Source organism: Meles meles, chromosome 19, assembly GCF_922984935.1.
Source record: "Meles meles chromosome 19, mMelMel3.1 paternal haplotype, whole genome shotgun sequence".
NCBI lineage: Eukaryota > Metazoa > Chordata > Mammalia > Carnivora > Mustelidae > Meles > Meles meles.
Genome location: NC_060084.1, coordinates 42,888,567 through 43,022,230, shown reverse-complemented (window position 1 = coordinate 43,022,230; position 133,664 = coordinate 42,888,567). Strand labels below are relative to the sequence as shown.

At 50.7% G+C, this 133,664-nt stretch overlaps 10 protein-coding genes across 29 annotated transcripts; 5 read left to right on the top strand and 5 right to left on the bottom strand.

Annotated features, from left to right (window-relative positions):
* Positions 1 to 12,031: 12,031 nt before the first annotated feature.
* TBCB (tubulin folding cofactor B) lies at positions 12,032 to 22,834 on the bottom strand. Of its 2 annotated transcripts, none has more exons than XM_045988876.1 (6): positions 22,547 to 22,834; positions 21,673 to 21,816; positions 17,116 to 17,212; positions 16,279 to 16,470; positions 12,506 to 12,578; positions 12,032 to 12,301 (listed from the first exon to the last, which is right to left on the bottom strand). In XM_045988876.1, exons 1-6 carry the CDS (start codon positions 22,658 to 22,660, stop codon positions 12,187 to 12,189), a joined length of 735 nt encoding a protein of 244 aa, XP_045844832.1. In that variant the 5' UTR covers positions 22,661 to 22,834; the 3' UTR covers positions 12,032 to 12,186. The 2 variants fall into 2 exon arrangements, with proteins under 2 accessions (XP_045844832.1, XP_045844833.1); XM_045988877.1 differs by lacking the exon at positions 22,547 to 22,834 and adding an exon at positions 22,313 to 22,433.
* Positions 22,835 to 23,192: 358 nt separating this feature from the next.
* Positions 23,193 to 24,497, top strand: POLR2I (RNA polymerase II subunit I). The gene is made up of 6 exons (XM_045988900.1): positions 23,193 to 23,386; positions 23,468 to 23,522; positions 23,809 to 23,882; positions 23,969 to 24,043; positions 24,141 to 24,192; positions 24,390 to 24,497. Exons 1-6 carry the CDS (start codon positions 23,328 to 23,330, stop codon positions 24,450 to 24,452), a joined length of 378 nt encoding a protein of 125 aa, XP_045844856.1. The 5' UTR covers positions 23,193 to 23,327; the 3' UTR covers positions 24,453 to 24,497.
* A 47-nt stretch (positions 24,498 to 24,544) lies between these two features.
* On the bottom strand, positions 24,545 to 26,143 carry OVOL3 (ovo like zinc finger 3). The gene is made up of 4 exons (XM_045986750.1): positions 26,050 to 26,143; positions 25,911 to 25,975; positions 24,989 to 25,190; positions 24,545 to 24,753 (listed from the first exon to the last, which is right to left on the bottom strand). Exons 1-4 carry the CDS (start codon positions 26,141 to 26,143, stop codon positions 24,545 to 24,547), a joined length of 570 nt encoding a protein of 189 aa, XP_045842706.1.
* Positions 26,144 to 29,035: 2,892 nt separating this feature from the next.
* Positions 29,036 to 74,626, bottom strand: WDR62 (WD repeat domain 62). 3 transcript variants are annotated; one of them, XM_045988653.1, is made up of 32 exons: positions 74,334 to 74,626; positions 70,992 to 71,083; positions 70,034 to 70,096; positions 67,596 to 67,653; positions 67,197 to 67,367; positions 66,344 to 66,481; positions 65,736 to 65,918; positions 64,216 to 64,376; positions 62,752 to 62,941; positions 50,780 to 50,917; positions 48,586 to 48,764; positions 47,385 to 47,476; positions 45,670 to 45,795; positions 43,061 to 43,128; positions 42,859 to 42,980; positions 41,940 to 42,015; positions 41,211 to 41,322; positions 41,052 to 41,115; positions 40,268 to 40,393; positions 39,134 to 39,267; positions 36,507 to 36,559; positions 34,473 to 34,691; positions 33,059 to 33,186; positions 32,666 to 32,769; positions 32,201 to 32,311; positions 31,769 to 31,903; positions 31,385 to 31,496; positions 31,129 to 31,270; positions 30,988 to 31,048; positions 30,166 to 30,819; positions 29,449 to 29,612; positions 29,036 to 29,355 (listed from the first exon to the last, which is right to left on the bottom strand). In XM_045988653.1, exons 1-32 carry the CDS (start codon positions 74,508 to 74,510, stop codon positions 29,098 to 29,100), a joined length of 4,611 nt encoding a protein of 1,536 aa, XP_045844609.1. In that variant the 5' UTR covers positions 74,511 to 74,626; the 3' UTR covers positions 29,036 to 29,097. The 3 variants fall into 3 exon arrangements, with proteins under 3 accessions (XP_045844609.1, XP_045844610.1, XP_045844611.1); XM_045988654.1 differs by having other exon boundaries at positions 29,036 to 29,356; positions 29,447 to 29,612; positions 32,666 to 32,799; positions 33,059 to 33,089; positions 34,478 to 34,691; XM_045988655.1 differs by having other exon boundaries at positions 29,036 to 29,356; positions 29,447 to 29,612; positions 33,059 to 33,089; positions 34,478 to 34,691.
* A 539-nt stretch (positions 74,627 to 75,165) lies between these two features.
* Positions 75,166 to 86,593, top strand: THAP8 (THAP domain containing 8). 6 transcript variants are annotated; one of them, XM_045988880.1, is made up of 4 exons: positions 75,207 to 75,331; positions 84,587 to 84,820; positions 85,034 to 85,226; positions 85,454 to 86,593. In XM_045988880.1, the coding sequence occupies exons 2-4, from the start codon at positions 84,735 to 84,737 to the stop codon at positions 85,853 to 85,855; spliced, it is 681 nt and encodes a 226-aa protein (XP_045844836.1). In that variant the 5' UTR covers positions 75,207 to 75,331; positions 84,587 to 84,734; the 3' UTR covers positions 85,856 to 86,593. The 6 variants fall into 6 exon arrangements, with proteins under 6 accessions (XP_045844838.1, XP_045844836.1, XP_045844841.1 ...); XM_045988884.1 differs by lacking the exon at positions 84,587 to 84,820 and adding an exon at positions 78,178 to 78,281 and having other exon boundaries at positions 75,222 to 75,331; XM_045988881.1 differs by lacking the exon at positions 75,207 to 75,331 and adding an exon at positions 83,440 to 83,463.
* A 3,911-nt stretch (positions 86,594 to 90,504) lies between these two features.
* CLIP3 (CAP-Gly domain containing linker protein 3) lies at positions 90,505 to 101,427 on the top strand. 2 transcript variants are annotated; one of them, XM_045988754.1, is made up of 14 exons: positions 90,505 to 90,665; positions 90,991 to 91,212; positions 94,212 to 94,351; positions 94,437 to 94,530; positions 94,742 to 94,903; positions 95,335 to 95,453; positions 95,950 to 96,186; positions 98,418 to 98,553; positions 98,707 to 98,835; positions 99,492 to 99,635; positions 99,709 to 99,832; positions 100,036 to 100,100; positions 100,494 to 100,566; positions 100,968 to 101,427. In XM_045988754.1, the coding sequence occupies exons 2-14, from the start codon at positions 91,050 to 91,052 to the stop codon at positions 101,020 to 101,022; spliced, it is 1,641 nt and encodes a 546-aa protein (XP_045844710.1). In that variant the 5' UTR covers positions 90,505 to 90,665; positions 90,991 to 91,049; the 3' UTR covers positions 101,023 to 101,427. The 2 variants fall into 2 exon arrangements, with proteins under 2 accessions (XP_045844710.1, XP_045844711.1); XM_045988755.1 differs by having other exon boundaries at positions 90,972 to 91,212.
* Positions 101,428 to 103,006: 1,579 nt separating this feature from the next.
* Positions 103,007 to 108,170, top strand: ALKBH6 (alkB homolog 6). 6 transcript variants are annotated; one of them, XM_045988860.1, is made up of 7 exons: positions 103,007 to 103,041; positions 103,829 to 103,907; positions 104,224 to 104,292; positions 105,827 to 105,887; positions 106,207 to 106,379; positions 106,585 to 106,701; positions 107,723 to 108,170. In XM_045988860.1, exons 2-7 carry the CDS (start codon positions 103,839 to 103,841, stop codon positions 107,984 to 107,986), a joined length of 753 nt encoding a protein of 250 aa, XP_045844816.1. In that variant the 5' UTR covers positions 103,007 to 103,041; positions 103,829 to 103,838; the 3' UTR covers positions 107,987 to 108,170. The 6 variants fall into 6 exon arrangements, with proteins under 6 accessions (XP_045844816.1, XP_045844819.1, XP_045844818.1 ...); XM_045988862.1 differs by having other exon boundaries at positions 103,037 to 103,066; positions 106,228 to 106,379; XM_045988861.1 differs by lacking the exon at positions 103,007 to 103,041 and adding an exon at positions 103,043 to 103,066.
* Positions 108,171 to 108,291: 121 nt separating this feature from the next.
* On the top strand, positions 108,292 to 112,641 carry SYNE4 (spectrin repeat containing nuclear envelope family member 4). 6 transcript variants are annotated; one of them, XM_045988803.1, is made up of 9 exons: positions 108,292 to 108,473; positions 108,566 to 108,700; positions 108,995 to 109,046; positions 109,488 to 109,631; positions 109,838 to 110,032; positions 110,104 to 110,352; positions 111,436 to 111,549; positions 112,268 to 112,323; positions 112,417 to 112,641. In XM_045988803.1, exons 2-9 carry the CDS (start codon positions 108,576 to 108,578, stop codon positions 112,592 to 112,594), a joined length of 1,113 nt encoding a protein of 370 aa, XP_045844759.1. In that variant the 5' UTR covers positions 108,292 to 108,473; positions 108,566 to 108,575; the 3' UTR covers positions 112,595 to 112,641. The 6 variants fall into 6 exon arrangements, with proteins under 6 accessions (XP_045844759.1, XP_045844758.1, XP_045844757.1 ...); XM_045988802.1 differs by having other exon boundaries at positions 108,896 to 109,046; positions 112,268 to 112,312; XM_045988801.1 differs by having other exon boundaries at positions 108,896 to 109,046.
* A 4,207-nt stretch (positions 112,642 to 116,848) lies between these two features.
* On the bottom strand, positions 116,849 to 117,962 carry SDHAF1 (succinate dehydrogenase complex assembly factor 1). The gene is given in 2 exon segments (XM_045988902.1): positions 116,849 to 117,522; positions 117,525 to 117,962. Coding segments are annotated over 2 exon segments (354 nt in total). The 5' UTR covers positions 117,850 to 117,962; the 3' UTR covers positions 116,849 to 117,493.
* A 242-nt stretch (positions 117,963 to 118,204) lies between these two features.
* LOC123931530 (IgGFc-binding protein-like) lies at positions 118,205 to 125,534 on the bottom strand. Its single transcript, XM_045988790.1, has 5 exons — positions 125,074 to 125,534; positions 124,611 to 124,810; positions 122,402 to 122,797; positions 118,574 to 118,863; positions 118,205 to 118,450 (listed from the first exon to the last, which is right to left on the bottom strand). The coding sequence occupies exons 1-5, from the start codon at positions 125,510 to 125,512 to the stop codon at positions 118,405 to 118,407; spliced, it is 1,371 nt and encodes a 456-aa protein (XP_045844746.1). The 5' UTR covers positions 125,513 to 125,534; the 3' UTR covers positions 118,205 to 118,404.
* Positions 125,535 to 133,664: the final 8,130 nt, after the last annotated feature.

Genomic DNA, 133,664 nt, shown 5'->3' with positions numbered 1-133,664 from the left:
ACTTAAAAAAATACTATAATTAATACGATAATAGCTTAGATAACAAGATCACAAGAGACAAAACTGCAGTAGCAGCCAGGCCAAGAATCACTACACAAGCCTTGGCTATGAGGCAGGAACTTACAGGAGAGAAAATGGAGGCTGGGTCACTTGCCTGAGGTCACAGAGGATGGCGAACCAGGTGTGAACCTGGGCATGGCTGATGCCAAAACTTTTGGTGATGACTAATCCACATTCCCTTCTCACCACACCCTTCCCTGCCACACTGGAAAGCTTCCGCTGTCTGCCCTTTCTAGGCTCACTTGCTACCAGGCCTTCGTGTGGGCTGTGCCCTCGACTTGGAACACTCCTGACTTTTTTACCTGATGATGTAGGTACTCAGGCTTTCGTGTCAGCTCAGGAGTCACCTCTTCTAGGAAGCTCTCCCTGTTTGCAAGCCCCACCCGAGACTGGGTGAGTCTTGCAGCTTCTTACTTATAACTTATACTCTCTCAGAATACACACTGCCATCTCATGCCACTCACTGTCCACTGTCACTGAGATCAGTCTCCCTGCCCTCCTAACCCTGGCCAGTATCAAGCCTCAGGACTTACGGTATCCATAGAGGATGCCATAGAAGATCTCCCCCACATAACATGGTTTAAATTCCATTCCTAGGCTGTTAATATCCAGATTTCCGTCTTCCACCCAGACATTTCCAGGCAGTTCTACAAACTGCATTCTACTCACCTTCTTCATGGGGGGAGGGTGTCTTAGAAGTGTCTCAAACTTCACACATCCTAAACTGAGCTTCTGACTTCCTTCCAAACCTGCTCCCTCCTCCCATTCCCCATCTAGGTTGATGGCACCCCTGTCCTTTCAGGGACTGAGACCAGAGAACCCAGGATCATCCCTGACCACTCTTCCACACCTACTCCAACCTGACAGGAAACCTTGTTGACTCCACCAGCACTGGCCCAGCCTCTGTCCTCCTGGTCCTGGACACCACAGAAGCTCCTCCCCGGGCTTCCTGCTCCCCTGCCTGCCCTCATGGTCTGCTCCCCACCCACAGCCAGAGGGAGCCTGCGATACCCCCAGTCAAGTCAGGGCCCTCCCCTGGCTGTACCTCTGTCCTTGTAAGAGTCAAAAGTCCTCACCATGGGGTGCCTGGGTGGCTCAGTGGGTTAAATAAAGCCTCTGCCTTCAGCTGAGGTTATGTTCCCATGCCCTGGGATCGAGCCCTGCATCGGGCTCTCTCTTCAGCGGGAAGCCTGCTTCCTCCTTTCTCTCTCTCTGCCCGCCTCTCAGCCTACTTGTGATCTCTGTCTGTCCAATAAAAAAATTTTAAAAATCTTAAAAGTCTTTACCATGGTCACCAAGCTCATAATCTGTCCTGTCACCTGTCTGAAAGTGACAGGTGACACTCCCCCTTAAGAAAGTGAGAAGAAACCCTACTGGATGTTCCCAGCTGAACACAGGGTCTGGGAATGCAGCAATATCCAAACAGCCCATCTCCGGGTGCCCCTGAGGGCTGCTGCGCCATTACCCAGGTCCTCCCTAGCCACGCCTTAGTGCCTCACCTCTTAGTGCCTCAGGTCTGCACATCTAGTGGTCTTCGGAAGATCCTTTCAGATCTCTGATTTCACCCCCACACTCCCCACCCCACTCCCACACTGCCTTTATCATTTATGACCTGTACCATAGTGTATAGTTTACTTATTTCTCCAGTTCCTTGTTTTCCTCCCCCACTAGAATATGAGCTCCTCAAAGGATTGCTGTCTTGTGCACTGCTATTTACCTACTTTCTAGAACAGCGCCTGGCATATCTTAGGTACTCAGTGAATATTTGCTGAACGAAGGAAAGGTTTTGTGTGAATCTTCTCATTGAATGTCAGCACCGTTGATGAGAGAGTATAGCAATCATTACTGAAGTGCCCCACCATCTTCCGGAATCCGTTGAACTCCGGCATGGTTATGTGACTATTTGGGCCAATAAAATGTGAACAGAAATGTTGGGAGTGTCCCTTTTATGTATTTTTTATTTTGTTTTATTATTTACTTTTTAAAAGATTTTATTTTTAAGTAATCTCTGCACCCATTGTGGGGCTCGAACTTCAACCCCAAGATCAAGAGTTGCATGCCACACCAACTGAGCCAGCTGGGTGCCCCTTATTTTATTTTTTTTTTTAAAGTAATCTTTATGCCCAATGTGGAGCTTGTACTCATGAACCAGAAATCAAGTGTTGTATGCTTGACAGAGTAAGCCAACCAGTTGCTGGTGAGAGTGTGACTTTTTTTTTTTTTTTTAAGATTTTATTTATTTAAGAGAGAACAAGCTGGGGGTGGGGAAGAGGGAGAAGCAGACTCCCCGCTGAGAAGGACCTGGAGATCATGACCTGAACCCAAGGAAGAGGCTTACCTGACTGAGCCAACCAGGTACTCCCAGAGCATCACTTTTAAATGTAGCATTTATTTATTTATTTTTAAGATTTTATTTATATTTGAGAGAGAGAGTGCAAGAGAGCACGAGAAGGGAGTTCAGATGGAGAAGCAGACTCCCCTTGGGGCTGGGAGCCCGATGTGGGACTCAGTCCCAGGACTCCGGAGTCATGACCTGAGCCAAAGGCCGTTGCTTAACCAACCGGGCCACCCAGGTGCCCCTAAATGTAGCATTTAAAAGTGAGTACAAGATGTTCTCTGCTCTCATCCCCTACCTAAGCAGCACTGGGAGCCATGCAAGCACAAAGGTGCCACATGCTGGAAGCTAGCTGGATCGCTGAGCTGTGGCATGGAGGACATCTGGCTGTTAGTATAAGCAAGAAATAAAATTTGAGGAGTTACTCTACTAAGGTCTAGGGCTCATTTGTTACTGCAGCATAACCTAGCCTATTCTGACTGATGCAGGTAGAAGTTGTTACTATCATGCCAATGAGGAGAGACGTGGGATTACTTGTCCAAGATCACGCAGCTGTTAAGTACCTGAGTCAAGATTTGAACTCAGTGAGGGGCCTCTCTGGCTCAGTTGGTAGAGAATTTGACTCTTGATTTCAGGGTTGTGAGCTTGAGCCCCATGTTGGGCATAAAGCCTGTTTAAATTTTTTTTTCTTGTTTTTTTTTTTTTTTTTTTTTTTTTTTAATTTGACAGAGAGAAACCACAACTAGGCAGAGAGGCAGGCAGAGAGAGAGGAGGAAGCAGGCTCCCTGCGGAGCAGAGAGCCCAATGTGGGGCTCGATCCCAGGACCCTGGGATCATGACCTGAGCTCGATCCCAGGACCCTGGGATCATGACCTGAGCTGAAGGCAGAGGCTTTAACCCACTGAGCCACCCAGGCACCCCCAATTTTTTTTTTAAGATTTTTATTTATTTATTTGACAGACAGAGATCATTTGTAGGCAGAGAGGTAGGCAGAGAGAGAGAGGGGGAAGCAGGCTCCCTGCTGAGCAGAGAGCCCGATGTGGGGCTCGATCCCAGGACCCTGAGATCATGACCTGAGCAGAAGGCAGAGGCCTTAACCCACTGAGCCACCCAGGCGCCCCAAGCCCATCTAAATTTTTTAAAAAGATTTTATTTATTTATTTGAGAGAGAGCAGGAGTAGAGGGGAGAGGAGAAGCAGGCTCCTCGCCAAGCAGGGAGCCTGAGCAGGGCCCAGTCTCAGGACTCTGGAATCATGACCTGTGTCCAATGCAGACGCTTAACCAACTGAGCCATCCAAGCACCCCTAAGTTTTTCTTTAAAAGACTTAAAGAAATTATTTATTTAAAAAATATAAAAAGAAAAGATTAAAAAAATTATTTACTTATTTGAGAGAAAGAGAGAATGAGCACATGAAGGGGGAGGAGGAAGATCAGAGGGAGAGGAAGAAGCAGATTGCCCGCTGAGTAGGGAGCCTGGACAACACTGGGCTCAATCCAGGACCATGGAATCACTACCTGAGCTGAGAAATCACGACCTGGTATACTGAGCCACCCAGGCACCTCCATAAAGCTTATTAAAAAAGAAAAGAAAAGGGGCACCTGGGTGGCTCAGTGGGTTGAGCTTCTGCCATCAGCTCGGGTCATGGTCTCAGGGTCCTGGGATGGAGTCCTGCATCTGGCTCTCTGCTCAGCCGGGAGCCTGCTTCCCCCTCTCTCTGCCTGCCTCTCTGCCTGCTTGTGATCTCTGTCTGTCAAATAAATAAATAAATAAACAAATCTTAAAAAAAAAAAAAAGAAAAGAAAAAAGATTTGCACTCAGAAATGCTGGCTCTATAGCTCATGCTTTCAATCCTCTCAATTTGCTGCCTTAATGATATTCATGTTATGATGCCACCAACTGAAAACTGTTAACAGTCATAACTAACTGAGCTTGATGCCTCCTGAGGTCTTGCTGACCAAGCTGGGACATATTTCAAAGCCACTCACAACTCTGCTAAAGGAACTAACATGAGGGAGTGGAGGTTCCAAGAAGGGGTGTCACCTGCCTGAGGGGACAGCAGAACCAGGTTTAAACCCAAGCATGGTTGATACCGAATAGTTATGTGATGACTAATCTAGATGAATGTCCCCCCACTTCACTTTCTTTTCTTTTTAATATTTTATATGTATTTGACAGGGAGAGCAGCAGGCAGGGGGAGAAATAGGCTCCCCACTGAGCAGGGAGCCAGATACAGGGCTCGATTCCAGGACCCTGGGATCGTGACCTGAGCTGAAGGCAGACACTCAACCAACTGAGCCACCCAGGTGCCCCTCCACTGCCCTTTCTTATTAGTCTCCACTGCCCTTTCTTATTAGTCAGGGTTCTCCAGAGAAACAGAACCAATAGGACATATAGAGTGAGAGAGAGAGAGAATTATTATAAGGAATTAGCACACCATGACAGAAGCTGAGAAGTCCCATATTCCGCTGTCTGCAAGCTGGAGGCCCACAAAGGCAGTGGTTTGAGTCCTGGTCCAAGAACCAGGGCAACCGATGGTTTAAGTTCCATTCTGAGTGCAGAAGACCAATGTTCCAGCGCCAAGCCAGGTGGAACTCACATCGTTCTTTCCTCAGCCACTTGGCTCCACTCAGACCCTCTAAGATTTGCATGATACCTTCTGCACTGGGGAGGACAGTCAGCTTTTTAACCAGTCTACAGATTCACATGATAATCTTGCTTGCAAACACCCTCACAGACATACCCAGAAACAATGTATCCCAATCAGCTTGACACAAAAAAGTAACCATCACCCTTTTCCCACTCCTCTTTTCCAGGCTTTCTTGGTGCCAGGCTCTTACATAGGCTGTGTCTCTGCAGGAACATTTCTCCTACCTTTTTTGCTTTGGAGGTGATTTGCTGATTGCTCTTCAGCAGGGAAGTCTATCTTGACCTCCCATCACAGACTAGAGCAGGTTGCCCTGTCATAGGCTCCTAGGATTCTGGAAACTTCTTCCCCAAAACATCATAACAAATTAAAATCAGTAGTGATCAATAATGTCTGTCTCCTGGACTGGAAAGGGAGGCCTTAAGCTGGTGCGCAGGGCTATCTCAGGAACCACTGTGTCCCCAGCATCATGCTGCCCAAGGCTAGACCTGGGACGCATGGTCAGTAATTCTTAGTTATCTATTATCTTCTTCATCATCATCATCCTTTGGGGGATTATTAATATAATTCAGACTTCCTCATCAGAATGAAAACCTGTCAATAGAGTATGTGCTTTCATGACTGTACAATAGACCTTTGTCATCCTTCTAAACCATGGTTCAGATGGCTCCCCTCCATAAAGTAATTCCCTCCTGCCTTCTGCTCCAGGTAAATCAGGGAATTTGTCTGGCATCCCACAGCCTTCTGGGCTTCCGAATCCCAACCTCATCACTCTGATGCCTGGGTGTTCACTTTATAATGATCCTTATTTTGTCTTCCTGTAGGTGCGCTATATTCCATAATTTAAAATGTTTAAAATCCCTGCTAATGTGGAGCGCCTGGGTGGCTCAGTCGTGAGCGTCTGCTCTTTGGCTCAGGTCATGATCTCAGGTCCCAGGATTGAGGCCCTCATGGGGCTCCCTGCTCAGCGGGAAGCCTGCTTGGCCCTCTCCTACTCCCCCTGCTTGTGTTTCCTCTCTCCCAGTGTCTGTCAAATAAATAAATAAAATCTTAAAAAAAAAAAAACCCTGCTAATGCCTGCTCATTGTAGAAAATGTATAAAATATAGCAAGAGAAAAATTAAAAGGAAAAATTCACCCAATTTTCAAAGACAACCTCTATTTAGTTATATTACCTGCTTGATTTGTTTCCTGGGAATAATTTCATGTATTTCTAATTATATAAAATTTGCATATGCAATTTGCATCCCACCCATCAATTTGTAAACAACTTGTATTAATCTGGAATGAGCAGCTCTGTTCCCTTCGACTGCTCACATGTGACCTGACTTCTCTATTAGACATCAGCTCTTTCTTCAGAAAATAATGCATTGGAGGGGCGCCTGGGTGGCTCAGTGGGTTCAAGCCTCTGCCTTCGGCTCAGGTCATGATCCTAGGGTCCTGGGATCCAGCCCTGCATTGGGCTCTCTGCTCAGCGCGGAGCCTGCTTCTCTTCTTCTATCTCTGCCTGCCTCTCTGCCTACTTATGATCTCTGTCTGTCAAATAAATACGTAAAATCTTAAAAAAAAAAAAGAAAATAATGCATTGGAGATTCCTTCTTGTATAGTTACCATGGAATCTAGCATATTAATGAAAATTCCTATGATAAAGCAGCTCATCTGATTCTGTTTAAGCCAGCAAAATCCACATTTCTTTTATCAAGAAATCCTTTACTCTTTGAGTATTCTTAACACTTCCTGAAACGTTGTTTCTGCATTTGTCCCTTCCTTCCTTTTTTTATAATTAAAGAAATGGTCTCATGAAAATCCTTTCAGATTTACCCACTTCCCTGATTATTTCCAGGGGCTAAATTCCTAGAAATGTCAGTGATGGATCAATAGATGGGCGTATTTTCAGGCTTTGGACTCAGGCTACACAGTCGTTCTCCAGAAAAGTCGTTGCTATTTACATCCCAACCGTGGTGGATGGAGTCTCTCATTGCCCTGAACTGTCCTCAGACTTAGGGAACCATAGTTTAAGATCTTTGCTGATTTGGGGGCACCTGGGTGGCTCAGTGGGTTAAGCCTCTGCCTTCAGCTCAGGTCATGATCTCGGGGTCCTGGGATCGAGCCCCACATGGGGCTCTTTGCTCAGCGAGGAGCCTGCTTCCCTCTCTCTCTCTCTCTCTCTCTTTCTCTCTGCCTGCTTGTGATCTCTCTCTGTCAAATAAATAAATAAAATCTTAAAGAAAAAAAAAGATCTTTGCTGATTTGACAGACAAAAGGAGGTGTCCCAGTATTTTAAGTAACGTTGGGTGAATATGCTTTCGTGGGACTTTTTGGCCTTTGATATTTCTTCTACAAATTGTTCTTTTTTATATTCCATGCCCATTTTTATTTGTTGGCTTTCATGTTAATTTCACATTATGTTGTTAATAACTTCATTCGTTGAGGGTGTTAACCAATCGTCTATCATTTTTGTTGCAAATATACTTCTCTAATGCGTATTTACTTCAATTTTGCCTATGCCCTTTTTGGGCATATAAAATATTCAGCTCCGAAGTGCCTGGGTGGCTCAGTCGGTTAAGCATCTGCCTTTGGCTCTGTTTATGATCCCAGGGTCCTGGGACTGAGCCCCACATTGGGCTTCCCTGCTCAGCAAGGAGTCGTCTTCTCCCTCTCCCTCTGCTACCCCCCCAACTCATGCTCTCTTTCATAAATAAAATCTTTAAAAAAGAGAAGATTTAGCTCTTTGTACAGCCTAATTCATCAGTCTTTACCTTGATGGTTTGTTCCCCCTACTATCTTGAAGTCTTTTCCCATACAGAAGTTATGAAATATTTGTTGGTAAAAACCTTCATTAGATTTTCACTGTGCGACCCCCCCCCCCATATTATTCAAATCCAACTGGAATTTATTTTGTTATATCATGTTAGATGGGATTCCAAACTGATATTTTTCTCCAAATAAATAAGAGATCAATCCAACTGATGGATTGCTTCTATCTTATAAATTCTTACGTTCTCTAGTCTGGCCAACCATTCTGTTACATTATCCAGTAGATTGTTCTTACACTAAAAACCACGCTTTAGGGATGACTCAGTTGGTTAATTGGTTAATCTGCTGCCTTCGGCTCAGGTCATGATCCCAGGGTCCTGGGATCCAGTCCCACATAGGGCTCCTTGCTCACCAGGGAGCCTGCTTCTCTCCCTGCCTTTGCCTGCCACTCTGCCTGCTTGTGCTCTCTCTCACTCACTGATAGATAAATGAAAATCTTTTTAAAAGGGGTGCCTGGGTCGCTCAGTCGGGTAAGCATCTGACTTCTGCTCAGGCCCTGATCCCAGCTTGGGATCCCCACATTCAGCTCCCTGGTTGGAGGGAAGCCTGCTTCTCCCTCTCCCACTCCCCTTGCTTGTGTTCCCTCTCTTGCTGTCTCTGTCAAATAAATAAAATCTTAATAAATAAATAAATAAAATCTTAACAGCTGGGGACTTCTGAATACTGCTCTATATTAGATATTAAAGAATTCTTTAAAAAAGAATTATTTTTTTTAATAAATTTTATTTTATTTTTTAAACATCTTATTTATTTATTTGAGAGCGAGTGAGCATGAGAGTAGATAGGTCAGCAGGAGAAGCAGACCCCCTGCCGAGCAGGGAGCCCGATGTGGGACTCGATCCTGGGACTCCAGGATCGTGACCTGAGCAGAAGGCAGTTGCTCAACCAACTGAGCCACCCAGGCGCCCTAATTTCATTTTTTTAAAAAGATGTGATTGAGACTATCTTTAGAGATAGGAAACGTTGGCAGAAACATTTCCAAATGAGATGAGATATCACCTGAGATTTGCTTTAAAATAATGGGAGGAGAGAAGAGGAAGCAAAATAAATAAAACACGACTGGCCATATGACAACTAGAGAAGCTGGGTGATGGGGACTTGGGAAAGACTTAGCTATTCTTTTTTTTTTATATAAAGATTTTATTTATTTATTTGACAGAGGTCACCGGTAGGCAGAGAGGCAAGCAGAGAGAGAGGAAGGGAAGCAGGCTCCCCGCTGAGCAGAGAGCCCAATGCGGGGCTCGATCCCAGGATCCTGAGATCATGACCTGAGCCGAAGGCAGAGACTTTAACCCACTGAGCCACCCAGGCGCCCCAAGACTTAGCTATTCTAATTTAAAATTCTCTTAATATGTTAGAAAAAAATATTTAACTGTTTAGAAGAGAGAAAAGAGGAAGAAGGGGATTTTTTCATTTAAGATACAAGCGCCTTCACCCGGCTTGATTGCCGACAACAAGCCTAGAGCGTCAATGACCAGTCGAGATGCAGGAAAGCGCAAAGGAAGGCGACCCAGCCAGTTCCAGGCCACAGAGTGACCTCGTCTGTGTTCTTCATGAGATCAGAAAGTCAGCTCGGCTCTCCACCCTCTCCAGGACGTCGGTTAACACCCTCTGATTAAACTGTGACAGCCTGGCAGCGGTCCACGCTTGCGCAACACCGTCCTCCAGGGAGGAGCCCAAATCCCTTCATCCCACAATTCCGCGCGACCTTCAGTTGAGGATAATGAGGCTGATGTTGTCTCATGGTTTTCTGGGAAATGCAGTTCGCGTGCGGGGCTGGGAGCCACCGCCCAAAGCCGGCGAAAACTCCGCGCTTCACCAGGCACTGCGCCGGGTTGGCGGAGCAGTGAGCTGTTGCCCCCACGTGGCAGCTGGTGGTTATTGCACGCGTCTGGGACGCCAGAGGTTGCGGGGACTTGGAAACCAATGCAAACCTGGGAAACTCTGGGAGACTGACGCCAGATTGCAAAGGTGGGGTGAGGTAAGAAATTAAGGTGAAAAAATTAGGGGCAGGTCCCGCTGTGAGAATTAAATAAAGCCAGCATCACTAATGTTGGCCATATGTAGTCGTTCTTACACCTATCGCTAGTCTTCACTGAGTAAGGCATTTACCTATGTGCGTGGAGCTGATATAACGCTATGTATTAGCTCATTTAATGCTCACAACAGTCGTTCGGGGGAACTGCTGTCATCGCCCCCGGTTTATAGGAATGAAGCTGGGCGCCTGGGTGGCTCAGTGGATTAAGCCGCTGCCTTCGGCTCAGGTCATGATCTCAGGGTCCTGGGATTGAGTCCCGCATGGGGCTCTCTGCTAGGCAGGGAGCCTGCTTCCCTCTCTCTCTCTCTCTCTCTCTCTTTCTCTCTGCCTGCTTGTGATCTCTCTCTGTCAAATAAATAAATAAAAAATCTTAAAAAAAAAAAAAAAGGAATGAAGCTGAAACCCAGAGAGAAGGAATACTTGTTCAGTCCCCCAGGGGCTGCATGACAGAGCTGGGATTTGAAAGCAGGCTGCCTGGTTTCGGAGTCTGTGCTTTTCCTCAGTAAGGTTATACTGCCTCTCTTAACCTACTGAATAATCTCAAGTTTGTAACTGGTACATGAATCAACTCCAGCAAGCCATTAAGCACATTCAGTTACTGATTTAGCTCAGCAGCAAAACAAAGGTTGCATTCAGCCCAAGTTTGTGTTTAGCACAGGGATCGAGTTTCTGATGGGCATGAATCACCAAAGGGATTATTTTGGGCCTACAAAGCCTTGTCCCTTTTTGTTCAGGTGATTCCTATTCACATCTCTATCTCCATTCCTTCTGTCATACCAGCAGCACTGGCAGATTTAGTGATTTGTTCTCCTTCCCCCACTGCCGGCCACCTTATCCATTATTATCACAGTAAAGAAATGAAAAAAGAGGGAGAGAGAGAGACAATCTGTTTGTCTGCCTTTATATCCCAAGCAAGGGCTGTGTCCACTTCATGAACATATATCCCCAGTATGAGGCCTGACATACATTGAGAGGCTCAAAAACTGTGAAGTGTTGGATATTTACTGGCTTCCAACTGCAATGACATGAGGACTTATGAAATCAGGATTCAGGGACTCTGGTGAACTTAAATTGGTAGATGCTGGTTGAGAAGTTGGGGGACATCCCCTCTAAGGCTCCTTGCTCTGACAACTCCCTGACACGGTGTGAGCCTTGGGATCTTTTTCTAAAGTGACCAGGTTTTGTTTGTTTTTGTACCTCGACAATTTCAATAATGCGTGTATATGTACAGGTGTGTATCTATCCCTGATAGGTGTCTGATGTGAATCTCCGTGTTCCATGTGTGAGAGAGAATCTGTGTCACCCCAGAAAAAACTTTAAGGAGCTAAAGAGGGGCTTCAGCACATGCAGACTCATGCACCGTGTGACCGAAGTTCCCCAGAATGCAGGGACCACATGGGAAGAAGTCACATACTGGAAGGCACAATGTACTTTGCCCAGCTCAACAATGCTATGAGGGGCTTCAAGTTCCTTCTAGTCTTTTGATTTCTTTCTTTTTAAAAGTATTATTAAGCGAGCCAGGTAACGTCTCCCACCCACAGGAACTGTCATGGAACTGCTCATTGACCCCCACTATCCTTCCTCCGACCAGCTTCTATGGTATAGGAACTTCTGATATTTGGCCAGGAACATGGCTGCCCAGAATAAAAACTACATTTCCCAGTCTATTTTGCAACTACAAGTGGCCATGAGACAAAATTCTGGCCAATGAAATAGAAACAAGTTTTGTTGCACATATTCCTTAAAGGCAAGAGGTATCCTTGCCCTTTCCCTCTCCTTGGTGCCGGGAGCTGATGATGTGGAAATCATGAGAAAGAGAAGGCAAAGCAGCAAGATATATGTATGGAGACTGACGTCTAACACAGAGGGATCACCATACCAGCTCTCGGTGATTACATGAGACTTTACATGAGAAATAAACCACCCTGTTTAAGCCACTATTTTTTGGTCCCTTTTGTTATAGCAGCAAAACATTACAGTAACTAACAAAAGACAAAGAGCAGTCTCATGGGCCCCAGCTATCAGCTAAGCAATAAAGCCTCACCCTGCCCAAACTCTTCTTTACCCAGCAGCCTATTTCATCCTTACCTACCCACCCCCCCACCCTTCCTATAATCATCAAGTCCTCCAACACCTCCCAGGTTTCCAGCAAATTTAATGCATGAGTCTCAAAAGTCAATGGCAAGGTGAATAAAATAAAAATGGGCTCAGGGAGGAGGGCCATGGGCACACACAGGGAGAGGCAATAAGTAGGTGAGTTAGTTGGAGCAGGGGGATGCCTTTCCTTGGGTGTCACATCTCATCCAACCCGTAGTCTTCCTCGGGAAAGTCCCCCACTATCACAACCGATGGCTTGACGAAGGCGCCGTACTTGGCTTGGCATTCGAAGTAGCGTTTCCCATTCACACTGCAGGGCATGATGGGGGAGGCAGTGGTCAGAAAGGGCCCCAACATGGCTCCCACCCCAGATGCTCACCCACATGCCCTTATATGTATAAGCACACATATGCGTATAAGCACACATAAGCACACATATATATATAAGCACACATAAGCACACAGACACGGGTACAGACACACACACAGGTGCCCGAATGGGATCGCTTATTACCTGCCATCGTTTTTCCCTAGTGGCTCATCATAGCGGACACCAATCCAATAGCCAGGCTTGAAATCTGTGAGTCCTGCCCAAAGAGGAAAGCCCAATGAAACCCCTGGATACAGCTCACCCCAAATTCATCCCCACCCACTGAGTTTAAAGCCTATCCTGGCAAAAACCTCTCCTTGCTACCACCCAGGGCCACCTTCATCTCCTGCCCAGATGAATACGATAGCCCCCTTTACTGGTCTCACTGTTCCTAACCTGGATCCCCTATTTACTCAACACCCTAGTCAGAGGAGTCTTTGTAAAAATTTAAAGCAAGTAGCACCAATATCTTGCCCCAAATTCCTCAAGGGCCACCCATCCCATTCGGCATAAAATCCACACTGCTTATGACCAAATGATTTCTTGACAAGGGTGCTGAGACTATTCAATGAGTTAAGAATAGTCTTTTCAGGGGCGCCTGGGTGGCTCAGTGGGTTAGGGCCTCTGCCTTCGGCTCAGGTCATGATCCCAGGGTCCTAGGATCAAGCCCCGCATCGGGCTCTCTGCTCAGCGGGGAGCCTGCTTCCCCTTCTCTCTCTGCCTGCCTCTCTGCCTACTTGTGATCTCTGTCTGTCAAAATAAATAAATAAAATCTTTAAAAAAAAAAAAAAGAATAGTCTTTCAGGGCGCCTGAGTGGCTCAGTGGGTTAAGCATCTGCCTTTGGCTCAGGTCATGATTTCAGGGTCCTGGGATCGAGCCCCGCATTGGGATCTCTGCTCAGCAGGGAGCCTGCTTCCCACCCCCCACATCTGCCTGCCTCTTTGCCTACTTGTGATCTCTCTCTGTGTCAAATAAATAAAGAAAAAAAATCTAAAAAAAAAAAAAAGAATAGTCTTTTCAACAGATAGTTCTGCAACAACTAGATATCCACACTCAAGAGAAGAAAGTTGGACTCGTAACTCATGTCACACACACAAACTCACTCAAAAATATGCCCAAGACTTATATATAAAACATAATGCTATAAAATTCCTAGAAGAAAATATAGGAGTAAACCCTTATATTAGGCACTGGTTTCTTAGATATAATAACCAAAGCACAGGCAACAAAGAAAATAATAAATTGGATTTCATAAAAATTTTAAAATGTTCTGCTTCAAAGGACACTATCAAGAAAGTAAAAAGACAACCGCCCAAGTGTGTAAACCTGGTGATTCACAGACCTGTACCCCAGGGCTAATAATACATTATATGCTAATAAAAAATAAAAAATTAAAAAAAAAAGATAACCACCCTATGGAATGGGAGGAAAAAAAAATGGAAATATTTGTAAATCATGTATTAGATAAGGGAATTGTATCTAGAATATATAAAGAATTCTTACAACTTACGGGCTGCACTGTATCTGCTAAAATTCACATGGTTTTCTCCTAACCCTCAGTACCTTGGAATGTGACTGTATTTGGAGACAGGGTCTTCAAAAAGGTGATTAGGTTAAAAGGAAGCCATTGGTGGATATAATCTGATCCGATTGGTGTCTTCATAAGAGGAGGAAATTTGGACACACAAAGAGACCCCGGGGATGTGCCCGCACACAGAGGGAAGACCATGTGAGGCAACCCCCCCATCCCCACCCCCCTGCAAGAAGGCAGCATCTCAAGCCAAGGAGAGAGGTCTCAGAAGAAACCAAACGACCAAGGCCTTGGTCTTGGGACTGCGAGCCTCCAGAACTGAGAGAAACACACTTTTGTCATTTAAGCCATCTGGTGTGTGGTTCCTCGGTTATGGCAGCCCCCGAAACTAATACATAACTCAACAACAAAAACTAAATGACCCAGTTAAAAAAATGGGGGAAGGATGTGAATAGAAAGTTCTCCAAGTAAGACATACGAATGGCTCCTACAAGGATGGTCGATCTCATTAGCCATCAAAGGAATACAAATCAAGCCCACCTGCTGTCCCAGGTCGTACCCACTAAAATGGCTACGATTTTATTATTATTATTTTTTAAGATTTTCTTTGTTTATTTGACAGAGACACACGGCGAGAGAGGGAACACAAGCAGGGGAGTGGGAGAGGGAGAAGCAGGCGTCCCGCCGAGCAGGGAGCCCGATGTGGGGATCAATCCCAGGACCCTGGGATCATGACCTGAGCTGAAGGCAGCCACTTAACCAAGTGAGCCACCCAGGCGCCCCTAAAATGGCTATTATTAAAAAGACAGTGGGTTAAAGCCTCTGCCTTCAGCTCAGGTCATAATCCCGGAGTCCTGAGATCGAGCCCCGCATCGGGCTCTCTGCTCAGCGGGGAGCCTGCTTCCTCCTCTCTCTTCCTGCCTCTCTGCCTACTTGTGATTTCTGTCAAATAAATAAATAAATAAAATCTTAAAAAAAAAAAAAAAGACAGACAATAAGCGTGTTGGCAAGGGTGGCAAGGGGCCCTCATACATGGCTGGTGCGATGATGACATGGTGCAGCTCCGCAGAGGCTTACACAGAGTGACCATGTGACCCAGCAGTGCCAATGAAAATCCGTGTCCATACAAAAGCTTATACAAGAATGTCCACAGCAGTATTATTCATCATAGACAAGACGCTGGAAGGACCCATACATCCATCAACTGAGGAACGAATACGTAAACTGTGGTATATTCAATCAGCCTGGCACGGGTTGGGTATAAAGAGAAACAAAGCACTGACACGTACAAACCTTGAGAACTCAGGGAAAGAAACCAGTCATGAAAGACCATGTCTTCCAGGACTCCATTTATATAAAATGTCCAGAACAGGCAGATCTACAAAGACGATACTGACTAGTGGCTGCCCAGGACTGGGGCAGTCGAGGTTGCAGAAATGGGAAGTGGCTGCTAATGCTTATGGAGTTTCTTTCTGGGGAGATGAAAATGTTGTAAAATTGATTGTGGTCATGGCTGCACAATTCTGTGAACGTACTTAAAACCAAGAACTGTTTGCTTTAAGTTTTATGGTATATGAATTATATCTCAATAAAGCTGTTATTTAAAAAAAAAAAAAAATCCGGGGTGCCTGGGTGGCTCAGTTGGTTAAGAGGCTGCCTTCAACTCAGGTCCTGATCCCAGTGTCCTGGGATCAAGCCCCAGGTCTGATTCCCTGCTCAGCGGGAAGTCTGCTTCTCCCTCTGCCCCTCTCCACTGCTCATGCTTGCTTGTGCTCTCTAGTAAATAAAATCTTTACCAAAAAAATTAAAAACAAAACAAAACCAAAAACCCCCTCACCTACTCTCCACTGTCTTCTAGGTCCTGCATGGTCCGGCCTCACTCCTGCCCTGACCTCACCTCTTACCTCTCCCCTCATTTCCTCCCCAAGAGCTGACTTTCTTTCCTTCCTCGGACAGGCCCAACCTGTTCTTGCTCCGGGCCTTTGCACTCCCCATGCCCTCTGGCTGGAACACCCTTTCCTTCACGCTTTCCTTCCCCTAGGAAGCCTCTGGGATCACTCTCCAGGGCGGGTCTGGTGCTGTCTCTCCGCTCACACAGCCCCACCAAGCTTCCCTCCTCCCCACCTCATCACCTCTGGCCCCTGCCTTCCCCATCTCAGCTCTGACAGTGCACCGCGGCTTCACCTCAGAACCGACCCCTCTGGCCTCCTCCATCACAACGCAGGCGGTCCTGCCTCTGCATCCCGCTGCCCTGCCATGAAAACTCTGTGCTGTCACTGTCATCGCTGGGTCTGTCTCCCCTGCCGGACTGGGATCCCCCTGGGGGCTGGGTCACCAGCACGACCCACCTCAGGGCCGAGCAGAAGGCCTCCGTGGGGCACGTACCTACATACATGACGGTCCCCCGGCGAGGGGGCTGCCCAGGTGCCCGCACCTCACAGCGGCTGCCCACGGGGATGGCGCTGGCCTGGGTCTTCTCCTCGTTCAGGCGCTGAGCAGCCTCGGCCTCTTGCTGTGCCCGCTCCTCTTCGTTGTACCGGCCTAGCTTGCTGCGCTTCAGGAAGGAGCGGACTGAGTCTGCGGGCGGGGTGGGGGACAAGGCTTAGACATGGTTTTCCCGGTGTGGCCTCTGGCCTAACGGGATCACCTTCCAGCCACACAGGGCTGACATTCAGAGAGAAAATCTTCTGGGTGTCAGAGGGCTGCCGTCCAAGCCCTGAGTGTCCCACTATAGCCCCGGCTTCTCCCCCAGAACCCTGGGGCTGCCCCACAATCCAGAAACTAAAAGGAAGGTGCCTGCCTCCAGTCTTCCCATCATGCCCTCTTCCCTTGTCCCTTCAGCATCACAGTCCCTCCATCCGGCTTCTCCTCGTCTTACCCACTACACATTCTGATCCGTTTTGCTCATGCCCCCATGGGACACTAACTACGCCTCCCATGTGGGACCCCTCTACTTCAAACTTCCCTCTCATGCCCCCATCTGCTGGCCCACACTCCCTCACACCTCCCAGCCCCCATTCACACCCACCCCCGGTACCCCTCCAAGTCCTATCTGTCCACACACCAACTGCATCCCACGTCCTCTACTTGCCATGTCTGTCTGTCCCCACTGCCCACACCACCGACCTCCCCACAGTGTCCCTGTCTGCCCCCGACCTCTGTTCACCCATACAGACCCCTTCTGGCCCCCAGAAGCCCCTGTCCATCTCTCTGTGCCTGTACCTTGCCTCTGGTCATAGGCTTCTTGTGAGATCTGGTATTTCTCCACCTTGGACACATCCTCGTACTCCCCAAGGCGGGCACCACTATGGTCAATGACCTGCAGGGAGGGGAGGGAGGTCAGTGGGGAACAGGGCCTGGCCTGGGAGGCTTGGCATGCTGGGCTGCACGTTCCTGGGCTGCATATTCCCTGGATTTAAGTCTCTCCATCTAAGAAAGACCACAGTCCTCTAGCCTCACCTTTCCCCAGGCCTTCTCTCCTCCCCTGAGCCTAGCAGAAGGGATGAGAACAGGTGGCCACATTGGCCATCTCCCCTTTTTCAACCCCATCCAAGCCCTCAGAGGCTGGATCTTTCCCAGACAATCCCCCCATGCTGCCACCATCCCCACTGATGGTTCCCAAGTCACTAGAACTAAAGAGCCGAGCTCAGGTCTTGCTCACGAGACTTCTGGGCAGCGCATCTGCCCTCTTTGGGCCTCTGGGACCCATCTAAGCTGGCCCCAAGCTCCACACCGGAAGCATCTCCTCCTGTCCCACCTCCAGTATTCATTCACTCATTGTTTCTACACTCTTGGCCCCCAGTTGGGCTCTGTGCTGGGTGCTGGGGACACAAGGAGTGCTCCTTCTGCTGGGAGCCCGACCCTCAACAAACACAGGCATCTATTCAACACTGAAGATGACAAGGCTCTATGTAGATAAACAACGAGGCTTAGGAGCATGAGAGGATGGTCAGAGAAGGTTTCTGAAAGGAGGGGATGTCTGAGCCAAGGCCTAAAGGCTGAGAAGAAACAAAAGGAATCAAGTCGTGGGTGCAGAAATGTCCTTAGCCCTTTTCAGGAACAGCAGGGATGCCATTGTGGCTGGGATGGAAAACCAGGGGAAGGTGCGAGACACAACAGATCACTGCAGACTTTGGCTTTTACCAGGCTGGGATGCAGCCAGGGAGGCTGAGCTGGGAGCGCCCTGACCCTGACTCAGGGCCTCACTGTGCCTTCTGGCTGCAGGTGGGGAGTAGACTGTAGCTCCCCCAACCCCAGGAAGGGCTGCTGTTGGGGTCCAGGAGTGAGAGGATGGAGGCTGGGCCAGGGCAGGCGCAGTGGGGGAGGAGAATGTAGACTGCAGATAGATTCTGGAGGTGGAGTTCACAGGGTTTGCTGACAGACTGGATACAGGTTTGAGGGAAAGAGAGGGGCGAGCAGAGACTGTAAGGTGTTAGGCCTGAGCCACTGGGCTAACACAGCGAACAGAAATAGCCCTTTTGGCTAGTATCCAAAATCTATAAAGAGCTTAGCAAACTCAACACACAAAGAACAAATAATCCAATCAAGAAATGGGCAGAGGACATGAACAGACATTTCTGCAAAGAAGACATCCAGATGACCAACAGACACATGAAAAAGTGCTCCGCATCACTCGGCATCAGGGAAATACAAATCAAAACCACAATGAGATATCACCTCGGACCAGTCAGAATGGCTGAAATTAACAAGTCAGGAAACAACAGATGCTGGCGAGGATGTGGAGCAAGGGGAACCCTCCTACACTGTTGGTGGGAATGCAAGTTGGCGCAACCACTCTGGAAAACAACATGGAGGTTCCTCAAAAAGTTGAAAACAGAGCTACCCTATGACCCAGCAAATGCACTACTGGGTATTTACCCTAAAGATACAAACATAGTGATCCGAAGAGGCATGTGCACCCAAATGTTTCTAACAGCAATGTCCACAATAGCCAAACTGTGGAAAGAACCTAGATATCCATCAACAGATGAATGGATAAAGAAGATGTGTTATAGGGGCTTCTGGGTGGCTCAGTGGGTTAAAGCCTCTGCCTTCAGCTCAGGTCATGATCCCAGGGTCCTGGGATCGAGCCCCGCATTGGGCTCTCTGCTCAGCAGGGAGCCTGCTTCGTCTTCTCTCTCTGCCTGCCTCTCTACCTACTTCTGATCTCTGTCTGCCAAATAAATAAATAAAATCTTTAACAAAAAAAAAAAAGATGTGTTATATATATACAATGGAATACTATGCAGCCATCAAAAGAAATGAAATTTTGCCATTTGCAACGACGTGGATAGAACTAGAGGGTATTATGCTTAGCGAAATAAGTCAATCAGAGAAAGACAACTATCATATGATCTCCCTGATATGAGAAAGTGGAGATGCAACGTGGGGGGTTTGGGGGGTAGGAAGGAGGGAGACAAACCATGAGAGACTCTTAATCTCACAAAACAAACTGAGGGTTGCCAGGGGGTGGGGGCTAGGGAGAGGGTAGTGGGGTTATGGACATTGGGGAGGGTACCTGTACCCCTGGGGCTAACAATACATTATATATTTATAAAAAATAAAAATTAAAAAATTTAAAAAAAATTTAAAAAGGGCGCCTGGGTGGCTCAGTAGGTTAATGCCTCTGCCTTCGGCTCGGGTCATGATCCCAGGGTCCTGGGATCGAGCCCCACATCGGGCTCTCTGCTCCACGGGGGGCCCGCTTCCTCCTCTCTCTCTGCCTGCCTCTCTGCCTAGTTGTGATTTCTCTCTGTCAAATAAATAAAATATTAAAAAAAAACAACTAAAAAAAGAAATGGCCCTTTTCTCTGGTCAGGATCACTAAGAATTTCTACTTTCTATATTAAGGATCTTGTAAATTTCAGGTGGCTATTATTTTAAGCAACAAATACAGGTAATATATTTTGTATGTATACTTTAAAAAACCTGTTTTTAAATAATCTCTGTGCCTAACATGGGGCTTGAACTCATGACTCTGAAATCAAGAGTCACATGTTCTACCAACTGAGCCAGTGAGGCACTTCAAACACAGGTAATATTTATAAACAGAAAAATAATTTAAAACAAATACAAATTTCCCAGAGGCTCCACCTCTAGGAAACCTTCCTCAAATGACCTCAGAAGTTAGCCAGTCTACATCTGAATCCATGTGTGAAAACCTCCTATTTGAGGATACCATGACTCATGCCTGACCCATCAACATCTGGAGGCTGAGGCTGTCCAGGTAGACTTAGGGTAAGCCCAAAGTCTCATTTCTGTGGGCCTAGCACTACCCTGACCCGCTCCCACTATGATCCAGGCCCCATCATACCACCTGGACTATGTATGGAAGCATCCCCCTCCCCAGTCTCCCTGCTCCTCCTGTCTTCTGCAGTCTGCTCCCCACACACAGTCAAAGGGAGCCTGTGAACACCTGAGTCAGATCTGGACTCCCCTGGTTCAGAGCCTTCCCCTGACTCTCACTTCCCTCTGCCAGAGGATAGACCACTCTTCAGTCCCTGTACTTAACTGTGCTCCCTTCCATCTCAGTGTTTGCATATGCTGTGCCCTTTTCCTGGAGTACTGTTTTCCCTTCCTCAGTTAACTCTTCCTACTCTCCAGGTCTCTGCTCAGGTATCACCTCTTCCAGGAAGTCCTCCAGGACCTCACTGATTGGTCACGTTCTCCAGTATCGGCTCTCCCAGCTCTGTGATCTCTTCCTATATGGCCCTCGTGTCTCTGTTTCATATTTTTCCTATAAGTATTTAGCTAACATCTACCTCACACACTGGACAGAACTAAAAACAGAGACCTCTTCAGACATGGCTCTTAGCTATACCCCTGGCATAACACGGATGCTCAGTGAACACTTAAGAGGTAAAAAAGAACCAGTTCTCTGAGCACAATGACCTCCAGAGTCATGCTAACTGAGGTGAAAAATCTAACTGTAGTTCATCCTTAGGAAAGCAAATTCCATCCTGAAGCTGTTTTGTCTTTTGCAAAATGGGGTTAATCACACCATCTTCCAAGTCTTACGGATTCAACTCAGTATCCAACAGTGATTCACTGAGCACCTTCTCTGGACTAGGCATTATTCCAGGTGCTGGGGGAAATGCACAGTATATCCCAGGGTGCCAGGAGCTAAGGACAAAAACCAAGTAAAGTGGAAAAGAGAGGAGATTTAAATTTTATATTTAGGTCAGGGAAGGCTTCACACCCTCCAGGTGTGAGGAAGGGAGGAGTGAGCCATGTGAAGCCATATAAAAAAGAACCATGCAGGCTCAGGATATATAGCACTTGCAAAGGCCCTGAGGTGGAGGTCACCTGGGATGCTGGGTTGTCTGAGGAGTAAGGGGAGCATAGAGAGGATGTGAGTTGATGCATGCAGAGGTCCTCTGTGTTCCAACTTCTCCCAATGCATCTAGTCTCATCACTCACCCTGACCCACCTCACAATATGCCTCTGGACTCTGCTGCCTCCACCTGGCATGGCCCTCCCACCCGTTATCCGAAGTTGCCCTTTCCTCATCCGAAGGTTTCAGCTCAGGCATCCTGCCCCTCAGGAAGCTCTTTCTGATACTGCCAGGAGGAGTCAGGTACCTCTCTGGGAGCCCCCAGTTCCCTGGGCTTTTCCCAGCCAGGTTTGGACTACTCTGGCTGTCACTGTCCAGTGATGGCTCTGTCTCTCTCCATGCTGGACTGGGGGCTCCGTGAGAGGAGGGCCTATTTTGGTTATCACACAGAGCAACCTACAGCAAGTATTTGTTCAATACATAAATGAATGGAGGTGAGGTCTCACGTGGATGCGGCAGCCGTCGTCTACCGGGTAGGAGCCCAGCAGTGCGTCCTCCTGATCCAGCTTGCTGTAGAACTTGTCGTCAGGTCCATACAGCTCCAGTTCCATGCAAGAAGCAGGACTGCCCACCACCAGCTCTAGTTTACACTGCGAGGGGAGCAGTCGGTGGAAGGCTTGTCAGCGGCCCCATCCTCTGCCCCGAGGCTCCATTACTTGCGTTTTTTTTCTTTTTTTAAGGTACGCACTTGCAAATTTATTTTATATTTTTAAAAGTAGACCGTACGCGCAACGCAGGGCTGGAACTCACGAACCCAGATCAAGAATCTCCAGCTCTGGGGCGCCTGGGTGGCTCAGTGGGTTAAGCCTCTGCCTTCGGCTCAGGTCATGATCTCAGGGTCCTAGGATCGAGCCCCCCATCGGGCTCTTCGCTCAGCGGGGAGCCTGCTTCCCCCTCTCTCTCTGCCTGCCTCTCTGCCTACTTGTGATCTCTCTCTGTCAAATAAATAAATAAAAATCTAAAAAAAAAAAAAAAAAGAATCTCCAGCTCTACCAGCTGAGCCAACCAGGTGCCCCTAAGCTCCGCCCCTGTAACAACCATCATCCCATCCTTGTTTCTCCAAGAAACCCACCATTTAGGACCCACCTGGTTATCCCTGGCCACGCCTATGCAACCTCTGATTTTCCCTTGCTTCGCCCCCAATTTCTTAATCTCGGGTTCCCTCTGGCCCCACCCCGCCGGGGCCCAGTCCCCCCAGTCAGTTCAACCTCGGTAGATCTCTGGCCCCTCCCTGCGTTCGCGAAGCCCCTCCATTTCTTCTTTGCCCCGCCCCCTCAAACCCTACGCCCCGCCCTCCGGACCCCGCCCCCACGGCCACACCTTGAACTCAGCGATGGTGAGGCTGCGACTGTACCGCTTTTCAGAGCGGAAGCTGTTGAGAGAGCTGCTGATGAAAACGGTCACTGTGGGCGCCGACAAGCCCGTCACCTCCATCTCGCCGCGCCGTGCCGGGGTCCGCAGCCCGGTCAGTCGCCTCACACCGGCCCCGCAGCCTTCGCCGCCGCCGCTTCTGGGATATCAGCCCCTCCCCCTGCTCCTGACTTAGCCAATCCATGCTCTCCCGCTAGCAGGGTCCGCCAATCGCCGCCGTCTCTTTCCCACGCCAGGAAGAGGGCTCTCCCGTAGCCTTGGGTAGGCCCAGCCAATCCTGAGAGGTCTTCCATCGTGCACAGTTCTTCCAATAGCCACCCGGGAAACTGCCCGGGCGGGCGAAGGCTGAAGCCCAGGGGAAGGATTGGCGAGAGCACCCTCGTTCGCGCATGTGCACTGGCCTTCAGCCAGCCAGAAGCAATGGCTTCGTTTACGCTCTGCGCCTTGCATATTACGTAAAGCATCACATTCCTGGCTATCGAACCATGGTATTCGACGAACGGGGAAAGCGAAGCTCAGAAGTTGTAAACAATTACCAAAGAATATAAAAAAATTGAAGCAAGTTAATTAATCGAACCTCAGTGCAGAGAGCCGAGCACAAAGCCATGGGAGACAGTAAAAGTGCGTAGCTCCGCCCCGCTTTGGCGAAGCCACTAGACTTGACCCTTCCCGCGACCGGTCGCGCGGCGGAGCAAGTGCGGAAGGCGTGCTTGGCGGGCAGTGCGTAGCTATGGAACCAGACGGGACCTACGAGCCGGGTTTCGTGGGTATTCGATTCTGCCAGGAATGGTGAGGCGGCTGGGCCTGCGAGTGTGTAGGGGAAGCAAGTAATGGCCCCAGGACTGACCTCTGACTTCCCCCTCCCCACAGTAACAACATGCTTTATCCCAAGGAGGACAAGGAGAACCGCATTCTGCTCTACGCGGTGAGCCCGAGCTTGCGGAGCCTCCGGGGCTTCCCAGAACGACCATCTGTACCTAGTGTGACCCCAACCTACTCCACGTGACCGTTACTCCTTTCACTCCTACGCCTTTTGATCTCGCCTCCTGTCCCCCGTCTTGCCCATCCCCGAAGTGATTCTCAGTATACCCCATTATCCCAACGAGACTCCATGCTCTAGTCATTCCCTCCGGGGAATACCCCGCCTTCCCCTCCAGTCCCTTTCCTGATCTCTCCATGACCCCCTTCCTGCCACACTCGCCCTCTCGTAGTGCCGGAATTGTGATTACCAGCAGGAAGCCGACAACAGCTGCATCTACGTCAACAAGATCACGCACGAAGTGGAGTGAGTGGCGGCACTAGAGCCTGGGGATGGGGTTTTGGGTTGGCAGGCTTGGACTGGGCATAATTATTCACCTTCTGTTCCCTCAGCGAACTGACCCAGATCATCGCGGACGTATCCCAGGACCCCACGTTGCCGCGGACCGAGGACCACCCGTGCCAAAAGTGAGCGCGCTGTCGGTACTGGGGAGGGAGTGGCTCGTCCTCACTGGGTGAAGGGAGGGAGGGGTATGATTGGCTGAATGGCTGACGGTCCTCCCAGGTGTGGCCACAAGGAGGCGGTGTTCTTCCAGTCTCATAGTGCCCGGGCCGAGGTGAGTGGCTGTAGGAAGGCTTTTTGTGGGTCTCAGGGTTGGTCCTCCCTGGGGGCAGGGATACCAATATGGGGGGGGGGACCCTTGCCAGTGGGGAAGGCCCCTTTGCCTATTATCTTGGGGTGCGGGTCTGCTGGATGGAGGTTCCGGTGTTGTACCATTCCATGGTACCTTCCTAACCGCGCCCTTTTTGCCAGGACGCCATGCGCTTGTACTATGTGTGCACGGCCCCACACTGTGGCCACCGCTGGACCGAGTGAACTATCCTCTCCCGAGTGTAATAAATACTGCATTCTGTGCGTGCATTTCATGCGTTTATTTGCCTCTCGTGGGTTGTGTGGGATGCCCATTGTCAAGGAGCACGATGTAGGGCCCTGTGCTGCAGGTACGCGTCGGGCCTGGAGCAGGTGAAGCCACAATCCTCACACACATGCAGCTTCTCCCGGCGCTCCCGGTAAGCGTAGCTGGCCGGCTGCCCGTGCACCTTGGCAAGATGAGCTTCTAGGGAGCAGCGCTGTGTAAATGCTTTCCCGCAAGCTCCACAGCGGAATGGCCGGATCCCTGTGCAGAAGGGCAGAGGGAGAGGACAGACAGGGCAATGGCCTCCAAACCAAAGTCTCTCCATCTTGCCCTCCAGGAGCATTCCCATATTCCTGCTTTAAGTTGTCTGGACTCTGCCTGTGTCCGTCCCATAAACAGAAACACTGGAAACTCCACAGCCCGGGCATCTCTTTCCCATTTAATTCCAGACCCTGCTGGGGCCCAGCAGCCCTGCCCTGCCCCTGCCCCTCCTTACCGGTGTGCGTCCTCATGTGGCGCTTGAGGTCGAAGGCATCGTGAAAGCCCTTGCCACAACAGCGGCACACGTGGCGGCGTGCCGGGCTGTGGCACTTGAGGTGCCGTGTCAGCATGCGCTGCAGGGGGAAGGCCTTGGGGCAGAGTGGGCAGCCAAGGGTCCCCGGGCCCCTGGGAGTGGAGGCCAGACTGTCCTGCATGGGCTGTGGGAGGGACATGGGTGTTAGATTCCCCAGTTGGAGCAAATGCAATCCCTGGAACTGGGAACCCAGGAGGTCCAGGAAGGCTAGAGAATACTATTCATGTATGCAAAGGCCTTCCCTGACCCTTCCCCATTGCCTTGACCTTGATTTCTGTTTCTCCATGGCACATCTTCCAACATAGCATAGATTTTTCTAATTTTATTGTCTATCCCTGTAGCCCCTACCAGATTAAAAGCTCCAGGAAGGATGGAATTTTTGTCCTGGTAAATATCCATTGCCTAGAACACTTCCTGGCTTTCAACAAGTACTGAAATAATCCCGGTCACATTTATATTCGGGCTGGTACTTCCCTTCTTCCAGGGCATGCACAGCTGAACATCCCTTCTGAGAAACCCCGGTCTTCCCCCATGCTGCTCCTGTCACCTTTTCTGACTTGCTATAAAGCAGATCATCCACTTGACTTGAATCTTGTTCTGCCCCACTAGATAGAGGGATCTCTGTCTGTTTCCCTAGGGAAATGGGGCCTGGGATGAAGCCTACAGGGTGCTCTACTAAGAAAGGAAAAGCATTCCCAGCAGAGAGAACAATACGTGGAAGGTCCTGAGGTTGGAGGGGCATGTGCAATGGGTTCAGGAAGTAGGGGGCAGTGAGGTTCTGTGGAGGCTGAGAGCGGGCAGGGGTGAAACTGAGCAGGGTCTTGTGGTCCAGCTGCAGACTCACCGCTACACAAGAGTCCCCGAGGCCAGAAGACTGGTCTGCTGGTGGGCCCCGCTGGTTGCTGCAGTCTGAGGAGAGAAGCCAGCCGGTGATGCTTTGTGTCTCACCTACCCCTCACCTCCAGGCCCAGTGAGGGGCCCACCTGGGACATAGGCATCTCCCCGGAGCTGATCAGGCAGGTGGCCCCAGTTGGGCGGCTGTGGACGCCGACTCCTGACCAGGAAGGCACGGGGCATCACCTCCAGGAATGGTGAGATGGCCCCACGCAGATGACTGCCTCTTCCACCTGCAGTCACACTCAGCCCCGGATGACTAGAGGGAGGAGGCAGCCCTGCAGGAGCCTTATTCTCTCCATGCAAATTTTGTGACCAGCCCGGGGGAGCTGACATAGCTGGCTCCAGTTACTCTGCCATGGAACCGCCGTTCCTCCCCCTTCTACACCAGGTGCCTGAGGACACTCTCCAGCCACCAGGGGTGGCCAAGCACTAGAACCCACAAGAACCTTAAGCAAGGGCAAGATTGGAACCTAGACAGCTCCTGGAAGTGCAGGGAGGCTGTCTTCTCAGTAGCAGCAGGGCCAAGGACCTGATGGTCTGTTTGCCAGGCAAATCAGTTACCAGCCGGACATCCAGCAGCCTGCTTGGTTATTCAAATCACAGCAGCTGTCTGAGGAAGCGAGGGTGAGGAGTGGCTGTGATTGCTTGCTCCAGAGGGTGGAGGGACAGCAGGGTGCAGGAGTGAAGGACAAGGGGGTGAATATAGGCTATGCATCTTCCAACAGGAAGCTCTACCTCTGATTTTCAGATGCCCAGAGCTGACGTTCGGCCACACTGTTTGAGTGTAACCGGTATTAAAATGCTGGTGTGTTAATAGTCCAGCTCCTAGTGATTGCCTGGGACACTACTTCCCCACTCTTCCACAGTCCAGGAGCCAAAGAGGGTCACCTGACACCGCCAGAGGCTCCCAGAACCCCACCATTCAAGTGAGTCTGTGATCTAGATTGGTCGTTGTCTGACCTCTTAACCGGTAGTTAAGGATTTTGAACATTTTCTGTGCAGTTACTTAATCTCACTTATCCAGTCAGCAACTTCTTGAGCTCCAGCAATGGGCCAGGCCTAGCTCAGCACTAAAAATGAACACATAACTTAGCCCACAGGGGAGAGATGCCAGTGACAGCACAGAATGACCAAGGCAGACACACTGGGTCCTCGCTACCAGTCCACCCTCCTCTTGTACCCAGAACCCAATTTTGTTGGATATGGCCAGGAGAGAGTTGGTCCAAGCGAATCAAAGCAATCTCCATTCTTCTTGCCTGCAAATGCTCTGAAAGGGGAAGCATCTACGAAGGCTTAGCACTTTTCTTACTATCCTGGCGGCTGCCCTCCTTCGAGCCTTTGCTCCCAGTTGGGTGAGGGCGTGCTGCCGAGTGCTGGAATGGTAGCTGTGTTGCAGCTCTGAGGGCCTGAGCTGGAGGGTGGAACTCGGCCTCAGAGGGTAGCAGAGCAGGAACATAAGAGTAATACACGTCCCTGCAGCGTGGGCCCCCATGAGCCAGCCGTTTGCTATTTGAGCTTTGAAGGCTTAATTATGATACAGGGTGGATGGAGGGGTACAGTCCACAAGGGAAAGGCTCAAGATGGTCCTCTGGGTGTTCAGGGGCCTGGATGCCAAGCCTTGGCGCAGAGATCTTTGGTGACTGTGGCCAGGCATGGCAGGGACAGAGAGAGCGGTTCCCCAAGGATATGTCACCTGTAGGGCAGGGCAAGGGGAGGAACTCTGAGAAATAAACAATATTGGGCATTGCCTCAAACACCAAGGTCAGGTATCTTATTTAGGGGGGAAAATTGTGTTGTGAATATTTCTTGGATTTAAATGTCATGAAGCAAAAGGGCCCTGCCCCTTGAACCCCATTCTTCCTCCCATTTCCTCTTACCCTTTCTCCTCACTCCATTCCTTCCATACGTTTGATCCCCCAGTGGGGTGTTTGCACTGGCTGTTCTGCTCGGATACCTTCCCAAGATGTCCACGTGACCTGTGCCTTCTGTCAGGCCTCAGCTCAAATGTCACCCCACAAAGACCTTCCCCTGGCTCATCCAGCCAGCACAGTGAACTCCCTCAGCTTACCTACAGATAGTTTTAATTCCCGTTTTGCTTTCTAGAAGGCTAATACCATGAGGACAGATGCTTTGTCTTGTTCCTCTCCCTACCCCTGGCACGTATGACAGACAGGTGCCCGGCAGGATTTTTCAAACAGCACGACTGGTTGTGATGTGTGTCAATGTTTCCAGAGACAGCAGAGGGCCCTCCCTTGCCGCCTTCCTTTTTATAGAGAATTGGGACAGTGGGGGCTTTTGTGGTCACAAGAGTGGTCACAGTTCTTGGCAGACATACCACATGGCTAGATGCCTGCTGCCTGGGGAAGCTGGTACCACAGCTGGGAGCTCATGGGTTGAATCTGGAGAGTCCTGCTGGGGAGAGAATTTCTTGTCCCAGCTGCTGGGATGGTCTGGGCACGCTGCCCGATTATGAGCGATTATAAGTGAGCTTGCTGGGTTCTCCTCTATTTCCACTGCTGCAGGGAGGGACAGAAGTCTGGACCTCACAGGATCCAACGTGGGCTTGGCCTAGGGGCCACAAATCAGTGGGGTGGCAGTGTGTGTCCTGGGAACCAGGGTCTGGCACATGGTGATGGCAGTGGCTCTAGTGGGTTCTTGGGCACCAGTAAGGGGGCAGGGAGGAAGGGCTGGTCCCTCCTTGGGAAAATAGCTGGGCCCCCCGGGCAAGGACCCCAGCTGAGTCCAGAGCAGCTCCGTGGGGACGGACGACATGGGATCGTCATTATTGCAGTTCCCAAATTTCTTGGGAATGTTGGTCCCACTGATGGAGTCCTGAACAAGACAGGCGCTGAGGCTGATGTCCCCCCAGTGAGACAGGAAGAGGGAGAGCAGGTGAGGGCACAACATTAGGTGGCCAACACTTGCTGCATACAAATGTCATCCCTTCCGAAGTTCATCGACCCACGTTCCCCCGGCTGGCCCGACACAACCCTGCTGTCCACCCTCCTTCCCCAGCATCCACGTGAGGGAGCTCTGTGCAGGCACCCCGACAGGCACCAGGAACCATTCCTCTAAGCTGTCGGTTTATTTACTTAAGACACCTAGTTCTTCCGAAGCAGCAGGGCTGCCGGCCCTCAGTCTCCCCGTGCCTTCCTCCGCACGGCCTGCACCAGCAGCTCCGAGTAGTGTTCCAGCAGGGCGTGCAAGTCTGGGCTGGCCAGGGGGCACAGCGTCGTTGGGGAGGGGGCACCCGGGCTGTGCTGGGCCTGGGCCACGTCAGTCCCAACCAGCCAGTCACTGGCCTCTAACTGGTTACGGATCCAAAGAAAGGTAGAGGCCAGCTCGGCCCGTGCCTGCCGCTGCTGGTCAGTGCTCACAGGGTCACTGGAGACCTGCAAGGGGTACCAAACTTGTCAGGGGCCACCCAACCCAGCAGCCCCGGGGAGCTGCCCAGCCCTCTCCTCTGGCCCCAGGGATGCACTCACCAGGTGGTAAAGGTCCAGGGCTTCTTGGAAGGCAGTCTGCAGTCTGTGCACGATGATGCTCACACTGCTCAGTTCAAGGGGAGCTGGGGGCAGGACCCTGGCCGGCACCCCAGGCTCCTCCCAGTGTCCAGGGCTGCCCTGGACCAGACTGAGGGCATCTGGGGCTAGAGGGGAGGGAATGAGAAAGACACCTCCACTTTTTAGCTGATCTAAGAGAGGCTAGGGTGGCTGGGCTGATCCCAACGGCTGTCCCTCTGCCTGGAAGGCTTCCCTCAGTCCCCTAAGGCTCACTTCCTTCTCGTTCTGCTCAAATGCCCCCTACTCCTTGAAGCCTTTTCTCATTATCCTGCTTAAAACTGTAACCACTGCCCCCCCCGCCCCGCCTTCTCACTCCCTAAACCCTTTCTCTTATTTCTGTCCTTAGCACATATGCCTTTGGGATACTCTTAACACTTTGCTTTCCATTTAGTCTGGCCATCTCCCCACTGAAGGTGTCCACTCTTCGTAGTCTTGTTGACGACCAAGCCCCATGTGCCCAGGGTCCAGAACAAAGCCCAACACATACGAAGTGCTCCCTAAATATATAAATGAACCAACGAACAAATAAATGAATGGAGCAACCCCTGTGACCGGGTCAAGGGGCCACCTTTGGAGCTAAGCCAGCTGTACATGGGAAGAGCCTGGGGGACAGTCCCTTGCCCCAAGAGTGGTACTTACCAGAGGTGGGCTCCAGGAAGGAGTTGACACTGCCAGGGACCCCAGGCCTAGCCTCTGGAAGTGGGGTGCTATTGGGGTGGGCAGGGGTGTTGAGGGGCCCAGGAACCAGGAGCCTTGGGAGGAAGGTGGAATTGTGGAGCTTAAGGGAGCTTGCGTCCGTGGGGCTGGGGACTGGGAAGGTGGCTGTTGTGATGGTGACACTGGGCTGGCTGGCTGCAGATTCCAGTGGGGGAGAGGGCAGCAAGAGCTTGTCACAGATGCTTGACAGGGTCAGCCTCAGGCTGGCCCGGGCCTCGTGGTTGCCCCAGGACGACAAGGCAGGTTCTCGGCTCTCGTCGTTAGAACTGGGTGCTGCCATGGTGGGGATGGCCTGGAGCTCCTGACGCAGGGACACCAGGTCCCCCATGGAGGAGGGCCTGTGGAGGGGCCTGGCCAGCTCTGCCAGGACAGGGCCCTCACTGTCCTCAAGGGAGATGCTGCGTGGCATCTTGGCACGGGAACTGCCTGTGGCCTCCATGTAGGGGTGGGTGGAGGAGCCGTGGACACCCTGAGCCAGGCTTGGAGTGGGTTGCGCTGTGGGCGTCGAAGGCTTCCCGTCAGTGGGCAGTGCTGAGGAGGAGGGGGCACAGGGCGTCCGGCCTGGGAGGCAGGGGGCTGTAAAGGAAGTGGCCAGCTCACTCTCACAGCCCAGCCACAGAGCCGATAGACAGGGGCCCTCCCCACGGGGCTTCGAGGTCTAAGGGGACCCCGTCCATCCCTGCTGCCCCATGGTTCTGATGGGCATCTAGGGCCATTTGTCTGCGGTGGGGGGGGGGCACTCACTCAGTGGGCGCCAGGTCTCCAGGGTCTCAAGGGGCTCCTCAGCCTTTTTCCCAGCCAGGACCTGCGTGCACAGCCATGAGGTGAGGACAAAGCCTCCAGCTCCCAGCCCCAAGTCCTGAGGGAGGCAGTCCCAGTACTCACGTTGGTCCTGCCTGGGGAGGTGTAGCCAGTGCCTGCTCTCAGAGGCTCTGCTCTGGACTGGCTGCCCCCAAGCTCCGTGAACTTGACCTCTGGAGACTTTACCAGGTGCACGGGCAGCTGGGAAGGGAAGCTGTGGGTGAACCTGTGGGAAGGAAACCAGGCAGTCATTGCTGTCCTGGGGGTCCCTGAGGGGATGCAGCCTCACCCTGGGGGATAGAGAGAGATGGGGGTGCGGTGAGGGTTCACCGGCTCTTACCTGGATGTCTTCTGGAGGCGTGAAAGGAACTGGGCCGAGATGCTCAGCCTGGGATTAAAGAAGTCCTCGGTCTCCGAGGCCTCCAAGTCTCTCAGGGATCCATGGAAGAGCTCTAGAAGATGCCCAGGGAGCCCTCAGAATCCCTCCAGCCACCCAGCCCTGGGCCCAGGAAGGCCCGCAGACCAGCAGGTGGATCCCCAGAAACACCGTCAATAGACCACACACGCGCCTGGGGAGCAAACACAGCAGAGGCGCCTGTGCGGCTCAGTCCTTAGGAGAAAATGCAAAGCCTTCCTACCACCCTTGCCAGCCCTGCAAGGAAGCCCTACCCGAGACACCCACGCCGTGCCCAGCACTGGATGGCCTGCCCTGGCAGGGCCCTACCCTCAGGGTGAGCGTCGGTGAGCGTCTCGAAGTGGTGGCGCAGGAACTTCTCCTGCTCAGGGGTCTGGGGCAGGGAGCCATTTGGTATGCCTGGCACCTCGGGCTGGGATAACTCTTCTGCGGTACCTGGGCATCCTGGGGAGAGGCGAAGGGAGGCGAAGGGGGCGAGGAGAGAATCGTCAACACCGTGAGTCACAGCAGACGCCCAGACAAAGACGCCAGACACTTAACAATGGAGAAAACTGGACTCGCCCATCACACACCCTGTTACCACTAGACCGAGGAGAAGCTAATGGCTCCACCTTCTGGGCAAGGAAATGGAGGCTTAGTGGGCACTAAGTGCGGGGCTGATGTGGGGAAAGTGATTATCTAGCACGGCCATCCCCTAGCGAGTCCCCTGCACCATCTTCCCCACATCTGGGCCCTGCTCACCCGGCATGGGGGGCATCATCATGTCAAACCGAGGGTCCGGGGCTGGCCGTGGAGTGGGGGACTGGATGGTGCTGAAGCTGCACTCCAAGTCGGCCTCGGATTCTCCTGAGTCTGGAGGGGCAGAGCGGGAGTCAGGAGCCGAAAGCCAGACCCTCACTGGGGGAGTCAGGTAGGTGGCTCAGGGTCCCAGGGCTTCAGTTTTCCAATCTGGAGAATGGGGGTAATGATACCCACTCTCCATTTTTATGGAGCAGCAAGTTTACACTTCGAGGAAGTGGCAGAGCTGGGCTCCTGCCAGTAGGGCAGCTGGGCTCGAGAACCCTCAGGTCACAGCAGGGACCATGTCTGCCTCTGTGATAGACTCTGAGCTTTAGGGAGACTGAGTCAGAGTCACCATTAATACCCAGAAAGGGGCTTTGGCTGGACAAACAGACTACTGCGGGGTCTTTGCCTCCTGCTACTCACCCTCAGGTGGGCTCTGATCCTTTGGGCCGATGGAGGAGACTCTGAGGTAGGCGTCACCTTGCTGGTCTCTGGGCTCCCCCTCAATGTCCTTCATGCCGTACTCACTGCAGTGCCAGGGAGGGTGGGGCGAGGGACTGAGAACATGCTAGGTAGTAAGCAGCTGGCCTGCACCCTGAGGCCCTAGACATGTGTGCCCTGGTCCTGCTGAGCACTGCCTCGCCTCGCCTCGCCTCCCTCTTGCAAGGTCTCCCTGCACCTCCACCTGGAACCAGGGAAACTGAGGCTGCAGGGCCAGGCTCCCGTGCCACCCGCCTTACTGCTCCTCCCACTTCTGCAGGCCCATGGCAGATCTTCCAACGCCTTAAGGCTTCCCCTGGTGCAGAGGACACCCACCTGTCTGCTCCTGTGACCGTCACCTCCGCCTCTAGGGAGTAAATGATGAGCTCACTGTCCTCGGAGGACTCCCTCTGTAGGGGCAGGAAGGAGGGATGCCCACTGCAAACCTCCTGGGGACTCTCCGACTGTGGGGTGAGGGGGGCAGAGCCATCGGAGGCGGCCTGGCAGCCAGGGCCCCCTGCAATCTGCCAGCTGTGCCGCCGACACCCACGGTAACAGGAAAGATGGGCTGGGCCCTCACTGTGAGCCAGGGCATCGGCCAAGTGACGTGCTCATCCCGAGCTCATTCTGCGCTCCTCCGTCATGACCATCAGTCCCTTACGGGTAAGGCTCTGACCCTCCAAGAGTCGATTGGTATGACGTTCAAGAATAGACAAACGAATCCTTGGCGAGAGGCCAGAAGGCTGGTTACCTCAGGTGGGAGTACTGATTAGGAGGGCACAAGGGGGTCTTCCACGAGATAGAAAATACTCGATATTTTGGCCTGGGTTGGGGATACATAGGTGTATACAGAGGTAATTGTCAAGCTGTATACCTACGATTGGTACAAACAAGTGTATGTGTGTATTTCACAATAAAAAAGATAGTTTATAGAATAAACTATCTTTTATCTTTTATCTTTTTATCTTTTAACTAACTTTTAAAGATAGTTTATAGAATAAAAAATAATTTTGTTTGGACAATAACAGAACAAGAGGTAAAGTTGCCTCAGCACTTCTGAGGGCCCAGGCCCTATTCTTGGTGCTGGATTCCTGTCAAAGCCCTCTGAGGGCTTTCTTTTTATGCCCATTTTTTAGAAACCCCCCCCCCCCACTCCCGGGGTTTTTTTTTTTTTTAAAGGGAGCTCTTTTTTTTTTTTTTTTAAGATTTTTTTATTTATTTATTTGACAGACAGAGAGCACAGGTAGGCAGAGAGGCAGGCAGAGAGAGAGGAAGGAAAGCAGGCTCCTTGCTGAGCAGAGAGCCCGATGCGGGGCTCGATCCCAGGACCCTGGGACCATGACCTGAGCCGAAGGCAGAGGCTTTAACCCACTGAGCCACCCAGGCGCCCCCCGGGTTTTTTTTTTTTTTAATGACCATTTCTTTTCTGAAAGCAGAAGCCTAGAGAAGCAAGTCTTCTGGCAAGTCTCACACAGCAGAGAAGGGTTAAGACCCCGGCTCTACCTGCTCAAATGTCCCTCCCTGTCCCCCCAGCCAGCCACCAAGGGACCCAGCTCCCAGCCTCCTGGGAAGTCTCACTTGCACCAGGGGCAGGGCCTCACCCTCCTTCCCTCCACCATGTCATGTAATTATCTCGCACCCCTTCAGTGAGACACTCAGCTTGATTTCCAAAATGAGACTGCTGAGGCCCCAAGTCCTGGGTGGGCAGTCACAGCGTGGGGACTGTGGGCTGGGCTGGGGCGGCCCGTACCTCACTCAGTATGGCCGCCAGGCTCTGGGGCTCCACTGTATCCAGAATCGAGTCCTCCAGGCTCTCGGGCTTCATGGGAGTGAAGTAGCAATCCAGGTCCCGGGCATCCAGGATGGTCTTGAGGGGCTCCTGGTCAGCCCGCTCCGCCCAGCGGCCATGTGGCTGGTAGCTGCGCTTGGCATGGAAGGCTGAACCATCTGTCACGTCATCGTCCCCTAGCTGAGGGTGACAGGGGATGGTCAGGCAGCTAGCCAAGAGCTCACCAACTCTGACGGGAGCCAGGGACTCTGCATGGACTCCATCCCGTCTCTTGGCTTTAAACACCACTCAGCAACAGCCTCCAGAGAAACATCTCCAGCCCAAATCTGTTAAATTCCAGACACGCATGTGCAACTACTCACACTATACAGATCCTTAGTGATATCTGAAAGCGAACATGTTGAAAGTAACTCCTGATCCCCACAGATCGGCTCCTCCTAAAGCCTTATTCTCGCCTGTTGCTCAGGCTCCAAAACCTCAAGGTTGTCCTTCATTCTTATACTGTCCCTCAGACTCCACATTGCATTTCTTCAGCAAATTCCCTCACCTCTGCCATCCAAACACATCCAAGATATGGACATTTCTCCAATCCTGGTCCTGCCCAGTGTTGCCTCCACGTAAGACTATGACTTGAGAGACAGTGGAGGGTGTGTGCCTAAGATCTCGGCTCTGGAGCAGCCCATATCTTTGAATTCCTAGCTGTGTGACTCCGGACGAGTTACTTAACTTCTCTGTGCCTCAGCTTCTCCATGTGTGAAATAGGGATATGAAAAGCTCCTACATCTCACTGGGGATTAAGGGAGATAATACATATAAAATTCTTGGAAGAGAGCCTACGGAGTAAGGTGCTGTGTGTATTTGTTGAAGGGAATCCCACCTGTAGCATTCACGGATAAGGGGAAGCTTGGGGTCTTGAGAGGCCTGGTCTGCAGGGGAGGGGACGGCAGGGAGGATTTCCCTGAGGAGATGACAGGGTCTGATCTGAGGACTGACACTGTTACTGAAATAAATCATCCAACCTCGGGTGTAGAATCCTGCGCCAGCTTCTAACCCCCTGGCTCCTAGCCTGCCCCTCCGCTAAGTAACAATCAATCATTCGATCCTAACCTCATCTTCTTTCTCTCACATCCAGTCATTTGGTTCCACCTTCAAAATCTATCCAGTCTCCCACCTCTCCTGCCTGCATGATCCCAACAGTCTCCTCCGACGCCCCGCGCTTGCCCCTCATGTTCACACTTGATGCTACACCATGACCTTCCTCAGCTCAGAGCCCTCCCTTGCCTCCATCTCACTCGGTGCCAGGGGCAAAAATAAGTGGGGTGGACAACGAGGAGTGTTTAGGGAACACACCACAGTCCATACCACACGGTGCCACACCATCTGGCCCCCGTCCCCTCTCTCCCCAACCCTGCCCCTCATTCACCCTCAACCCAGGCAACTGGGCCTCCCTGTACCTCTTTGAACATGCTAATAGGCACAGTCCTGGCTCATGGTCTCTGTCTTGCATACTGCTCTTTTCCAGGAACATTCTTTCCCAGGAACTGCACTTCTCCCTCACTTCAACTCTGTTCAAATATCACCTTCCCAGCAAGGCCTTTTCTGTTCATCCTAAAATTGTTGTCCCCTTTCCCCAACGCTTGTTATTTTCCTTCTCAGTTTTTTTCCTCCACAGCACTTATCAGCTCCCAAAATACTATACAACTCACTGTTTGATATGGATACTGTCCATGTCCCACACTAGAAAATGAGCCTGTGAAGGCCTGCCTCGCTCCCTGCTGTATGGAATGCTCAGAACAAGGCTGGCCCAGGGGAGGTATTTGCTCTGTGTGTTACACAAATGAAGGACTGTCTAAGCGGAGACTAGAAGGATGATGGGGTTCTCCAGGGGAAGGAGAGATGCAGGGAGGGAAACAGGCTTCCAGAAGAAAGAAGAGCATGAGGAAGAGTACCCCTACTTTGCCAGCCGTAGGTGCCCCGGTCTCCGGGCAGACTCACCAGCCGCTTTGCCCAGAGGGGCAGTTTGCCGTTGGTCAGCAGACACCGAGGATCTGGAGAGACACAAGGAATCCAGGAAGAGAGAATAAACAACCCAACAGACAAATGGGCAATGTACATAAATCGGCAATTCTCCAAAGAGACAATACAAGGAACAGACAGAAAGACCAAAAGATGCTCAACCTTACTAATGGTCAGGAAAATGCAAATTTACACAATGGACCAAAATTAAAATGCTTTATATTATCAAGTGTTGGCAGAAGCATGGGAGAGCAGAGGGCTTAAGCTGACTGCTAGGTGGGGCAGTAACATGATGTGGGGACCCTGGGGGTCTCTTTTGAAATAAAAAGTGTACTAAATGTCAGCCCTCACCTCCGTCCTGGAGAAACACTCACATGTGCCTGGAGAGATCTAGGAGTGGTCAGCACAGCCTTATCACAAAGGTGCACAGTTAGAGAACCCTAAATGTCCTTCCAGAGGCAAATACCTTAAAATACCCTACTATGCTGCTGGTTAAGAGAGAGAGGCCTATGGGGCACCTAGGTGGCTCAGTTGGTTGAGCATCTGACTCAATTTTGGCTCAGGCTCTGGTCATGAATCTCAGGGTGCTGAGATCCAGTCCTGCGCCGGATTCCCTGCTCAGCATGGTGTCTGCTTGAGACTCTCACCCTCTCTCTCTGTCCCCCCCACCACTCGCACTCATCCTCTCTCTAAATAAATAAAATCCTTAAAGAAAAAGAGAGTGTCCTTTGTTTTGTATCCATCAATAGGTGAATATTTCTTCTTGTTTTCTTTTTTTTTTTTTATTCGTTTATTTGTTTATTTACAGCGTAACAGTGTTCATTGTTTTGGTTGTTTTCTTTTTCAAAGAGTTTATTCATTTGAGAGAGATTGATATTTCTTTTCTTTTTTGTAAAGATTTTATTTATTTGACAGACAGAGATCACAAGTAGGCAGAGAAGCAGGCAGAGAGAGAGAGAGAGAGAAGAGCAGGCTCCCTGCTGAGCAGAGAGCCCGATGCGGGACTCAATCCCAGGACCCTGGGATCATGACCTGAACCGAAGGCAGAGGCTTTAACCCACTGAGCCATCCAGGTGCCCTCTTCCCTTTTTCAAAAAAGATTTTATTTAGGGGCACCTGAGTGGCTCAGTGGGTTAAGCCTCTGCCTTCGGCTCAGGTCATGATCTCAGAGTCCTGGGATCAAGCCCCACATCAGGCTCTCTGCTCAGTGGGGAGCCTGCTTCTCCCTCTCTCTCTCTCTGCCTGCCTGCTTGTGATTTCTGTCAAATAATATTTGAGAGAAAGAGAGAGTACGCGTGCAAGTATGAGGAGCAGAAGGGGAGAGGAAGGAAGAGGGAAGGAATCACAGGCAGACTCCACATGAGCATAGAGCCTGATGCAGGGCTTGATCTCACAACCCTGAGATCACGACCTGAGCCGAAACCAAGAGTCAGACTGACTAAGCAACCCAGGCACCCTGAAAAGATACTTCTGAGAGGAAAAAGCTACTGAATGATGTCTGTAGTAGAATACAACTTATGTACATAAATATGACATGTTCTAATGGTTGTGTACATATGCATATTAACGTTTGGGAAAAGGCCTGTAAGGACTCATAAGAAACTGACAGAAGCAGCCACCCTGGAGAGAACATGGGATTGGGTGTGAGGGTGGCAACAAAGAAAATTTGCTTACTCTGATTTTTTTCCAAGGCTGAATTCTTACGTTACTGTTAACTACTGTCTAGTCAGCCCCTGTTGGCAGAGGACCCTGCCCCACACTGAAAGCCCCCAGCCTCTCTTAGCTGGAGCAACCACGGCCGATGGAACCTGAGAGAAGCCTGCGGGGAGCTTCTGGGCAAGTGTCCTCTCCAAAGGAGGCTGGAAGAGGGACTGTCCTATGCAACCAGCAGCCATCTTGTAGCCATGAGGGCCTAAGCCAAGGCAACATGCAGAAGGGCAGAAATTTAGAGAAATCCTGGCCTGCTATAAAGTCATTGAGCTACTGTTCTCCCTTCTGCCTGAACAAACAGAATGTGTTGTCTTCTGGTTAACAGCACCTTGTTTTTCCCCTGGGACATCCCCTGCACCCCTACCCACCCTCTTTGGTCACGTGGCTCCAGTGCCCTTCAGGGATGACCACATGACTCAGGCTTGGCCAATCACAGCTACAGGCTCAGAAATGGCCACCATGACTCACACTGGAAACGTGAGTCACGACCCTAGGCTTTTGCTTGAGCTATAGGGAAAGAGATGCTCTCTTCTCTAGAGTTTTATCACCTAGAACTGCTGGGGGGACTCTGCCACCAGGAAAGGGAGAGTCTGCCTGAAAGCAAAGACAATGTGGAGAAAAGCAGTGCCAAAATGTGGAGAAAAATAAATTCCTTTAACATCACCTGACGACAGGGGTCCAGCTATTGCCTGAAGCCAATAAAGCAATTTTCAGGTATATGATCCAATAAATTCTCTTTCCAGCTGAAGCCAGTGAGAGTCTGGCTGCTATTACACAGAGGGAGTCCTGACTGATACGGTTATTGAGCTTCATTTCCAAGTGGTGGGCGAAACTCAGCAACAATCCCTATACCAAGAGTTCAAATAGGGCCCCTTTGGATGGACCCCTTTCCCAACCTGGGTCCAAGCTCTCTTTGGATGGTGTCTTCAGCAACTCTTCCGGTTCACACTCTTCCTCCAGCTCATCCTCTGTCTGCTCTCCAGGGCTTAAGGAGCAAATCTCACTGGGCGCAGATGTATAGGTCTCCTGCCTGAGGCCAGGAATAAGAATGGCAAGGAGAGAAATAGGTAAATGGGGTGGTGGTGGGAGGGACAGGGAGGTGTCTAGGGCTGGGCCCTGTGCTAGCTTCCAGGTGCACATATTACTGATCTGGTCAGGATGGTGCTGGGAGAGCTCCCTGCCACACCTGCTCTGCTGGAAATATCACCATAATAAATGAGATATTACAAAGACGGCGCTCAAAAAATAAGACAAACTCTCTAAGGGCCATAGCCAGGGGACAGAAAGCAAAGCAGACAGTGGGGGCTTTAGTACTAAGCTGTGTACTTCATTCTGGGGAGTGTGTATTGGGGGGGTAGCAATAAGGTTTTATCTCTTTTGGAGTACAGGACCCTAAAACACGCCTGACACAAGGTGGGCACTGGAGGGCACCTGGGGCAATGTGGAAGCCTCAAAACCAGGAGCCGAGAGGAGCTCCCCACGCCCTTGGTACCTAGATTGGCAAGACCTCCAATGTTCAGGTCCGGTCCCTGCGGGGAGGCAAAGGCAAAGCCTCAAGGCAGAGAAAGGCAAGGACAGCTCCAGAGGCAGGAGAGAGGATAAGCCCCGAAATCTCCCACTCGAGTGAGACCTCCAAACTGAAATCCCTAACCAAAAGTTAGAGTACGACTCCACTCCAAGTAAAACTGGTCTTGCAGCATAAAAAGGGGGAAGAGTAAGGACCCTCTGCCAGAGCCTTCCCTTCTCACTGCACACTGGGGCGGGGACCTCCCCTGGGCCCCACAGTTCCCTGGAGCTCCTTCCCCCATCACAGTGCTCACAGGCTCTCCATTTTGCTTTTCCACTTCAAAACCCTTCTCCCATATACTTTCAAAATCTGTTTCTTCACCGAGGCCACGGCTGCACACAAGCAGGGCCTAGGGCCGTCCTGGCCATGGCTGCCTTTGCTGTCACTCCTCAGGGGGCCCAGGGCAGGAAGACACTTCTCTGGCAGACAGACAAATGTCGGAGGGCTAGGTCACTGCCAGGACCTGGGCTGGCTGCTCCACTTCCCGTCCTTCATGTGCTGCTGCTGCTGCTCCCGGTGGTCGATCTCCAGCAAGTGCTGCTTCATGTAGTTTGTGATCTCTGGGCCCAGGTGCCAGATGAACACGCAGCTGCAGAGGCCAGAGACAGATGCGGAAGGGAGAGGAACAGGAGACACGGAAGCCGTCAGACACTGGGGCCCCCTGGGTTACCACAGCCAAGACCCCATTCCCTGGCCCCTCCCAGAAAACACCTGCCTTCCGCTTGGGGTTGGGGCAGGGGTTCCAGGCCACATGAGGTCTACACCCTGGGAGGGGTTCAAAGCCTCCCAGCGAACCAGGACCTGTTCTGAAGTTCTCAAAGCTCAAGAAAAGGGGCTGGGGAAGGACTGTAATAAACCAAAAGGAGCGACAAAAGAGACTTCTTTGGGTACCAACCACACTCCAAGGACTTTATATGCCACCTCATTTGATTCTCACTGCATAACTGTCCAGGATGCTGGGATCATCTTTTAAAGACGAGCAAACTGAGACTTAGAGATAGGACATAACCTGCTCAAGATGCCACATAAGTGGCAGATGTGTGATCTCCAGGCTGGGTGTGACACCAAGGTCCACACCGTCAAAGGAGAGAGCTGTAAGGTGGAGCCCTCCGCAGGGCTCTCTGCATGGGCAGGGCAGTCTGGGAGCGTGGTGTTCCCGCTGTCTGAGCCCCTGCGCTCCCCACAGTAACAGTCTTGCCCACTCCCAGGGGGAGGCCAGCGAGGTGCAGCCTCCAGAGCTTTCCCACCTGTCTCCGGATACTGTGATCAAATGACGACAATCGTAGGTGAACTTCATGCCAGTAACGATTTCTGAAAGCAGAGCAGAGAAGCTGTGCTGCCCTTCTGAGTCAGAAGGCTGTGTGGGGGCGCGCAAGGAGGTATCCCATGTAGGGAGTCATACCCACCTGAGTGACCAAACATCTTGGCAACGCACTCGCCCGAGTAAAAGTCAATCACCGAGATGCTTTTGTCAGAGCAGCTGGTGGCCAGGAAGGTGCCTGAGGGGTCCACGTGGACCTGGGAAGAAGAGGACCCCTGTGACAGCGGGGCTGGCTGCTTCTTCCCTGGGGCAAGGCCGGGTCAAACCTTGCAGCCTCCCTGGTGAGGATGGAACTCCTGCTTCCATTTCACAGGTGAAAAAACGATCAACCAGGCCCTGGGTCAAGCACTGTACACGTGCAGACTGATTTCTCCCTGTGATGGAGGTTCTTTCTATCTGCATTTTACAGGTGATGAAACAGGCTTCAGAGGACGATGCTTGCCCAAGGTCATAGCCCGAGACAGAGCTGCGAGAGTTTGACCTTGAAGCCTGAACTCATAACTCCCCTCCTCCAGAGGCTCTGAGAAGGTCCCCCAGGCCTCTTGGGTTGTTCTCACCACACCGTGGACACTCAAAACAGAAACCACTTAAATGTCCCAGTTTGGGAAAGGGCTCAGTAAATAATGGTAAACTAGTCGGGGATAGCCCCCCGCAAGCTCCCAAGCAACTTTGGTCAGCCAGGCTGGAGTGGGTGCTGGCCAGCTTGTGACCCTTTGGGTCAGGTGCCCAGGAGACCACGGGTCTCGGTGGCCCGTCAGGGCATCAGGCAGATGGGGAATGTGAGTGCTTTCCACCTGGGGCCGCTGCTACTCACCTTGAGCAGGGACCCTTCGTCACCCTGTGAGCCCTTGTAGCACTTCTTCTGCTTCCCATTCACGGTGTTGTAGACTCTGGGGAGGTGGGGTCACAACGTGGCCAACGTGGCCCCACCCACCTGCCCCCTCTTGCGTTCTGGTTCCAGCCTTACCGCCTGTCTTCCTAGCCCCTGGAAGCCCCTTGCCCCCTCTCAGCCCCCATCTGATCCCTGGAGAATGAGATGCCATCTCAGGCTGAGGTCATGGAGGTTATGTACTGGGGTACCCACGAAGTCAGTGTCCGTTGAGCTAATGTCTATTTTCCCCGCTACAGAGCAAGCAGGGTGCCTGGCCCTCAATTTGAATGAGCAGATGCAAGAGATGGAGAACTTCTTGGCACAAGCTCTCCCCTCCCCTGACTCATTCCTCCACGTCCTTCCCATTCTCAATTCAGATGCTCCTTCCATCAAGCCCTGCTGATCCCCAGGTAGGATCAGGTGTCCGGATCCCCCCAAGTCCCCTGGGTTCTCCCAGCCCTGGCCGCTCCATGCTGTCACCGTCTAGCGAGGTGTCCATCTTGCCTCGCTTGGACTGGGAGTTCCGTGAAGACAGGGCCCGTGGCTGCCCTGCTCGCTGCTGCATCTCCTGCACCATCCATCCCAGCTTGGGTGCTCAGGGAATGTAGGTGAGTGAATGAACTGAGCCACATCAGCACCTCTGAGTCAGCCCACACAGAACTCTGGAGACCCAGAAGGAACTCCTTTGCTGACCTGGAGGCTAGGCCTGGGTAAGCCCAGTTCCTAAGAAACAGCCGCTGGGTCCCTCCATAGACCCTAGCTCCTGAGGGACCAGATGAGCAGGGGGAAGAAAACAGACCCAACCATAGGCTCTACTCAGAAACCAGTCCGGGCCAACTCGGAGCCCAGGGCAGCTCCTTACCTCACATTGCGGTCCTGGCAGGCCACAGCCACATATTTTTGGGTGATGTCAATGTCCATGTCATACAAGGTGGTCTTCTCTGCCACGTGGTGGGTGCGGACAAAGTGTAGTCCGTCCGAGGTCTGGCAGGGCAGGAGGGACCTTCAGAGGATGCCCCCGACAAGCTGCCCACCCCAGCCCCCAAGGAGGCCAACCCATCTACCTGCTGGGCACTGCGAAAGTAGATGCTCTTGTCGGCCCCACAGCTGATCATCTGGATGTCTCTGTTGCCTGGAGGAGGAGGGGGGGATGCATTAGGCAAGGCTGGGCCACTGCCGAGCCTGACTGGGGGCAGGCATCCTAGCTAGGGAGCTCACTGCTGGGGAACTCTGCTGCGGGTCAGGGATGGATTCCTGGAGGTGGTGAGTGGGCCCTGGGTGCAGGTGGTATTTTAAGATGTGAGCTGTATGAGATGGGACAGATAGAGCAGTGGCTCGCCAGACCTCTGCAGAGCAAGGGCAGATAGGGAACCAGGTCAGGGACACAGAAGGGGCACCATGTATGATCTGGGATTTGGAAAGGTGATTTGGGCAACTGAGGGGAGGCGGGACCAAAGCAGGGAGCAAGTGGAGACAGGCAGACCACTGGGAGATCCAGGCCATCCTGAGCACCTCAGGTCAGGGCCCATGCCACACGGGTCTCCCCTCCTGACTGCCATTGCACTGTACAGGTATGAACCTGGGGCTGAGAGTCACACAGTCCTGCCCCAGGGCACACAGAGAGTCAGGACAGGGCCAAGATTAGACTCAGGCATTTTCTGGCTAAACACTGTGCTCTGAGCCCTGGCTTTCTTTCCATGCCTCAGTTTCCTGTCTGTACAATGGGCCTATGACAGCTCCTAGCCCATGGAGTTTTGTGACGCCTGTGGAAGTGTGGCTGCCTCCTGGTAAGCACTCTACATATTCTTGCCTTTCTTCTTTCTTTATAGATTAGAATACCAACAGCATAAATACCTCAGAGTCGTGGTGAGGATGTGAGGACAGAACAGATGTAAAATACTGAGGTAAATGATAACACCCTGGCACCACAGACCTGCTGTTTCATGGCAGGACATGGGAGTAGGTGCAGGCCTGACACACAAGCTGCCCGTCTGGTAAGAGTCACTGGCCTCCAGAGAGGAGTGAGGCCTCTGTGGGTGAGCAAGTGTGACCTGGGAGGGCCCCAGAGAGGCCTGCAAGTTACTGGCAATGTTCTGTTTCTGTGGGGTGGGGAGGCCAAGCACTTAGCAGTGTTAGAACACAGCGATCAGAACAGTCACTGGTTATAAACAATACGTGTGTCTGTTCTGGTGCATACTCACTGATTATGAACCTTGACGGGAAGGTCATTGTATTATTCCGTAAACTACACATATTGTATTCATTTGTTTGGATATGTTTCAGATAAAACTGTTAAAGACCGAATCCTTCTTTAGCAAGGCAGCTGCTGTTAGGTTTCGACTGGCCGGAGCCCAGTTTGTACGAAAATTGTCCATGTTTTGAGAAAAGCCCAGCTGGAACAGGGTGCTCGGGAGCTGGGTCTAGGACTTATGTCTTGTCAGACTAGCTGGGGGCTCTGATGAAAACCCACACCCTGCAGAAGGTGGCCTTAAGGACCAATTCCTGGGCTACCCCTTGGACTGTCATCACCGCTCTTAGATCCACTCATGAAAGCTGAGGTCACTGGTGGCCAAACTGTTAGGCTTACTGATTTATTCTAACTAACTCTATCCCATGGAATGAATAAGTTTTTAAAGATGTCTGAGAAGTTTTGGCTATCTTCAACAAGACACGTCAAACACTGTTAACTTTTGTCCATTGTTAACTTGTTTTAGCTACAGAGAGGTAGGGCAGGAAGTGGGGAGGACCCAGGGTTATTAATACCTTCTCAGTCACAAGATTACATGTAAAAAAAATTCTTCATAGTCAAGAACTTAGAGTAAGTACATGGATATATTCTCTCCATGAACAGATTCTTCTGGAATATAGTTTTGAATATGCTCTTGGGTTCTGATCAGTTAAACCCTACAGGACCGGCCTCCTCTCCCCTTGGAATTCATCAGAGCCAAGGACCTCCATGCTGAATCTTTCGAGTCTAGAGGAAATCCCTTTGATCTCCTAATTGAGTGTGGGTTTTGCAGGACAGCCTTAGGCAAGACCTAAGCCTGCACCTCTCGGCTGTGTGACTCTAGCTGTGAGCGGGGTAAGGCAGGGGCTAACTGCAGTGCAAGGATTCTCACCAGCACAGAATTAGCTTCCAGTAATTTTCAAGGTCACCTATTTTCCTGCCAAGGTCACCAGTGTCCATGTTGCCCTCTCGCAGGATTGGCATCCTGATTTCCTTTGGGGAAACAACATTCACCTAATTCCAGTCCTCCTGGATCAGAGGCAGAGGCAGGTGTGGGCTGGGGGGGGCGCATGAGTCACACCTGCCTCAAGAAAACACCCCAAAGCCCTGGCACTGGAAACTGTTCTGAAAAGCTCAGGTGCCTCAAGCCAGCACAAGGGAAGTCAGCGTCCCATGTCTGCCAAAACTGACAGAAAGAGGGGAAGTCTCCTTCCAGTGGCACAGTGATAACCCAGATGCCGCCCACTGCAGAAAGGCGCAGCTGACAGAGTCTTGATAAGGAGAAAAAAAACAAAAAAAAAACCAAAAAGCAACCTTTGAATCCATCTGGGTGTGAATCCAGAGCTTCCTTTTCCCTTTTTTGTTTAAACTAAAGAGAGTTTTGCTGTTACTTGTAGCCAAAGGAGCGCACCAAACAAGGCGGAGGAAGCAGAGAGGGGGGCTCACCAGCAAACTTGATGGCGGTGATGGAGGAGGAGTGGTCGTCCAGGGTCTGCTCCAGGTTGTAGTTCTTGTCCACGTTCAGCACATGGATCAGTCGGTCCCGACTGGCTGAGGCCAGCAAGGTCAGCCCTGTGAGTGGACAGCGAATCCCTGGGTTCCCAGGTGGCCGCTTGATGCCCTGGCCTCCCAGACAGCAGCATGTCTGGCTTTCCCAGCCCTGAAGAAAGGGGCTCTGGTTCTATACCTGCAGCCAACTTGCCCCCAAACCCAGAAAGGGGCCATTCCCTCAGCTCTCTGCAGTGTTTCCCAGAGCCCCCCAAATCCTGGCAGTTCACTCCTACTGCCACCAGTTGGGGGATGAATCTTGAGGTACCCACGGACGCTCTGTCACCCGTGCCCACAGCAGATGTCCTCGCAGAGCCCAGCACTACTTCCTGCTAAGTCCAACTCTTGGGCATGCCATGTGAAGCCCTGCCAACTTCCCGGTCTCCCCAGAACGCTATTCCCTCCCTCTCTGCACTCTGGCTACAGGGGTCTTGACCCGGTCCTACTGACAGCCCACTGCCACACTTCCTTCTGCCAGAGCGCCCCCTCAGACAGTGCTTACCCTGGTCGCCTGACATGTCTGAAGGCGAACACATGACCTGAGGCAGAGGGGAGCTCAGGAAGGACGTACTGAGTGAAGAGAGACCTCAAGAGTAATTGGTGGGACAGAGGGTGGGGAGAAACGAAGAAGGAAGAAAGAGTGTGGGAAAGATTGCTAACTGATCAGGACATGACTCCACCTAAGTTCTGTTCCTGTCAAAAATGTATCAGCAGAATGAAAAATCATGAGAAAAACAGACAAACTCAAATGGAAGGAGATTCTACAAAATGACTGGTCTATAGTCTGCAGAAAGCCAAGCCATAAAGACAAAGGCTGTGGAAATGTTCCAGAAAAAAGGTGATAAAAGAGCTATGAAAACTCAAGTGTGAACCCAGACGGGAGAAACAAAGGTGCTATCCAGGATAATACCAGGACAGCCGGCAAAATGGGAATAAGGACCACAAAAGAGAGGACAGTAGAGGATAGAGTGAAACGCCCATATTTGATAGGTGCACGTGGTCATGTAAATGGATGTCCTCACAGACCCACTGAAGAGTAAAAGGTCAAGCCTTCAACTTACTAACAAGTCAGCAAAAGGAAAGTATATGCTAGTATTTCACTTATGTGAGAGTACGTACACACGCGTGCACAAACATGGAGAAAGAAATGGAGATGGGGAAGCAGATAAAGGCATGCACACAATCATACGAGTCAGACAGAATTTAGAAGAAAAAGAACCTGAGGAATCTGGGTGAAGAGAACATGGGTATTTATTCTAGTTCTCTCGCAATCTTCCTGTAGGCATCTTAACTTTTTCAAAATACTACGTTTGATATTATTTGATATATAATGTGATCTATAACTGTTGATCCAGTCATACAGTCTCTCATTCAACGTTCACCTCTTTAACCTGAGCACTGTTCAGGACACTGGTAACCAGGGCAAGCAGCTCCAGCCCAGTCCTGCCTGCCAGAGTCTCACATCCTGGAGTCCCAGCTACCCTGGTTGCAGGTCCCAGCAGCAGGGGCGCTTACTCTCACTCTCAGCCCCTCCAGACATCAACTAGCCGTCTCTGTGGCCCTGCCGGGGGGCTGCTCCCCCACCTTCCCCCTACTACCCCACAGAGGCTTACCGGTCTCGGGCTTGGAGTACTCCAGACACAGCACCTCGGCATCATGGGCCTCCACTTTGACCAGCTCATCCATGAAGTGCAGCTCGTGGATCCTGGGAGACACACACCGTCCACTGTACCCTGCCCGGAGTGCCCACCCCTCGGCTCCAGGTGCTCCGCCACTGCTCGGAAAGGTCAGAGCTCCAGCCCCACAACATGGGGAACTCCCTGCCCTGGCCAACTAGTCTAGAGACACCCAACCATTCTTTTTGTCTAGAAACCTGCTATCTTAAAGGCGGCAGTGCCAAGCCGGGGGCACCTAAGTGGGCACCCCGCCCTTATGGATCCATGCGCCAGGTCTAGAACAATCCTCTGCGTGGGGATGGGGATAGGGGTCAGAGGTCACACTCAAGGATAGGACCTATGGGTAAGGAATACTTGATTCCAATCTCCCATTCTTAAAGACTCTCAAATCTAAACTTTCCTGAAATGCTCTCTCCAAATGAAATCAACCAACCAACAGGCCATCTAGGATGATATCTATATCTACGATGATCATCTATATCATCTAGGATGATATAAAACACAGTCATCCCAGGTCCTCCACTCTTCCTGTGTAACCTTAACTTAACCACTGCCCTTTCCTGTGTGGTGGCTGCCCCTTTAAGATGGAGCACATGACCTCCCCCTTCTTCATTGGCCTCAGCACCCAGGTGGTCACAGTTGCCATTCCTCAACTTAAGCCTGGTCCCCATGAGAGCACTCACATTCTGTCAGCACCTACTGGGCTGGGAACATCTTTTTAAAAAGTCCGTGGTGTGGGTAAACAGCCTGAGCCCTCAAATGTCGCATCCTCCCGGCCCCCTCCCGGCGCCACCAGGGCCCCCCATGCTCCAGCTGGCATCCTCTATGACTATTTAGCACTGGTGTTACGTGGCTGGTAGAAGTGTCACCCTACCCTAGAATGCAAGCTTGCCTGTCTACCTCACAGGCACCGTTCACAAGCCCAGCTGCTGAGGTGCTGGGAGCTACCCTATTTCAGCCTTCTGGAAGATACCTCTCAGGTTAGGGTCTCAGGGATGGCTGGTTTCCAGACCGCCATTCACAGTCCCTCATTCCCAATGGGGAAGCAGAGGTGCTGAGGCCAGGCTCCTTCCCTTCACCCTCAGGTCCCACCATGAGCTGGGAAGTGTACACCAGTCACCCTCCAGGGCTCACTTGCCTCAGATTTCCACTTCGGTCGCCTGAAGCCAAGTGCTGGCCATCAGGACTGACCTGCATGACTCGCACGCCAGCCTTCATGTCCACAGGTGTCCCGTTCTCACTCCCCCGGTCGGGGAAGTGGGACATGTCCTGCAGGTGCTGGATGTCATTCTCTACGTACACTACCTTCAGCAGGGTCTGCGGGAAGGAGAGGGCTGAGGTCAGTGCTCTCGGAAGGTCTGAAGCACCTCTGTGATTCTGTCTCCCAATGGCCCACCTTCCGTTCTTCATCAGTAACAGAACTCCACATCTAACCTTCCCGACTCAGAATAACTGTTTCCCAACCTCCCCTGCAGCTAGATGAGGCTCTGTGAATAAATTCTGGTCAATGAGGTATAAAACAAGTGAGAACACTTCTGCTCCCTTTTCGTTTGTCTTGTTACCTGGAGCTCCAGCAGCCATACTAGAGGACAAGGACAAGGGCTACTCCAAAGGGGCAGAGTGGAGAGCTGAAGGCTTTGGGTCTCTAAGGGCCTCCTGCAGCTGCCAAGACAGCTTGGACTGGTTACCTCCAGACTATTTTTATGGGTCAAAAAACCAAACTTTCACCTCTTATTTTGGGTTTTCTATTGTATGTAGCCAAATATAGCATGTATATCACAGGTGTGGAAGAGAAGATGGTAGTATTGGGTTAGGGAGGTAAGGGGGGTAAAGGGGCACCTGCTATACACACCCTATATTAAGGTCCTTTTTTGTTCTAACCACACTGACCGCTCACATTTTCTAACTCATGAACCCTTTCCTACCTCAGGGCCTTTGCACAGCCTACTCCCTTGGCATAGGACACACTCCCCTCCCCTCTTTACTCATTCCAATCTTTCATACCTCAACTCAGTTGCCTCCTCCTCTAGGAAGTTGCCCCTGACACCACAGATAAAATCAGATAACACTGTTATATATCCTACCAGCATGAATTTTCCTTCATGGTGCTTATCATGCTTATGACTCTATCATAGGGGTGCCAGGGTGGCTCAGTTGGTTAAGAGTCCAACTCTTGGTTTCGGCTCAGGTCATGATCTCAGAGCTGTGAGTCTGTTCCTGCATTGAGCTCCACACTCAGCCCCTCTCCCAACCTGTTCCCTCTCAAATACATACATAAATCTTTTAAAAAAGTGATTATTTATGGGGCACCTGGGTGGTTCAGTCGGTTAAGTGTCTGCCTTTGGCTCAGGTCATGATCCCAGGGTCCCGGGATGGAGCCCCCTGTCAGTTTCTCCCTCTGCCCCGCCCCTGACTGTTTTCTCTCTCTCCCCCAAATAAATAAATAAATAAAATCTTTAAAACTGATTATATTGTAGGGGCGCCTGGGTGGCTCAGTGGGTTAAAGCCTCTGCTTTCGGCTCAGGTCATGATCCCAGGGTCCTGGGATCGAGCCCTGCATCGGGCTTTCTGCTCCGAGGAGAGCCTTCTTCCTCCTCCCTCTCCCTGCCTGCCTCTCTCGCCTACTTGTAATCTCTGTTTGTCAAATAAATAAATAAAATCTTTAAAAAAAAACTGATTATATTGTAATTTGTACAGTTATTGGTTCACTGTCTGCCTCTCCCTGCTGGAGTGTGGGAGCCGCAAGAGCAGGAGGAGGGTCTGTCTTGGGCATTGGTGTGTCTCCAGCAGGCAGCACAGCACCTAGCAGGGATCTTAATAAGCATCTGCAGATGAAGTGATTGCATGATTCACGTCTTAACTCTTTGGAGAAGCTCCCTCACTGGCTTAGCAATAGCAATCATTTCTTCCGCAAAGTGTTTTCTCCCTACCCTCCCATCATGGCTCCCTTTGGGTCCTGCCCGCACCCTCACCCAAGACCTCACAGTGCGCTAGACCAGGGAAGCCTCTCCCTGATTTGGTCCATCAGGTGCTCTTCCAGGGAGCTCTGACTCAAGAGCTAGGGAACAATTTCTTTTGAATATGTCAGGTTGCCTGGAATAGCTCTGCTGACACACCCAGAGATCAGGAGCTGACTGGCAGAGAGAAGCAAGGAGGGCAGACCATGCTACCTCAGAGAGAAACAAGAAAGAGGAAGACACAGAGTGCTTGGTGGCTCCTGTCCCCACTGAAGCTTAATACCAAGGTCCACAAGACTCTCTCATGCCCGTATATCCTATATTAAAGTAGTTCTCGGTTCCTCCTAAAATATGGTTCACAATTAAGCCACTCACGTTACTGAAGATGTTTTTCTGCCAGTGAGAGTCAGGGCTGCTATCCATGTTCCAAAAGCGGATGGTGTTGTCTGAGGAACAAGTAAGAAAAGATCCTGATGGCAGACAAGCTCTCTGGTCTTCAAACTCAGGATACACCTACAGTTCCCAGAGAATAAAAAGCGCAATTCATTACAACCATTTCAATGACAGCACTGTGATAGTCTATTGCATTTTGGTGAAAAAAATTATGTTGCAGATAAATAGGCATAATGCAATGGCTTCTATGTTAAAAATAAACAAGAAAAAAGGACACTAAATGCTACTGTATATTGTCCATGCACCTTCTTCAGCCCAGGTCCTGAAACATTACCAAACATAAATTTCCAAGGCAAATGTTTCAACTCAGTCAAAAATCACTAAGCACCAAAGGAAACAAGGTACCTTGAGCAAAAAGCAGCAGAAACAACAGTCCAGCTTTGACGTTGGAATTATTAGACAGAATATAAAACAACCCTGTTTAATATGTTTAAAGCAATAGAAGAACTTTGACAAAAGTAAAAGTAGGCAACCATAAGCTAAAAAGAATAACCAAGTGAAGCTCAAAAAGAATAAACTGAACTATTTCTAGAAACAAAATGCATCTCAGAGAGTCAAAGAGATAACATAAAGGGATTTCAAAATACAGAATACTGGGTTCTGAGAAGATGATAATAGCAGTAGCATAGATTTTTTTAATCTAAAATCCCCACATAGGGGCGCCTGGGTGGCTGAATTGGTTAAGCACCCGACTCTTTGGTTTTCGCTCAGATCGTGATCTCAGGATTGTGGGGTCAAGACCTGCCTCGGGCTGTGCGCTCAGCGCTGAGTCTGCTTGAAGATTCTCTCTCTGTGTTCTTCTCTCCGCTTGCACACACCTGTGTGCGCTCTCTCTCTCTCTCTAAACGAATACAATCTTTTTTTTAAAAGATTTTATTTATTTATTTGACAGATAGAGATCACAAGCAGGCAGAGAGGCAGGCAGAGAGAGAGAGAGAGAGGGGAAGGGAAGCAGGCTCCCCACCGAGCAGAGAGCCTGATGTGGGGCTTGATCCCAGGACCCAGGGATCATGACCTGAGCCGAAGGCAGAGGCTTTAACCCACTGAGCCACCCAGACACCCCTAAACGAATGAAATCTTAAAAACAAACAAACAAAAAACAAACCTATACAAAAATGAACAGCCAGATATCAAAACCAAAATCCCATGAGCACCATTTACAACAAAATGAGGGGATGAGATATTCTCTTAACTCCCAAAATACAAGCAGGTAGAGACAAACTACCTCCAGTCATAAGATCTATATATTACTAAAGTGTATATGAGAGAAAGTAGAGGGAAGCAATGAGGCCCCTCAGAGACCCAACAAAGGATAACCCTGAAGTAGCCAACAGGTAGTCACGGGAAGGTACTATGGGCCAAACTGAACAGCAGTTCAAATTGGGAGGGTTTCATCCGCTCCAACAGTGGTTGAGGGCAAGGTTTGGCGGTTGGGTCTGAGGAACCTGGAGCACTGAAGGCCCTGTGAACTCTCACAACTGACCAACCAGGGCTCTCTTCCAGGACAAAGCCCTACCCTGAGGGAAAACTATTGGGAGTAGAAACAAAACTGATCAGGATAGAGATAGAGACAGGAGAGCCAGAGAAAAGGGGAAGCTTAGAAAAAAGGAGGGGCACAACACACAAATAGGAACATAACAAGGAAATATCAGAAAGCAAGCTGCCATACATTTTTTTTAACAGTATAAAAATCATAAAAGATGGAATTCTTTCTTGGGAAGCTAGAAAACCTCTTCTGAACTACACCAACTTCTGTTTTTCTTTTTCTTTTCTTTTTTTTTTTTTAAGATTTTTATTTATTTATTTGACAGACAGAGATCACAAGTAGGCAGAGAGGCAGGCAGAGAGAGAGAGGAGGAAGCAGGCTCCCTGCTGAGCAGAGAGCCCGATGTGGGGCTCAATCCCAGGACCCTGGGATCATGACCCAAGCTGAAGGCAGAGGCTTTTAACCACTGAGCCACCCAGGCGCCCCACAAAAACTGTAACTATTTCAAAATAAGTTAAAAGACATTAAGAAAATGATGAGATATAAAAAGGAACCTAAATCACAATCAGAAAACTCAGAAATAAGATGACAGAATTCTAAGAGTTAGAAATAAATGAAGAAATCATATTAGAAATAAAAGTCAAATGAGAAGGAATCCAAAAGTGAATAAACACAAAATGTAAGGCATGAAGAAATAGATAAAAGGGGGGAAATTATTAAAAATCAAAGAGAAATTGGGGCACCTGGATGGCTCAATGGGTTAAGCTTCTGCCTTCAGCTCAGGTCATGATCTCAGGGTCCTGGGATCCAGCCCCACATCAGGCTCTCTGCTTCCCCCTGTTGCTCTGCCTGCCTCTCTGCCTACTTGTGATCTCTGTCTGTCAAATAAATAAATCTTTGAGGGGCGCCTGGGTGGCTCAGCTGGTTAAAGCCTCTGCCTTCAGCTCAGGTCATGATCCCAAGGGTCCTGGGATCGAGCCCTGCATCGGGCTCTCTGCTTAGCTGGGAGCCTGCTTCCTCCTCTCTCTCCGCCTGCCTCTCTGCCTACTTGTGATCTCTGCCTGTCAAATAAATAAATCTTAAAAAAAAAAAAAAAAATCTTTGAAAAAAAAATCAAATAGAAATGAAACTAAGAATTTGAGAAAAAGTGACAATATTGGAGCTAGGCAAATAATATCCAACATACAGATAATAGAAATTTCTGAAGAAAACCAAATCAAGGGAACAGAAAAAAATACTAAAATGTATACTGCAGCAATATGTCTACCTAAAAAAACCAATACCAAGACAAACTCTAGAGTAGGGTTACTAGACTTAAAAGTAAAAGAAATCTTTTGGGCTTCTAGGGAAACACAGCAAGTGACTTAAAAGAAAAACCATCAGACATTTCAATAACCATAAGAAAATAAAACAACATATTTAACACAGACAGGAAGAAAATATGAGCCAAGCCTTTTCTATCCAGCAGGGGTGACTTTTCAAGTATGAAGGGCAAATATAAGCTCACCCAATGCAAAAACTCAGAAAATATTGTCCCATGAACTGTTCCTGTTAAATCTTCTAAAGAACGAGCTCTGGACAGCAAAAACAACTAGAGATGTCAACAGATGTCTATATATAAGTATGTAATTACTTGCAGAACAAAGAGTAAATGTGTGTCAAGTGACATTGCTGAAAATGGCATAGCAGAGAACTCCAAAAATCTATCCTTTCACCAAAGCAACCTTAAGCTGGAAAAAACTTTCAGAATCAACCTGTTATTTTAAAAAAATTAATTAATTATTTTTAAAGATTTATTTATTTATTTATTTGACAGACAGAGATCACAAGTAGGCAGAGAGGCAGGCAGAGAGAGAGGAGGAACCAGACTCCCCGCTGAGCAGAGAGCCCGATGTGGGGCTCGATCCCAGGCTGGGATCATGACCTGAGCGGAAGGCAGAGGCTCTAACACACTGAGCCACCCAGGCGCCCCAGAATCAACTTTTTTAGAACTCTGGAATCTAACTTTCAATAATGAGGAGGAGCTTAGAAAAGAAAGAAGCTGCTGAATTTTGACATTTAAGGAAATTACTGTCAAATCATGCTGACCATTCAGATAACGGAATAGAGACTTTAGTGACCATCCATGAAAAAGAGTACAATCTTTACAAAAGTAGCTCAGAAAAATCACTAGACAATTACAACCCACACAACAAACCCTTGCAGGGAGGGGGAGAATTTGATTTCCAGAGTCATCACATTATAATAGTCAAAATACCCAGTTTGCAACAAAAAAAAACCCTATGAGATAGATAAGAAAAGAAGAAAGTACAGTCCGTTCATAGAAAAACAGAAATTACCAGAAACTGTGCATGAGGAAGCCCAGACTGGACTTACTAAGCAAAGAACTTAAATCAACTGTCTTAAATATACTGAAAGAGATCAAGGAAATTGTGGCCAAAGGACTTAAGGAAACCAGCAGAAACTCACCAAATAGGGAATATCCATAAAGAGAAAGAAATCATAAAAAGGAACCAAATAGAAATCTACAGCTGAAAAATATAATAACTAAAAGAAAAATTCAATAGGGTTCAACAGCAAATTTAATGAGCAAAAGAATTAAGCTAAAAAGAAAAACTCCAAGCAGGATAAACTAAAAAAAGATCCACATCAAGATACACTACAAATTACTGAAAGCCAAAGCCAGAGAAAATCTTGAAAGCAACAAAAAATAGATGACTTGCTCCATGCAAAGGATCTTCAATAAAACTAACAGCTGGTGTCTCATCAGAAATCATAGAAACCAGAAGGCAGTGGGATAACATATTTAAAGTACTGCAGGGGCCCCTGGGTGGCTCACTGGGTTAAGGCCTCTGCCTTCAGCTCAAGTCATGATCTCAAGGTCCTGGGATCTAACCCTCATTGGGCTCTCTGCTCAGCAGGGAGCCTGCTTCCTCCTCTCTCTCTGCCTGCCTCTCTGCCTACTTGTGATCTCTGTCTGTCAAATACATAAATAAAATCTTTTTAAAAAAATAAAGTACTGCAGAGAAAAAGTTGTTTAACACGAATTCTATAGCCAGCAAAACTATCATCCAAAAATGAAGGAGAAATTAAGATGACACAGATAACAAATGATGAGGGAAATTGTTGCTAATAGACCTGCCCTACGAAACACGTCGAAGGGAGGGGTGCTTGGGTGGCTCAGTGGGTTAAGCCTCTGCTTTCAGCTCAGGTCATGATCTCAGGGTTCTGGGATCGAGCCGTGCATTAGGGAGTAATTTGGGAGCCTACTTCCCCCTCTCTCTCTGCCTGCCTCTCTGCTTACTTGTGATCTCTCCCTCCTTCAAATAAATAAGCCGTGCATTAGGGAGTAATTTGGGAGCCTACTTCCCCCTCTCTCTCTGCCTGCCTCTCTGCTTACTTGTGATCTCTCCCTCCTTCAAATAAATAAATAAAATCTTAAAAAAAAAAAAACCAACAAAACATGTCAAAGGGAGTCTTTCACGCTTAAGCGAAAGGATATGAAACAGTAACTCAAAGTCATATGAAGAAATAATGAACACTGGTAAAGGTTAACTATATGGGCATATATAAAAGCCAGTATTATTTTATTTTTTGGTTTATAACTCACCTTTCTTTTCCTATATGATTTAGTAGACAAAAGCATAAAACAATTATAAATCAAAGTTAATAGGTATACAACGTATAAAGATACAACTTGTGATAATAACATAGAGAAGAGACAAAATTACATAAGAAGTGTGTTTGTATACTACCGAAGTTAAATTGGTATTACTTCAAACCAGTTTGTTATATACTTAAGATGTCACTTGTAATTCTCCAGTAAGAAAACAATTTTATTATTTTTTTTAAGATTTTGTTTATTTATTTGAGAAGGGGGACAAAGGGGCAGAGGGAGACGTAGACTCTACACTGAGCAGGGAGCCTGATGCAGGGCTTGATCCCAGGACCTTGAGATCATGACCTGAGCCAAAGGTAGCCACTTAATCAACTGAGCCACCTGGGTGGCCCAAGAAAACTTTAAAATATACAGAAGAGTAAATAAAAATGGAATAATATTTAAAAAAAAAAAGAAAAAATCCAAACAAACACAGAAGAAAGCAGTGAAAGAATTATTAGGTAAATTAAAAGACATAAGATGTATAGGAAGCCAATAGTAAAATGGCAAAAGTAAATCCCATCTTATGAGTAACTATTTTAAATGTAAATGGATTAGACTCTCTAATCCAAAGAAAATTACTGACAGAATGTATAAAAAAGATTCCCTATGGGGTGCATGGGTGGCTCAGTCAGTTGAGTGTCTCACTCTTGATTTTGGCTTAGGTCATGATCTCAAGATTATGAGATCAAGCCCTGCAGCAGGCTCTGTGTTTGGCATGAGTCTGCTTGAGATTCTCTGTCTCCCTCTCCCTCTCCCCTTCTTGCACCCTCTCCCTAAACAAACAAACAAACAAATAAAATCTTAAAAAAAAATCCACTATCTGTTATCCATTAGAAGCTACTTTATATCCAGACACATACAGAGTGAAAGTGAAGGTACAGAAAAAGATATTCCACACAAATAGTAACTAGAAGAGAACACTGTATGTATACTATACAGTGTACTATCAGACAAAACAGACTTTAAGTCAAAATGTTACATGTGACAAAGAAGGGGATTAGGTATTGATAAAGGGGTCAACCATCCAGAATATATAACAAAGGGCACCTGGGTGGCTCAGTTGGTTAAGTGTCTGCCTTTGGCTCAGGTCATGACCACAGGGTGCTGGGATGTAGCCCCAAGTCAAGCTCCCTGGTCAGCAGGGAGTCTGCTTCTCTCTCTGTCCCTTCCCCTGCTCATGCTCTCTCTCTTTCCCCAAAATAAATTTAAAAAATAATAATAATAATAAAAAGATCTTAGGAGCACTTGTGTGGCTCAGTTGGTTAAGTGTCCAACTCTTAAGATTTGGCTCAGGTTGTGATCTTGGGGTCATGGGATAGGGCCCCACGGTGAGCTCTGCAATCAGCATAGTCTACTTGGGATTCTCTGTCCCTCTGCCCGCCACCTCCTCCACCACACAAACATCTCTCAAAATAAAAATAACCAATCTTAAAAAAATCTCAAATCAATAAAGTCTCACCTAAGGAACTAGAGAAACAAAAGCAACTAAACCAAAAGCTGGTAGGAAGAAGAAAATAAAGATTACAATGGAGATAAAGTCTTTTTTTCCCTCCCCAGAAATGGAAAAGATGATTCTAAAATTCATATGGAATAGTAAGGGACCCCAAACAGTCAAACGAATATTGATAAAGAATAAAGTTGTTGGAAACATACTTCCTCATTTTGGAACTTACTATAAAGCTACAATAATTAAAAAAAAAAAAAAGTGTTCCTGGAATAAAGATAGACCTATATCAGTGGAATATAATTGAGAGTACAAAATTAAACCCATACATCTATGGTCAATTGCTTTTCATCCACTGTGCCAAGGTTATCCAATGGGGAAAGAATAGTCTGTTCAATAAATGGTGCTTGAACTATATTTCCACATGCAAAATAATGATGTTGGACCCCTGCTTTAAGTTTACACAAAAATTAACTCAAAAGAGATCAAAGACCTAATTGAAAGAGCTAAAACAGGGGCGCCTGGGTGGCTCAGTGGGTTAAAGCCTCTGCCTTCAGCTCAGGTTATGATCGCAGGGTCCTGGGAACGAGCCCCACATTGGGCTCTCTGGTCAGCAGGGAGCCTGCTTCCTCCTCTCTCTCTCTGCCTGCCTCTCTGCCTACTTGTGATCTCTGTCTGTCAAATAAATAAATAAAATCTTTAAAAAAAATGTAAATTAAAAAAAAGAAAAAAAAAAAGAGCTAAAACAATAAAACTTTTAAAGTAGGCTCCACACCCAGTGTGGAGCCCACACAGGGTCTGAACTCATGACCCTGAGATCAAGACTTGTGCTGAGATCAAGAGTTGGACACACTTCGGTGCCTGGGTGGCTCAGTGGGTCAAAGCATCTGCCTTCAGCTCAGGTCATGATCCCGGGGTCCTGGGATTGAGTCCCGCATTGGGCTCTCTGCTCAGCGGGGAGCCTGCTTCCTCCTCTCTCTCTGCCTGCTTCTCTGCCTACTTGTGATCTCCGTCTCCCTCTCCCTTTTGTCTTTTCTTTATTTAATAACAAACAAATAAATAAATAATATAAATAAATAAATAAATAAGTAAAATATTTTAAAAAAAGAGAGTTGGATATACTTAACCAACTGAGCCACCCAGGCACCCCTAAAATAATAAAACTTTTAAAAGTCTTAAAAGAAAAAGAAATCTTCATGATCATGGATTTGGCAATGGTTTGTTAACTATGACACCAAAGATACAAGCAGCAAAAGAAAAAAACAGATAACTCAGACTTCATCAAAATTAAAAACCTTTGGGGCGCCTGGGTGGCTCAGTGGGTTAAAGCCTCTGCCTTCCGCTCAGGTCATGATCCCAGGGTCCTGGGATCGAGCCCCGCATCGGGTTCTCTGCTCGGCGGGGAGCCTGCTTCCTCCTTTCTCTCTCTCTGCCTGCCTCTCTGCCTACTTGAAATCTCTGTCTGTCAAATAAATAAATAAAATCTTTAAAAAAAAAATTAAAAACCTTTGTACATCCAAGGATACCACCAAAAAAAGTGAAAAGATGGGGCACCTGGGTGGCTTAGTTGGTTGAGTCTCTGCCTTCGGCTCAGGTCATGGTCTCAGGGTCCTGGTATGGAGCTGTATCCGGCTCTCTGCTCAGCAGGGAGCCTGCTTCCCCTCTCTCTCTGCCTGCCTCTCTGCCTACTTGTGATCTCTCTCTGTCAAATAAATAAATAAAATCTTAAAAAAAAAAAGTGTAAAGACAACAAAGAATGAGAGAAAATATCTGCAAAGCATGTATCTAATAGAGGGTCTAGTATCCAGAATATATAAAGAATTCTTATAATTCAACAGCAAAAATACAAACAACCCAAGTAAAAAAACAGGAAAAAAATTTGAAAATCTATTTCTCCAAGGATATACAAATTACCAACTGGTACATGAAAAGATGCTCAACAACATCATTAACCATTAGGGAAATCCAAGTCAAAACCACAACATAGTACCTCTTCACAAACACTAAGATTGTTATAATTTAAAAGCAAACACCAAAAAACTAATATTGGTAAGGATGCAGAGAAATTGGAATCCTCATACATCACTGCTGGGAATGTAAAATGGTGAGGCGCTCCTGGCTGGCTCAGTTGGAATTTTGCAACTCTTGATCTCAAGGTTGTGAGTTCAAGCCACATGAGAGGTGCAGAAATTGCTTTAAAAAAAAAAAAAAAAAAAAGAGGAATCTAAAAATAGTGCAGCCATGGAAAACTTTAGTGGTTCCTCGAAAGGGTACACAGAATTACCATTATGACCCAGTAGCTCTGCTCATGGGTATAGACCCAAAAGAACTGAAAACAGATAATCAAACAAAGCTTGTACATGAATGTCCAGAGCAGCACTATTCATAATAGCCAAAAGGTGGAAACAACACAAATGTCCATCAAGTGATGAACAGTTGAACAAAATGTGGTATATCCACACAACGGAATATTATTCAACCTTAAAAAGGAATGAAGCACTGAAATGTGTTATAACATGGATAAACCTTGAAAACACACTAAGCGAAAGAAGCCAGACACAAAGTCCACATATTGTATTATTCCATTTGTATGAAATATTCAGAACAAGCAAATCCATTGCAATAGAAAGCAGATTAGGGCTGGGAGAGTGGGAAAAGGGAGTGATTGTTTAACGGGTACAGTGTTTCCTTTTGCGGTGATGAAAATGTTCCAGAACTAGATAGTAGGGATGGTTGTACGACATTATGAATGTACTAAATGTCACTGAATTGTACATTTTAAGATGATTTAGGGGCACCTGGGTGGCTCAGTCAGTTAAGTGTCTGACTCTTGATTTGGGCTCAGGTCATGATCTCAGGGTGGTGAGATCAAGCCCTGATTTGGGCTCTGTACTGAGCTTGGAGTCTGCTTAAGATTCTCTCTCTCCTTCTCCCTCTGCCCCTTTTCCTCAACCTGTGCATGCATGCATGTGTGCACACACTTTCTCTCTTTAAAAAAAAAAAAAAAAAAATTAAATGGTTTAAATGGCAAATTTTATGCTAGGTGTATTTCACCATAATACATATGTACACTTACACCCCCCTAAAAAAAATGGGGTCATAAGGGAGAGAATATAGTATATAATGGCTACATAATCAGATCACATAGATACAGTATATTTTTAAAAATTGGGGGAGAGGGGCGCCTGGGTGGCTCAGTGGATTAAGCCGCTGCCTTCGGCTCAGGTCATGATCTCAGGGTCCTGGGATCGGGCCCCGCATCGGGCTCTCTGCTCCGCAGGGAGCCTGCTTCCTCCTCTCTCTCTGTCTGCCTCTCTGCCTACTTGTGATCTCTCTCTCTGTCAAATAAATAAATAAAATCTTAAAAAAAAATAAGTAAAATAAAATAAAAATTAGGGGAGAATGGAGAGAACATATGCAAAAAAATTATTTAACTCTTTTCAAAATTGAGTAATTGCCATTCTTAGGCTGTTGTACCTATAATGTGGGGATAAGTAAATGTTTAACGGGGATATTCTAATTCCATCATCCCCCATGTCTTTAGCATTCCGGAAGCATCAATCCAATACCTATGAGCATCCCCGGCACTCAAGACTGAATTTGAAATACCAAGTCAAACTGAAAACAAAACATAGGGCTTCTTTAAGAAATGGTTGATTCTAGGTCTGGGATAGGAAGTGTACAAGATGAGGCTGGAACATCTTGTCATCTCAAATAGCAAGGTAGCTCCCAAAGAAAGACTGTTGGGGTCATGTCCAAAGGACTCAGGAGCCAACTTGAAGAGGCTCCCACTGGTCAAAGATGGGACAGTTTGAGCTTCAATAATGTTAATAATTGTAATGGATTAAAATATATTCTAATATATTTACATATATGAGTCTATAATGATATTAAATAAAAACAACTAGTTACCTTTAGAGAACAGGGAACCAATTCATTATCTTGAAAACTGGTAAATAAAGGGAAAGAATCAAGCATTTATCCTGCCTTTCCTATATGAAGTGTACCACTGGGTGACCAAATGGTAGATGAGGGGAAGTGTTTCTTCATATAAGTAGTCCAACTAATAAAAAGAAATGATAGAATTAGAATATCACCATATTGCAACCCCCAAGGAGTAAATGGATCTAGGCATTGAGCAATCAACAGCTGCTAACAATAATCAATAAATTGTACATTTCCTTTGTGTGGATTTCTAGATCTGGGTTATTTTAAACAAATATGAAGGATAGAGAAGTAGGACATTAGGAGTTGCAGAAGAAGATAAAGAATGGGGTAGAGGCAATTTTTAAATCTGTCCTGGCTATTCTTTCCAGAACTGATAAAAAGATGCACCCACAGATATTTCTGTTGAGGAAACAGATACATACAAATAACAGGCAGAAGCAAGGAAATGAACTGAAAGCACACATAATAAATAACAAAGGTGAGGGTTTGTGGGGTGGGGAGGTGATCAAGATAGACTTTAGCTTTGTAATATTTCACCATTTTTTCCAAGGAGAATATTTTATACATAAAATTTTAAAGTTCTTAAAAAACATTCTTGTTAAGTGAGAAAAGTACTGTCAGCAGAAACGTCAGATCCATGAAGGCAGACGGGATTCAAGCAGTCGCAGGCAAAGGGATGAATGATGCTTATTGAAAAGGATCAAGTTATTGCTCCCCCTTCTGACCTGGGCCACTGAAAACATCTCTTCTCCAGGACAAACGCTCCAACAGCAGTAAGAAATTTTCAGGGGTGGGGGGAGGTAGAATACAATTATTTCCCCACCAGTTGTCTTATTTGCAGGGAAAACTTAGAACAGCTTTAGAGAATGAAAACACCCCAAAGACTCACTCCCAAAAAACTTCAGCACTTGAAAAAGCACTAAGCTACACAAATGGCCCTCCACAGAGCGTTCCCCAAGGTCCACAAGCTCCTGCTGCCCTTCTCCTGCATGGCTGCCTGCCTCTGCCCCTTGCCTCCTGAAGGTCTCTGCTTGAATGTCACGTCCTCAGACAGTCCTTCCCCCATCAGTTTCCTCTCTAGAATAGCACCCTTGGTCCCTTTTCCTTACACTGTTTTCTTTTATCTTCAGAGAGGTAGTGCTGCTTGGCTATTACCAACCAGCATGGCAGGAACGCTGTCAATTTCCTTCCCAGCTGTGTCCCCAGCACCTTGAACAGCATCTGGTATCAATCTGGGGGCCCTGGCTATCTTGTGAAGGAAGGGCTGAGTGGGTTCCCCGAACTGCAGAAGCTTTCCCCAGCTAAGCCCCGGATGGGAGCTGAGCAGGGGCAGAGGTCCAAAAAGAGGGGCTCACCTCCACGTTCCAGACGTAGGAGCTGTGGAAGAGCTCTGACCACATCTTGCCTACTTTGTTGATGTCTTTGACATCCCAGACGTAGATGCTGTGGTCCTTATACACGCAAGACAGCCACTGATGGATGGGGTCGAAGGTCAGTGCCACTGTATCTGGGTAGACTGCTTCTGCCTTCCTGCGGAAGAGAAAGCTAACAAGACCACATGGGTCATCAGTCACCATCAATGTCAGTGTGAGTAGTGACAGCTGCCGCTGGTGACACTCTGAGCTGCCTCTTCCCTCGCAGTGTCATCTCTTATGTTAACCAGGGTGGATCATCTCCGTTCCAACTCTACGTCTCTCTCCTCCCTCCCTGCTTCCTTTGCTTTTGCTTCTAGTACAGAGGTTGTAAACTGGAAGCTTCTGCCTGGCTCCTGAGAACATCTGAATTTTCACCTCTACTCATTTCGCCCACCCTCTCTCACTCACTTCTCTCTGAGCAGGGAAGGATAATGGGCACGTACCTTAGTTCTCTCTCATTAGCCCCACCAACACATCACCAAATATCCCTATGCCAGGGGGCTGGGGAGCTGTCCCCTGGCCTGGGGCCTCCCTGCAAAGGCTACAGTTTACCGAGCTCTTACTATGAGCCAATCTGAAAGCTTTAGCTACACTGAGTTCCCAGTCTCCAGGAAAGGTCAGTACTAAAGGTCACAGATGAGGAAATGAAACCACACACAGCAAAGGTGGCAAAGCTGGGCGGCCTGGCCACTGTGACACAACACTGTGGGTCACTTGGAAAAGGTACCCAGGAAGTAGTGTCCGGCAGCCTACAAAGAGGCAGCCCCAGGCACCCAGTACCCCTTGGTTAGGTAGCCACTCCTCCCAACAGCCTTACAACAAAGATACACCACAGCTCAGCCCTTCCACCCGCTCTCAACACGGCAGCCAGAAGGATCTAATGCTTACAACTGACCATACAACTAACTCCAATGCCTGAAATCTCTGGCGGTCACCCACTGACCTCAGAAGAGAATATAAGCTCCCCCCGCCAGCCTCCATCAATGTTTAGACCTGTCTCCTAACATCCTCCCTTGGCACACTAGGCTCCGGCCACACAGCCCCTGGCTGTTCCTGCCACGTGCCAAACCCAGGGCCTTTCGCCCTTTGGTCTTTACACTTGCTCTCAGGACCCACCTCCCCACATAGCTGGCTCCTCCTCACCAGAGACTTCCTCTGGCTCCCAGTCCACACAGCCCCACCCCCAGGCACTTTGCTTCCTGGTTTAGGTCACTGAAGCACTTAGGACTCTCTGAAATGACCTTGTTTGTATAACTGTTTAGCATCAATCTCCCTCACTAGACCACAGACTTCATGGTGGCAGAGATTTTGCTGCCTTGTTCTGGCTCTATCCTTCCAGCCCAGGGCTGGCCGGGCGGGTACAGGAAGCTGGAAGCCCCACCCCCACCCTCTGCCGGGCAGTACCTGGGCTCCAGGCCCTGAGCCACGTCCACCCCCAGGTAATGTGGTTTGGGCAGGTTCGCGACATATTGCAGGTTGTGCGCCTGGAAGATGCGGACTATCCCATCTGTGCAGCCGCAGAAGATGAGTTCCTGGCTGACACAGAGGCAGGAGGATAAGGAGACCTGTGGGGGCAAAGGGGACCCAAGTGGACATGGTGCTCCACGTGGCCCAGTACAGAGACATACGGACTAACAGAACAGACATCAGCTTCCAGAGAAGCCTTAGAGTTCCTTGGGCCTAAGAAGTCCATTTCAGCACATTTTAAACTTTTGGAATCAGGATATAGCTGTCACTACTGAAGGAAACGTGCCAGCAGGCAGAGGCACAAACGGTAACAGAACTATCATCGGTGTCTACAGAGGAACTCAGCTGTGTGGGGGGGATCATCTATGCAGCAGGCTGGGACTTCGGAGAGGGAGCCTGCAGCTCCAGGGTGGGATCGGACGCTTACAGTTTATTCTCTATTGTTTAAAAACAACTTCACAGAGCTTAGACTTCAGAGCAACACAGAAAAATGAGACCGTTTACAGGAAAAACTCTCAGGTGATCTATCCTACCAGGATACACAGATGGAAGAGGCAGCAAGGGCCAGACCCCTGGATGCAGATTGGAGGAGCTTTTCCAGATCGAGAGAGACTTACTTTATAAGTCATTAAGCATGACAACTGCTGTTGAGCAGTTGAGCATAAGACAACTGCTCAGGGGCTAACCGTCTGTCTGTCAAAAGCTTTGGACTTGCTTAAGTAGCTGAAGTTCTAGAAAGAGGATTCAAATGAGGGGGAAAAAATGACGTTTAACCAACTAGGAAAAACAGACGAAACTCTGAATCCTTCTAGAATTCTAGAAGACTGACACTGCGCCTTTAGCCCTAAAGGTGAGCTCTGGAGGGGAGCCACAAGAGCAGGGGTAGGAAAAGGAGGGAAAATCATGATGTTCCTGCCATCCAGTCTCAGAACAAGAAAACAGTTTGGATTCAAACCCTCAGATGCTGAAGAAAAGTGGTTCTGCAATTTATAGCTATATTATCCTTTAATGTAAAATGTTATGTATTTTTAATACAGCCCTTTTTTGACTAAAAAATGAAATCAGTAATACCTTAGGTTAGAAAAAAAAAAAAAAGACGCAGTCCTCCCACCAGCCAAGAGTGCTCATCAAACGTGATGGGAGAGGAATTGTAATCTTGAGCCCATCACAGGGTACCAGGCACCATGCTGCGTGCCTTCTATATTTTACTTCATGGGACTCCCTGATCAAGCCGGTGAGGTGGGCAGCAGGATTTCCATTTTACAGATGAGGAAACTGAGGCTCGGAGAGGGAGAGTCACTCACCCAGAGTCTCACAAGCAGAACCTCTGAGGAGTCAAACCCAGACCTAGAGGGATCAACTACAAGGCAGGGATATTACTGAGTGTCCCTGGAGACACATGTCCTGGGAAGAATGTTTTCTCCACTTATGGAAGGGAGGGAGGGAGGGTGGGGTACCTTCAGGTTGATCCACTTCTCCAGCACCCTCTTCTCGTTGAACTGGCAAAGGAGGCCCGAGTAGGACACACAGAAGGTACTGCCTGCCATCCGGCCCCGGCCACAAGCCACGCCACAGAAGATGTTGTTGTGCAGCTCACCCAGGATCCCGGAGCGCCCCACGAGGGGCACTGTGCCCGTCACCTGGAGGCACAGCAGGGCACAGGAAGACACTGTCCACATGGCCTAGATCCCAGCAAGGTTGCGATGGGACTCTCCTGACCAGAGACTATGACACATACCTAAACAGAAAGACTCTAAGACATTCCTCAAAATGGAGAAGGGAAGAGGAAAACAGAACATACTTCCAGGCAGAGACTCTGGGAGACAGGAAAGAGGTCTGGTTCCAGGGTCAGTGCTGGGGGTGGGGGGTGGGGGGATGGGGGAGGGGAGGATTTCCTAGCAGGGCCTGACAGCACCTAAAGAGCAGGCCCAGAAGCAGAAGTTGAACCAGAGGCCAGACAACTTTTGAGGTTATCACCTTCAAATCTCGAGTAGAAACAGGAGTCCATACTGTCCCTAATGGGTACTTCCCGGGCCTGGCTAAGGGGGCAGGGGCAAAAACCTACCTTTGCTTCTGTGGAGACTTCCAAGAACCAGAACCTCACGTGCCGGTTCCCTACGGTGACAAAATAGCTGCTGTCCTCCGAGAAGGAGAGGGCGATGACCCTGCATGATACCTTGTTGGAAGCCACCACAATGTCCTTCTGGAAAAATCAATGCAGACAAGTTCATGCCAATACCCGTCCATTCGACCATTTGTGCCTTTGCCCTCAGCCCTGCATCTCCTTACCCTCTCCTGCTCCAAGTCAGTTTTCTTTGGGCCCTCCAGTGACAGAAGAGACTTGAGGCTTGGAAAGGTTTCCATGTGTAAGCTCCACAGCTCTCCCCAAGAGTCCAAGCTCTACAGCTCACACATGGCTGAGCCTTCACAGCATGAAATTATCTCGAAAGTCCTATGTGGAAGGTGCTTCTCCCCACCTCTGCCAGGCTCAGAGAGGTGGTGTATGTGCTTAAGGTCACACAGCAGGTAATGAACAGAGCCAGGATTTGGTACCCACGTCTGCTACCTCCAAGTCCTCCCCTAGCCTTCCAGCACAAAACAGCTCACTGAATTCTCACAACTCAATGAGATAGATGCCAGCATATCCATCTTACAGGTGAGGAAAGAGACTTACTGAGAAGTCAAGTCACTTGCTCAAGGTCATAGCTGGTCAATATAAAAATAATTATGTAATTCCACTAGTTGAGGGCTTGTCATATGCCTTACAGTAAGTGTCTAGAACAGGGATCAGCATTCAGTATGTGCTCAATAAATATTTCCTGGATAAATGAACACTTCACCAAATTATCTCATTTAGTTTGCTCAGTGCCTAAGCCTCAGGGTGCTCTGGCAGCCCACACACCCACCAGTTGTCTCACCTTCCAGTCCCAGACGTTGAGTACCATGTCGTGCTGGTAGCCCATGGACACAATGTGCTTCATATTGGGGGAGAAGGCCACACAGGCCACGCCGTACTTGTGGCCCAGCATCTCTGCCACCTGACTCTTCTCATCCACGTCCCAGATGCGCACAGCAGGCCTGTGCCCGTTCTGGGGAAGGTGGGGCCATGACTGCTGATAGGTTCTGCACCAGGCAGGGGGCTATTTAGGCTGAAACTGGCATTGCCCCAGGATGTATCCAAAAGCTGCCTCCCCCATCTGCCACGGTGCTTTCTGGCCTGGGTATAAGCTATTCTAGGGACGTCCCAGGCCTACAGAAGGGTAGAAGGAATGGCCCCAAGATCCCTCCCCAACCACTCAATCACCGTCACAACTCACCTCCCCCGTCACTATGTACTTCCCATCAGGGGAGAAGGCCAGAGCACTCAGAGACTTCCTGGGGGTAAGGAAAGGGGCTGGTCACTGGTTCCAAGGCAGGTAGGCAGTCAGACCCCTATCTGTCTGTGCTCACAGAACTCTGCCAACTCTCCGCTTCCAAGTCTCAAGAGGAGAGGCGAGTGCCAGCTGCTGTCATGGAGCCAGTGCTGCCTGTGTGCCCAGAACAGCACACCATGCATCCCTTGCATTCTCTGCTGCCAGAAGGGGGTCAGTGGTCCAGGGAAATGGGGGTAAAAGCAAAGGCCCCAAACCCAGACAGGACGGTCACAGGACAGGGATCTTCCTTTCCTCTCCCTCAGGAGTGGTGGGGCTCCCTAAGACCCCACCCACCTGTAACCCTGAGAAATTCAGGTGCAGGAAATAGTACCAATCCGGCCCAACTCTGGGGGTGGGGCTGAAGGGAGGATCCTGGCAGTACACGAGACAGTCTGCAGCAGGTGCTTCAGTGTTAATCACGCAAGGTGTTCTGGAAAACCCATGAGCAATGAGCATGTTTTTCTTTGGCCTGCACAAGGACTGAATGACCAGACTAGTTTACACACTTTTTGGGTAGCAAGTTTCATGGTTCCCAGACCACACTGTTTTCTTTTTCCCCTGCCTCTTCCATCTGTGTTCCTTAATAGTCTGGTAAGTGTCTCCCACACGTGAGTTACTTGGTGTGTAAATAATAAGTAAATGCTGAGTTTTGACAATCTCACAGATAAGTGTTCATCATCATCGCTTCAACTCTGGAGGCTTCTCATCGTTCCCACAGCAGCAGATGAGGCAAGCTGCCCATCCGATGGCCACTTGCCCCTCCTTCCTCACCTCAGCCACTCCTGACCTGTTGCCCGCCTTGAACTCGTGCCCAGCTCTCTGCAAATGCTATATGGGCATCACGACCCTCATTCCTCAAGCGCACTCTGGGAAGTCAGGACTCTCAGCCAATTTGGAGATGAGGAGACCTCTACACGGGGGAGTCCTCCCCACGTTACCTAACCCGACTGGGCAGAGCCTTGGCCACGCATCAGAATTCCCTGCAGAGCCTTTGAAAAACATCAAAGCCACTCTAGGACTTGTGAATGAAAGTCTGGTGAGGAACAGGGTAATATCTACTGTTTCAGAGACGCTCCCCATGAGATACTCACTAATCACCAGAGGGAAAGAGGCTTCACAGGGGGAAATCCTGGCAGATACCACCTTCACCAAGGGCCCAAGTGAACACCACCAGTCATAGAAGAGATCACCATCTAGCCTTCCTCTGATACAGAACCACATTCTATGAGGAAACATCAGACAAGCCCGAAGGCTAGGGCATTCTACAAAATACCTGGCCTGTAATCCTCAAGTGTCAAGGTCATCAAAGTCAAGAACAGATGAAGAAACTGCTTCAGACTAAAAAAGACTGAAGAGACAGCTAAATGCAACGTTTGATACTGGACAGAATCCTTTTGCTATAAAGAACATACTTGGGAAAAAAACAAAACAACATTCTTGGGATAAATGGTAAAACCTGAAAGGGGCTTAGGTGGTAGTGATGTACCAATTTCAATTTCCTGCCTTTGCTGATCGTACTGTAGTTTTGAAGGATAATGCTCCCCCCTGCTCAGAAACACCCTCTGAAAGAGTCAGCAGTACAAGGACATCGTGTTGGCAGCTTACTCTCGAATGGTTCCAGAAAACAAAAAAAAATTACCATGTATACAGACCAAGAATCATAAAGCAAACGTGGTAAAAGGTTAACATCTGGGAAAAAATGGGTGAAAGGTCTACAAGCATTCTTTCTACTGTTCTTTAAAGACTAAAATTACTTCAATATAAAAAGTTAAAAAATTACCAATACCCAGAAGTGGCTTCTGTCTCCGCCTCATCTCCCCCTCACTCACTCCTTCATTCCCGGCACAGGACTGCCCAGCTGCTCCTCAAAAAACCCCAAGATTCTTAACTACAGCCAGGCCTTTGTGCTTGCTGCTCCCTCTACCTGGAACACGCTCCCCACACTTTCACGGGATCATCCCGTTATTTCTCTCAGATCTCAGCCTCCAGGAGGCCCAACCTGGGCCCTCTGGTATGGTTTCCCTCTCCCCTACCATTCTCCATCTGCACACCTGCCCTAACACATCCTCGTTCTTTCCTCCACAGCAATGGTCAGAGTTGGCTAGTAATTTGCCCACTGGTGTAGTGTCTCCCCTGCTGAGCTGTCAGCTCTGCAAGAGCCGAGATTCTCACTGTCCTCAGCACCTGGAACACGACCTCACACAAAACAGCAGAATGTAGCTGAACTGACCGGTGAGCGAAGGAGTTAGTCACCCACCCACGAGCTTCCAAGCAATATGGGGAAGTGGGTAGGTGCCAGGACCCCAGACCCACCCCCACCCAATGCCCAGGGCCCAGCCTACCTGGCAGTGTTAAAAATGTGCTGCTGCTTGTTCTCCTTGGGATTCAAAATCACCACCACACAGCTGGGGAGAAGGAGGGAAATGTGCCTTAACTAAAGGAAGTGCTGGGGTCCAGGGACGATTCCATTCCCAGCGGAAGAACCCACACATAAATAAGGCTCCCTCTGAACAAAAGAGTCTCTCTTCCCCCTCCATGTATCTATGCTGAGAATGCTAGGGCGCTGCACGTTATTAAATGATATATTCGGAAACAGAAACTAACACTTTCTCTGTGGTAACTATTCTGTCAGACCCTGGGCTGATAAAGACCTATGTGCACAATCTCTTTAAATCTTCACAGCTGCCAGGGGAAGTTGGACATCTTAGTCCCCTTTCAGAGATGAGGAAACTTGAGGCCCAGAGAGTGAAAATCCTTTGTCTGGGGCCACCCAGCAGGTCAGGGACAGAGTGGGGACATGAATCTACATACTGTCAGATTCAAGAGCCCACCCCTGGACAGCATCCCAAAGACTGAATAACAGGTACAGTTCCTTAGGAATCACTACAGGTCTGGCCTGCCCTATAGGCATGGAGGGGTCCCTTTGGTACCTAGAACAGGGCCAGGCTAGATCAGTATTTGTGGAATGAACAGTTAGGAGGAGATCTTTCAGTCCTCTCTACTACCCAAGAGGAGGATGCCACTAGTTCTGTTTTGCGGATGAAAATGGAGGTGCTCACAGAAAAGCACGTGGTGGAGCTGGGACACAAATCCAGGTTGCTGACCCCACAGCTTGGGTCTTTCCCAGAATTGCTGCCACCTCCCACCTGCAGTCACAGTAAGGCTCTCATCGTGTTCACCACATGTCAGATACCGCTCTAGACACCAATGGGCCCATGGGATCCTCTCCACAGCCCTCAGGGGTGGGCAGCTCATCTGCAGTCTACAGATGGCAAAGCCAAAGCCCACCCATTCACTCACCCTGCTAGGTAGGCCACGTGGCCGGTGCTGGGATCACAGGTTAGGCCACTGCTGTTCTGGGCTGTGATGCCAAGTACCTTCTCAAGTGACACCTGTGGGAAAAAAAGTCCAAGTCAGGACGACCTGTCCCAGAAGGTCCTTCATGGCACCAAGGCCTCAGCCACCCATTTAGTCCCTCTGACCTCCAACACTAACTGAGCTTCTACAGTCAGTCTACCAAGAGCTAACATTTGTTCTCCTCAACATGTCTTTGAAGGACACAGAATGGTGAGGAAGACAGACAAAATCCCTGCCCTCCTCACATTCCTGTGGTGATGGGATGGAGGACATAAAAAATAAAACAAATATGTAAAATAGATGTCAGGTGATGATAGGAGCAAAGAGAAAAATAAAGCAGGGAAGGAGAGAGGGCCTCACTGAAAAGATGACCTCTGAATAAGTTTCGAAGAATTTTATATGGATAAAAGATTTGAAACCCCACAACAACCTAAGGAAGAAGGCACAATTGTCACCCCTATTTTACAGATGAGGTCACTGAGACTCAAAATCCCACACCTGTGGAGTGGCAAGGTTGGGCTACAAACCCAGCTAGTCTCTGGATCCAAAGCCAGTATCCTGGGCCCTGCAGGAGAGACAGCAGAACAAGAGTGGACACCATCAGGCGCCTGGGTGGCTCAGTCAGTTAAGCATCTGCCTTCGGCTCAGGTCATGATCCCAGGGTCCTGGGACTGAGTCCCACATCGGGCTCCCTGCTCAGTGGAGACTGCTCCTCTCTCTCCCTCTGTCTGCTGCTCTGCCTACTTGTGCTCTCTGCCTCTCTGTCAAACAAATAAATAGCCTTAGAACAAACAAACAAAAAAGAGTGGACACCATCTGTTCCCTCAACAAATTCACAGTATACAGTTCAACAAGTAAAGAAACAAGTAAAGAGTTACATTTAAAATTTAAAAATTCTCTAAGCAAAGCAATTTAAATGGGGGAGTCTCCAACATGGATGATTAGAACTATTCAGAATATGGACTATTAGAATTACAGTATTTTTATATCCTGAATATACTAGCTTCCAATTTTTACAAAGTAAAACATTCTCAAGTAAGTCCTTGGTCTCAGAAATGAAAGGCAAACTGGGTACCTGGGTGGCTCAGTTGTTAAGCATCTACCTTCAGCTCAGGTCATGATCCCAGGTTCCTGGGATCTAGCCCTGCATCAGGCTCCCTGCTCGGCAGGAAGCCTGCTTCTCCCTCTCCCACTCCCCCTGCTTGTGTTCCCTCTCTCGCTTTGTCTCTCTCTGTCAAATAAGTAAAATCTTAAAAAAAAAAAAAAAAAAAAAAAGAGAGGCAAACAGAGGATAATAAGAGCTCATGATTCTTGAGCATTTACCAGGAACTGTTTAAATACCTACAGCTGTACTGACTTATAACCCTGTGATGTGGTCGTCATCATCAACATCATCTCCATCTTACAGATGAGGATACAAAGGGGCTCAGAGAGGTAACACATCCAGGAAGGAGCAGCACCAGAACTCTAACCCAAGCAATCAGGCAATGACACTCACATCGTTTTTATATCTGTCAATCAGCATTACTGGATATTAATAAAATATAATGGTCATTTAAAATTTCTAAATTTATTTTTATTTCATTTATTCATTTATTTGACAGAGGTAGAGAGAGCACAAGCAGGCGGAGCAGCAGGCAGAGGGAAAGGGAGAAGCAGTTTCCCCAGTGAGGAAGGAGCCCAACGAGGGGCTCAATCCTAGGACCATGGGATCATGACCTGAGCCAAAGGCAGCCACTTAACCAACTGAGCCACCAAGGCGCCCCTATAATGGTAATTTTTAAAGAAGATTTTATATATTTATTTGACAGAGAAAGAGAGAGGGATCATAAGTAGGCAGAGTGGCAGGCAGAGGGAAAGGGAGAAGCAGGCTCCATTTCGAGCAGACAGGGCTGGATCCCAGAACCCCTCTGCCCCCCACTCATGCTCGCACTCTCTCTCTTTCCCAGAATAAATAAATAAAATCTTAAGAAAAGAAAAAAGAACAGAATTAAGTTTTAAGCCCAGGCAGTCTGGGTCACAAGGCTGCTTAACCGCATTGCTTACCGTTTCTCTGAAACTGCTATTGCTATTCCTCTATTTTATACACAGTTTAGAGCTCATGAGGCACTTTCAGGAACATACAAGATACGGGTTATGAAGTACAGGATGCTAGGTAAAAGACTAAAGTATCTGTCTTAGGCTGGGGTTCAAGAAGGTCTCTCAGGGTAGAGATATTCAGGCTGAGACTTTAGGGATAAGGAGCCAGCCAGGTGGACTGCTACAAAAAAGTCAGAGGACTCGTCAAATACTTAGGAGGTGGTAAAGAGCTTGGAGCCTCAGGAAAACAGAAAGGAGGCTAGGGTGACTGAATGTTGATAAAAGGGAGGACAGTGAAGTTATGGCCAAAGAAATGGGCAGGGGCCACGTGCCCAGGCCTTGCAGCCAGTAGCGGGTGATATAATCCCAGTGCAGCAGAAATCCTTGTGGCAGGAACAAGATTCACCAGCATCTACCATGTTTCCATCCTCTACCTGGACTCTGCCAAGCAGTCAGAGTCACAATTTCATTTCTGCTCCCTGCAACTCCACGGTATGGTTACTGTTACTTCAATTTTATAAAAACAGACTTTGTAGCTCAGAAATTTGGAGAACAATTTTTAAAATCGCTGCTGTGCTAATGGCATTCCTTCTACCTACTCTAAAATCTTGTTTCTCCAAGGACTTAGGGAACTGTCCTGTACGCCACCACCCGCCCCCCACCGAAACAGGGAGCCGCTGGTGAGATTTTGCAATTACTCACATGGGTCTCCATAATTTGGGGTAGCAATGTGTAATAAAAATTCCACACTGGAAAAGGAAAAGGAAAGAGAAGGCAGGTGGGGAGGAAGGTGGAGTCAGCTGAGCCACAGAGGAGGCAGGTAGGTATCTGGACTAAACAATGGTAGGGACACTAAAGATCCAGCGAAGGGCGAGGTCAACAAAAACGGAAGGGTCCAGAGAGACATCTAAAGGTGACTGAAGAGATACGCAGGAAGGAGGGAGTAGATGGTGTTTAGAACTAAAATACACTCCGGCGGAAGGGAGAAATCGGCTAGGAAGGGTGAGCAGTACCGGGGAGAGGAGGATACGGGAGAGTGGGAGGAGCCCTGGCTAAAGGGGCGGGACCTAGGAGACGAAGAGGGCAGGAGGGGAGCCTGAGGGGACGAGCCGAGGGCTGATAGGGCGGGGCCAACGATCTAAGGGCGGGATCAGGGGAGGTCCCTGGACCCTGGAACTGGGGTGGGCAGGACAAACAGCTCCTCACCCGACTCTGCACCGTGTCCTCCGGCGCCGCCGAGAGTCGTGTCCGCCGCCGGAGACAGAGCGGCGGAGCGGGGGGTGGAGAGCACTGGCCCCTCCTCGCCGGAACTCCGAGCGCCACGGATGGCAGCTTCTCGACTGCATCGTTCCGCGCGTAGCCTCCGGGTCCCAAGGCCGCCATCGTCTTACCGGAGCCGGGCGACCGTTACGCTCTTCAACCCCTCAACCGCCGCCGCCGCCTCCACGACCCACTCGAAGAGCAAACGGCCGCGGGAAAGCCGGCGCCGCTGCCCATTGGACGCGGCAGACCCGGGTCTGGCCAATGTCAGGGCGGCCGGGCGGCGGTTTTGACCAATGAGGGCTGAGAGGTGGAGCAAAGTATATGGCAGGGTGGAGCCATAGCTAGTTTACAGGAAGCCTGATCAAGAGAAGTGGCGTTTTTTATACGGTGTTTTCATCATTAACAAACATTTAGGTTTTAACTTTTACGTAGCTAAAACCAACGCCTCCAGTTCTCTTTTTGCTACACTCCCCATCCCCAAGCAACTACCCACACAGGGGCAGTCACCCGGACGTAGGCGTAGGGGTGGAGCTGAAAGAGACGGACCGCTTGGCGCAGGCTCAAAAAAGCCGTGACTCCACCTCTCCCTCAACATTTGGTAAGGACCCGGTGGCTAAGAGCTGGCTTTGCGCGGAAGGCCTCGCCTAGCCTCCATCTGCCACGTGACCAGAGCGTAGCTGTGGTAACACGGCTGGGCGCGTAGCGCGCAGGCGCTCTAGTCCATCTCCTGCATGTGACGTGGCACTAGGGGCCGTCACGTGAGGCAGGCGGAGAGCGGGCGGGGCGGGGTTCGGCGGCACCCGGAGAGGACCAAAGCGCGACTGCATCCTGGGCAGGACTTAATCGGGTCGAGTAGCCATGCCCAAGTACTGCCGGGCTCCGAACTGCTCCAACACTGCGGGCCGACTGGGCGCTGACAACCGTCCTGTGAGCTTCTACAAGTGAGCGCAAGCGCGGGGCGGGGCCCGAGGGTAACTGCGGCTGTGCCGGGTGCTGGTCCATCTTGCAGGTGTCTAGAAGCAGGGCTAGTAGCAAAGTGAAGAGTCGGTATTCTCAGCACTAAACAGAGCACATACGAGGGTGCAGATGTATTAAAGCGCAGGGATAAACTATTAATTACAGGTGCGAGCGTGAGAAGTAGGACTGTGGAGGGAGCCTAAAACTTCCCGCTCGTAATCTCCGCGAATTTGAGGTATCTCAAACGCAAAACATCCGAAACTGAGCTCCTGATCTTGTCTCCCTCCCAAACCTTTCACAACCTTTCTTAGTTAAGCGCTTACTCCATCTTTCCTGTTGTTCAGGCTGGCAACCTTAGAGTCATCCCTACCTCCTTTCTTTCCTCTTACTCGAGAAAGTAAAAATAACTTGAACTGTAAAAAAAGAAAAAAAATCCATTTCTTATTCCCCCTAGAATAGAATAAAAAATAAAAATAATAAAGAATAAAAAACACGGGAAAATCCGGCTGAAAAGGAAAAACATTTCTGTATTTTTCTCAGGGACATGCGGATGTAAGTGAAAAAAATTCCCCTTCTTTGAGTGACTGCTGCCTTTTTAGTAGGAAAATTTGTTCTCTAAAATCATAGGCTGCCGTAAACTTTGCCATTTGGAATTATATCAGTAAAAATGAAACATCTCAATGCCTGGAGGAGTTGTCACTTTGACACTGAGAAACAACCTCAGTTGCTTCAATCCAGGTGCAGAGCTTCATGAAAGGCATTTCTGGACACAGTTTTCCACATCTATCTAAACTTTATTGCTTTAAAGGAGGCAGGACCCTGGACTCACTTCACAATCCCGACCTAGTATCTATCCACACAGTTCTCCTTTGCTTTAAGCCTATCCAGTTTCATTTACATATCACCTAAAGTTCACCTTTCTCTCAAATCCAAATAATAACCCTGTCTTTTCCTTTGTTGAGTGAGACTTCTCGTACTTCTGGTGTGCAGTTTCCCTCATTGTCATGGTAAATAAACCTGACTCTGTTGACTAAAGGTTTGTCCCGTGGCCTTAGTCTAAATGTGCCAGAACCCATTCCTCATCCAGACCATCAGCAGATCCTGCTGGCTCTCCCTTTAAAATACATTAGGAATTGACCACTTCTGACCCTCTTCTCTGCCTGCATTCTGGTTCTGGCCCTTACCACTACCACCTGACTGCACTGTTAGTAGCCTCCTCATTGGTCAACCCACTCCCACACTCTCAACCCCCCATGCAGTCACAGGGAACCTGTGTATCCCTGAGTCAAATCAGAGCCCCGCTCTGTTCACATCCTCCCCTTGGTGGGGTGCCTGGGTGGCTCAGTGGTTTAAGCCTCTGCCTTTGTCCCAGGTCATGGTCTCAGGGTCCTGGGATCAAGCCCCACATCAGGCTCTCTGCTCAGCAGGGAGCCTGCTTCCCCCTCTCTCTCTGCCTGCCTCTCTGCTTACTTGTGATCTCTCTCTCTGTCAAGTAAATTAAAAAAACAAACAAACAACCCAACAGATCCTCCCCTGGGTCCCACTTCACTCTATAAAAGACAAAAAGATGAGACTGAAGCAGACAGAAAGCCCTACAAAGCCCTACAGGAGCTAGATCCCCAATATCTGTATGACCTCATTTCCTTCCTCCTACACCTTACCCCTATGCTCTAGTGTCACTGGCAACTCCGTGTACCCCTAACATGCCAGACACATTGTTGCCTCAGGGACTATTGTGTTTTTCCCTCTATGTGGAAAGGTCTTACCTTTATGGTCACCACTCTGTGTAAAATGATAACCCTCTCCCACTTTATTTTTCTTTTTAATGCTTATCATCTGTCATATCACGTATTTGATGTATTCATTTATTGCCTCCCCCCCCCACTAGAATGTCAGCTCCATGAAGGCAGAGATTTTTTTCCGTCTTGTTCTTTGTTATTTCCCCAGCCCTCAAACTGGGCCTGGCACATAGTGGGTGCTCAGTAAATACTTGCTGGATGAATTTCATTAATGCCTTCCAGATGCCCTCTCCTAGGAACCCCAGCAGCCCATGTCCCTTGAGGGACCCTGATGCAGAGTAGGAGTGATTCAGAGGAGTCTTTAAACTCAGATCAGTGTGTCCAGATTTGTTTTTTTACATAGGTCACCTCTGGCACTCTATTAATTCAGCAACTCTGAGTTTCTCCTGGAGTAAGGAAGCCCCTGCTGGACCCAGAGGACCCAGAGGACCTCGACAGATCTTGTTTCTGTCCGGACAGAGCTCATGGATAGGTGAAGGAACATTAAAGAACTGGACACATAACCTGGGAGTCACTCCTGATCCTTTCTTCAGCATGTTGTCCCCGTCTAGTCCATCAACCCATCCTTGGACTTTACCCTCCAAACACATCCCCTGCAATAATCACAGCAAAACCCCTCACGCTGTGTCAACACAGTTATAAATGCAAATGGGAAAATCCTAAGTAAACTGTTAGGAAGTAACAGAAAACCCCTACATTTCCAGGCTGACCCCTTCTTGTTACCTCTGCTCTCACAGTATCGTTCAGGCCACCATCTCTGTTAATGAGACATGGTGGTGACAGCTGCTTCCTGGCCTCCCTGCCTACACTTCTGCGTCCCTTACAAGGACAGCAATAACAGCTTACTTAGAGATCACCTATTGTATGCCAGGCAGTTATAAGTGCTTCACATACAGTAACGAGGAGAACGATGAAAGTTGTACAGAGCAGCCAGATGACTTTATAAAAATCGGTTCATGTCTATGTTGTTTAAATCCCACCAGTGGCTGCCAGGCTGTCCCTCACACAGGCTAACCTGTTTCCACCTCCAGGCTCACCCCCGAATCAGTCTTGCAGAAGAGTCAATAAGAGATTGATGAGGAGCTGTTAACCAAAGGAGATTCAGGAGAAGGCATGGATGGCAGGAAGGAACAAGGTGAAACCTATTGAGGGAAGTGGCTGCCAGGCGGCTAGAGGAACCATTCGTTAGTTCTGTCTTCAGCCCTTTTGGGACATATAAGAGCCCTCTCTAATGGGAAACCTGTGAGTTAGGAATTGCATTTGGGTGACAGTAAGAAAGTCCTGAAATAGTATTGGCTCGAAAAAATTATGGAGGTTATAGGATACATCATGGTTAAGTTATACAGACACAATAACAGACACAAAATCTCTTACTACAACAGAGGTTTATTTCTCATTAACACTCTGTCCTTTGCAGACCATGTGTGGACCTACTCTATAATATCCTAATCTGGGACTCAGGCCAAAGGGACCTCCCCTACGTGGAATATTGCTGGTCTTAAAGGAGGAGGGAAAGAGAAAGTAGGAAGAGTCACCTAATGGCTCGTAGTAAATGCTATATTTAGAAGTGGCCCATGTCACTTTCAGTCCTTGGCCAAAGCAAGTCTATGGCAAGCCTCAGGTCAGTATGGTAGAGATATGTAATCTTCATGTGGGGAAGGGCAGCAAATACTTTTTTTTTTTTTTTTTTTTAAAGATTTTACTTATTTATTTGACAGAAATCACAAGTAGGCAGAGAGGCAGGCAGAGAGAGAGGAAGGGAGATTTGGGGCTTGATGCCAGAATCCTGGGATCATGACCTGAGCCGAAGGCAGAGGCTTTAACTTAGTGAGCCACCCAGGCGCCCCAGGGCAGCAAATACTTGAATGATACTAGAATCGACCAAGGGTTTACTTTTCTCTCAAATAAAACAAATACAGAGGTTGACAGACCAGCACTGGTGTGGCAGGTCCACAGTGATTAGGGCTGAGGTTCCTATCTTTCTGTGGTGTCATCCTTGGAATGCAGCTTCCATGCCAGATGGCTGCCAGGTGGCCCAGCCATCATAGCCTACCATTCCTGGTAAGAAGGAAAGAGAAGGAAGGAAGAGCAAAAGGGGCTCCAGCTGTATACTGAGTTAGGCCCCTTCATCCAGCCTTCCCAGCAACCCCACCCAGTGGTGAGTTCTTCATCATTACTCACCCCCAACTGCAAAGGAGATGGAGAAATATAGTAATTTAGCTGCATTTAACCACTCTAAAGACATTTTGAATTGACTGTTAGTAAGGAAGAAAATAACTTTTTTTTTTTTTTGGAAAAGAAGAACTTTTAGCAGTGTATGCCACTACATGATCTAGAAAGATGACCAACAAGACTACGCTATTCTATAAAAAAGGAGGACATTGTCCACTTAAAGTAGGTTTTAATTTTTATTTGTATTTATTTATTTCTAAAGATTTTATTTATTTATTTGACAGAGATCACAAGTAGGCAGAGAGGCAGGCAGATAGAGAGGGAGAAGCAGGCATCCCACTGAGCAGAGAGCCTGATATGGGGTTTGATCCCAGGACCTTGAGACCATGACCTGAGCCAAAGGCAGAGGTTTAACCTACTGAGCCACCCAGGAGCCCCTAATTTTTTTTTATTTTTTTTAAAGATTTTGTTTATTTATTTGACAGACAAAGATCACAAGTAGGCAGAGAGGCAGGCAGAGAGGAGGAAGCAGGCTCCCTACTGAGCAGAGAGCCCGATGCAGGGCTCGATCCCAGGACCCTGGGATCATGACTTGAGCTGAAGGCAGAGGCTTTAACCCACTGAGCCACCCAGGCGCCCCTAATTTTTATTTTTTAAAAAGATTTTATTTATTTATTTGACAGAGCAAGAGAGCACAGGCAGGGGGAGCAGCAAAGGGAGAGGGAGAAGCAGATTCCCCACTGAGCAGGGAGCCCGATGAGGGGCTCAATCCTAGGACTCTGGGATCATGCCCTGAGCTGAAGGCAGATGCTTAACTGACTGAGCCACCCGGGTACCCCTAAAGTAGATTTTTAGAGAACCCATTATAAAGGTGTTGCCATCCAGAGGGACAAAGGAGAATAAGAAAAAGACCAAGTGAGGAAGAGGGTTTTCATGATATTCTCCTCTTTTGCCCCTTAAGCTGCCCTGATCCATTTGAGAACCCCTTCACATTTAAGGTACCATCCCAGATTTCTCACACAACATGAAAGCATTCACTGGCCAGAACTTGGTTACATGGCCCCACCTACACAAAGGAATCTGGGGAACATAGTCTTTTAGCACAGCACATGCTGACCTCAACTAAAGTTGGAGTTTTTTGTTAGTAAGGAAGAAGAAAAGGAGGTATGGAGTAGTCACTTGTCAGTCTCTGCCAAAGAGGAGGGGGTGGGGAATGCTGCTGCAAGAGATTTCTTGTGTGTGTCCAGGCAGAATGGGGTTGATGGGAGGATTTGGATCTCAAACAGAGGCAAGAGGGACTGTGGCAGCCAAAGTTCCTGGCTGGGTGCCCTGGGGTTCTACTCTTTGGGTGCCACAGCTCAGATTCTGAGTCAGCCCTTCTGTCCTCTTTCACCAGCTGTATCCCACCCCCACCCGCCCTGTCCCTTGGCCTTTTGGCTGGGAAGTCTTGTTCCCAGGCCCATCTCTGTTATCCTGCCTACCTCCTTTCTCATGTGTCTTTTCCAGTTTCCTTATGCAAATACAAGCAACATGAATACATGTTCTAATTTCCCCCTTATTACTGTATTTGTTTCCTGTGGATACTGAAACAAAGTTGATGGCTTAAAACAGCAGAAATTATCCTCTCACACTACTGGAGACCAGAAGTGCAAGTTAGTTTTACTGGGCCAGAATCAAGGTGTTCGCAGGGTGGCACTCCCAGAGATGCTGGCTATAGGGGAGAGTCCATTTCTTGCCTCTTCTGATTTCTGGTGGCCACGTCACTCCAGCCTCTGCCTTTTTGGTCACATCACCTTCTCCTCTTTCATCTGTTGTAACATCCGCTCGCCACCTACACCCTTACAAGGATCCTTGCGATTGCATGTAGGGCCCAGGGAACGATCTAGGATGACTTCCTCATCTCAGGATCCTTTACTGAATCACATGTTTTGTCCTGTAACCTAGTAGTCACAGGTTCTAGGGATTAGGACATGCATATCTTTTGAGGACTGTTACCGAGCCTCCCACAATTACTAAACGTGGATATACTCTGTTTGGAACTTTGGTTTTTTCCTGGAATGTCTGTGGCTGCCAATAGCATGTCAGGGCATAGAATACCTCCACACTCTGTTTTAGGGCTGTGTGGTGTCCAGGCAGATGACGGTATCCAGCTGTCTTACTGGTCATCTTCAGTTTGTGGAATTGATACTTGTTCTTCCATTTTCAGTTGTGGTATAAAGTTTCTCTTTGAGGTGTTTTTGTTTCTTTTTTTTTTTTTTTTTTTTTTTGAAGATTTTATTTATTTATTTGTTAGAGAGATCACAAGTAGGCAGGCAGAGAGAGAGGGGGAAGCAGGCTTCCTGCTGAACAGAGAGCCTGCGATGCAGGGCTCGATCCCAGGACCCTGAGATCATGACCCGAGCTGAAGGCAGAGGCTTAACCCACTGAACCACCCAGGCGCCCCTTGTTTCATTTTTAAAGTTGGTCAGTTTTAAGAAAAGTATTAAGTAAATGATGTGACAGATGTAGAAGGTATTGTGCAGGTGGAATGTGGATGACCGACTATATTAGTTATCCAATGCCACATGACAAAAACAGTCTCAAAATTTAACTGCTTAAAATAAACATTTAATGTGTCACAGGTTCTCACAACTGCCACAGGACAGACTGGCCAGAACTCAGTTATGTGGCTACTTCTGCAGATGAAGCTGGAAAATGAGATCTTCATTGTGGACAGTATTGAGTCTCAGAGAGTCCCCACCTACTCTCACAGAGAAAGCTTTTATTTAGTTCTTTTTTTTTAAACTTTAATTTTTTTAAATTGTAAAATACATATAAAATCTACCTTCTTAACCATTTTTGAATATACAGTTCAGTAATATTCAGGATATTCACATTATTGGGGCGCCTGGGTGGCTCAGTCATTAAGCGTCTGCCTTTGGCTCAGTGCATGATCCTGGGGTCCTGGAATCGAGCCCCACATGGGCTCCCTGCTGAGCAGGAAGCCTGATTCTCCCTCTCACACTCCGCTTGCTTGTGTTCCCTCTCTTACTGTCTCTCTCTGTCAAATAAATAAAATCTTAAAAGAAAAAGGTGGGGGGGTGCCTGGGTGGCTCAGTGGGTTGGGGCCTCTGCCTTAGGCTCGGGTCATGATCCCAGGGTCTTGGGATCCAGCCCCACATCAGGCTCTCTGCTCAGCAGGGAGCCTGCTTCCTCCTCTCTCTCTGCCTATCTCTCTGCCTACTTGTGATCTGTCTCTGTCAAGTAAATTAAAAAAAAAAAAAAAAGATGTTCACGTTATTGTGCAACCAGTCTTCAGAACTTTGTCATCTTAAAAACTGAAACTCCATACCCATTCAGCAACAAGTCTCAATTTCCTGCCCCACCCCCAACCCCTGGAAACCAGTGAACTGAACTACTCTAGTACCGCATGTATTTTTTGTGTATGACGTGGCTTATTTCACTTACCATTATGTCCTCAAGGTTCACCATTTTATAGCATGTGTTAGAATTTCCTTTGGGAGACTCAGTAATACTCTGTTGTATGCATATACCGCATTCTCTTTATCCATTCATCCATGAATGGATATTGGGTTTCTTCTAGCTTTTGGCTATTGTGAATAATGCTGTTATGAACACGAGTGTGCAAATATCTCTTTGAGACCCCACTTAACGATTCTTTCAGGTCTGTACCTAGAAGCAGAATTGCTGGCTCATGTGGTAATTTTTTTTTTTTTAAGATTTTATTTATTTATTTGACAGAAATCATAAGCAGGCAGAGAAGCAGGCAGAGAAGCAGGCAGAGAGAGAGGAAGGAAAGCAGGCTACCTGCAGAGCAGGGGGCCTGACTCGGGTCTCGATCCCAGGACCCTGGGATCCTGACCTGAGCTGAAGGCAGAGGCTTTAACCCACTGAGCCACCCAGGCGCCCCTCATACAGTAATTCTATTTTTTATGTTCTTGAGGAGGTGCCGTACTGTTTTCTGCAATGGCTCCTCCACGTTATATTTCCCACTGGCAGCGCACAGGGTTCCAGTTTCTACACATTCTCACCAACACTTGTTTTGTTTTAATTTTCATTTTTTAAACTTTTTTTTTTTTGTTTATTTGTTTATTTACAGCATAACAGTGTTCATTGTTTTGGCATCACACCCAGTGCTCCATGCAGTACATGCCCTCCCTATTACCCACCACCTGGTTCCTCAACCTCCCACCCCCCCACCCCTTCAAAACCCTCTGGTTGTTTTTCAGAGTCCATAGTCTCTCATGGTTCATCTCCCCTTCCAGTTTCCCTCAACTCCCTCTCCTCTCCATCTCCCCATGTCCTCCATGTTATTTATTTATTTTAGAGCGAGCATGCGCACACATGCACAGGTGCAGGGAGGGACAGAGGGAGAGGGAGAGAGATGCTTTCAGCTGACTCCTCGCTGAGCTCAGAGCCTGACGTGGGGCTTGACCTCAAGACCGTGAGATCATGACCTGAGCAGAGACCTAGAGTCAGGCACTTAATCAACTACGCCACCTAATCAACTACGCCCTCAATTTTTATTTTTTTAAAGATTTTATTTATGTATTTATTTATTTATTAGAGAGAGAGCGCACGTGTGCACAAGGATGTAAGCAGGAGAGAGTTAGAGGGACAAGCAGACATCCCACTGAGTATGGAGCCTGATGTCAGGACCCGGAGATCATAATCCGAGCTGAAGATGCTTAACTGACTGAGCCACCCAGGCACCCCTGTTTTGCATTTTATAATAGCTGTTCTAATGGTTATGAGGTGCTATCTGATGGTTTTGATTTGTATTTCCCTAATGATTAGTAATATTGAGCATCTTTTCATATGCTTATTGGCCATCTCTATATCTTCTTTGGAGAGCTATCTGTTCAAGTCCTTTGCCCATTTTTAATAGGGTTAATTTTTGTTGTTGGGTTGTTTAAAAACCTTTTAATAGGTGTTTTCAAGCATATACCAAAAAAGTGGAGTTATATGACGGATTCTCATGCATCTGTCACTCAGATTTACCAGTTGTTAACATTTTGCTAATCTTTTCCATCTACCCTCACCCACTTAAACCTTTAATGCATGATTTTAAAATAAGTCCCAGATGTTAGTTCTTTTACCTATAAATATTTCAAAATGTTTTTCCAGCAGAGGACTGTTGCAGAAGCATAAACCAATGCAATTACCATACCTAGCAAAATTAATTTCTTAGCACTATCGAATACCCAATTCATGCTCAATTTTCCCCAGCTGTGTTAAAATGTCTTTTTATGGAATGATTTGTTGCAGAGGGGTCCACAGCCTGCAAATGGATGTTTCTTAAATCTCTCTTCGTCTCTCACGCCACCCCACCCGCATGAATGTAGACACATTCTAGATTTGTTCGGTTTCGGAAACTGCTCTCTCAGGCTTATGTGGAGGAACAGACTGGCTACAGATGGGAAGATCAGGAAGGAGGCCGCTGCAAAACTCCAGCCAGGAGAGGATGGAGGCTGGATGGGAGGGGCAGCAGAGGTGGGAGAGGTGGGCTGATGTTGAGTGTTGGCAAAGGTGGAGTTGAAGAAGGGGATGCGGGGGTGGGGGGTGGTAGAGCAAGCCTGGGTAGGAGGCAGGGCCAGCTCCCAGCCTAGGGAAACCGAGGTGTGGAGCCTAGGGATCTCTGGGTGTGCATGTCCTCAGAGAGGGCTGGGACTGCACCTGATACGGCTGACCCTCTGACCCCACGGTCCCTGGCAGGTTCCCACTGAAGGATGGCCCCCGGCTGCAGGCCTGGCTGCGGCACATGGGCCACGAGGACTGGGAGCCCAGCTGCCACCAGCACCTGTGCAGTGAGCATTTCACGCCTTCCTGTTTCCAGTGGCGCTGGGGTGTGCGCTACCTGCGGCCCGATGCAGTGCCGTCCATTTTCTCCCCGGCACCCCCTGCTAAGGTGAGTGAAAGGAGGTCGGGCTGCTGGAGTCCGAACTCGTCTTCCCCACCTGGAACTAATCCGTGGATTCTGATCCCCAGCCCTCCTCTCCTGAGTCTCTTGACTCCACCCTGCCGCCTGATCCTCAGCCCTGAGGGAAATTCCTCCTTGGGGGTCTGGCGTCACCGGAGGGCAGTACCCCTTGGAGTCTGGCCCTGATGCCCCCCATCCCATGCCTTGTCTTCCAGAGGCAGCAGAGTTCCCGCAGCACGGAGAAGCCAGTCGTGCCTCCCTCCCCACCAGAGGGCTCGCCCCTGTCCCCAGGTCCTGCTGTCTCTGTCTCGGCCCCAGGCCCTGTGCCCCTTGTGGTACTGGGGTCAGCATCTGGAGGCCCTGAGGCCGCGACCACCGTGTTCCTGACCCCCCTGCCCCCTCCTCCTGCTCCTGCGGGGCCGCAGCCTGGAGTCCGGGCCCAGCACCCGCTGGCCAGGCTGGACGCTGTCCTGGGAGCGCTGCGGCAGCGGGTGCGGAGTCTGCAGCGGCGCCAGGAGCAGCACGAGCTGCGGCTGCGGGCCCTAGAACAGCTGGCACAGCAGCTGTGCCAGGAGGGCCCCCCGAGCCCCGTGAGTGTGGCCACCCGGCCCCCGTAGCCTGTGTCTTTTCCTTTAAACCAGAGACTGGTATTTAAAAGTCAGAACACTTCACTCATGTTTCCAGGTGTCTGGCTTTTCTTGAGAAAAGTCAATCTGGTAACGCCTACCAACTGTTGGTCAGAGGAGGGTAATGGCTGCTCTGTTTCTTAATAATATTTAAAGAGCCTTTTCTCTCTGCCAGAAATTATTAATAACTTACTGAAAACTCACTATGACCTTCATGCGGCTGTGGTTCCCATTTTTCAGATGGAAAAACAGGCACCAGGACGCTACAGTAACTTGCCTGAAGTCAGGCAGCCACGAAGATGCACAACCAGGATTCAAGCCAGGGGTCTGACTCCACAACAGGCCAGTGCCCTCCTATTGGAGAGCTCCCTGCCGGGCCCCTAACAGAGCTTGAGTTTGCAGCCTGTCTACTAGAATCGCCCTGGCCCCATCTAAAGGCCTTTATGTTACTGCTTTTGCTACTGAGTATTGGAGGAAAGTATCCTCTCTTGAAGAATCAGTTTGAGCAGGCCTTTTCCCTGCTAAAAACCCTAGGGCCAAGTTGGAGGTGCCAGGGCTCTCAGCCCTGACTGGACAAAAGAAGTGAGAAGGGGTTTCAGAAAGGAACCCCCGCCCTGGGGTGGCTGGGTGGCTCAGTGGGTTAAGCATCTGCCTTCGGCACAGGTCATGATCCTGAAGTCCCAGGATTGAGCCCCTCACTGGGCCCCCTGCTCAGCAGAGACTCTGCTTCTCCCTCTGCCCTTCACCCCACTCATGTTCTCTCTCTCTCACTCTATCTGCCTCTCTCTCAAATAAATAAAATCTTAAAAAAGAAAAGAGTCTTTATAAAAAAGGAGGGGTGCCTGGGTGGCTCAGTTGGTTAAGCGATTGCCTTCGGCTCAGATCAGGATCCTGGAGTCCTGGGATTAAGTCCCACATTGGGCTCCCAGCTCCATGGGGAGTCTGCTGCTCCCTCTGACCTCCCCTCTCAGGCTCTCTCTCACTCTGTCTCTCTCTCTCTCTCTCAAATAAATAAGATCTTTTTAAAAAATAAGTAAGTAAAAATTTTTAAAAAGGAGCCTCCCCCCGCCCCCCAAGTAGGCGTGTAGTTAAGGTGTCTCAGCCTGACAGCCAGTGGGTTGGTCATGCCTCACGGATATGACTTTTTCTGGCCTCAACATCAGTGTTTTAAAATAATTTTTGGTCTTTCCTGAAGGCTCAACAGGTGTAGCAGCACTGGGTTCGTATTGACAGCCAGTAGCAGTCAGCTGGAACTGCAGTGTGGCTGCCCTGGCAGACTGTGACTGGACCATGCTGGGGCACAGGGGGGACACACAGAAGAGCAGGGACAGAGCTCCATCTCAGGTCTTGTACTCTTCATGAAGCCTGCCAGGGCCCTGGGACTGACAGTGTCTCTCTCTCTCTCTCTGCCTCCGCTGCCCTCATTCAATCCCTGTTTTCCCATGTCCTCCTCTCTTCCCACATTCATCTTTATGTTTCTCTGCCCCATCTCTCTGCCCTCCTGTCTGTCTCCCCATTTCCTCCACGTCTCTCTTCACCATCTTTCTGTGTCCCTCATATCACTGTCCCTCTCTGTGTCTGGCCTATCTCCAAATCTTTCTCTCCACGTCCCCCACATTTTTCTGTTTCCCCATACTTTTTTTTTAAAGAGTTATTTATTTATTTATTTGACAGACAGAGAGTGAGCACGAATAAGCAGGGGAGCAGCAGAGGGAGAGGGAGAAGCAGGCTCTCTGCTGAGCAGGGATCCCGGTGCGGGGCTCTATCCCAGGACTCTGGGATCATGACCTGAGCCGAGGGCAGTCGCTTAACGACTGAGGCACCTTGGGTGCCCCTACCCATACTTCTTTTTTTTTTTTTTTTTTTTACCCATACTTCTTTATTCCCCCAATGAGTATCTCTCTGGCCTCACATCTCTTCCCTTATCTCCCCACAAGTGTCTCTGCCCACATCTCTCTCTGTTCCTTGACATCCCCCTGCCACCTTGGCCTCCCTATTCCTCACCATTTCTCCCCCCCTCCTCTCTTTCCTCTCTCCTTCCCTCCCCTCTTTGCCCTGTGTTCTTCATCTCTATTACTTCTTTGGCTGGGATTGCCCAGCTCGCTGGAACCGAGGAATCCCATCCTCTGTGGAATGGCCAACAAAGCTGTGGTCATTGCCCATAGTCCTGCATCTCCCATACTGGATGCCAAGCCAGAGCTCCAGGACGGATAATGTTGTGGGACAGATGGCAGAAAACGGGAAGAGAGACTCCACATACATGGGCCTGTCTAGCCCCACCACCCACGACTGGGCCATTGTAGCACCTCCCTCAAGAGCCTGGCTCCAAGCACCTCCTTCTATGGACCCCTGGAACCTTGGGGCTGACTTGGGCCCAAGCCCCATCAATCCTTATTTTCCTTGGTGCCAGGTCCCTGCTACCCCCAGCTTGAACCTTTGCAGCCGGTAAAACAGTCCAGAGCAGAACAAGGATTGTTTATTTGGGGAGAATTGTATCGAGTTCTGAAGAGCCCCTCATACCCTTTGCCAAGTATGGTGCTGAGCTGGCTATACAGCAGTGAACACAGCCAGTAAAATCCTGCCCACATGGTGCTCCTGTTCTACTTGAGTGGAAGACAAACTAATAAGGTAATTTCAGATGATGATAAGTGCTGTAAAGACCAAATGAAAATGTAATGGGGTGGGGGTGGCAGATGGATGGGTGAAGAGGGCTCTCTAAGGACACAGTGTTTGAACAGACACCTGGATGAGAGCACCTGGCTTGGAAGGCATACGGGCTGGATGCTCCAGGGAGAACAGTCCCTGGACATGCCCAACATCCAGGGTGTCAGCTGGAGGAAGGCAGTGTTGCTATGGCAAAAACTGAAGCAGGGTGGGGCCCCGGGTGGCTCAGTGGTTAAGTGTCTGCCTTCGGCTCAGGTCATGATCCCAGGGTCCTGGGATCAAGTCCCACATCAGGCTCCCTGCTTAGCAGGAAGCTTGCTTCTCCCTCTCCCACTCCCCCTGCTTGTGTTCTGTCTCTTTCTGTCAAATAAATAAATAAATCTTTAAAAAAAAATCCAAAAAACAAGCAAGGTAAGTTGTGTGTGTGTGTGTGTGTGTAGGGGTGCCATTTTAGATAAAGCAGAGAAGGTCTCCCTGAAAAGGCACCAGCAGGGTGCCTGGGTGGCTCAGTGGGTTAAAGCCTCTGCCTTCGGCTCAGGTCATGATCTCAGGGTCCTGGGATGGAGGCCCGCATCGGGCTCTCTGCTCAGCAGGGAGCCTGCTTCCCCCACACTCTCTGCCTCTCTGCCTACTTGTGATTTCTGTCTGTCAAATAAATAAGTAAAATCTTTAAAAAATTAAAAAAAAAAGAAAAGGCACCAGTAAGTAAAATCCTAAACAAGGGGAGAGAGGGAACTGAGTATCTGGGGGAGGAACGTTCTGGGCAGAAGGAAGAGCCAGTGCAAAGGTCCCGCACTGAGGAGGAGCAAGGAAGCCAGTGTAGTGCAGTGGATCCAGGGGAGAGTAAGAGGAGAGGCTGGAGAGATGATGGGGGAAAGTTCACCCAGGGCCTTGTGGGTTGCGGTTGAGAGCATTGGGGTTTTTTATCTAGAATGAGGTGCAGCAAGCAGATGTCTCTGAGTCGAGGAGGGCCGTGATGTGGGATGTGTTATGTCCCATGGCTGCATTATATGGAGCAAGTTGTGGGGTAAGGGAGGAGGAGGGAGAACAGGGAAGAGGCTGCTGCCATAGTCCAGGTGTGAGAGGATGAAGGAAGGACCAGGATGAGGGCCTGGGTTGGAGGAAAGGAGGTGAGGGGTTAAATTCTGGGAATATTTTGGAAATGGAATTGCCGGCCCTGACCATTAGAAGGATGAAGGGTGGGAGGCAAAGTCACCCAGTCATCTTTGGGCTGGGGTTGTGGGCAGTGCCGCCCACAGCCATGCAGCCGTGACAGCCAAACCGGGTTGATGGAACCAGTAAGGCCTGGACCCTGGGCTGGCTCCAGGTCTTCTTGGGGGACATACAGGTTTGGAGAGGGTTGGAGGGGTTCATTGGCAGCTTCGTACCCTACACACTGCTATAGCCATATAGCATGGTGATTAAAAGCCCAGACTCTCCAGCCAAGCGGTCTGGTTTCAGTTCAGCTCCATCACCTATTTGCTGTGTGCCCTTGGGCAAGTGGCTTAACCTCTTGGAGCTTGGTAAGGCTCTTGAGCACTCTGTGATGATAACGCATGACTGATGACCAAAGAGGATGAAAGGAGTCTACAAAATCATACCCCTGAGACACCCTTTATATGCGGCAAGCATAGAGGAGTTAGGTCTGAGACCTCAGAGAGAGAGAAAATACTCATAATCACCACCACACTAAGACCCCTGCCCTAACTGGCCTGGTTTGCGGGCCTGCGGAAAGGCTATATCCCAGGCGTATGCCCAAAAAAGAACTGTGCCCGCTTTCCCATCTCTCTCCTTTTGCCCTTGTCTCTGCTTCATCTCTCTCTGTTTTGATGTCTCACATCTTTTTTCGTGGCCATCTCTTCTTTCTCCATCCTCCGCGCCCATCCCTTTCTCAACGCTGCCTCAAGTCTTTTCATCAAAGCGAGGAGCCTCCCAGTATCTCCGCCCCCGCGCCTGGCTGGGGTGACATTGCGCATGCGCCGTCAGCGCCCCTCCCTCTCCACCCCCATTCCCTGTCGGCGTCTGGGCCTCGTCCCCTTCTGTCTCCCTGTCCTCCCCCATCACTTCCCCAACACTGACACCCCATTACTCCAGTCTCCCCAGTCTCAGCTTTGGTCTCCAGCCCCATCCGCCCGAGGTAAGATGGGTAGAGGGGAGGCCCGCGGAGAAGGGGAGGGGCGAAGCATCCTGCATCCCGAGATAAACAAACCAGGGGAGGGGGCGGCCTAGACAGAGGGGCCTGACGTGGGAGGAGAAGAATGGGGGGCTGGACCTGGGGGAAGTACTAGGCGTTGGGCCCGCATACCAGGGTCCTCTGAGGGGTAATGGTCATCGCTATGATTGCCCAAAATCTAGAGCTGGGGGCGTGGGAGCCACTGAGGGCCTTGGAGCTTCTGGGAGCTTCTGGGGGCTCACACGCTGGACCCTGTGGGGCGCTCTCTAGAACTGACCGCTGTCTCCAGGATTTGCCTGAAAGCCGCCCCCAACTCTACACCCGCCCCCTGGAGGGCCACTGAAGACCATGACTAAGACAGATCCCGCCCCGATGGCCCCTCCACTCCGGGGGGAGGAAGAAGAAGAGGAGGAGGATGAGCTGGTCCCCGAGGCCCCCAGCCCCACCCAGGAGCGCCGACAGAAGCCTGTTGTGCACCCCTCAGCACCTGCCCCCCTCCCCAAGGACTACGGTAACCACCTTCCCCACCCTGCATTTTGGTCTGGAGCCATGGGTGTCCAGGGAGGTTGAGCTGAGCTCTGCTAGTGATTCTGGGGGATTTGAAAGTGGTCCAGGGGAGTCTTGGCCCTTGGACTCCCTCCTTCATTAATTCATTCACCCGTTGGAGAACAGAATTGGAATAATCCTAATCTTTGATTCATGACACATCATTCATTTAGTCATTCAACAAACATTTACTGAAAGCCTGTTATGGACCTGGCTCTATGCTAGCAGCTTGGAGCAAAGCATGGAGCCACACAGACCTAGTCTTCACCCTGAGAGAACTTACAGGCCTCAGCGACAACCTACACTGATAACAATGTAATATAATATAAATGTATAATTACAAGACACGATGAGAATTGTGTTTGCCAAGAACTGGATGCTGCAGGAGGTTTTTTAAGACATGGTTTCCATGAGGAGGTAGCATTTGAGGAAGACTGAAGGATGAGTGGAGTTTAACAAGAGAAAGGGCCGGGGGAAGGGAGTACCCAGAGAGATTACTACAGGAGTAAAGGCTCTGAGTTCGGAAGTTGTGGAGCAGAGAGGGTGGCCTCTTTTGGAGAAGCCGAAGGTGTCTAATCATTCACCAAGCATATTTAGCCATTGCTACTACTCTGTGACAAGCTTTAATCTGGGTAATAGAGATTAATGGTGAGCGATCCAGGCATGATCCCTGTTCTTAGGAGGGAGCAAGTAATAGTTAAATCGGGCAAGTCAGTTGGAGTGAATGCTGTGGAAGAAATAAAGGAGGGTCATATAATAGGGGGGCCTGGGGGCAACACCTTGAGACGGAGTGGTCAGAGTGGGTCTTTCTGACTGAGGTGGGATTTAGACTAAAGCCCAGAGCATGAGGGGGAATCAGCCGCAGGAGAGCTGGAGAAAAATAGTTCCGGGTTGTGAGGAGCTAGTGCAAAATCCCTGGGCAGGAACAGAAGACTGTCCTGAAGCTGTAGTTAGGGAGTGATGGGAGTCAAGGTGAGCGTTTGGTAATGATTACATCTGGGAGGGACTTAGGGGCTATTGTGAGGACTTTGAATGAGTGCGATTAAGGGAGGGCACTTGGTGGCGAGATATTTTAAAGCAGTGGGAGTGGTGGATCTGATTTATATTTTTAAAAGTTCCTTCTGGCTACTGGATACAGAAGGCGGAGGGGGCTTTTAGAAGATGTTGGCTGGGAATTCCCAGCAGCTGTAAGTTCAGAAACTAGACACTAGGTTCAAAAGAGTAGGGGTCGCTAGGGATGGCATCTGTGACCGTGTCACCTGCTACAGGCAGGTCAGAGAGGCTCCAAGTTGAGCTCAGTCTGATAGAAAAATGAGAGCATTATCTGGGTGTCCGGTGCAAGGAATCCACGCCAGGAAAGTCGAAAACCTCGTTTGGAAATGTAGCTAGACATGGCTGGGGCCTGTGGCCTGGTGGGAGGTCGGAGGGTGTAGGCTGCTCCCTGTGCCCCACCACCACATCCCTCAGACTCTTGCTCGAAGAACAAGGAGGGTTTTGGTCATAGAACATGAAGGAATCTGGAAATGGGGTCTAGGAGAGAGGGTGAGGGCCGAGGTGGATTTGGTGAAGAACTGGTGTATTTGTGAATGAAATTGTGTGCAGTTAATTTAGCAGGATATTGATTGAGCACCCACTGCATGCCAGCTGCGGTTCTGGGCCTTAGGGAGAAGGGAGCGAACAGACAGCACTGAAACGTAGTGCTTACATCTTAGTAAGGGAGACACGTGAGAGAGGAAAAGAGGAAAAATGGGGGAAGTAAAAAAAACAAAGGAAAAGAAGGAGGGAGAAAGGGAAGGAAGCAGTAAACAAGTTAATGTTAAGTAGTGGGATAGGCTGTGAATAAAGAAGGGAAAAAAGGGCCCAGGATGGAGAAGGGCACAGGTGCTTATTTACACGGGGTGTTCTGGGGAGGCCTCCCTGAAGAAGCGACATTTGGATAAAGGCTGCCAAGCCCTGAGAAGGCTTCGGGGTAGGGGTGGGGGTGTGGAGACACTGTTCCAGGCAAGCAAAACAGCAAGTGCCAAGCCACTGAGACAGGAATGTGCCAGGCGTGTTGGGAGGACAGAAGGAGCCAGTGTGGCTGGGTATGATGAGTGAGGGAGAGAGGGTAAAGAACAGACGAGGCCAGTTTGTGCAGGACTTGTGGGCTGCGGGGAGGACGGCGGTCAGTAATTCGAGTGTTAGGAGGAGCCTGGCCAGGTTTTGAGCCAAGGAGGGCTGTGACGTGACTGGAGTTTTAAAAGGAGCCCACAGGCTGATTCCTGGAGACGCTGTGTCTGTGGTGCTTTCCTGGGCTGTGTGACATCCGGGTGTTCATTTCCTCATTCGTTCAGTACGTGCGGGGTTCTGTGATGCTCCAGGCCCTGTGCTGAGTGTTGATCATGCTACAGGGAGCACCAGCCATCAGAGCCTGGGGGGAGATGCAAGTTCCTCTAGCCCCCCACCCTGGCTGGCTGCAGCTACCTCCTGTCCATGGGTACATTTTAATGTGTATTGCACAGTATTTGAAAAATAGAGATTTTTCTTAAAAACCTGTTTTGTTTTGTTTTTTAACTTGAGATTTAGCCAAACTGTGCCCATTCTCTGCCAGGGTAGCAGTGTGCTAGAGCAATAGCAGCCCCCCCATCCCCTAACCGCCCCCCAACCCTGGGGGGACACATGCAGACTCAAGGTACTGCACTCCGTCCACACTCTTAGTTTCAAGGAGTGGAGTTGGCTGCTCTGTAGTATTGCTAGATTTTCCATCTTGGCAAGATACACAGGGGTGTCCAGAGTTTGGTGTGAAATTTTCTGATCTTGAAGCTGCATGCTGGCCATACAGAAAATGTCTGTGCCCCATGCGCAATATGGTTTGAGACCGCGCATTAGAAGATCTTAAAGGCAAAAGCCTAGAACTGTCCTGCCTCAGGATGGAAAGAGGGAGTCAGCTTGCCTGGGGTAACTTTGGACCTCTTACTGCCCTAGCCTTCACATTCTTCGATCCCAATGACCCGGCATGCCAGGAGATTCTCTTTGACCCCCAGACCACCATCCCTGAACTGTTCGCCATTGTGCGCCAGTGGGTACCCCAAGTCCAACATAAGATAGACGTCATCGGCAACGAGGTAAGATACTTGGGAAGCCAAGGAGGGAGAGGACAGTGTCCCTCACATGTTTGGGTAAACCTCCCTGGTCCCGTGGTTCTCCCAGATTCTGCGTCGAGGCTGCCACGTAAATGATCGCGATGGGCTGACTGACATGACACTGCTCCACTATGCGTGCAAAGCTGGGGCCCATGGAGTTGGTAAGGTCCAAACCCCCAAAGCTTGAGTCCCAACCCATAGGACCCCAGACCAGACACCTTCAGAGCCTTTCAGAATCCTGCCCCTCAGACCCCCACCCTGAATCCGCAGCCCAACATGCTAAAGCACAGTCCCTGAGGCCCAGGGCCTTCCCAGTGCCTTGGACCCAGACTTTGGAGGAGGGGATGCAAGTTGACCTGGGTTGTTGCGCAGGGGACCCCGCTGCGGCTGTGCGCCTTTCGCAGCAGCTGCTGGCATTGGGCGCCGATGTAACACTGCGCAGCCGCTGGACTAACATGAACGCGCTTCACTATGCTGCCTACTTCGATGTTCCCGACCTGGTGCGCGTGCTGCTGAAGGGCGCAAGGCCAAGAGGTAAGCAGGAGGGACCCGGCTGGAATGAGATGGGACCCAGGCCTAAGAAGGAGGCTGGAAGCGGGGGGAGGGTGCCCCAGATGTGTTTGGGGGAGGGGGTGGCTGAGGGGCGAGGGGACCGGGATCTGAGGAGATAGGGGTGGTTGGAGGCAAGAGATGTGGGAGATGGGGCCCAGACATCCGTGACCTATGGCCAAGGCTGAACTGGAACTGGTTGGGGGGGTTGGAACTGGTTGGGGGGGCGGGGCCTAAGGAGGACTTGGGTGGGGGGGGGTGGGGGGTTAGGAGGGTGGGGAGAGGCTCTGCATGCTAAGCTGCCCTGAAGCCTGCAGCTTAAGAGATGGGCATGGGGAGGCTGTAAGGTGGTGTTGGGGGACAGGGCAGGGTGTCGAGACCACTCACCTGGAACCCTCCTCTCGCCCACAACCCAGTGGTGAACTCCACGTGCAGTGACTTCAACCATGGCTCAGCCCTGCACATCGCTGCCTCCAACCTGTGCCTGGGTGCGGCCAAATGTTTGCTGGAACATGGTGCCAACCCAGCGCTACGGGTACTGCACCCCTGGCCCAGCCCCCAGTAGCTTCCTTCTTCCTTCCTCACCCTTGCCCGGCCAGCAGAGGGGGAAGGGGGCCAGGATCACCTGCATTTCTGGAAGCGCCTTAGAAAAATCATTTGTACATTCAACAAATGAAGTGGTAGCTGGTATTTACCATCACATGGTCTCATTCCAGGCTTGGGCTCTCCTGGGGCATGGCTTCCCTAAGATCATGCCCCAGAGACTGAAGTGTGACCTTCATTCCCTTGGCTTCACCCCTAGTTCTACCCTCAATTGCTTGAAATCCCCAGCCTGAGGTTGGGGGTGGACTTTCCCCGGGACATGGTCTTTACCTCAGTGCCTCACCCCTTCATATTCCCATGTTGGCCTAGGGTATGACCTAGCTCTACCTTGGCTTTACCTAGACTAGGGGTCTCTGGGAGCATGGGCTCAGTGGAGTTACAGCCTGTGCCCCTGACTCCTCACTTCCTTTCTTCCCACTGGTCCTCAGAACCGAAAGGGACAGGTCCCAGCGGAGGTGGTCCCAGACCCCATGGACATGTCCCTGGACAAGGCAGAGGCGGCACTGGTGGCCAAGGAGCTGCGAACACTGCTGGAGGAGGCTGTGCCGCTCTCCTGTGCCCTCCCCAAGGTCACGCTGCCCAACTATGACAACGTCCCGGGCAATCTCATGCTCAGTGCACTGGGCCTGCGCCTGGGAGACCGCGTGCTGCTGGATGGCCAGAAGGTCAGAGACTGGGGAAAGGTGGGGAGGGCGGCCCTCGTGCCTCAGGGCTGGGTCCTTGGACAGAGTGTAGTCTCTCTCTTTTGGACAACTGCCCTCCCAGTCATTCCCACAGTTGTTCTGTGAGTACTTCCTTTGTGCCCCACCCTGGGCTGAGCTCTCAGTGCAGGGAGGGAAGACAGATCTATCACCTGACGGTGTCAGCCCAGAACCGACTTGGGTGTCAAAGAGGAAGAAGAGTGATCAGTGCAGCTCTGCACCTGTGAGTTCTGCTGGGCCTTGTAGGCCCTAGGCAGGGCCCACCCCTGCTCCCAGAGTGGTCAGTACTTAGGGAAAAAAAGGACAGGTCAGAATAATCAGGGGTGTGATGGGACGGATGCACCCCCTTGATGGTAGAGAGGGATGAGCCAGGAGAAGAAAAGGAAAAAGGGGGGTCCCACTTAGGGGGAGCAGGTACAAATGCCCAGAGGGTAGAGAGAATCTTTATTCCTCCAGCTTTGATTTCTTTTTCTGGTGTCTCCATGCTGGACCCAGTCCGTCCTTGGGAATGAAGGGCTATATGAGCCCAGACCCACTCTCATGGAAATTTTTTTCTAATGAAGGAGAAATGTCCAGTCAAGGAAACCCATAGTTTAAGATAGTTTCTGGTAGCATCAAGGGTTTTGAAAACCATTAAATGTTTGAATTTAGGGATGCCTGGCTGGCTCAGTCAGTAGGGCATGTGACTCTTGATCTCAAGGTGGTGAATTTGAGTTGGATGTTGAGATTACTTTAAAAAAAAATTTTTTTTTTGTTAAAAAAAAGTTTGGATTTAGTAAATCACCCCTGGCTGAGGGCATATGCAGTCAGTTTTAGCTGGGATGCTCCAAAGGCTTCTGTGAGGAGCTGATGCCTAAGGCAGAGGAATCAGCAGGTCCAGAGGCCAAGAGGAGGGAAGGGGTAGCGGGACTGGAGGGAGACGTGGAAACGCCAGCAGGGGCTGGATCACACCAGACCTGCAGGCCACTGGAAGGAATTTGAATTTCGTTGCTTGCACAGTGAGGAATTTTGAAAGTCACAGTGTGTTTTCCCTATCAAGAGTTTTGCACACATCCGCCCCATCTGTAACACCTTCTGTACCTGAGCTAATCAAATACACGTGACAATTCTGAAAGCAGAATGGTTTGACTCTCCCCATTTTACAACCCAGAAGACTGTAAGAGGCTCAGAGAGTGAAGCCTTTTGTTTGAAGATAAGAACAATAATAATAGTCTGCCTCTTAGAGAAACAGCATAGCACAGTCGTTATACACTCAGGCAAATCTGTTTTGCTGCTTTCCAGCTGTGGGGCTTGGGGCCACTGATTCCCCTCTCCAGGTATTGGTTTCTTCATCTCTAAAATGGAGCTAATAATAGTACCTACCTTAGGTCGTTGTATGAGGCTTAAATTAATTAAAATCCGGAAAGCCCTTAGAATAGGGTTTGGTGCATCCCAAGCGTTCTCTGTATGCCAGGCAGTCTTCTGATCCCCACACCAATTCTCCAGAGTAGGCACTATCAATTTACCCATTTTATGGACAAGGAACTGGAGCTTAGAGAATGAAGCAGCCTCACACAGTGATCCCAGCCATACCCATGGAAGGCTCACAGCGACCAAATGAATTTGCATATATTGCAAGTGTTTCAACTAGCCAGCCAGCCTATGAAGTGCTTTGCTATCTCCATTTTACAGGGGAAACTGAGGCTTCAGAGGTCATTTGACCAAAGTTGCAAGATAATAATAGTCAACACTCACTGATCCCTCACTCAGCACCAGGCCCTGTTCTAAGGCTGTGCCAGCCCTGTCTAATCGACCTTTCCATCTGTGAGGATGGAAATATTCTGTCTGTGTTGCCCAGTAAAATAGCCATAAGACACATGTGGCAATTGAACACTTGAAATGTGGTGAGTGCAACCAGGGCAATTAAATTTAATTTCAGTTCATTTAAATTGTTATCTGTGGCTTATGGCTGTTTACTGCACTGAACTGGGCAGTTCTATAACCATGCTATAAGGTGGGTATGATTTCTGTTCCCATATCATAGATGAGGACACAGAGGCTCAGTGCTGTTCAGTCATACAGCCAGTAAATGGGGGTGTCCAGATTGGAGCTCAGGGTTCCCTCATCCACTCTCCATACTGCCTGTGTGCCCGTGATCTATCATCGCCTCTCAAAGACCCTCCCCCCCAAAACCTTATCCTCCCTTGTTTCCTCAGACGGGCACACTTCGGTTCTGCGGGACCACGGAGTTCGCCAGTGGCCAGTGGGTGGGCGTGGAGCTGGATGAACCGGAGGGCAAGAATGATGGCAGTGTTGGGGGTGTCCGTTACTTCATCTGCCCTCCGAAGCAGGGTCAGTCCCACATGGGGCTCAAAAGGGGTGGCAGTGGGGTCCACTCAGTAATTCTGATGCTGCTGACGGGTGGTGGGGGTGGGGAGATGATGGCTGGGCAGAGGGCGGAGGCTTGGACCACTCCCAGCACAGACTCTGTCCCGCCCCGCCCAGGTCTCTTTGCCTCTGTGTCCAAGATCTCCAAGGTAGTGGATGCACCTCCTTCATCGGTCACCTCCACACCTCGGACTCCTCGGATGGACTTTTCCCGTGTCACTGGGAAAGGCCGCAGGGAACACAAAGGTCAGAGGGGGAGCCTTCTGGGTGAGGAGATCCAATTTGGGGATATTCTATGGGTAGCCTGGCTTCAGTGACTCAGTTTCTCCTCAAGCCCAAACTCCTGTGTTAGAGGACAATCTCTGAATTCACTTTTATGACTCTGTTTCTCCTTTCATATAGTACTGGCCCCCCACCCAGTTCTTCAAAGGATCTGTGGGTTCTCTGCTTTCTGTTACTTAGTTTCTTCTCAGGGCAAGGGTTTTCCCCCAGTTTTAGGGAAGAATCTATGGGGTTCCTGGCTTTAATGACTTTATTTCTTTATCTTCATACCCAACTCCTTCCTTCATTTTAAAAGGATAACTTCTGGGCTTCTGAATTCTGTGACTCAGTTTTTCCTTTGGGCCCAGATAATCTGTTTTGAGAAAGGATTTTGGGGTTCTCCACGTTCTTGACTCTGTTTCCCCTGAGGCCTAACCCCTGTGGCCCTACCCCCAGCCCAATTTTCTGGCAGTTGAGATTGTTTCCTTTCAAGCCCCAAACCTTCCTGGTTCTGGGGAAGGCTGTAGAGTTCCTGACTGGAGCCAGGACAGAGTTTCTACCTTGGGTCTTTCTGGGTGGCATGGGGTCCCCAGGGCAGGCATCTGGGGCCCCACTCCTTCCCACTGTACTCTTTACCCCAGGCAAGAAGAAGCCCCCGTCATCCCCGTCTCTGGGCAGCCTGCAGCAGCGGGAAGGAGCCAAGGCTGAAGTTGGAGACCAAGTCCTTGTCGCAGGCCAGAAGCAAGGGACTGTGCGCTTCTATGGGAAGACAGACTTTGCCCCTGGTGAGGACAGTGATCTGGGGTGGGGGGTTGGGCAGGTAAGACCTTGAGGCATCCTGACACCCCACTGCTGCAGGTTACTGGTATGGCATTGAGTTAGACCAGCCCACTGGCAAGCATGATGGCTCTGTCTTCGGTGTCCGGTACTTCACCTGCCCCCCACGGCATGGAGTCTTTGCGCCAGCATCCCGAATTCAGAGGTGAGCCCAAACGCCAACCCCAACCCAGGGCAGCTCCCAGAACCCTGATTCCCCACACTTCTCAGGCATCTCTTCCTCTCAGACCATCAGGGCAGTGTGGATACCCCCCTCCATACCCTAGCTCTTCCTGAACCCTGTGGGTTCAGCTTCTTTCCTGGCTTCTTGTGATTCTGACTCCTCCCACTCTTCTTATGTCTCCCCAGGATTGGTGGATCCACTGACCCCCCTGGGGACAGTATCGGAGCCAAAAAAGTGCATCAAGTGACAAGTGAGTTGGGATTGGGATATAGGAGGTAGAGGAGGGGTGAGGGTTTGAGGATGGGAGGAAGGGTCTTGGGTTCTCAGGTATATGCTGGTGACAGAATTTCCAGGACTTAACAGGGCATACAGGGCCCAGGAAAATGATGAGACAGGATCCCAAAGAGGATAAGTGCTATGGGGTAGGGTATTGGGAATGTTAACAACAAGGGTCTGGGCAGGCACTGGGGACATGGGTAGGTATGGGGGAATACAAGGAATATTACTAACAAGAGATCTGGATGGGTATTGGAATGTGGGGTCCAGGTGGGTATTGGGGACATGGATAAGTATCAATGACAAGGAGTCTGGTTGGGTATTGAGGGTCTATCATCTGTACCTGAGACCTTGCCCTTCCCTTCAGTGACACAACCCAAGCGCACTTTCACGACAGTCCGGACCCCAAAGGACATCGCATCAGAGAACTCCATCTCCAGGTGGGTAGCCCACCCTTGGCCCACCTCCCAGGGGATGTTCAGGGAGAGGTTGCACAAATGGCCATTGGACACAGGGATCTGGGGTTCTGGTTGGGGCTGGAAATAGAGGTTAGCAAAACTTGTGACTAGTCAGCTGACCCAGAAATGTTTTTTAGGGGGTGAGGTCCCACACTGAATTCTGGTGGCTTCCACTCTTAAGGGGCAGGTAGAGGAGGCAGAACACCTTCCACTTCCCAAGAGCCTGAGAAGGCATTGCCAGACAGGTAGAGGCAGAATCCAGAAAGGCCAAACCCTAGTCACTTGGGGAAGAGTAGGGGTCGGGGGAGGAGGGTGGTGATGAATCCAGATGTTCCTGTATTCTGCATCAAGGTATGACGGATGGACGTGATTCTCCATTCCAGGTTGCTCTTCTGCTGCTGGTTTCCCTGGATGCTGAGGGCGGAGATGCAGTCTTAGAGGCCTGGATACCTGACAGAGAGTCAAAGAGTCCCCTCTAGCATCTCCTGACACAAGGAGCCCCTGAGTCACCCTGAGATAGAGATTCCCAGTAACACATCCAGAATAGAGACCCCATTAGCCAGCCCTCTCGATCACTGAGGCCCCATTATTAACAGATTCCCTCATGATAACCCCCAAATACAGACCCCATGGTACCCAGAAAGAGATTCCCTGAGTGTAGCACCTTCAGGCTAGTCCCTGTCCCCAGCCCCTCAGAGAAGACCCCCCAATAACATGTTTCCACATCACCTCAAAGGATGATGACCTCTACATAATGGCTCCAGAGCAGAACATTCCTGAGTCATTCATCACTGGATCAGAACCCTCCCCCATTAACAAAGACACCACCCTCCATCAAGTCCCCTTGAAATATTTTTAGTATATGTGCTACCGAAGCGAGCACATTCCCTTGAAATAAACACAGGTCGTATCTCCAGAGCAACAGAGTAACAACTACATTTAACATCAGTCCCCTCAAGATGTTGTGACCACCATGGTCACCCCAAAAACTTACACTGCAATCAGAGACACCCTACATTAACAGATCCCCACTCTTACCCCTCAAGAAGAGACCCACATTAACCAGCCCACTCTCACCCCCAATTTACAGACACCAAAATAGTCCTGGAAGTGCTAATTACAGGACCCCTAAGTCTTCCTACCCTCTGCGCCCTGAAGAAGCCCCCAGTGCCTTGTATGAAGCCCACCCAACACGGCCCACAGCCCCTGTGCTGGCCAGGCTCCCAGAAAATTCTCTATTTTTTAAGTAATGACTTCCCCCTTTGGGGGACCCCAAAATTTGGAGGCCCCATTCTGGGACTCTGGGGATCCCAGACCCCAGAGTACATGTCCCAAATTCCCCTGTGCCCCCACGTCCTATAGTTCCTAAAGGACCCCAAGGCCCTAACTCCCAAATCATGGAATCCCCAAATCCCCAGGGAATCCCAAATTTTAAAATTCAATCCCAAGCCCCCAGGAAACCCCAATCATGGAGGTCCTGGTGCCTGGGATGGAGGAGACTGCAGTCAGGATATGCATCCCGGGCTCCTAGAGCACCTCAAGCCCTGTTCATAGGCACCAGGAGACCCCAAACAGGAATTCTCATCCCTGGAAACCGGAGCACTTCAATGCCCTGAGTCGATGGATCTCAAGACACCCAAATGTAAAGAGCCCCACTCCCAGGGAACCCCAAATCCTAAAGCCTCCATCTCTAGTATATGAAGGGCCCCAAGGCCTTGAGGGGATCCCAAATCCTGGAACCCCTATTTCAATCTGCGTTCTGGTCACAGGTCCAAAACACCGAATCTGAGTCACTGGCCCCAAAGGACCTCACAGCACCCGGGTCAGACCAACAGCCTGAGGGAGAACCTAAAGGCCCAGGGGGTCTAGGGTGGACCTGGGGCCCTAACCACCAAGGACAGCTCACGACTGCCCCTTCACTGCATGTCCCCGAACTCAGCATGACCCCTATCCCCTTCAATAAAAATGTTTCTATGGCTTGTCTGCGTCAGGTCAGTATTTGGGGAGTTGTAGGCCTGCCCTTGATCCCCTGCTGGGGGAGAACGAGAGAGGAAGTCCATCCTTCAATCTAGCCTCCCTGCGGAATGGGAACGGAATGATATAGCCTGCGGGAAGTCGTTCTAACAGTCCTGCCTCCTTCGTGCGGCTTCCCTGCCCATCTTGCCCCTTCCAAGGCTACCCCTCCCATCTGGGGCCACTCCGCAGTGAGAACTGGTAGGCTTCTGGAGCCTGATTGGTCGGTGCCAGAAGACCCGTCTCCGAAGGATCCCCAGTGGCTCAGGGGCCAGGAGGTGCAGCCTATCACTGAGGGTGAAGGGCGGGGCAAGTTGGGTGAGAGCGCCGATTGGGTGGGAGGCGGACCCTTAGGACCTTTGAGAGTTCCCATTGGTCTGAGGAAACCTGCGTCAGGAACGCGGGGCGGAAGTGGCTGGGAAGGGAATGGGGGTGTTTAATCGGGTATTGGAGGGGACACTGGTGGACGGTCAGTTTTGGGGGTGGCTGGGGACGGAGATAGGGGTGTGAGAGGGCTGAGAACGGGGACCTGGGGAAGCTCAGATGGGAGTCCAGGGAAGCTCAGAGTATGGAATTCTGGAAGACTCGGGGTGGGGAGTCTAAGGGGTTCGGGTAGGGAAGAAGGTTGGAGAGGAGTTAGGCTCCGGACTAAAGGCCCAAGGTTGCTGCAGGGAAGGGGCGCTCGGGAGGAGAAATGTGAAGGGGTCCAGAGTGGGGAGATCTGAGGAGACTGAGGGTGGACCTTTCTTAGGAGACGGGGGCACGTGGGTGTTGAGAGTGGGGCATCTGAAAGGGTTTGAGGTGGGAGGAGGGTGCATGGTGACTTTGAATATTGTTAGAGAGCCAGACTCATGGTTTCAAGTCTGAAGTTGTTAGGATGGGGTCTCGAACTGTTTGAAGGGATTTTGGGGGTGCGGCCCTGAAGTCGTGGAGCTCTTGAGAATGGCTCCCAGTGAGGTCAGAGGATGTTGTTTTTGAGAAGCTTAAGAAGGCAAAAATGTGTGTAGTTTGAGAGGCCGTTGTGGATGGAGTTTGGGGCAGCGGGGCAGCCTTCTGAGCACTCACTGTGTCCGGGTGGCTTTTGAGATGATGAGAATTCGGGTTTTAGAAACCAAGTGAGTTTCCCTGTAGGGCTGAGGGGAGGCCCCCGCTCTTGGTAAAGCAGAAAATGGGATCAAAGCCTGAGGGTGGGAGGCTTGGTGACTTCAGAGTGTCCTCCCCTCCCCCACAGGACTGGGTGCATGGAGTTGGTGTCGATGGAGGATGAGGACGCCAGGGTCCCAGCCCTGGAACCATTCAGGGTGGAGCAGGTTGTCAGGACTGGGGGTGCAGAGGGTGAAGGTGGGGACTAGCGGGTGGAAGATAAAAGTGGGGAGAGGTAGGCTGAGTCCTGGGTTTGTGGGCTGGGACTGCTCCCTCCCTACAAATTGATTCTTACCCTCAGGTTAAATCTCTACCCTCACCCCCACTTCCCACCCCCCCAAAATGAGCATTAGTCCTTTGAGGTCAGGACCTGGCCTGTCTGGGAATGTCTGGACCCACTCTTCAGAGGGAAGGACTTCTCAGTGATACTAGGGCTCCTATGTGGGTCTCAGGGCCGCACCTTCAGGGAGCTCTCTATCCTAGGCACCACCTGTAATCTACTATGTCCCTGACTTCATCTCCAAGGAAGAGGAAGAGTATTTGCTTCGACAGGTAATCACAACACCCTTCTGGTTTGTTTTTCCCTCCCTCCGAGGTCCCTCCCCAATTTCCATGTTCTGTGTGAGAGCCCCTAAGGCTACAGTGATGATCCTGGCAGGAAGGAGAGTGCCACCCAGCACTCATCCCTCCACTTCCCTATTCCTCTTGCAGGACCTGCTGGGGCCTGTCAGAAAGAACCTTTCCCAGAAGACTTAGGGGAAACCAAACTGATTCTTAGCAAGATAGTTACGCAGCTCAGACTCCTTGTGCTGGGATAGCCCAGTCCAGCCTCCAAAACAGAGGAAATGGCTAGAAACAGATTCCTTATGCTAGAAACAAGGAAGTTAAAAACCTCATGCCCTCTGTGCTGAGAGAGCCCAATCCTGCTATCATGGAGAAAAGGGGGTTATAAACATAGGTTGTGATTGCCCAGTTGGGGCCATTGAGGTTTCAGATTTTCAAATTTCAGGTTTCAAATTTGCAGTTTCAGATTTCTGTGCTGCCATAACCCAGGCATCAAAATGTTACAGAGTAAACTCTTCGCACCGCTGAGATAGCTCAGCGTAGACCCGGAGTCTTGGGAACAAGGTCACCAAGCACAGATCACCTGTGCTGAGATGGCCCAGTATTCTGCATCTATTCTTAAGGTTTGGGGAAAAAAGAATTTACAAAGCTCAGAGCTTTTGCAGCCTCAAAGCCTGAGTTAGAGTACAGGTCTTCCTTGTGCCATCCCAAGTAGTCTTGTCTAGTGTGAGTCCCAGAAATAAGTTAGCTCCAGAACACAGACACTTTAAAAAAAAAAAATTATTTATTTATTTGAGAGAGAGTGAATGTGTGCACACACATGCAGGGCAGGAAGGAGAGAGGGAGAGAGACAATCTCAAGCGGACTCCCTGCTGAGCGTGGAACCTGACGCAGGGCTCCATCTCAGGACCCTGAGATCACGATCTGAGCCCAAACCAGGAGTCAGATGCTTAACTGACTGACCGAGCCACCCAGGCGCCCCACAGAACACAGACTCTTGTGCTGCGGTAGCCCATTCCAGCGCCATAACTGTGAAAGGAATGACAAGGTTATCGAGTACATTATCTTGGAGATTGCCCATTCTAGACCCTTGGGATCTTGGCAGTGGAGAATTTTCGAAGTACTCTCTTTGCTACACTGAGATAGCCCAGCCTAGCACATTTCCTCCCCCAAGGGATAGGAACAAAGAGGTTCCAGAAGTCAGGCTGTGCTGAGATAGCCTGGGATTCAGGAAATTACAGCGTGCACACTATTTGCTGGGTTTAAAGAGCTCCGTCCAACCCAGAGCTCTGAGTAGATTCAGACCACGATTGTGTAGCTCTGGTTTCTTTTCCTTGATCCTAGTAGACACAGGATCGAGAGCAAACAACACAATCCTGGGAACAGTGTCTCAGAACAATCCCACAGACTTTTGAGATGTCCCATTCCCCCGCACCCCAGCCCAGGTAGAGGGCCCTATGTTGTTCTGGGTGGGAGAATCAGAGTGGTCCTGAAAAAGGACTGACCCCTCCCCACCTCCTAGGTCTTCAATGCCCCAAAGCCAAAGTGGACCCAGCTCTCTGGGAGGAAGTTACAGAACTGGGGTAAGTGTCCCTGCCTGGGGGCATGGGCAATCGGGGGATGTAGGCTCGGGCAAGTGGCTCAGGTTGGTGACACTGGGTGGATCTTTGAGGGTTCAGGGGGTTCCAAGGGCCAGGAGGATTCTGAGGGGGTGAGCGGAGGTTCTGATAGACTAGGGATTTCCTGATGTTGGGGGTATCTGCAAGTGTCCAGGGGTTTGAAGGAAGCAGTGGGTAGTGATCTCTAGAGTCAGAGGTTCCCCAGGGTCAGAGTGCTCCCAACCCCTGGGATATTCCTAATGGGGACTCCAGGTGCCAGGGCTCCTCGGTTGGGTGTCCTCAGGACCCCATTGCCCTCTCCCAGGTGGGCTCCCCCATCCCCGGGGGATGGTTCCTGAGCGGCTGCCTCTGTGGCTCCAGCGCTACGTGGACAAAGTATCTGACCTCAGCCTTTTTGGGGGTCTCCCAGCCAACCACGTCCTTGTGAACCAGTATCTGCCTGGGGAGGGCATCATGGTAACCACACGCCTTCACCCCGACCCCCAGACCTCTGATCCACCATGGGGCAGGGCGTCATGGTGACCACCTCTACTCATTAAGAAGCCACATACCCCAACCAGGCGTTCAGCCCCCCCATCCCAAGCAGGGGCGCCCTCCTTGAGCCCCAGAGGGTGGGGGGTGTGGACTCCTGCCCTGTCCAGCCCTGGTGCCCACTCCCTAGCCCCACGAGGACGGGCCACTCTACTACCCGACCGTCAGCACCATCAGCCTGGGCTCCCACACCATGCTGGACCTCTACGAGCCGCGGCAGCCAAAGGATGATGACCTTGCAGAGCAGGTGGGCCCTGAGACACTGCCCCAGCCACTCGTGGGCATTCCGACACCCCACATCCTCCAGTAGGCCCCAGTCTCTCCTGCCTGCAGGGTACCCCTGATAATCTCCCAGACACCTTCCCCCATCCCTTCATGGAATGCACCCTCATCCTCCCAGACTCCGGGCCCCATCCATTTGCAGGGTGCCCTAGAAACGATATCCGAAGACAACCCAGTACCCTTACCTGCTAAATGGATGCCCCAAAGCCCTACAGATCCCCTGGCCCCACACATTCAGAGTGCTCCCAATAGCCCAGGGTCCATATACCCTATGCAGGACTCCCGAGTACTCCAGCACACACTGATACCCTCAGATACCCCAACACAGACCTCTCTGCCACTCCAATAGTGTAGATCTGCCTCCTAGGACACCTCAGATTGCCCCTGGGGCCTCAACCCATGACTCGCTGCTCAAGGCCCCCCAGATATACTGACCCCCTTCTGTGAGGGCTGCGGGTGACAGCAGCTTCCCTGACCTTTCTCTGAGTAATGCATTTCCCATACCTCAGGGTGCACAGAAACTCCCCTGGGCACCCCGAGCCCAGCTGTTCCTTTGTACCCCTAGGTGCTCCTGGGTAGGCTGAACCCCCTTCTACTGGGTGGGTGTCCTCAAACATCCTGCAGACAGGCCCAGACTGCACCTTGGCTCCTCCCGCCTCACTGTTACCTCATCTCAAACCCCACCTTCCTGCCTTCAGCCAAGCCCTTAGTCCAGGTCCATCCAGAGTCCTAGGCCTGCTGTTCCCTGGGTCCAACTTCCTGCACCCTCCCCAGGGACTGCTTGCTGGTCCTTGCCCCTCACTCGAGCCCACTAACCGAGTCCCATAGGATTTCCACTCCAGAACTCCCTGGGAACCCACTGATCGTCCCTAAGCCTTGGTCCCTGGGAACTCACTGACCGCCCCCCCCCCCCAACCTTTAAAGTTCGCTAACCACGCTAGCCCCCTGACTTCCGGGGACGCGCTGACCTTCAGCCTGCCCCGCAGCCCCTCTCCCCGCCTCGGCCAGCCACCTCGCTGCTGCTGGAACCGCGCAGCCTGCTGGTGCTCCGTGGCACCGCCTATACGCGCCTCCTCCACGGTATCGCAGCTGCCCGCGTAGACGCGCTGGACGCCGCCTCCCTGCCGCCCAACGCTGCCGCCTGCCCGTCAGCGCAGCCCGGAGCCAGCCTGGTCCGCGGCACGCGCGTCTCGCTGACCATCCGCCGCGTGCCCCGCGTGCTGCGCACCGGCCTCCTACTGAGCAAGTGACAGGCGCCCGTTCTGCTTGCATTCCCGGGCTCTCCGCCTCGGCCTGAAAGCGTCCACCCTGTGACCTTGGAACCCTGGGGCAGAGGCGGCTCCCTCCCATCCCCCCCCCCCCCCCCCCCCGCCCCAGTAACTTTGTGGGAACTACAGGAAGAGGTCCCATTTCAAATAAACGAACAAAAATCTCTCTCTGGCTTTGGATTGGCGGGGGGAGGACAGATGTGTGGGTTCCTGAGGGACACTGTGGTCGTGGGGTCAGATATATGGTCCCTGAGTGGGGCAGAATCCAAGGCTCTGGAGGGGTCAGGGTTCTATCTGGAAACCCCTTAGGTGCGTTGAATAGGGTGAGCCTGGGAGGTTCAGCTAACTGGGGAGGAAGGAGTTAAACGGTGCTGCTGTCTCTGAGCCTCAGATTACCAGCCCGTCCTGGTTCTGCTGGTTAGGAGGTGGAGGTGAGCCTGCCCCTGGGCCTCTGGCTGTCTCAGGCCTCGTAAGTCCTACTGAGGAGATGTGGGGGTGGAGGGGAGACCCCTGGCCAGGAAAAGGGCTCTCACTGGGGATCCTCACTGACTCTATCCCCAGGCTCCCTGCTATGGCCCTGCCTCCACCTCTGGGCCCTAGACCCCCCTCAGAGCCCCTCAACCACCCCCCTGGAGCCCCCAGGGAATTGGACATTGCTGGATTCACCCTCTGCCCCACTTCTGAGGAGAGACTCAGGTAGGAACTGGGGCTTTTGCAACTGGGGTCCCAAAAGGGTGGGGGCAGAAAAGCAGAGGTATTTTGAGACTACAAGGTATTGTGGCTATGATCATCTAGGGATGTGGCAGAGGGAGCTGCGGCCAGGGGTAGGGTGGGGTGGATAACGGGCACCTAGACTCACCCAAAGACCTGTCAATGCTTCATACCTCCCAGACCAGACCAGGCCCAGAAACTGGGGCAAGACTCCTCAGACCCTCCCCAACACCTCCAGGGTGGGTTGGGGGACACTGAACCTGCTGCTGGTCCCCTCAGATTGCCAATGCCCACTTCCAGTGAGGACGCAGCGGGTGGCAAACACTGTGAGGTAAGCTGAGGTGATCCAGGCCCCTTGTGCCAGCCCCCATTTCCTCTCCCCCAGAATCTGGGGATGAGATGATTCTGGAAAAGCACTGGGCATCTGTGAGGGGGGAGGATGCTCTAGAAAATGATTTTCATGATTTTACCAACGGGGAGAAAATTGTTTCATCATTGACCCAGGAGCAGTCCCATTCCTTGTGGGGATATCCAGCACCATCACCCCTCCCTGTCCAGGCCCCCAGGCCCTCATGCCCCAAATGTCCACAATTTTAGGAGCCTTGGGAACCTGGAGGCTTTGAACTTAGAGGTCTTCAGGCCTGGAGGGGGCTGCTCTGGTGCAGACCCAGAGAAGGACACGGGATGGGAGGACAGCAGAGGGGTGGCATTGGGAGCAGGGGCAAGGTCTGGGTTAGCCCCTGGCCCTAACCCAGTCTCCTGTATTCCCCAGCACCTCGGCTCTGGCCAGGAGGTATTGGAGGCTGAGCAGGACAGTCTAGCCCTATGCCTTTTGGGGCTGGGCCTCCGGCTACGGGACCTAGAGCGAGGCCTGGGGCCCTGGGCATCAGCCCAGAGCAGGATGGGCCAGCTGCAGGTGGGCAGTGGGAGGCCAAGATGTGGGAGGGTGGGCAGGGCCTCAGGAATGGGTGCCAACTTGCTGGGGTGGGAAATGGGTTTATTCCACATTCCAGATGCCTGGGTAGGAAAGGCGAGAAGGGACGTAACTCCAGGTCCCAGATCTCTGGTGCTCCTGGTGTGTGGGGATACGGTGGGGGGTGGTGTCTAACCTTGTGTCCCCAGGCCCTCCAGGCAGACCTGTGTGGGGCAGCTGAGCGCATAGATGCCCTCCTGGCGTTTGGTGAGGGGCTGGCACAGCGGAGTGAACCTCAGGCCCGGGCATCCCTGGAGCAGGTCCTGAGAGCCCTCAAAGCCCACCGAGGCAGCATCTTTCGGCGACTGTGGTGGCTGCAGGCCCAGCTGGTCAGCTCTAGCCTGGTATGGCCCGCCCTGGCAGCCCCCGCCCAGGTACCGATTCCACACCCCCCATAACACTGTCTTCTGACCAGGTATTTGAGGAGGCCAGCCCACTGGATCAGGACTTGGAAGTCCAGGGGGACTTGGACGGGCCAGGACCTGGTGGGGTCTGGGGGCCCTGGGCACCCAGTAGCTACCCCAGTCCTGCAGAGTTGGAGTGGGACCCGGCAGGGGATGTTGGAGGCCTCAGGCCCTTGTGGCAAAAGACAGCCTGGATACCAGGAGCTCCCTGTGAGCTGTGTGGTCACAGAGGCCCCCAGGGCAGGGGACAAGGCCTTGAGGTGAGAGCAGTTGGGGGATACCCCTCCCCCACAGGCACCTTTGGGACACCTCTGTGTGTCTCTTATTAGGGTACTTCCCTTTCAAGGGGTTCTTTGTGGCTCTGTCTCTCCCTCAGTCTTTCTCAGTGTCTCTCTCTTGCTGTTTCAATGTTGTCCTCCCTCCCTCCCTCCCTCCCCTGCCTCTCTTGGTCTCTGTGTCTTCTTTACCTCTGTTTCCTCTTGTGGTCTCTATCTGCACTTCTTCATTTCCTCCGCTCTCCCTCACTCTCCCCTCTGCAGCCACATTAGTCTCCTGGTTCTTCAAACATTCCAAATTCACTCCTATCTCAAAAGTCCCCAGACTCATGCCCCCCTCATCTCTTCATTTCATTCCAGTCACTCCCCAAATGTCACTTTTTAAAATTTAAAACAAAAAAAAAATTTTTTTTTTAAACTGAGCTTTATGCCCAACGTGGGTCTCGAACTCACAACCCCAAGATCAAGAGTCAAGTGCTCTACCAACAGAGCCAGCTAGGCACTGCTCCCAAATGTCACCTCTTTAGAGAGGCCTGCCCTGACTTCCATACATGATCAGTGCTTAACCTCTTTATTTCCTGACAACAGTTACCACATCTTAACATTGTATATTTCTTTTTTTTTTTTTTTAAGATTTTATTTGACAGACAGAGATCATGAGTAGGCGGAGAGGCAGGCAGAGAGAGAGAGCTGAGCAGAGAGCCCAAGGTGGGGCTCGACCCCAGGACCCTGAGATCATGACCTGAGCCGAAGGCAGAGGCTTTAACCCACTGAGCCACCCAGGCGCCCCATTTGTACATTTATTTCTTAATGTGTGGTCTCTCTCTGCTGGAATAAACTCCATGGACGCTAGGACTTTGCCTGTGTACAGATTCTAGAACAGTGCCTGGCATGTAATAGATACTCATTAAATATTTGTTGAATGAATGAATAAATAATGTCTCTTTTCTCTTGATTTCTTCGGCTCTGCCCCTCTCTTCCTTGCTTCTTGAGATCTTTGTCATCCCCCAGAATCTCATCTGTGACAAGCCTATCTTGACTCTTGCGCAACTTTGTGTCTGTCCCTAGTTCTCCCAAGGACCCCAAACCTCAGTTTCCCCACAAGACATCCTCATGTCAGGCTTCAGCCACTGGAAACACTTGGCAGGTCAACGAAGACGTTCCCTGCTCCGGAAGTCTCAGGTGAGCAGGTCCTCAACCAGGGCTATCTGTTGGGTATCTTGATGGCAAGTGACAGAAACCTAACCCAAACTGAATTACACAAGAGAAAGGGATGCTATTTTTTCATGTAAGTGAAAAGTCCTTGTGCTGCTGAAAAGATCTGGATGCTATTAGGGCGCAGTCCTTCCCTCTCTTGGGCTCTTCTCCAAGGTGGTTGCTTTCTCAGCTTATGGCGGCCCCAGCAGCTAAACACTCATGTCCCACTGGTTCACCCACCCAAGGAGAAGCAGAGTGCCACTGACCTACTGGCAGCAAAGTCCCAGTGCTGACTCCCACGTGGCCAGCTTGGGTCATAACCTGTACCCGAAAGCAATCACAGTGGCCAAGCCGATGGAGTGCTCTCATTGGCCAGATCGGGCTCACATGCCCAGTCATGGAAGTGGGAGTTGTGTGGGGTCAGCTACTCCAGACCCTGAAGGCCTGAGGGTGGGGAGACAGGATGCCCTCCATCCCCTGTACATTGAGCCACCATTATCAGGAAAAGGAAGATTGGATGGAGGGCAGGCACAGATATCAACCCCACTTGGAGATATTCCAAGCCCATGCGGGTTGGGTCCTGAGGGTTCGGGGGTGCCAGGAGGGAAAAAAAGCTCAGCTCTGTAGGTCTGTAGTAGGAAGGAAGAGTCCAGACTAAGTGTTACTTCCATCCATTCTGCTGCTATCTGCTGTCCCCTCTTAGGACAAGAAGCGAGCATCTCCCAGTCTCCAGGGCGTGATGTTGGAGGTAGACCCTGGGTGAGATGCCTGGGAGATGAGTCTGGGGGTGTGGGGGTACAGGGCTTATGGTGGCAGCATACCACGCACTTAACACTGCATTTCCCTTCACAGAGCCCCTCCTCCTGCATCCGGGCACTCGCTGATCTTCCTCCTCCTCCTCCTCTTCCTTCTCCTGGTGGGTGCCACGTTGCTCCTGCCACCATCAGGGGGGTCCTGCTGCTCTTCTGCCCGACTGGCTGGGACACCTTACCTGGTGCTCAGCTATGTCAATGGTCCTCCTCCAATCTGAGTACGTAGCCCAGATACATGTAATAAACAGTCACTGTCAAAGATATGTCTTAGTCTGCGGTCTGCTTTAACAAAATCACAGGCTGGATGGCTTATAAACAATAGAAGCTTGTTTCTTACCATTTTGGAGGCTGGGAAGTCCAAGATCAAGGTGCCAGCAGATTGGGTGTCTGCTGAGGGCTGCTACTTGCTTTACAGATGGTTACCTTCTTGCTGTCTCCTCACATGGCTGAAGGGGCAGGGAGCTCTCTTTCCTAAGGGCTCTAAAAGACCCTTCCATGAGGGCTCCACCATCATGACCTAATCCCTTCCTGAAGGCCTCACCTCCTAATACTATCACATTGGGGGTTAGGATCTCAGCATATACATTTTTTTTTTTTTTATTTGACAGAGAGGTATCACAAGCAGGCAGAGAGGCAGGCAGAGAGAGAGGAGGGAGCCGGCTCCCTGCTGAGCAGAGAGCCCGATGCGGGACTTGAGCCCAGGACCCTGGGATCATGACCTGAGCTGAAGGCAGAGGCTTTAACCCACAGAGACACCCAGGTGCCCCTCAGCATATGAATTTTGAGGGGACACAGATATTCAGACCATAGCAGAATGTGCAAGGATATTGGGTGAGTTCAGAATTTGGGATACAGCTCTGATGTCTGGACGGCCCCCTCAGCAAATTCCTTTGCTTTGAGTGTACAACACAGAACGAATCCCCCCATCTTAATGGGGATCCGCCAGCCCCTGAGACAGATTCAAGCACAAGTAGTTTATTGGAGGGGTGACCCCCATAGGCAGATTGATAGGGGAGTGGAGGAGTGAGCCAGGAAAGGCAGTTAATGAGCTGGTTGCTGGGCATCTGGGGCTCCGTCCCACTAGCGGCCCCTGGGAGAGTCTGGAACACACTTAGAGCAGTTCCACCCAAAGGGTGAAGAAGTTGTGGCAATTATGTACCAGCTTCCGTGTCTCATCGGTTAGGGACTGTTCTGGAGACGCGAACTCCCCAGTACATCCCACCTCTCCTGACTGTCAAGGCTCGCCAGCAAAGAGGCACAGGTGCCTGCCCCTGGAAGCTCGAGGTGTGTACGGGAAGGATGGTGACGTGGGCCAGCTGCCGACACCTGCTACAGCCCCTGTCTGGCATCCATACAGGAACTCTGTACAAGTACGCTACATGGCAGGCTCCCAGGCTGGGCCCTCCCTGTGTAGGACCGTAACATTCCCCTTCCCCGGGGTCTTGACGACACCAAGCTGAATTGTCAGGGGTCAGGCCTGGAGTCCAGTCCTCAACCTCAGGTGTCTAAGCTCATCCTCTCCTCTGAGTTTATGCAGTCAGGACAAGAGGAACAGGACTAGACTCAAGAACAGAGGCAGGAACCCTGTGCCAGGCTCCTGGATGTGTACTAAACACACCTGTAATGCTCAAGACCACCCAGTGGTGTGTCCCCACTTAACGGAATGGGAGGCTCTCAGGGGGGAAGAGAGGCAGTCAAAAAACATTTATAAAATTTTTCACAATTCCTTAGTCCCTAACCACATTTTTAAAGATTATTTTTTTGGGGCGCCTGGGTGGCTCAGTGGATTAAGCCGTTGCCTTCGGCTCAGGTCGTGATCTCAGGGTCCTGGGATCGAGCCCTGCATCGGGCTCTCTGCTCCGCAGGGAGCCTGCTTCTTCCTCTCTCTCTGCCTGCCTCTCTGCCTACTTGTGATCTCTCTCTCTGTCAAATAAATAAATAAAATCTTAAAAAAAAAAAGATTATTTTTTTAAGTTATCTCTATACCCAACATGGGGCTTGAACTCAGGACCCCAAGATCCAGAGTCACCTGCTCTTTTAGCTGAGCTATCCAGGCGGCCCCTAATCACATTTCAAATACTCAAATCTCAGGTCACTCTCTGTTATACTGTACAGTGCAGACCTGGCAGAAGAGTGTTCCAGGTAGAGGGAGAAAGTGCAAAGGCCCTGAGGTAGAAATGTGCCAAGGGGGAAGGCCAGTGTGGCTGGAGCATGAGTGGTAGAGAGGGAGGATTGAAGGAAGTGAAGTGAGAAGTGATGGGGCCAGAACAGGTGAGGCATTATGGACCATAGTGAGGACTTCTGATCTGAGTTAGGCTGGGGACCAACGGAGTTTGTTTTGTTTTCCCAGCTCCAATTCGGATACTTTTTGAACTACCGAAGAAGAAGGGACAGCAGTACAAGTCTTCGTGGACTCCGAGCTGGAGTCATTATCAGCTCAAGAGCTAATCCTCTTTAATTCTCCCAGGCACCCACTCCCCTCTCCCTAGATTACTTTGAAGCCAATCCTAGACCTCATATCCTTTTACTCATGAGCAATTCATGGAACATCTCCAGATCACGATTGTTTTGAAATCGAATCACAATATTTTTATGCTGTCAAGGAAATCCTAGTCATTCCCCCACATCATTCATACCCATCCCCCACATCATTCATACCCAGGACAGGTCCAGTGCTGTCTGAGGGAGGGAGCTGAGCCAGAGTGGTGATAACATCCAGCGCCTGGCTGGCTCAGTAGAGCATGTGACTCTTGATCTTGGGATTGTAAGTTTGAGCCTCGCGTTGGATGTAGAGATTACTTAAAATCAAATCTTAAAAAAAAAAAAAGTGGTGTAACTTGCTGGTGTGGCTAGTGGCTCCTCCTCAGGTACTGTCATTTTCCCAGATGTCCCCAAGGCTCCACTGGCTCGCCTCATGCACGTATATGGTCACCAGCTTGGCCCCTTGGGACAGCTGTTCAGGACAGGAAGCTGGCTGTCTCCTGGGAACCCACTTCTTCAGCCCCAAGTGGACCCAAGTAGGCAAGAGGTCACGAAGCTGGGACATCACCTGCTGCCACACCACATGTTTAATCCATTGCATCCTAACAGCCACAGGAGGGAGGCCCTATTATGAAGCCCATTTTCACAGATAAGGATACTGAGGAACAAAGAGGTTAGTTAAATCACAGGCCCAGGATCATAAAATCAGTGAATGCTGGGATTGGGATCCAAAGCCAGGCATTGCAGTGGCAGGGTCCCTGCTCTTAATCATGAATGACCTACATACAACCTCCCGCCTCCAGTCAGGCACTCCCCTCCCTCATTCTCTCTACCACAGAAACTCATCTATAGCACCTGGGTAGAATGTCTCCCCTCCTGACCCAGGTCACCCAGCCCCAGTAGGGACTTGTTCACTGCCTACAGCCCTGCCAGAAATTCCCATCCTGAAGCTTCTTAGGACTCAAATCCTTGGAGCCAGGAGGGAGCAAGAGGGAGAGGGGAGTGCTATGGGGCTGGCTGGGTAGGACTCCATTAGCCACTTTCAAGGCTTGGGCTTTTACTGAGATGGAGTCAGGGCAGGATTAACAAGAACACCCAGATGGAAAAGCAAAAACAAAAAACTGAGGCTGGAGAGAGATGAGCAAGCCGAGATAGCTGAAGCAGAAGTCATATGTGCAGACCACACAGCCTGTGCTCTGGGGCACTCCAAGCCCCAGCTGGAATCCTGCATTTCTGCCCTTTGTCCCCTCCAGAACTTTGCCCACACTGGTCCTCCCGCTTAGAAGCCCAACCCTACCATCTGGGAAACTCCTTATAACTCTTCAAATTTCAACTCCATTTTATAACTCTTTGTGCACCTGCGACCCTCATGGGGATTAGAGCAGAGTCATGTTTCTCCTCTGTCTATCCTCTCTTTAGTCGGAAGTCTGGGTTCCCTTCCTAAGGGTCTCCTCCTCTTCCCAACAGCATTTGCTAAGAATTCATCTGCTTTCCACTTACGTAACTGACATAGATGGGAACAGAGCTCAGTGCTGCAAAGTGCAGTACCCCAGAGAATGTCTAGGGAAGATTAATACAGGGATATGGAGGAAGTATGCCTGGGGTTTATGGGTCCATCCCCACTGCCCCCTGCCCCTGCCCCAGGGCCTTGCTGACAAAAATCCTCACTTGTAGCTGAGGCTGGACTCTTTAACCACGTTTGAGGTCCCTAGTACTGCCTCAGGGGTTAGCAGCCAGGCCTCCTCAGCTCCACCATTTTCTCTACCTCCTTACCTTCTATGAAGGAGTCAACTGGGGTTTCTTTGGGGTCTCAAGGAGCTGCCCAGGAGCAAGAACTAGGCTGCTTTCAACCAATCTGCTAGTCTAGAGGGCTCCAGAGAGGAAGAGACGGCTCTCCACACCTATTCCTCCCAGAGGGTCACTTCTTGGTGAGGGCCCTTTCAAAAATCTCCAAACATATGAAATCTTTAAGACCACCAACAGGAAAGTAATCACAGCCCCGATTTTATTCTTTTTGTTCAACAGTCCTGAGAGAAGGGCAGAGGAGTCAGGGTTCCCCTTTAGAATCACCAAGTATAGGTCTTGAGGGGTCTTTAGTTGATCAGATGGGGGTAAAATATCCCAGCCCCTTCCTCCCAGATCCTAGTCTGCCGCAATTAATGGGAAGAAAGTTTTCCAAAGGGGGATTCGGGGCTTCTCACCATCCATCAGGGTATCTTCCCAAACTTCTCAGCAAAAACTCTGCTCTTCTCAGAGTTACATACAAGAGAGGGGAGCCCGGGGTCAAGAGAAGGGTGTCTCTTCTTTCTGTCCGATGGCGGGCGTCCTGGCTCCCCAAGCGTTCAGATAAGTAGCTCTCAGCTTGTCACAGTTCAGCCAGCCGGCAACCAAGCCGCCCCAAACCCTAATGGGGAAGTTCGACCCGTTATCATGGATTGGGCAAGGTCGGAATCTCTCAGCATCCATCATGGGGGTTTCTAGGACCCCACGTCGCTAGGAGGGCTCTCCGACACCCCCAATCCACCCAGCTGGTCTTCTCAAGACATCTCACCCTCCGTCAGACGGGTTCCCCGGTTCCCCCACTCAGTCAGGCGGGTCCTCGTTCCCCTGTGCTACCGGGTGAGCTGCTCGGCCTGTCACCGCCCATCGAGAGGGTTCTCTGGTGACCCGTGCTGTTGAGGGGGTTCCTCGGACCACCAGCATTGTCAGGCTGGGTCCCTGGGGCCCCCGCGCCGCTGGACTCCTCGGTTGGACCCCGCAGGCGCACGAAGGCACCCATGGCCGTGGCGTGGCCGGAGCGTAACAGCTGCAGCTGGCGCCGCCCGCGGCGGTACAGATACTCGATTCGCAGCACGTCGGAGCGCGGCAAGCAGGCGTGCTGCCGGAACTCTGCCCGCACTCGCGCCTCGGCGCCCGGCTTCCCGCGCCCAGCGCGCAGCAGCTCGCGGTACAAGCTCAAAACTTGCCTCTGCAGCCGGCTGGGGCGGCTCATGGCAGCAGATGGACTAAGGGCGCACGAAGGTAACTTCCCACAAACAGCCTCGCAGCGGTACCTTTCAGAAAAGCGGCTGTGCCGGGCAACGGGAACTTCCGGCCCGCGCACTCCAAAACTTCCGCCTCCTGCTTCGCTCTCCCATTGGCTGTCGATGCAGTTACGTCATAATGTTGCGGCTCAGGGGCGGAGTTGCTGGTTCATAGGCCTAACCCGCAAAGAATCTGTGTCCTTGAGAGGACTGCGAGTTTGGGAACACGAAGCGGGGGGGGGGGGGGGGGGGGGGGGGGGGGGCGTCAGGCGCTCCAACTCAGATTTTGAGTCGGGTGGAGACAGGATTCCGACCTTAATCTTGGGGTCCTGGGAGACGGGGAAACTAGAGGTTGGAATCTTTGTGTCCCCCAGGGCGCGGGGGCACTGGGAAGAAGTTATAGGCACAAGCAGATTTGGTCATGTTATTTATTAAAACAATCTCGGGGAGGTCCGTGGGTTCCCATCCCAGGGGCAGGTGTGTGTCAGGAGGTCCAAGCCACGGGGACACACAGAGGGACGGCGTCAGGCGAAGTGTTGTGTCACGGCTGGAGTAACACGCTTCTCCGTGCTGTGGGATGAGAGAGGCGTGAGCTCCGAATGTCCAAAGACTGCCTAGGGCGCAGGGTTGCGCTAATCGCGCCCTCTGCGGATGTGAGTCAAGTACCAGGGCAGGAGAAGGGAAAGTCCTCACCAGTTGTTGAAGCCCCGAGCCCGGCACGCCTGGAACACGTCGGTTAGGCTGGCACCGCGGAGTCCTCCTGGGAGTATCAGGTCGTCTGCTGCAATTCCGTTGTAGTCCCCGCAGGCTGCTCGGAGGCGTCCTTGGAGTGCGGGGGAGGCCCGTAGGGCCACGGCCCCTTCCGGCCCCACCAGCACCCGCAGCGTGGGGGACCTCTCGATGACAACCTGGGAGCCCTCAGCCCAGCGTGCGACCACGCCCCTGCACACTTGGACTGGGAGCCGCGCAGGTTGTCCGTTCACCTGTAGATTGGGGAGGCGGGTCAGGGGCGGGGATTAGAGTTTGAATTCCAAGGTGCGGCTCAGAAACCACAGCGAATCCTGCCGCGTGTCTCTATCAGAAATGCATATCCTGGGGCGCCTGGGTGGCTCAGTGGGTTAAGCCGCTGCCTTCGGCTCAGGTCATGATCTCAGGGTCCTGGGATCGAGTCCCGCATCGGGCTCTCTGCTCTACAGGGGGCCTGCTTCCCTCTCTCTCTCTCTGCCTGCCTCTCTGCCTACTTGTGATCTCTTTCTGTCAAGTAAATAAAATCTTGTACAAAAAAAAAAAAAAAAAAAAAAAAAAAAGAAATGCATATCCAGGTCTTCGCTAGAGGAATAAGGTCTGGGATTTCCTTTAAAAATCCTCCAGCACGAACAAAGCAAAAAGAGTGGGAGGAAAAGAGGCAAGCAAGAATGGCAAAATAGGGGCGCCTGGGTGGCTCAGTGGATTAAGCTGCTGCCTTCGGCTCGGGTCATGATCTCAGGGTCCTGGGACCGAGCCCCGCGTCGGGCTCTCTGCTCAGCAGGGAGCCTGCTTCCTCCTCTCTCTCTGTCTGCCTGCCTCTCTGCCTACTTGTGATCTCTCTCTCTGTCAAATAAATAAATGAAATCTTAAAAAAAAAAAAAAAAGAAGTAGGCTTTGACTATCATGATCCAAGGAGGCCACTGACAAGTCATTGTCCTTTAACTAGAGGTGGTTGCTCTATTAAAAAAAAAAAAAAAAAAAAAAAAGAATGGCAAAATATTTGTAACTGTAACAGGGTTTTATAACACAAATATCTTCTCCTGTGATGCTTGAAATTTTCCATAATAAACTCTTTCCTAAAACGGAGTTTTAGAGAACAAAAAGCCTTAGGAAGCTGTCGCATCTCTCTCACCTGTGTCTTCATAATCTAGTAACTGTTTACGCATACTCTGTGCCAGGCATTATTCCAAGTGCTCTAATGTTTATTTATTTTATAAGATAATGTAAGACAGTACATTGCAGTATATGATACAATTGATATTTAAACATATTGTCACCTAATTTATATTTTATTCATTTTTTAAAGATTTTATTTATTTATTTGACAGAGAGAGAGGAAGAACGCCTCACGTGAGCCAGGGGAGGGGAAGAGGGAGAAGCAGGCTTCCCGCTGAGCAAGAAGCCTGATGTATGAGACTCAATCCCAGGACCCTGGGATTATGACCTAAGCCGAAGGCACCCGCTTAACTGATGGAGCCACCCAGGCATCCCTAAAGTATTTATTTTTTGAAGGATTTTATTTATTTGAGAGAGAGTGAGAGAAAGTCGGAGAGACGGGGAGGGTTAGAGGGAGAAGCAGACCCCCTCCCCCCAGCCAAGCGGGAAACCGGATAAGGGAGTCCTGGGATCATGACGTGAGCTGATCGCAGGTACCCAACCCAAGGAGCCACCCAGGCACCCAATATTAAAGCATTTAACTGATAGTAAATCCTCACTAACATTCTGATAAAGTAGATCCGTACTGTATGCCTATGTGCCTCTTGCCTTTTACTGATTAGAAACCTGAGGCCCAGAGAATTAACACAGCTTGCTCAGACTCACATAGCTGGTAACTGGCAGAGCAGTTTTGAACCAAAGGGCCTGATTTCATGACCTGTGTTCTTTTTTTTTTTTTTTTTAAAGAATTTATTTATTTGACTGAGAGACACAGCGAGAGTGGGACCACAAGCAGGGGAGAGGCAGGCTTCCCAACTGAGCCACCCAGGCGCCCCTCAACCTGTGTTCTTAACCATCTTAACCGTCTCTCCATTAATAATATAAAAGTGGTTGCAAGAGCAATCACAGCTTTAAAAAAAAATGTTTTTTAAGTTTATTTGCTTTTTTTTTTTTTTAAGATTTGATTTATTTGAGAGAGAGAGTGCAACCACAAGCAGGGGGAGGGGTAGATGGAGAGGGAAAAGCAGGGAGCCTGACCTGGGGCTCTATCCCAGGTCCCTGAGATCATGAACTGAGCCAAGGGCAGCTGCTTAACCAACTGAATCACCCAGGTGTCCCTAAGTTTATTTACTTTAAAGTAATCTCTACACCCAAAGTGGGGCTCGAACTCATGACCCCAAGATCAAGAGTTTCAAGCTCTTCAGACTGAGCCAGCCAGGTGCCCCAAAGAACAGTCACAGTTTCTACTTACCCAGCCCTTAGTATATGCCACATACTTTCCAGGAATCCTCACGGCTACACTATGTGGTAAGTACTGTTTTTTTTTGTGGTTGAGCAAACTGAGGTATCGAGAGGTTGAGTCACTCACTCCTCCATAGTTACATTAGAAGGTTAGGAGACACACAATCAGGGTCTCGATGCTTTAACTAAAGGCTCTGGCTTAGCTTACCTGCCAGCTTATGGCAGATGCCCCAGGTGTTCTCTTGCTGGACCATCTTCCCATTTATAATTAGCCTCCACCGCATGGCTGTGTTCTGCTTCTCAGCATGGGGTTTCAGGTTCCTTTTCCTCTTATAAGTACTATCCATTTTGCCTGCCCAGTTTTACTGCTCCCTTGCTTCTGTGTTCCTTAGGAGAGCCAGGTGTCCTCCTCCCTGGCACCTCTCTCTGCTGGATTTCCAACCTCTCCTTGTCTGACTTCTTCCCATCAGCACTTAAACATCCCTGAGTTTCTCCCATCACAAAATCCCAGCAGTAAATCAGTTCTTGCCCTCTGCCTCTTCCTGGCTTAGCTCTATTCTCATCTCTTCGACAAGGGGAGTTTGCAACTTGTCAAGAGAGATGTCTGTTCCTGCTATTCCTCACACCTGCAATCCAGGAGCTAGCCCCCTGCTGTGATTTTTTTTAAAAGATTTTATTTATTCATGAGAGACACACGCAGAGGCAGAGGGAGAAGCGGGCTCAGCAGGGAGCCCGATGTGGGACTCAATCCCAGGATCCCGGGATCATGACCTGAGTCATCCAGACATTCCTCTGCCGTGATTTCTTAAGTCACTAACGACCTCCCTGGTCCTAAGTCCATGGACATTTAGTGGGCTATTTTACACTCAATAGTTGATTTTTACCACTACTCCCCAAATATGGTCCCTCCTTTTCCCTGACCTTGTTCTGTAATACCCTCCCTGCTCTCTTCCCCAACCTAACATCAGGTCTCAGCTCATTTGTCACTTTCCTTCACTGGTCTTCTAAACTGAGGGTGCCTCTTCTGGGCTTCCACTGTTTCCCTGCGGTTTCCCCATCCCAGCCCTAATCATTCTGCCTGGGCTTCCCCCATTAGAGCTCTGATCCCTCAGTCAGTGGTTGCCAGGAGTTCAGCAGAACTTGAATTAAGGGGGAGTCAGTGGGTCCTGAGAACTCCAAGGTGATGTTTATGTGGGGTCTAGAGGGTCATGGAAGATCAGGACAAAGACATTTAGCCAATGGAGGTCAATATGAGATCAGGGTGATGGGACAGTTCTATGTCAAAAGGCTATGGAAGGCCACTGAAGGATCCAAAGGCCCCAGGGATCAGTGCCAGGTTACAAAAGAGTCTTGGCTAGAATTGAGGAAGTCCCTTACCCATATTTCTTGATTGGTTCCCACAGCTGCACAGCCATCCCTGAAGCTGATGATCACTCGTGGTTTGCGAGTAGTGCAGCCAGGACAGGGCAGGAAGTCAGCAATGACACGGAACCAGTCAGGATCCTCAGTCCTGGAACCCACCACTGTGGCTATATCATAGGCACAGGATGTAACAGGCATGGGTGTGAGCCCACTAAAGCCATCAAAGGTGGTGAAGTGGCCCCCCGGCTCGAGGTGGCATGTAGCACCCTCCCCAGTTTCACAGGACCGCACACCCCCATCCAGGATGCAGCCTGTGCCCTGTGGGCAGGAAAGGGGCTGGCACTGGAGGCCTTGACCACGCAAGCACATGCAGCGTTCCTGGCAGCCAGGTAGGACCAGAGCTTCCCCAACCTGCAGAGACAGACAGACTCAAAATCGGATTCAAATAACCATTAGGAATATCAACAAATAAAGCATATGTGTAAAACATACATCATGAAGGACTAAGTTCCCTCATATATAAAGAGTTCCTAGAAATAAAAAAAAGACCAGTAAGTCAGTCTAAAAACATGGGCAGAGGCTATTCAGAAAGTGAGTAGAAAAGGAAATACAAATGTTTCTTACGCATTTGAAAAGATGCTCAACCTCCTAAGAAGACAAATACAAACTAAAAAAAATCCATTGAGATATTTTTTCTCTATGAGAGGGCAAAAATAAAAAAGTTTGATGAGTTTCTGTAAACTGTCTCTCTAAATATCTATTAACGACATTTTTTGAATTAGGATCTAATCAAGCCTTGTGTACTGCATTTGACCATGGTGGTTTTTAAGTCTCTCTTAATCTAGGACGACCCCCGCCCCCCGCTTTTCAGTGGTGTGTGAAAAGCCTTAAGAGCTCCCTGCAAATGCTGATGTGTGGCTAGCGTCAGTGCCAGTGTGGAGTGGAAACACAATGGCAGATCTATCAGCCCTTATGCCTTGTTCCTCTCGGTGGGGGCATCTCTTCATTTCCAGGGTGGTCTGGGGTTTAAACCTTCATGTTTTTTCCTATCCAGTAACCCCTAATCTCCAGACAACTATGTCAGCCATCCTGGGGGGTCCTTTCTTCTGAATGGACTCTTAAAAGCTGCAAAACCTTGAAGGGAATGCTTTGCTTGCTGGGGGTCCATCCATGGTCTTCTGGTAACAGCCTTCCACTTTCTTTGGGGAACTAGCCCCATTTTCAGCCTGGGGGGTTTCCCAGATGATATATCTATGCTCTGGCTTCAGCTCTGGGCACATGTCCCAGGCCTGGCCAGTCAGAGACAGATCAGAGTACCCCATCTCTCTGCTTCTGTGATCGGCTTAGGAATAGGCAAATGACCTACACTGGGACAACAGGAGTCAGCACTGGGACTTCTGCTGTAACTACTGAGAGAGAAGCCTGTCTTTCCACTGAGATGGCTAAATGTACATCATAAACTTGGAGCAAGAGGAGACCACCATACCCTACATTCAGAAGTGGTTGGAGAATGAGGCTATGCGTGTCCTCAAATATCCATTCTCCATTTCTTCCCCAGAATTAATATTTATAGCTGGACTCAGGTCCACCTGTAAAAGACATCTTCCAGCCTCCTCTGCAGCCAGATGGGGCCCTTCTGTGAAGTTCTGGCCAATGGGATGCGAACAGAAGTGGTATGTCCTACTTCTGGGTAATGCCCTTAAAGAGAGGAGGCCGACGTTCGCTCTCCTCTTTTTTCTTGGCCAACTTGCATGACTGTAGATGTGGTTGGGAGCAAATGATTGCAATACTACAGAAGAGGCAGAACCACATGATAGAAGGAGCCTATGTCTCTGACTTGGAGGAACCAAACTGGTTATTCTTGGACTATACATGAGAGAAATAAGCTTCCATTGAGTTTACGCCACTGCAATTTTGAGCCTCTGTAATAGCATTTGGACCTAGAGTCTACTTCATATGGAAGCCAACATAGAAAAAAGAAAAGGCAGGGATGGAAGACAGAAAGAAACTTGAGTCCTAGTGACATCATTTGAGCCCCTGAATCCAGCCATGCCTGAAGGCCTCAAATTTAAACAATTAAAGGTAGATATATCCTTGTATTGGCCTCATTTTCTAGCAATTACAACTGCAAGTGCTGATTGATATAGTGTGGTCCAAGGAATATTTTATGATGAGGTATGGGAAACTCTGCATCCACCCGCCCATGCCTGGGGACCTCTCTTACAGGGATGTAGCGTCCGCTGTGAAAACAGCCACAGTGGTCCTGAGACACACAGTCTGTGCCATCAAAAATGAGTCCAGGGTCACACTCGCAGCCCTCATAACACTGGGTAGAACAGTGTGCAGGGCTGGTAGGCTCGACACAGCCACCATCACAGGTCCGTGCGCAGATGCTGTAGTGGCTTCGGGGTGGACAAGCCATGGCTGCAGGCAGATGGCAAAGGCCCATGCTTAGGATTCAAGTTTACCTTTCCAATCCTGTTGCCTCTTCCTGTTGCTAGCTTCCCACTGATGTTTTCTAACCTTCACACCTTTGCAATTATAGTTATCTTTCCCTCAGATGCCCTACCCACCACACTCTACTTATTCCATCTGTGTCCTGGCATCTCTGATCCCCATCAGAAGGGGTTCCTCCTGCTGCCTGCAACCTGCCCCAGATGCATTCCAGACCCACCCAGAGCACTCACGGCAAAGCTTGGGGCCCCTCCAGAGTGTCACAGGGATGCCAGCTTCCTGACAGGCTGCGGTATAGGCTGTGAGGGCATCACAGAGACCGAGGTGCTGGCCTTGGGTATGACATATGTCTTGCAGACAAATCCTGAGGAAAGGCTTGGGGCTGATATGGTCCAGGCAGCGGCCAAAGGGACCATCAGGTGCCTGTAGAAGTCTACATAGTTCAGGAGCATTGACGATCTGGGCGCGTTGCGTGGGGCAGCTGATGCTAAAGTCAAGATTGGGCTGGGGCAGTGGGCAGGGGTTAGTGACCAGGCCCTTGGGCCAGGACCTTTTGTCTGGAGGTAGGTCAAGGGGGCCAACTTTGCCACCAAAGGCCCCACAGATCCCCACCAGCTGGCCATGGAAGGTGGAAGGTACAGTCAGGCGCATCTGGCTGTCCCAGTCATACATGAGATGTAGCCCACAGGCTGTGTACACCACTACATGGCGGCCCTCCAAAGTGGCCCAGGCCCTGCCCTCTGCCAATACCCAGGGCAGCGGGCAGTGCTCACCATCCACCTGTGGAGGAAAGGGGTCAGAAACGGGGCTGTGAAGGCTGAGCCTGCTCCCATGCCACTTCCCTGACCTTTGAACTCTGCATTCCCTCTGCCTGGTTTGCTGCTTCCCGGATGTCCACATGGACCCCCTCCGCTCCCTTCCTTCAGATCTTGACTCGAATGTTACTTTCTCAGTGGGGTCTTCCCCATCACCTTATTTAAATGTTAAACCTCTTTACTCGGTTCTTGTACTCTCTCTCTCTCTCTCTCCCTTGTTTTATTTATCTTTGTAGTTCTTATACCCATGACCGGATGTACTACTTATTTTACTTATTTATTTATTTACTTATCATGTGTTTCCCTAGAGGATGTGAGCTCTCCCAGGACTTGCTGCCCATCATATCCTCCAGGGCTTTCCTGGACCACAGAGAGACGCTCCAGTTTACTGAAATAATCCTCAAGGACTGATTTTCTCCAGTCCCGGGTAAGAGGTTACAAAGGATATCTAACAGCTATGCTTTCCTGAGCCATTGCTGCGTTCCAGGCAATGCTCCTACCTTGTCACATACTCGCACCATCTCGTAAGCCTTGAGGGGCAGACACGCCCATTTTACATATGGTGGGGGAAACTGGGGCACTTCAAGGAGGGAGAGGGCGGGGCGTGGGCGCAGCCGAGCGGACACATACCGTGATGACGCCGACAAGGGAGCGGTGTAGCTGCAGGTGGTGCCCGGAGATGTTGAGGTGCAGGCTGAGCAGCCCGGCCCCATCGCGGGCCGCGTCTAGGCTGAAGCGACAGGGCCCCTGGCTTCCGCTGCGGGCCAGCAGGTGGAGGCAGGGCCCAGAAGGGAAGGGCGCGGGCGGGGGCAACGTGAGGACGCGGCCATCGAAGGCGAGCACGTGCGCGGGCCCGGCGAGGGCGCAGCTGCCTCGTCCTTCGGGCAAGCACCGGCGCTCGCCTCCGCGCAGACCGCACACTCGCCCGCGCCGGCACGGCCGCGGCCCGCACGTCACCGCGTCGCCCGGGCCGCAATGGCATCGGCGTGTGCAGCCGGGCCCGGGGTACCACGCGGCGCCCAGAGCTCGGTAGCGGCCGGCGCGGAGGCAGCCGCACTTGGCCGCAGGCACGCAGGCGGCGCCGCTCAGCACGAAGCCCGCGTCGCACACGCAGCCCTCACAGCAGCGGCTGCCGCCGGCGCCGCGGCCCGAGCAGCTCTCCGGGCCCGCGCACGTGGAGGGGCAGCACGGGCCACACAGCTCGTAGTGCGAGTGCGGCGGACAGCGCAAGGCTGGAGAGGGCGGCCGGGAGGCGGAGTTTTGTGGGGGCCGAGCGAGGGGAAAGAGATGGAGAGACGCGGGGAAGAAATAGCGAGGGTGGGAGAAAGGGGTAGGGCAGGAGGGAGGAACAGACGGGAAGACGGAGACGGAGGGTGGGGGGCCGGGGCGGGGGGGGGGCGTGGAGAGCAACACGGCGGGGAGAGAGAACGAGGAACAGAGAATGGGAAGGCGAGGTAGAGACAGGGAGGCACAGAGAAGCACCGAGGAGACAGAGACAGTGAGAATGAGACAGGCACAAAAGACAGGAAGAAAGAGCTCGTTAATAAACTGCTGTCCCTCCAGGTCTAACTCCTCTCCAAGTCCCACCCTTCTGCACCTGGCTCCACCCACCCAGACTTGAACTTCTCCATTGGTCCTCCTGCGTTGGTGCCCTGGTGTCCCAAAGGCTAACCCACTATCTCTGCCAAGACCTGCGCACTCACGACAGAAGTCAGGCGTCCTCCAGGGCCGCAGGTGCACGCCCAGAGCCTGACAGGCGACAGTGTAGGCCGTCAGGGCTCGGCAGACAATGTGACGAGCGCCGTAGTGGCGACACACATCGTGCAGGCAGTTGTCCATGAACGGGAGCGGGTCCAGCGAGGTGTAGCATGGCCCGAAGGGACCCTCGGCCGCCGTCAGCAGCCCACAGTAGGCGTCTCCAGCGAATCCAGTGCGCTTGGCTTCTGGGCAGGGGCCGGGACAGAGGGGACCGCAGAATGGGCCACAACCAGGCACTTCTGCCACCTTCCAGGTGTCAGGCACCTGCACGGTGGGGCTGCCCGGACTGTGTTGGCCACACAGCCCACATAGGTAGGGTCCATAGAGCCTCGGCAGCGTTACACGTGCCAGGCTGTCCCAATCATAAGTCAGGGAGAGGCCGAAGTCCGTGTCTACGCAGAGCTGGTGGCCTTGGTAGTAGGCACGGAGGCAGTGGCCATGAAAGAAGGGCAGTGATTCCAGAATTCCATCCACCTACAGGGAGGGCATGCAGGTGGCAAGAACAGCGGGGGAGGGATATAGTGACTGTCAGTAGAAATTCTTGGGAATGTCAATAAAGGATCAGAGAAGGATCAAGGGGAAACATTGGTTAACAGGGATAGTCATTATGAATCATAGGGAGATTCAATGGACCATCAGTGAAGGCTAAATGGAGGGTCAGTAAAGGATTCCATGTGTGTATGTATGTGGTGGGGGGGGTCAATGGTGGAATGATTAATTAAAAGTTAATGAGGGATCCATGGGAGATCAACAAAGGGTAAAAAGAATAATTAGAAATTCAGTAGGGAGGAGTCAGTAAGGGATCAATGGGAGGATCAAGAAGAGGGATAATGAAGGAAGTGGATAGACAAATACAAAGAGTACTGAGGATCAAGAGAATGCTTCTGTGGCTTTGGGTGGCAATGGGGAGACTCAGTTGGTGGGTAAAAGGGGGTGGAGTCAATGAATTTTAATGGGACAGTCTAAGGAAGACTCAAATGGTGAGACTAAGAATCAAAGACAGGCACAGTTGGGGGGGCGCCTGGGTGGTTCAGTGGTTAAGGCTTTGCCTTCGGCTCTGGTCATTATCTGGGGGTCCTGGGGTTGAGTCCTGCATCGGGATCTCTGCTCAGCAGGGAGCCTGCTTTCCCCTCTTGCTCTCTGCCTACTTGTGAGCTCTGTCATATAAAATAAATTATATCTTAAAAAAAGAAAACCCACAAAGACAGGAGTACATACCTATGGGGTGTGGGGTGAGGTTAGGAGGACAGTAAATAGGGTTAATGCGCACGTCAATGTAATAGTAGTGGGATCATTTTGGGAGGGGTAGTGAAGGGTTTGTGGGATATTAGATGGGGGAGAAAAGGAAGGTCAATGGGAAGATCAAGGCTGTCTTTGGTTAAAGGGGAGTCAACTGAGGACTCAGTGGAGGGTTACTGGGAAGGTAATAGGAAACTCAAAGGTAAAAGGAATCTCAAATAGAGGGTCTGTGGGAAGGGGTCAACAGGCAAGTCAATGGACCATGAGGAAATTGGAGGACATCTTTGAGGACCCGTGAGAGTCAATGAAGAGGGGTCACTGCAGGTTACCTATGGGTAGTAAGGATGGTGAGGGATAGTAGTTTGATCTGGAGCCTTTGAAAACTCACCCGGATGTGGTTGAGATCTTTTGGACTCATGTCCAGCCTCAGGCCACAGGCTAAGAGGGTCAGGGCCTTGGTCCAGCCACGTGGCCGCAGCAATGGGGTCAAATCCAGACTGAAGGGCTCAAGGTTGGCATGGGCTGGGCCACAGAGACCCGCCAGGCGGTAGACACAAGAGCCAGGGAATTCATAGTGGGCTCCTCCAAATGTGTGGAAGTGGAAGTCTCCAGTGGCAGAACAGACCAGTGACTTCTCCACGACAGTGGGACTGGGTGGGGACGGCACTAACAGGCAGTGGTACCAGCCACCTATGGAGGCCTTACAGTGACCATTGCACTTGTCAGGCCAACACTGGGGAGGCTTGCTCACCAGGGCCCCAAGGGTCGGGCAGTGACATTGCTGAGTACAGTTGTCTGTCCAGAAAGTCTGGCCTTGGTGCAGGAAGCAGGGGCAGTGGGCTCGGGGCACGCATCTGTCCCCTAGCAGCAAGTAGCCAGGGAGGCACTGGCAGGTTGGAGCACAGGGGTGGTGACAGTGTTCTGGGGCTGCAGGGTTGGCACAGGTGGCTGGGCATGCAGAGCCACATGGAACAAAGTGGGAGCTTTCTGGGCACTGGGGACTGGGGCTGGGGAGCAGGGGTGGGGAAGGTGGGAGAACCAGTGGTGGGGCCACAGAGCTCGGGGCAGGGCCCAAGGTGGCTGCGGGGGAGAGAGAAGATCAGGCACTTATGAGTCCCAGGGGTCTGGATCACCAGTCCTCTCCTTCCCAGGACTTAGGAGTCATGCCCCAATCTCTGACCCCCCAGACCACAGCCCCAGGCACCTTGCAAACGGCAGCTTAGGACTCCATCTGTGATGCCACAGACCTCCTGCATAGGGCAGCTGAAGGGGACACAGGCCACACCCTCCCCTAGCTGGCAGGTACAGGAGGAGGAGCAATTCTTGATGAGGACAGTCTGGTCCGGCTGTGGAGGAAGGGAGGAAAGCTGAAAAGGGAGGTAGCTTGAAAGGAAGGTGCAGCCAGAGGTTCTGAGATGAAACCCACACAAGGAGGTGCACGGAGATCCGAGGCAAAGTGGGAGGACCCAAAAGGATACTCACAGGGAAGTACTGGCCATTGTGGAAGCAAGGACAGTGGTCCACAGGGACGCAGTCACGCCCGGCCGGGAAGAATCCATTTTCACACTCGCAGCCCTCAGCGCAGGGAGTGGGGAGCCGCACCACTTCCTGAACACCTGGACAGGCCGCAGGGCAGGGGTTCACACACAGACTGTAGTGGCTGTGGCGGGGGCACCGCATGGCTGTGGAGAGGGGGCTTGTCAGACTCTGGCAAGCCAGGGGCCTGCCCTCCGCTGGCCCAGCACCCTCAGATCGCAGACCTCCCTCTCAGATTAATGACAACAACGATAACAACCTGCAGGGACTGAGCAGTGTCCGCATATGCTATGCAATGCCCTAATGCACTAAGGCTTGAATGTATCCCAGATACGACTAACAGGGCTTCCCTGCTCTTTGTCTTTTATGGGATTTTCCCTCCCCACCCCATGTCTGATCATGACAGACAGAGATGGAGGCGATCATCCATCTGTAAGTAAAGAGCACCCCAGATTCCAAGAGCAACCCAGATTCCTTCCAGGAACATTTGAACCTAGAGACAGAAGGAGGTCAGAAGGAGATAGACACTGACACCACAATGATAAGTCAAGGTGAGGCCGAGAGTCCATGAGGATCGAGGAGAATACACGTGGACAGAGAAGTTGGAAGTTGATGAGAATTTGTTAAATGAACAAAATATTCAGATGCCAGCTAAGAAGTCATTTTCTAGGTGTGTGACTCTGGGCAAATTCCTTAACTATCTATGCCTTGGTTTCCCTCATCTATGAAGTGTACTTGCCTGATGGGGCTTTTGGGAGAATTGGCACAGTAAGGTCAGCTGTTCTTTTCACGTATTATTGGAACTATTTTACATTATTGTTGGGAGAGAAACTGGAGCCTAGGGCCCTAGAGAGGGGATTCTGGGGCCTGGTGACAAGCCAGTTCTGCCCCCTACTGGCTGTGAGATCTGGAAAACTCTCTGTGCCTCTGGCCTCCAATAGGGTTAGGGTTAGGGTTAGGGTTAGACCCTAACTACTAGGGAGTTAGTTGTCCCTAACTCCTGGAGCAGTTCGCAGATGGAGTGAGCAGACTTAAAGCAGGTAAAACAGGTTCTCAGACACAGCCTTGTCTCCAGGTCTCCTGCAGGACTTGTTAAAACAGATTGCTGGGTCCCACTCCAGACTTTCTGATCCAGTAAGTCTGGGATAGGGCAAGAATTCCCATTGTAAACAAACCCTGAGTATTGCTGGTCCAGGGGAACAATTTTAACACAGCACCTGATATTGAATGAGTGCTCTGTAAACGTTAGCTAAGGGATAAAATCAAATCTGTTTTCCCAGCCACAGGGTATGCAGGGCTTTATCCCATTTGGTGCTGTATCATCAGCTGAAACGGACACGTAGTAGGTCCTCAACTAACACCTGTGTTATGAATGAAGCCCAGACCGCGGTTTCCTTCCCCGGACCCCACCCGGGCCGGCTCTGAAGCCCTTTGCGGGGGGACGTACGGCAGAAGCTGGGAGCCCTCCAGGGCCTCATCTCCGCACCAGCCGTCTGGCAGGCAGCCACGTAGGCTTGCAGAAAGGCACAGAGCACTTTGCGGTTCCCGCGGGCGCGGCCCATGTCGGCCACGCAGGCCTGGAAGAAGGGCTCCGGCGGTAGGAGTGCGTGGCAGGGTGCCAGCGGGCCGCTGGGCTCGCGCAGGAGGCCACAAGCGCCACGCCACGCTGCGTCTGCGCCCGCGTTCCCGGCGGCCGGTGGACAGCCCGAACCCGGGCAGGGATGTGGCGCGCCGCAGGGTCCGGGCCTTGGCAGCTGTAGGTCATCAGATGCATTGCCATTGAAGTTGCCGCAGAGGCCTCGCGTGAGGCCGCGGTAGGTCGCAGGCAGCTCCACGCTCAGATGGCCACCGAGCCCGAAAAGCAGGCGCGGGCCCCCACGCACCGCGAGCACCACGGAGGCGCCCCGCGCGAAGGCGCGCACCCTGCCATTGGTCAGCGCGAAGGGCAGGCAGCACCGCACGCCGTCCACCTGTGGGCAGGGGTGGGGCAGCCTAGGGTGAGAGGGAAGGACCGGGTCTGGCGAGAACGGGGAGAAGACTGTGAGCAGGGTTGGAGTGGGGAGTTTGTGCCAGAACAGGGGAAGAGTGGAAGGGACTGTTGGAGTGAGAAGAGGGACACGGGGAGGAGAGGAGTCAAGGGGCAGGGACATTCAAGGCGGAGCTTGGGAGTGGGCATTGTGGGAAGGGGGTGAGGGGGGAGTTGAGTGAGGGGTAGGGAGAGTGAGGAGGTAGACCTGAAGTGCAGGGAGAGAGGGAAACTCCTTACTCAGGGGCTGGAGAGGTACCTGAGAGCATCCAGCCACCTGGGGAAGGAAGGCAGCAGAGGACGGTAGAGCTGGGAAAGAGGAGGGAGGGGATGTGGGGACCGGAGGAGGAGAGAGGGGAGGGACCACTTTGGAGAGAAAAAGATGGGGAGACCTCGAGAGGAAGGGCAGTGGGGAGGCAGGGGCACCAAAGAGGGGGTTGGGCCAGCAGGGAGCAAGGGTCAGGGAAGGCTGGGCGGGCCTCCTGGGGAGGAGGTGATGGCAGTTGTGGAGCAGGAGAGGGCACCCTCCTTCCCGTGGAGGAGGAAAAGAGAACGAGATGAAGATTGGCGGTAGGGGAGATAGGCAGTGTGGGCGTCGGTGGTGAAGAGAGAGAGGAGGAAAGTGGAGAAACAGAGATCCTGAACATTATGGGACAGGAATGTGCAGACACAACTGTTGAGAGAGGGACTGAAAGGGGAAGGGGCAGAAGGGAGGAGGAGAAGAGTGGAAATGAGGTTGTTGGAGAGAGGCGGGCATCAGTCAGCGGCACCTGGAGATCCCCCCTGTCAGAACAGAGACTGCCAGGCAGCTGAAAGGAGGCGGACCACGGGGCGGGGACTCACCGTGATGTTTCCCCAGTCCTCCCAGTCTAGGTCAAAGCGGTGACCATGCACGCGGAGCAGCACGCGGTGGAGCTCGGGCGTCCCCGGGCCTTTCTCCAGCACCACCTCAAAGGGCCACACACCCCGAAGGCGGCCCGTGCCCGTGCCCACCATCGAATAGGTGCAGGCGTCTGGAAGGTGGAAGGTGGTGCCATCGAAGGTGCGGAAGCGGAGTCCATCTGACGCGAGGCAGACGCCTGGGCGGCCCCGGGCTGCGCGGCAGGGTTTGCAGACCACCTGGCCGCCAGCGTGGCAACGGCAGCAGCGGTTGGTCGCGGGGTGAGGGGGAGGCAGCGGCGCGCCGGGTTCCAAGTAGCGGCCGGCGCTCATGCAGCCACACTGAGCCTGGGGCACACAGACGGCGCCACTCAGCAGAAAGCCCGAGTCGCACACGCAGCCCTCGCGGCAGAGCCCAGGGCCGTGGCAGCCAGGCGGTGTCTTCAGCCCCGCACAAGTGACTGAGCAATCCGGAGCGCACAGCGTGTAGTGCGAGTGTGCGGGGCACAGCGGGCCTGTGGGAGCAAGGCGGATTGAAGGATTGCTTCAAGGCATTGGCTATTGGGAGTCT

Excerpts from the sequence above, each read along its gene's own strand:
- TBCB (XM_045988876.1), bottom strand. The coding sequence starts at position 22,660 with ATGGAGGTGACGGGCTTGTCGGCGCCCACAGTGACCGTTTTCATCAGC. Across the intron at positions 17,213-21,672 it reads ACGACGGCTGCCGCATCCAC|GTCATTGACCATAGTGGTGC; the intron begins GTGAGACCTCAC and ends CCCTCCCTGCAG. Across the intron at positions 16,471-17,115 it reads AGCCTATGACCAGAGGCAAG|ACTCAGTCCGCTCCTTCCTG; the intron begins GTACAGGCACAG and ends CCCCGCCCGCAG.
- POLR2I (XM_045988900.1), top strand. The coding sequence starts at position 23,328 with ATGGAACCAGACGGGACCTACGAGCCGGGTTTCGTGGGTATTCGATTC. Across the intron at positions 23,883-23,968 it reads AAGATCACGCACGAAGTGGA|CGAACTGACCCAGATCATCG; the intron begins GTGAGTGGCGGC and ends CTGTTCCCTCAG. Across the intron at positions 24,044-24,140 it reads GAGGACCACCCGTGCCAAAA|GTGTGGCCACAAGGAGGCGG; the intron begins GTGAGCGCGCTG and ends CGGTCCTCCCAG.
- OVOL3 (XM_045986750.1), bottom strand. The coding sequence starts at position 26,143 with ATGCCCCGTGCCTTCCTGGTCAGGAGTCGGCGTCCACAGCCGCCCAAC. Across the intron at positions 25,976-26,049 it reads GGGAGATGCCTATGTCCCAG|ACTGCAGCAACCAGCGGGGC; the intron begins GTGGGCCCCTCA and ends TTCTCTCCTCAG. Across the intron at positions 24,754-24,988 it reads CCACATGAGGACGCACACCG|GGATCCGGCCATTCCGCTGT; the intron begins GTAAGGAGGGGC and ends CCTTCTGCACAG.
- WDR62 (XM_045988653.1), bottom strand. The coding sequence starts at position 74,510 with ATGGCGGCCTTGGGACCCGGAGGCTACGCGCGGAACGATGCAGTCGAG. Across the intron at positions 66,482-67,196 it reads TCAACGTCTGGGACTGGAAG|AAGGACATTGTGGTGGCTTC; the intron begins GTGAGACAACTG and ends TGATTTTTCCAG. Across the intron at positions 29,356-29,448 it reads CCCTGGACCTTTACCACCTG|GTCTCCAGTGACCCTGTGAG; the intron begins GTGAGTGCATCC and ends TACCCCTTGCAG.
- THAP8 (XM_045988880.1), top strand. The coding sequence starts at position 84,735 with ATGGGAAGATCAGGAAGGAGGCCGCTGCAAAACTCCAGCCAGGAGAGG. Across the intron at positions 84,821-85,033 it reads GGGCAGCAGAGGTGGGAGAG|GTTCCCACTGAAGGATGGCC; the intron begins GTGGGCTGATGT and ends GGTCCCTGGCAG. Across the intron at positions 85,227-85,453 it reads CCCCGGCACCCCCTGCTAAG|AGGCAGCAGAGTTCCCGCAG; the intron begins GTGAGTGAAAGG and ends CTTGTCTTCCAG.
- CLIP3 (XM_045988754.1), top strand. The coding sequence starts at position 91,050 with ATGACTAAGACAGATCCCGCCCCGATGGCCCCTCCACTCCGGGGGGAG. Across the intron at positions 99,636-99,708 it reads GAAGACAGACTTTGCCCCTG|GTTACTGGTATGGCATTGAG; the intron begins GTGAGGACAGTG and ends CCACTGCTGCAG. Across the intron at positions 99,833-100,035 it reads CCAGCATCCCGAATTCAGAG|GATTGGTGGATCCACTGACC; the intron begins GTGAGCCCAAAC and ends ATGTCTCCCCAG.
- ALKBH6 (XM_045988857.1), top strand. The coding sequence starts at position 103,684 with ATGATGAGAATTCGGGTTTTAGAAACCAA. Across the intron at positions 103,908-104,223 it reads AACCATTCAGGGTGGAGCAG|GCACCACCTGTAATCTACTA; the intron begins GTTGTCAGGACT and ends TCTCTATCCTAG. Across the intron at positions 106,702-107,722 it reads ATGATGACCTTGCAGAGCAG|CCCCTCTCCCCGCCTCGGCC; the intron begins GTGGGCCCTGAG and ends CCTGCCCCGCAG.
- SYNE4 (XM_045988801.1), top strand. The coding sequence starts at position 108,576 with ATGGCCCTGCCTCCACCTCTGGGCCCTAGACCCCCCTCAGAGCCCCTC. Across the intron at positions 108,701-108,895 it reads ACTTCTGAGGAGAGACTCAG|ACCAGACCAGGCCCAGAAAC; the intron begins GTAGGAACTGGG and ends CATACCTCCCAG. Across the intron at positions 110,353-111,435 it reads GCAGGGGACAAGGCCTTGAG|TTCTCCCAAGGACCCCAAAC; the intron begins GTGAGAGCAGTT and ends GTCTGTCCCTAG.
- LOC123931530 (XM_045988790.1), bottom strand. The coding sequence starts at position 125,512 with ATGTATGACTGGGACAGCCAGATGCGCCTGACTGTACCTTCCACCTTC. Across the intron at positions 124,811-125,073 it reads GAGGGGCCCCAAGCTTTGCC|CCATGGCTTGTCCACCCCGA; the intron begins GTGAGTGCTCTG and ends ATCTGCCTGCAG. Across the intron at positions 118,864-122,401 it reads GAACCAATCAAGAAATATGG|GTGAACGGACAACCTGCGCG; the intron begins GTAAGGGACTTC and ends CCCAATCTACAG.